Below are 143,045 nucleotides of genomic sequence, written 5' to 3' on the forward strand. Positions count from 1 at the left end.
CTGGATCTGTGCTCAGTGGCTGCAGGTTACACCCTTCATCTGGTTAGTGCAGATAAACAGTATACGGTGCATTACAGGACTGGGAGCTGGTACTAATGCAGGACTATTGTTGTAGCAGCTGGATCTGTGCTCAGTGGCTGCAGGTTACACCCTTCATCTGGTTAGTGCACACATACAGCATACAGTGCATTACAGGACTGGGAGCTGGTACTAATGCAGGACTATTGCTGTAGCAGCTGGATCTGTGCTCAGTGGCTGCAGGTTACACCCTTCATCTGGTTAGTGCACATATACAGTATACGGTGCATTACAGGACTGGGAGCTGGTACTAATGCAGGGCTATTGCTGTAGCAGCTGGATCTGTGCTCAGTCGCTGCAGGTTACACCCTTCATCTGGTTAGTGCACATATACAGTATACGGTACATTACAGGACTGGGAGCTGGTACTAATGCAGGACTATTGCTGTAGCAGCTGGATCTGTGCTCAGTGGCTGCAGGTTACACCCTTCATCTGGTTAGTGCACATATACAGTATACGGTGCATTACAGGACTGGGAGCTGGTACTAATGCAGGACTATTACTGTAGCAGCTGGATCTGTGCTCAGTGGCTGCAGGTTACACCCTTCATCTGGTTAGTGCACATATACAGTATACGGTGCATTACAGGACTGGGAGCTGGTGCTATTGCAGGACTATTGCTGTAGCAGCTGGATCTGTGCTCAGTGGCTGCAGGTTACACCCTTCATCTGGTTAGTGCACATATACAGTATATGGTACATTACAGGACTGGGAGCTGGTGCTAATGCAGGACTATTGCTGTAGCAGCTAGATCTGTGCTCAGTGGCTGCAGGTTACACCCTTCATCTGGTTAGTGCACATATACAGTATACGGTACATTACAGGACTGGGAGCTGGTACTAATGCAGGACAGTTGCTGTAGCAGCTGGATCTGTGCTCAGTCGCTGCAGGTTACACCCTTCATCTGGTTAGTGCACATATACAGTATACGGTGCATTACAGGACTGGGAGCTGGTACTAATGCAGGACTATTGCTGTAGCAGCTGGATCTGTGCTCAGTGGCTGCAGGTTACACCCTTCATCTGGTTAGTGCACATATATGGTATACAGTGCATTACAGGACTGGGAGCTGGTGCTAATGCAGGACTAAAGCTGTAGCAGCTGGATCTGTGCTCAGTGGCTGCAGGTTACACCATTCATCTGGTTAGTGCACATATACAGTATACGGTGCATTACAGGACTGGGAGCTGGTGCTACTGCAGGACTATTACTGTAGCAGCTGGATCTGTGCTCTGTGGCTGCAGGTTACACCCTTCATCTGGTTAGCGCACATATACAGTATATGGTGCATTACAGGACTGGGAGCAGGTGCTAATGCAGGACTATTGCTATAGCAGCTGGATCTGTGCTCAGTGGCTGCAGGTTACACCCTTCATCTGGTTAGTGCACATATACAGTATACGGTGCATTACAGGACTGGGAGCTGGTGCTAATGCAGGACTATTGCTGTAGCAGCTGGATCTGTGCTCAGTGGCTGCAGGTTACATCTTTCATCTGGTTAGTGCACATATACGGTATACGGTGCATTACAGGACTGGGAGCTGGTGCTAATGCAGGACTATTGCTGTAGCAGCTGGATCTGTGCTCAGTGGCTGCAGGTTACACCCTTCATCTGGTTTGTGCACATATACAGTATACGGTACATTACAGGACTGGGACCTGGTACTAATGCAGGACTATTGCTGTAGCAGCTGGATCTGTGCTCAGTGGCTGCAGGTTACACCCTTCATCTGGTTAGTGCACATATACAGTATACGGTGCATTACAGGACTGGGAGCAGGTGCTAATGCAGGACTATTGCTGTAGCAGCTGGATCTCTGCTCAGTGGCTGCAGGTTACACCCTTCATCTGGTTAGTGCACATATACAGTATACGGTGCATTACAGGACTGGGAGCTGGTGCTAATGCAGGACTATTGCTGTAGCAGCTGGATCTGTGCTCAGTGGCTGCAGGTTACATCCTTCATCTGGTTAGTGCACATATACGGTATACGGTGCATTACAGGACTGGGAGCTGGTGCTAATGCAGGACTATTGCTGTAGCAGCTGGATCTGTGCTCAGTGGCTGCAGGTTACACCCTTCATCTGGTTAGTGCACATATACAGTATACGGTACATTACAGGACTGGGACCTGGTACTAATGCAGGGCTATTGCTGTAGCAGCTGGATCTGTGCTCAGTGGCTGCAGGTTACACCCTTCATCTGGTTAGTGCACATATACAGTATACGGTGCATTACAGGACTGGGAGCTGGTGCTAATGCAGGACTATTACTGTAGCAGCTTCATCTGTGCTCAGTGGCTGCAGGTTACACCCTTCATCTGGTTAGTGCACATATACAGTATACGGTGCATTACAGGACTGGGAGCTGGTACTAATGCAGGACTATTGCTGTAGCAGCTGGATCTGTGCTCAGTGGCTGCAGGTTACACCCTTCATCTGGTTAGTGCACATATACAGCATACGGTGCATTACAGGACTGGGAGCTGGTACTAATGCAGAACTATTGCTGTAGCAGCTGGATCTGTGCTCAGTGTCTGCAGGTTACACCCTTCATCTGGTTAGTGCACATATACAGCATACGGTGCATTACAGGACTGGGAGCTGGTAGTAATGCAGGACTATTGCTGTAGCAGCTGGATCTGTGCTCAGTGGCTGCAGGTTACACCATTCATCTGGTTAGTGCACATATACAGTATACGGTACATTACAGGACTGGGAGCTGGTGCTAATGCAGGACTATTGCTGTAGCAGCTGGATCTGTGCTCAGTGGCTGCAGGTTACACCCTTCATCTGGTTAGTGCACATATACAGTATACGGTGCATTACAGGACTGGGAGCTGGTGCTAATGCAGGACTATTGCTGTAGCAGCTGGATCTGTGCTCAGTGGCTGCAGGTTACATCCTTCATCTGGTTAGTGCACATATACGGTATACGGTGCATTACAGGACTGGGAGCTGGTGCTAATGCAGGACTATTGCTGTAGCAGCTGGATCTGTGCTCAGTGGCTGCAGGTTACACCCTTCATCTGGTTAGTGCACATATACAGTATACGGTACATTACAGGACTGGGACCTGGTACTAATGCAGGGCTATTGCTGTAGCAGCTGGATCTGTGCTCAGTGGCTGCAGGTTACACCCTTCATCTGGTTAGTGCACATATACAGTATACGGTGCATTACAGGACTGGGAGCTGGTGCTAATGCAGGACTATTACTGTAGCAGCTTCATCTGTGCTCAGTGGCTGCAGGTTACACCCTTCATCTGGTTAGTGCACATATACAGTATACGGTGCATTACAGGACTGGGAGCTGGTACTAATGCAGGACTATTGCTGTAGCAGCTGGATCTGTGCTCAGTGGCTGCAGGTTACACCCTTCATCTGGTTAGTGCACATATACAGCATACGGTGCATTACAGGACTGGGAGCTGGTACTAATGCAGAACTATTGCTGTAGCAGCTGGATCTGTGCTCAGTGTCTGCAGGTTACACCCTTCATCTGGTTAGTGCACATATACAGCATACGGTGCATTACAGGACTGGGAGCTGGTAGTAATGCAGGACTATTGCTGTAGCAGCTGGATCTGTGCTCAGTGGCTGCAGGTTACACCATTCATCTGGTTAGTGCACATATACAGTATACGGTACATTACAGGACTGGGAGCTGGTGCTAATGCAGGACTATTGCTGTAGCAGCTGGATCTGTGCTCAGTGGCTGCAGGTTACACCCTTCATCTGGTTAGTGCACATATACAGTATACGGTGCATTACAGGACTGGGAGCTGGTACTAATGCAGGACTATTGCTGTAGCAGCTGGATCTGTGCTCAGTGGCTGCAGGTTACACTCTTCATCTGGTTAGTGCACATATACGGTATATGGTGCATTACAGGACTGGGAGCTGGTACTAATGCAGGACTATTGCTGTAGCATCTGGATCTGTGCTCAGTGGCTGCAGGTTACACCCTTCATCTGGTTAGTGCACATATACAGCATACGGTGCATTACAGGACTGGGAGCTGGTACTAATGCAGGACTATTGCTGTAGCATCTGGATCTGTGCTCAGTGGCTGCAGGTTACACCCTTCATCTGGTTAGTGCACATATACAGCATACGGTGCATTACAGGACTGGGAGCTGGTGCTAATGCAGGACTATTGCTGTAGCAGCTGGATCTGTGCTCAGTGGTTGCAGGTTACACCCTTCATCTGGTTAGTGCACATATACAGTATACGGTGCATTACAGGACTGGGAGCTGGTGCTAATGCAGGACTATTACTGTAGCAGCTGGATCTGTGCTCAGTGGCTGCAGGTTACACCATTCATCTGGTTAGTGCACATATACAGTATACGGTGCATTACCGGACTGGGAGCTGGTGCTAATGCAGGACTATTACTGTAGCAGCTGGATCTGTGCTCAGTGGCTGCAGGTTACATCCTTCATCTGGTTAGTGCACATATACAGTATACGGTGCATTACAGGACTGGGAGCTGGTACTAATGCAGGACTATTGCTGTAGCAGCTGGATCTGTGCTCAGTGGCTGCAGGTTACACCCTTCATCTGGTTAGTGCACATATACAGTATACGGAGCATTACAGGACTAGGAGCTGGTACTAATGCAGGACTATTGCTGTAGCATCTGGATCTGTGCTCAGTGGCTACAGGTTACACCTTTCATCTGGTTAGTGCACATATACAGTATACGGTACATTACAGGACTGGGAGCTGGTACTAATGCAGGACTATTGCTGTAGCAGCTGGATCTGTGCTCAGTGGCTGCAGGTTACACCCTTCATCTGGTTAGTGCACATATACAGCATACGGGGCATTACAGGACTGGGAGCTGGTACTAATGCAGGACTATTGCTGTAGCAGCTGGATCTGTGCTCAGTGGCTGCAGGTTACACCCTTCATCTGGTTAGTGCACATATACAGCATACGGTGCATTACAGGACTGGGAGCTGGTACTAATGCAGGACTATTGCTGTAGCAGCTGGATCTGTGCTCAGTGGCTGCAGGTTACACCATTCATGTGGTTAGTGCACATATACAGTATACGGTACATTACAGGACTGGGAGCTGGTGCTAATGCAGGACTATTGCTGTAGCAGCTGGATCTGTGCTCAGTGGCTGCAGGTTACACCCTTCATCTGGTTAGTGCACATATACAGTATACGGTGCATTACAGGACTGGGAGCTGGTACTAATGCAGGACTATTACTGTAGCAGCTGGATCTGTGCTCAGTGGCTGCAGGTTACACCCTTCATCTGGTTAGTGCACATATACGGTATACGGTGCATTACAGGGCTGGGAGCTGGTACTAATGCAGGACTATTGCTGTAGCAGCTGGATCTGTGCTCAGTGGCTGCAGGTTACACTCTTCATCTGGTTAGTGCACATATACGGTGTACGGTGCATTACAGGACTGGGAGCTGGTGCTAATGCAGGACTATTGCTGTAGCATCTGGATCTGTGCTCAGTGGCTGCAGGTTACTCCCTTCATCTGGTTAGTGCACATATACAGTATACGGTACATTACAGGACTGGGAGCTGGTACTAATGCAGGACTATTGCTGTAGCAGCTGCATCTGTGCTCAGTGGCTGCAGGTTACACCCTTCATCTGGTTAGTGCACATATACAGTATACAGTGCATTACAGGACTGGGAGCTGGTACTAATGCAGGACTATTGCTGTAGCAGCTGGATCTGTGCTCAGTGGCTGCAGGTTACACCCTTCATCTGGTTAGTGCACATATACAGTATACGGTACATTACAGTACTGGGAGCTGGTGCTAATGCAGGACTATTACTCTAGCAGCTGGATCTGTGCTCAGTGGCTGCAGGTTACACCCTTCATCTGGTTAGTGCACACATACAGCATACTGTGCATTACAGGACTGGGAGCTGGTACTAATGCAGGACTATTGCTGTAGCAGCTGGATCTGTGCTCAGTGGCTGCAGGTTACACCCTTCATCTGGTTAGTGCACATATACAGTATACGGTGCATTACAGGACTGGGAGCTGGTGCTAATGCAGGACTATTGCTGTAGCAGCTGGATCTGTGCTCAGTGGCTGCAGGTTACACCCTTCATCTGGTTAGTGCACATATACAGTATACGGTGCATTACAGGACTGGGAGCTGGTGTTAATGCAGGACTATTGCTGTAGCAGCTGGATCTGTGCTCAGTGGCTGCAGGTTACACCCTTCATCTGGTTAGTGCACATATACAGTATACGGTGCATTACAGGACTGGGAGCTGGTGCTAATGCAGGACTATTGCTGTAGCATCTGGATCTGTGCTCAGTGGCTGCAGGTTACACCCTTCATCTGGTTAGTGCACATATACAGTATACGGTGCATTACAGGACTGGGAGCTGGTACTAATGCAGGACTATTGTTGTAGCAGCTGGATCTGTGCTCAGTGGCTGCAGGTTACACCCTTCATCTGGTTAGTGCACATATACAGTATACGGTGCATTACAGGACTGGGAGCTGGTACTAATGCAGGACTATTGCTGTAGCAGCTGGATCTGTGCTCAGTGGCTGCAGGTTACACCCTTCATCTGGTTAGTGCACATATACAGTATACGGTGCATTACAGGACTGGGAGCTGGTACTAATGCAGGGCTATTGCTGTAGCAGCTGGATCTGTGCTCAGTCGCTGCAGGTTACACCCTTCATCTGGTTAGTGCACATATACAGTATACGGTACATTACAGGACTGGGAGCTGGTACTAATGCAGGACTATTGCTGTAGCAGCTGGATCTGTGCTCAGTGGCTGCAGGTTACACCCTTCATCTGGTTAGTGCACATATACAGTATACGGTGCATTACAGGACTGGGAGCTGGTACTAATGCAGGACTATTACTGTAGCAGCTGGATCTGTGCTCAGTGGCTGCAGGTTACACCCTTCATCTGGTTAGTGCACATATACAGTATACGGTGCATTACAGGACTGGGAGCTGGTGCTAATGCAGGACTATTGCTGTAGCAGCTGGATCTGTGCTCAGTGGCTGCAGGTTACACCCTTCATCTGGTTAGTGCACATATACGGTATACGGTACATTACAGGACTGGGAGCTGGTGCTAATGCAGGACTATTGCTGTAGCAGCTAGATCTGTGCTCAGTGGCTGCAGGTTACACCCTTCATCTGGTTAGTGCACATATACAGTATACGGTACATTACAGGACTGGGAGCTGGTACTAATGCAGGACTATTGCTGTAGCAGCTGGATCTGTGCTCAGTGGCTGCAGGTTACACCCTTCATCTGGTTAGTGCACATATACAGTATACGGTGCATTACAGGACTGGGAGCTGGTGCTAATGCATGACTATTGCTGTAGCAGCTGGATCTGTGCTCAGTGGCTGCAGGTTACACCCTTCATCTGGTTAGTGCACATATTCAGTGTACGGTGCATTACAGGACTGGGAGCTGGTGCTAATGCAGGACTATAGCTGTAGCAGCTGGATCTGTGCTCAGTGGCTGCAGGTTACACCCTTCATCTGGTTAGTGCACATATACAGTGTACGGTGCATTACAGGACTGGGAGCTGGTACTAATGCAGGACTATTGCTGTAGCAGCTGGATCTGTGCTCAGTGGCTGCAGGTTACACCCTTCATCTGGTTAGTGCACATTTACAGTATACGGTGCATTACAGGACTGGGAGCTGGTACTAATGCAGGGCTATTGCTGTAGCAGCTGGATCTGTGCTCAGTGGCTGCAGGTTACACCCTTCTGGTTAGTGCACATATACAGTATACGGTGCATTACAGGACTGGGAGCTTGTAGTAATGCAGGACTATTGCTGTAGCAGCTGGATCTGTGCTCAGTGGCTGCAGGTTACACCCTTCATCTGGTTAGTGCACATATACAGTATACGGTGAATTACAGGACTGGGAGCTGGTACTAATGCAGGGCTATTGCTGTAGCAGCTGGATCTGTGCTCAGTCGCTGCAGGTTACACCCTTCATCTGGTTAGTGCACATATACAGTATACGGTACATTACAGGACTGGGAGCTGGTACTAATGCAGGACTATTGCTGTAGCAGCTGGATCTGTGCTCAGTGGCTGCAGGGTACACCCTTCATCTGGTTAGTGCACATTTACAGTATACGGTGCATTACAGGACTGGGAGCTGGTGCTAATGCAGGACTATTGCTGTAGCAGCTGGATCTGTGCTCAGTGGCTGCAGGTTACACCTTTCATCTGGTTAGTGCACATATACAGTATACGGTGCATTACAGGACTAGGAGCTGGTACTAATGCAGGACTATTGCTGTAGCAGCTGGATCTGTGCTCAGTGGCTGCAGGTTACACCCTTCATCTGGTTAGTGCACATATACCGTATACGGTACATTACAGGACTGGGAGCTGGTACTAATGCAGGGCTATTGCTGTAGCAGCTGGATCTGTGCTCAGTGGCTGCAGGTTACACCCTTCATCTGGTTAGTGCACATATACAGTATACGGTGCATTACAGGACTGGGAGCTGGTACTAATGCAGGACTATTGCTGTAGCAGCTGGATCTGTGCTCAGTGGCTGCAGGTTACACCCTTCATCTGGTTAGTGCACATATACAGTATACGGTGCATTACAGGACTGGGAGCTGGTACTAATGCAGGACTATTGCTGTAGCAGCTGGATCTGTGCTCAGTGGCTGCAGGTTACACCCTTCATCTGGTTAGTGCACATATACCGTATACGGTACATTACAGGACTGGGAGCTGGTACTAATGCAGGGCTATTGCTGTAGCAGCTGGATCTGTGCTCAGTGGCTGCAGGTTACACCCTTCATCTGGTTAGTGCACATATACAGTATACGGTGCATTACAGGACTGGGAGCTGGTACTAATGCAGGACTATTGCTGTAGCAGCTGGATCTGTGCTCAGTGGCTGCAGGTTACACCCTTCATCTGGTTAGTGCACATATACAGTATACGGTGCATTACAGGACTGGGAGCTGGTACTAATGCAGGACTATTGCTGTAGCAGCTGGATCTGTGCTCAGTGGCTGCAGGTTACACCCTTCATCTGGTTAGTGCACATATACAGTATACGGTACATTACAGGACTGGGAGCTGGTACTAATGCAGGACTATTGCTGTAGCAGCTGGATCTGTGCTCAGTGGCTGCAGGTTACACCCTTCATCTGGTTAGTGCACATATACAGTATACGGTGCATTACAGGACTGGGAGCTGGTGCTAATGCAGGACTATTGCTGTAGCAGCTGGATCTGTGCTCAGTGGCTGCAGGTTACACCCTTCATCTGGTTAGTGCACATATACAGTATACGGTGCATTACAGGACTGGGAGCTGGTGCTAATGCAGGACTATTGCTGTAGCAGCTGGATCTGTGCTCAGTGGCTGCAGGTTACACCCTTCATCTGGTTAGTGCACATATACAGTATACGGTGCATTACAGGACTGGGAGCTGGTACTGATGCAGGACTATTGCTGTAGCAGCTGGATCTGTGCTCAGTGGCTGCAGGTTACACCCTTCATCTGGTTAGTGCACATATACAGTATACGGTACATTACAGGACTGGGAGCTGGTACTATTGCAGGACTATTGCTGTAGCAGCTGGATCTGTGCTCAGTGGCTGCAGGTTACACCCTTCATCTGGTTAGTGCACATATACAGTATACGGTGCATTACAGGACTGGGAGCTGGTGCTAATGCAGGACTATTGCTGTAGCAGCTGGATCTGTGCTCAGTGGCTGCAGGTTACACCCTTCATCTGGTTAGTGCACATATACAGTATACGGTACATTACAGGACTGGGAGCTGGTGCTGTGCCTGCCCAGTTCAGCTGTCAATTACCGGCGGCCACTGCAACAAGTGTACACACAGCACAATGTCCCAATATGTCTGCATCAGCTGTGCTGTACATCCGACGCCATATGTCTTTGAACGACATCGCTCACAGACATATTGCTGGTACACACTGGCTGACGCGCTTGCCATATATTGGCCAGTGTATACCCTGCATTACACACACTTTTATGACCCCGTGCAGCTGTGATCACCCTGGAGGCCAGAAGACCCGATCAGCAGGAGATGGAGAACTGATTACAGATTAATAATGTAAATATATGTGATTCTGTTCTCTAACATAGTGTTTTCAATGAAGATAAGTTATTAATTTCGCCTATGATAATAAAAATAATAATATTGTTTATATTATATATTTTCCCCTGTAGGACTCAGTGCTTTACATTTGCAGTTTAGAAAAACACATTATACAAAGTATAGTGAAGTGTTACCAGAACACAGAACAGAGCGCTAAGCATTTGTTTGTCTATTTTCTATTTTTTTAAACTACGGGGACATTAATGAAATGCGTCAGTAACAGGTAAGTCATGAGTCTATTTGTAAGACTTCTGGAGTGGGGGCCTCTCGCTATATGTGACCCAGTGTGTTCCAGAGCCGTAAAGCTAAAAGCTCAACCCCCAAATGAAGCATCAGTGGTGGCGGGAAATGGTTTCTATGTACTACTATTATTATTATTAGCATTTATTTATAATGCACCAGTAATTGTAGCACCATAACAGAACAAAGATGCAAAACAGGGTAACAGAATAACATACATAGATAATTACAAGTGTAGGTATAATTATTGCATATGCCAATTAGCTAAGGTAGTGAGCAAAGGGGGAGGGGTGAAACAAAAGGGTGGAGGGCCCTGCTCACAAGAACTTATATTCTGAAAGGGAAGAAGTGGGGTATTGGGGAGATACATGGGGTAAAGGATGTAGGGGGGAGACTGCATCAGACAGAGAGCCGGTAGGCAGAAGTGGATAAGTTACATTTCAGTGCGCGTTTCAAGTGCGGGATGTTGGGGTACAGTCTGATAGAATGATTAGGTTAGGGGTAGCGCAAGTGAAGTCTTGGAGGCGGGAGTGAATGGCGCCGGTCACCTACTGACCAGAGAGGGCTGGAGGGGGTGAGTCGTGATATAAATATCAGTCTAGTTGCAGCGCTAAAGAGAGGTTGGGGAGGAGAGAGATGGCTGAGACCAGGCAACGGTTGAGGTAGAAGAAGGTTACAATACTTGTGGCGAGAGATGATGATGGAATGGAGAAATATCTGGGTAGCGTTGAGGTAGAAGAAGGTTACAATAGTTGTGGCCAGAGATGATGAGGGAATGGAGAAATATCTGGGTAGCGTTGAGGTAGAAGAAGGTTACAATAGTTGTGGCGAGAGATGATGAGGGAATGGAGAAATATCTGGGTAGCGTTGAGGTAGAAGAAGGTTACAATAGTTGTGGCCAGAGATGATGAGGGAATGGAGAAATATCTGGGTAGCGTTGAGGTAGAAGAAGGTTACAATAGTTGTGGCCGGAGATGATGAGGGAATGGAGAAATATCTGGGTAGCGTTGAGGTAGAAAAAGGTTACAATAGTTGTGGCCGGAGATGATGAGGGAATGGAGAAATATCTGGGTAGCGTTGAGGTAGAAGAAGGTTACAATAGTTGTGGCCAGAGATGATGAGGGAATGGAGAAATATCTGGGTAGCGTTGAGGTAGAAGAAGGTTACAATAGTTGTGGCCAGAGATGATGAGGGAATGGAGAAATATCTGGGTAGCATTGAGGTAGAAGAAGGTTACAATAGTTGTGGCCGGAGATGATGAGGGAATGGAGAAATATCTGGGTAGCGTTGAGGTAGAAAAAGGTTACAATAGTTGTGGCCAGAGATGATGAGGGAATGGAGAAATATCTGGGTAGCGTTGAGGTAGAAGAAGGTTACAATAGTTGTGGCCAGAGATGATGAGGGAATGGAGAAATATCTGGGTAGCATTGAGGTAGAAGAAGGTTACAATAGTTGTGGCGAGAGATGATGAGGGAATGGAGAAATATCTGGGTAGCGTTGAGGTAGAAGAAGGGACGACTACTCATAGTCCTTCATCTGTGAGTGGGGGTGTAATTAGTAACAAGCTGCTTCATGTACCTAGGAACCTGGCTATGTTGGCTTTAAAAGTCAGTAAGTCAATCTTTACATTTATTCTCCATAGACAATAGAAGCTATCTATGAAATCTACATGAAGCACCCCACAATCTGCCCAAAAATCCCTCTTTGACGGTATACACTGCGTTTTCCATCATGGAGAGAAAACATCACAGACATAAGTGTCAGGGATTGTTGAGATGCTCAATATCCAGTGGTTCAGACTGACCTGCACTTTATACAGGATGTAGTTACCAGACTGGCGTACGGCATGCTGCTGGTCTGAATCCCGACGGTGTGAGCCCGACTTGGAACTTAAGATAGGCATCGAAATCCCGACGCCGGAATACAGACAAGACGTCAGCCCGAACGAGGTAAGCCAGGGGCGTCTTAGCTAATAGCCGAGGGGAGGAGAGTTGGGGGGGTGTGTGTGTGTTAGGTTTAGGCAGCATAGCAGGGTTGGCATTAGTTTTTTTGGGGGGAGGTAAGGGTTAGGCACCCCTGGGGGGAGGAGGTTAGGGTTAGGCACCACTGAGGGGGGAGTAGAGTTAGGCACCACTAACTGGGAGGGTCAGGTTACAAGAAGGGAGGGGAGATGGGGGGAGGGTAAGTATACTTACGGGATACCAACCATCGGGATGGCGCTGTCTGTATTTTGACAGGAGGAATCCCGACTGCCGGCATTACATACCCATTCCTGTATACTGCTCCCTACTTGTGAACAGGTGAGAAGTACCAGCACGGGGGATGAATGATCCCTATCCCAATAGCCATATGTGGCCAGGTCCCAGTCCCGCCGCCAGCACCCCCCGCCCTCCCCTCGTGGTAATGGCCACCGGGGCACTGAAGGGGTTATCCCCCGTGCCCGGCGCCATCATGCTTTGTTGTAGGCGCTAGGCGCCATGTGTTTGATGTTGCCGGCGCTACCGCCAGGTAGTTCTATGTAGCTGCCGCAGTCCAGGTCCAGGGACCACGGCAGCCTAGTGTGTGCCCTCTGCCCGCTGTGGGCCGGCTCTTAGCGCCGCTGCTGCCGGAAACTGGCTCCGACGGCCGTGGCGCTTAGTGTTAACCCCTGGAGTGCCACACCGGGGGGAGAACAAGGGAGCCGCTCCGTGCTCCCCGCCTCCGGCGGGGAGCTCCGCTCATACACTGGCCGCTGACTGCTGGAGATGGGAGCAGGGCTCCCGGCCCGCCAGCACTCCAGAGCGGAGGACGCCCCTGCAGCCGGGACAAGCTTGTCCCGAACGGCAAAGGTACAAGCCACTGTGGCGGCACAGGTACTTAACCCCTGGTATGCCACACCGGGGAAGGGCAGGGGCAAGGGAGACGCTCTGCGGCTCCAAGCTGGAGACCAGGAGCGATGGCTCCTGGTGCTCCAGTGATCCAGCCTCCCAGACAGATGCGGCGCGCTGACCCCTGGAGGCAGGGAACCTAGCTCCCGGCTCTCCAGCAACATTGGGCAGCGTGGCCAGCAGTTTAACCCTCGGTGCACTGCACAGAGGGGGAGACTGAGGTAGCCGTGCACTGGGGGTCAGGGGCGCTGGCTCCTAGTGCCCCAGGGCGGCAAGAATGGAGCAACAGCTGAGCGCTGCTGAAATAGGTACAGCTGCTGCAGGGGGGGCATGGTCCCAGGCTGCAGAGCTAAGAGCCCGGTACTGGGGACTGAGAGCTCAGCTCACAGTGGCCCTGAATCAGAGCCGGACGCTCTCACAGAGCGCTCGCTCTGAATCAGGGCCGTCCCTTGTACTTTTTGGAGCGGCCTCCTGGCCGCTCGCATAGCTGTGGGTGACCACCCACAGCTATAGCGAGCGGCCAAAATGATGGTCGCGATGGTCAAGACCATCGCGACCATCGGGCTTGTGACGAGACCCTTGCGGTAGGGTCTCGCTGCCGCAAGCCCTGGAGTGCTTTTGGCTCTATCAGAGCCAAAAGCACTCCCACTGACATCACTAGTGATGTCAGTGGGGCCGGCCCCAGACGGTAGGCGTTCCCATGTGAACGCCTCCATCTGGGCAGCCACGCCCCTGGCACGCTCACCAAAGGGGGCGTGCTGTCAATCACCATCGACAGCACGCCCCCTTTGGTGCGAGACCCACAACGACGGCTTGGCCGTCGTTATTCGGGTCTCGCGCATGCGCTCGGCGGAGCCGCCTCCGTCGTGCGCATGTGCACTTGGGCAACATCGACCCGCTTGCAAGCGCTCGCGAGCGGGTCTGAATCAGGCCCTATATCCCAGCACTGCAGGGCTGGTTTAAGTAAAGCCCAGCGCTGAGTGCTGGACACAGTGTATGAAATCACCTGTATAAAGCACACACTACACATAATTAAATAAAAGTGTTTCAGTGTACTTATATGTATTATAGCATGCAATGTATTGTAAAATGTAAGAATGCACATACCTGTGATTTCCCTGGACGGCCAGGGGGTTCCAGAGTCCTCAGTGGGCTGCTGGATCTTCCAACCCCGTCCAGGGAAATAAAGTGTCCTCCTATGCGGGCTCATGCCTGGAAGTGGGATGAGGAGGTGCATAGGGAGCTGGCTAATGCAGCCAGCTAAGAATTTCCAGCGAGCTCCAAATGGACTTTCCTCCATGGCCAGGAAACCGTGCCCGGGTACACTTCTTGCCCACCTCTTGAGCTCAGATTCAGGCAGAGGCAGCAAGCTTGGTCCCTTAGCAGATTCCTGGAAGTCTGTTTTCGGAGGGAAACCCTTATCTCCCCAGGCTGTATCCAGACGGAGCGGAGCCGTGGGTGTTGGGTTTGGAGGAAGGCCAGGGGCCCATCCCAGGGCTCAGACTGACGGGGACTACAGGTGAGGGCTTGGAGGAAGGCCAGGGGCCCATCCCAGGGCTCAGACTGACGGGGACTACAGGTGAGGGCTCGGAGGGAGGCCAGGGGGCCCATCCCAGGGCTCAGACTGACGGGGACTACAGGTGAGGGTTTGGAGGAAGGCCAGGGGCCCATTCCAGGGCTCAGACTGCCGGGGGCTACAGGTGAGGGCTTGGAGGAAGGCCAGGGGCCATCCCAGGGCTCAGACTGACGGGGACTACAGGTGAGGGCTTGGAGGAAGGCCAGGGGCCCATCCCAGGGCTCAGACTGACGGGGACTACAGGTGAGGGCTCGGAGGGAGGCCAGGGGGCCCATCCCAGGGCTCAGACTGACGGGGACTACAGGTGAGGGTTTGGAGGAAGGCCAGGGGCCCATTCCAGGGCTCAGACTGCCGGGGGCTACAGGTGAGGGCTCGGAGGGAGGCCAGGGTCTATCCCAGGGCTCAGACTATTGCTCTTCATGCTGCTCCGCTCTGCAGATCCCTACATGTATTTATCAGATATTAGTAAAGCAGTAACAATGCACAGGCGCAGTCAGGTTGTGGGTTTCTACCTAACGCATTGTTGGTCTTGTGATGAGTACAGAAGTCCCTTAGCCCATATACTCTTAGGGGTCACCCATTTAGGTGCCAATTGCCAGTTTTTTTTATGAAACTCGCAGACTTCGCACAAACGCGCGCAACCCAAGAGTTCTACAAACCAATTAAAAATGCCTATTCGCAGTACTCGCAGCAGAGGTTTGCGAATTGAGGGCCTGATTCAGCATCGCAAGCCTGCGTTCACACAACCTGGCCGATGTGAAATTATGCAAAAGAATGCGATCGCACTGCTGCTGCAGCACCACATGCAGCCACCCCCGTACCTTACTTACAGCCGCATTGCTTAGCAAGACATCGGTGACATCGAGAACCATCGGACCCATACGCACAGTTGTGGTTGACCTGACCTTAGAAAGTGACGGCAGATAAGAACCACTTGGCCCATCTAGTCTGCCCCATTATTACATATTATTACATCAGCCCATACTGATCCTTATGTCTATCCCATGCATGTATACATTGCTCTACTGTCTTATCCTCTACCACCTCTGATGGGGGCTATTCCACTCATCCACTACCCTCTCTGTGACGTCATTCTTCCTCACATTTCCCCTGAGCCTCCCTCACCCCAGTGTCAGTGCATGTCCTCGTGTCCTAGTACATCTCTTCCTATGAGGAATGTCTCCTCCTGTACCTTGTTATATCCCCTGATATATGTGACAGTGTCTATCATGTCCCCCAGTGTCAGTACATGTCCTCGTGTCCTAGTACATCTCTTCCTATGAGGAATGTCTCCTCCTGTACCTTGTTATATCCCCTGATATATGTGACAGTGTCTATCATGTCCCCCCAGTGTCAGTACATGTCCTCGTGTCCTAGTACATCTCTTCCTATGAGGAATGTCTCCTCCTGTACCTTGTTATATCCCCTGATATATGTGACAGTGTCTATCATGTCCCCCAGTGTCAGTACATGTCCTCGTATCCTAGTACATCTCTTCCTATGAGGAATGTCTCCTCCTGTACCTTGTTATATCCCCTGATATATGTGACAGTGTCTATCATGTCCCCCCAGTGTTAGTACATGTCCTCGTGTCCTAGTACATCTCTTCCTATGAGGAATGTCTCCTCCTGTACCTTGTTATATCCCCTGATATATGTGACAGTGTCTATCATGTCCCCCAGTGTCAGTACATGTCCTCGTGTCCTAGTACATCTCTTCCTATGAGGAATGTCTCCTCCTGTACCTTGTTATATCCCCTGATATATGTGACAGTGTCTATCATGTCCCCCAGTGTCAGTACATGTCCTTGTGTCCTAGTACATTTCTTCCTATGAGGAATGTCTCCTCCTGTACCTTGTTATATCCCCTGATATATGTGACAGTGTCTATCATGTCCCCCCAGTGTCAGTACATGTCCTCGTGTCCTAGTACATCTCTTCCTATGAGGAATGTCTCCTCCTGTACCTTGTTATATCCCCTGATATATGTGACAGTGTCTATCATGTCCCCCAGTGTCAGTACATGTCCTCGTGTCCTAGTACATCTCTTCCTATGAGGAATGTCTCCTCCTGTACCTTGTTATATCCCCTGATATATGTGACAGTGTCTATCATGTCCCCCCAGTGTCAGTACATGTCCTCGTGTCCTAGTACTCAGTACATGTCCTCGTGTCCTAGTACATCTCTTCCTATGGGGAATGTCTCCTCCTGTACCTTGTTATATCCCCTGATATATGTGACAGTGTCTATCATGTCCCCCCAGTGTCAGTACATATCCTCGTGTCCTAGTACATCTCTTCCTATGAGGAATGTCTCCTCCTGTACCTTGTTATATCCCCTGATATATGTGACAGTGTCTATCATGTCCCCCCAGTGTCAGTACATGTCCTCGTGTCCTAGTACATCTCTTCCTATGAGGAATGTCTCCTCCTGTACCTTGTTATAACCCCTGATATATGTGACAGTGTCTATCATGTCCCCCCAGTGTCAGTACATGTCCTCGTGTCCTAGTACATCTCTTCCTATGAGGAATGTCTCCTCCTGTACCTTGTTATATCCCCTGATATATGTGACAGTGTCTATCATGTCCCCGCAGTGTCAGTACATGTCCTCGTGTCCTAGTACATCTCTTCCTATGGGGATTGTCTCCTCCTGTACCTTGTTATATCCCCTGATATATGTGACAGTGTCTATCATGTCCCCCAGTGTCAGTACATGTTCTCGTGTCCTAGTACATCTATTCCTATGAGGAATGTCTCCTCCTGTACCTTGTTATATCCCCTGATATATGTGACAGTATCTATCATGTCCCCAGTGTCAGTACATGTCCTCGTGTCCTAGTACATCTCTTCCTATGAGGAATGTCTCCTCCTGTACCTTGTTATATCCCCTGATATATGTGACAGTGTCTATCATGTCCCCCCAGTGTCAGTACATGTCCTCGTGTCCCACTCCTAGTACATCTATTCCTATGAGGAATGTCTCCTCCTGTACCTTGTTATATCCCCTGATATATGTGACAGTGTCTATCATGTCCCCCAGTGTCAGTACATGTCCTCGTGTCCTAGTACATCTCTTCCTATGGGGATTGTCTCCTCTTGTACCTTGTTATATCCCCTGATATATGTGACAGTGTCTATCATGTCCCCCCAGTGTCAGTACATGTCCTCGTGTCCTAGTACATCTATTCCTATGAGGAATGTCTCCTCCTGTACCTTGTTATATCCCCTGATATATGTGACAGTGTCTATCATGTCCCCCAGTGTCAGTACATGTCCTCGTGTCCTAGTACATCTATTCCTATGAGGAATGTCTCCTCCTGTACCTTGTTATATCCCCTGATATATGTGACAGTGTCTATCATGTCCCCAGTGTCAGTACATGTCCTCGTGTCCTAGTACATCTCTTCCTATGAGGAATGTCTCCTCCTGTACCTTGTTATATCCCCTGATATATGTGACAGTGTCTATCATGTCCCCCCAGTGTCAGTACATGTCCTCGTGTCCTAGTACATCTCTTCCTATGGGGAATGTCTCCTCCTGTACCTTGTTATATCCCCTGATATATGTGACAGTGTCTATCATGTCCCCCAGTGTCAGTACATGTCCTCGTGTCCTAGTACATCTCTTCCTATGGGGAATGTCTCCTCCTGTACCTTGTTATATCCCCTGATATATGTGACAGTGTCTATCATGTCCCCCCAGTGTCAGTACATGTCCTCGTGTCCTAGTACATCTCTTCCTATGAGGATTGTCTCCTCCTGTACCTTGTTATATCCCCTGATATATGTGACAGTGTCTATCATATCCCCCCCAGTGTCAGTACATGTCCTCGTGTCCTAGTACATCTCTTCCTTTGGGGAATGTCTCCTCCTGTACCTTGTTATGTCCCCTGATATTTGTGACAGTGTCTATCATGTCCTCCCAGTGTCAGTACATGTCTTCGTGTCCTAGTACATCTCTTCCTATGAGGAATGTCTCCTCCTGTACCTTGTTATATCCCCTGATATATGTGACAGTGTCTATCATGTCCCCCCAGTGTCAGTACATGTCCTCGTGTCCTAGTACATCTCTTCCTATGAGGAATGTCTCCTCCTGTACCTTGTTATATCCCCTGATATATGTGACAGTGTCTATCATGTCCCCCAGTGTCAGTACATGTCCTCGTATCCTAGTACATCTCTTCCTATGAGGAATGTCTCCTCCTGTACCTTGTTATATCCCCTGATATATGTGACAGTGTCTATCATGTCCCCCCAGTGTTAGTACATGTCCTCGTGTCCTAGTACATCTCTTCCTATGAGGAATGTCTCCTCCTGTACCTTGTTATATCCCCTGATATATGTGACAGTGTCTATCATGTCCCCCAGTGTCAGTACATGTCCTCGTGTCCTAGTACATCTCTTCCTATGAGGAATGTCTCCTCCTGTACCTTGTTATATCCCCTGATATATGTGACAGTGTCTATCATGTCCCCCAGTGTCAGTACATGTCCTTGTGTCCTAGTACATTTCTTCCTATGAGGAATGTCTCCTCCTGTACCTTGTTATATCCCCTGATATATGTGACAGTGTCTATCATGTCCCCCCAGTGTCAGTACATGTCCTCGTGTCCTAGTACATCTCTTCCTATGAGGAATGTCTCCTCCTGTACCTTGTTATATCCCCTGATATATGTGACAGTGTCTATCATGTCCCCCAGTGTCAGTACATGTCCTCGTGTCCTAGTACATCTCTTCCTATGAGGAATGTCTCCTCCTGTACCTTGTTATATCCCCTGATATATGTGACAGTGTCTATCATGTCCCCCCAGTGTCAGTACATGTCCTCGTGTCCTAGTACTCAGTACATGTCCTCGTGTCCTAGTACATCTCTTCCTATGGGGAATGTCTCCTCCTGTACCTTGTTATATCCCCTGATATATGTGACAGTGTCTATCATGTCCCCCCAGTGTCAGTACATATCCTCGTGTCCTAGTACATCTCTTCCTATGAGGAATGTCTCCTCCTGTACCTTGTTATATCCCCTGATATATGTGACAGTGTCTATCATGTCCCCCCAGTGTCAGTACATGTCCTCGTGTCCTAGTACATCTCTTCCTATGAGGAATGTCTCCTCCTGTACCTTGTTATAACCCCTGATATATGTGACAGTGTCTATCATGTCCCCCCAGTGTCAGTACATGTCCTCGTGTCCTAGTACATCTCTTCCTATGAGGAATGTCTCCTCCTGTACCTTGTTATATCCCCTGATATATGTGACAGTGTCTATCATGTCCCCGCAGTGTCAGTACATGTCCTCGTGTCCTAGTACATCTCTTCCTATGGGGATTGTCTCCTCCTGTACCTTGTTATATCCCCTGATATATGTGACAGTGTCTATCATGTCCCCCAGTGTCAGTACATGTTCTCGTGTCCTAGTACATCTATTCCTATGAGGAATGTCTCCTCCTGTACCTTGTTATATCCCCTGATATATGTGACAGTATCTATCATGTCCCCAGTGTCAGTACATGTCCTCGTGTCCTAGTACATCTCTTCCTATGAGGAATGTCTCCTCCTGTACCTTGTTATATCCCCTGATATATGTGACAGTGTATATCATGTCCCCCAGTGTCAGTACATGTCCTCGTGTCCTAGTACATCTCTTCCTATGAGGAATGTCTCCTCCTGTACCTTGTTATATCCCCTGATATATGTGACAGTGTCTATCATGTCCCCCCAGTGTCAGTACATGTCCTCGTGTCCCACTCCTAGTACATCTATTCCTATGAGGAATGTCTCCTCCTGTACCTTGTTATATCCCCTGATATATGTGACAGTGTCTATCATGTCCCCCAGTGTCAGTACATGTCCTCGTGTCCTAGTACATCTCTTCCTATGGGGATTGTCTCCTCTTGTACCTTGTTATATCCCCTGATATATGTGACAGTGTCTATCATGTCCCCCCAGTGTCAGTACATGTCCTCGTGTCCTAGTACATCTATTCCTATGAGGAATGTCTCCTCCTGTACCTTGTTATATCCCCTGATATATGTGACAGTGTCTATCATGTCCCCCAGTGTCAGTACATGTCCTCGTGTCCTAGTACATCTATTCCTATGAGGAATGTCTCCTCCTGTACCTTGTTATATCCCCTGATATATGTGACAGTGTCTATCATGTCCCCAGTGTCAGTACATGTCCTCGTGTCCTAGTACATCTCTTCCTATGAGGAATGTCTCCTCCTGTACCTTGTTATATCCCCTGATATATGTGACAGTGTCTATCATGTCCCCCCAGTGTCAGTACATGTCCTCGTGTCCTAGTACATCTCTTCCTATGGGGAATGTCTCCTCCTGTACCTTGTTATATCCCCTGATATATGTGACAGTGTCTATCATGTCCCCCAGTGTCAGTACATGTCCTCGTGTCCTAGTACATCTCTTCCTATGGGGAATGTCTCCTCCTGTACCTTGTTATATCCCCTGATATATGTGACAGTGTCTATCATGTCCCCCCAGTGTCAGTACATGTCCTCGTGTCCTAGTACATCTCTTCCTATGAGGATTGTCTCCTCCTGTACCTTGTTATATCCCCTGATATATGTGACAGTGTCTATCATATCCCCCCCAGTGTCAGTACATGTCCTCGTGTCCTAGTACATCTCTTCCTTTGGGGAATGTCTCCTCCTGTACCTTGTTATGTCCCCTGATATTTGTGACAGTGTCTATCATGTCCTCCCAGTGTCAGTACATGTCTTCGTGTCCTAGTACATCTCTTCCTATGAGGAATGTCTCCTCCTGTACCTTGTTATATCCCCTGATATATGTGACAGTGTCTATCATGTCCCCCCAGTGTCAGTACATGTCCTCGTGTCCTAGTACATCTCTTCCTATGAGGAATGTCTCCTCCTGTACCTTGTTATAACCCCTGATATATGTGACAGTGTCTATCATGTCCCCCCAGTGTCAGTACATGTCCTCGTGTCCTAGTACATCTCTTCCTATGAGGATTGTCTCCTCCTGTACCTTGTTATATCCCCTGATATATGTGACATTGTCTATCATGTCCCCCAGTGTCAGTACATGTCCTCGTGTCCTAGTACATCTATTCCTATGAGGAATGTCTCCTCCTGTACCTTGTTATATCCCCTGATATATGTGACAGTGTCTATCATGTCCCCAGTGTCAGTACATGTCTTCGTGTCCTAGTACATCTCTTCCTATGAGGAATGTCTCCTCCTGTACCTTGTTATATCCCCTGATATATGTGACAGTGTCTATCATGTCCCCCCAGTGTCAGTACATGTCCTCGTGTCCTAGTACATCTCTTCCTATGAGGAATGTCTCCTCTTGTACCTTGTTATATCCCCTGATATATGTGACAGTGTCTATCATGTCCCCCAGTGTCAGTACATGTCCTCGTGTCCTAGTACATCTCTTCCTATGGGGAATGTCTCCTCCTGTACCTTGTTATATCCCCTGATATATGTGACAGTGTCTATCATGTCCCCCCAGTGTCAGTACATGTCCTCGTGTCCTAGTACATCTCTTCCTATGGGGAATGTCTCCTGTACCTTGTTATATCCCCTGATATATGTGACAGTGTCTATCATGTCCCCCCAGTGTCAGTACATGTCCTCGTGTCCTAGTACATCTCTTCCTATGAGGAATGTCTCCTCCTGTACCTTGTTATATCCCCTGATATATGTGACAGTGTCTATCATGTCCCCCAGTGTCAGTACATGTCCTCGTGTCCTAGTACATCTCTTACTATGAGGAATGTCTCCTCCTGTACCTTGTTATATCCCTGATATATGTGACAGTGTCTATCATGTCCCCCAATGTCAGTACATGTCCTCGTGTCCTAGTACATCTCTTCCTATGAGGAATGTCTCCTCCTGTACCTTGTTATATCCCCTGATATATGTGACAGTGTCTATCATGTCCCCCAGTGTCAGTACATGTCCTCGTGTCCTAGTACATCTCTTCCTATGAGGAATGTCTCCTCCTGTACCTTGTTATATCCCCTGATATATGTGACAGTGTCTATCATGTCCCCCAGTGTCAGTACATGTCCTCGTGTCCTAGTACATCTCTTCCTATGAGGAATGTCTCCTCCTGTACCTTGTTATATCCCCTGATATATGTGACAGTGTCTATCATGTCCTCCCAGTGTCAGTACATGTCCTCGTGTCCTAGTACATCTCTTCCTATGGGGAATGTCTCCTCCTGTACCTTGTTATATCCCCTGATATATGTGGCAGTGTCTATCATGTCCCCCCAGTGTCAGTACATGTCCTCGTGTCCTAGTACATATCTTCCTATGGGGAATGTCTCCTCCTGTACCTTGTTATATCCCCTGATATATGTGACAGTGTCTATCATGTCCCCCAGTGTCAGAACATGTCCTCTTGTCCTAGTACATCTCTTCCTATGGGGAATGTCTCCTCCTGTACCTTATTATATCCCCTGATATATGTGACAGTGTCTATCATGTCCCCCCCAGTGTCAGTACATGTCCTCGTGTCCTAGTACATCTCTTCCTATGGGGAATGTCTCCTCCTGTACCTTGTTATATCCCCTGATATATGTGACAGTGTCTATCATGTCCCCCAGTGTCAGTACATGTCCTCGTGTCCTAGTACATCTCTTCCTATGAGGAATGTCTCCTCCTGTACCTTGTTATATCCCCTGATATATGTGACAGTGTCTATCATGTCCCCCCAGTGTCAGTACATGTCCTCGTGTCCTAGTACATCTCTTCCTATGAGGAATGTCTCCTCCTGTACCTTGTTATATCCCCTGATATATGTGACAGTGTCTATCATGTCCCCCCCAGTGTCAGTACATGTCCTCGTGTCCTAGTACATCTCTTCCTATGGGGAATGTCTCCTGTACCTTGTTATATCCCCTGATATATGTGACAGTGTCTATCATGTCCCCCAGTGTCAGTACATGTCCTCGTGTCCTAGTACATCTCTTCCTATGAGGAATGTCTCCTCCTGTACCTTGTTATATCCCCTGATATATGTGACAGTGTCTATCATGTCCCCCCAGTGTCAGTACATGTCCTCGTGTCCTAGTACATCTCTTCCTATGGGGAATGTCTCCTCCTGTACCTTGTTATATCCCCTGATATATGTGACAGTGTCTATCATGTCCCCAGTGTCAGTACATGTCCTCGTGTCCTAGTACATCTCTTCCTATGAGGAATGTAGCCTCCTGTACCTTGTTATATCCCCTGATATATGTGACAGTGTCTATCATGTCCCCCAGTGTCAGTGCATGTCCTTGTGTCCTAGTACTTCTCTTCCTATGAGGAATGTCTCCTCCTGTACCTTGTTATATCCCCTGATATATGTGACAGTGTCTATCATGTCCCCCCAGTGTCAGTGCATGTCCTCGTGTCCTAGTACATCTCTTCCTATGAGGAATGTCTCCTCCTGTACCTTGTTATATCCCCTGATATATGTGACAGTGTCTATCATGTCCCCCCAGTGTCAGTACATGTCCTCGTGTCCTAGTACATCTCTTCCTATGAGGAATGTCTCCTCCTGTACCTTGTTATATCCCCTGATATATGTGACAGTGTCTATCATGTCCCCCCAGTGTCAGTACATGTCCTCGTGTCCTAGTACATCTCTTCCTATGGGGAATGTCTCCTCCTGTACCTTGTTATATCCCCTGATATATGTGACAGTGTCTATCATGTCCCCCAGTGTCAGTGCATGTCCTCGTGTCCTAGTACATCTCTTCCTATGAGGAATGTCTCCTCCTGTACCTTGTTATATCCCCTGATATATGTGATAGTGTCTATCATGTCCCCCAGTGTCAGTACATGTCCTCGTGTCCTAGTACATCTCTTCCTATGGGGAATATCTCCTCCTGTACCTTGTTATATCCCCTGATATATGTGACAGTGTCTATCATGTCCCCCCAGTGTCAGTACATGTCCTCGTGTCCTAGTACATCTCTTCCTATGGGGAATGTCTCCTCCTGTACCTTGTTATATCCCCTGATATATGTGACAGTGTCTATCATGTCCCCCAGTGTCAGTGCATGTCCTCGTGTCCTAGTACTTTTCTTCCTATGAGGAATGTCTCCTCCTGTACCTTGTTATATCCCCTGATATATGTGACAGTGTCTATCATGTCTCCCCAGTGTCAGTACATGTCCTCGTGTCCTAGTACATCTCTTCCTATGGGGAATGTCTCCTCCTGTACCATGTTATATCCCCTGATATATGTGACAGTGTCTATCATGTCTCCCCAGTGTCAGTACATGTCCTCGTGTCCTAGTACATCTCTTCCTATGGGGAATGTCTCCTCCTGTACCTTGTTATATCCCCTGATATATGTGACAGTGTCTATCATGTCCCCCAGTGTCAGTACATGTCCTCGTGTCCTAGTACATCTCTTCCTATGGGGAATGTCTCCTCCTATACCTTGTTATATCCCCTGATATATGTGACAGTGTCTATCATGTCCCCCAGTGTCAGTACATGTCCTCGTGTCCTAGTACATCTCTTCCTATGGGGAATGTCTCCTCCTGTACCTTGTTATATCCCCTGATATATGTGACAGTGTCTATCATGTCCCCCCAGTGTCAGTACATGTCCTCGTGTCCTAGTACATCTCTTCCTATGAGGAATGTCTCCTCCTGTACCTTGTTATATCCCCTGATATATGTGATAGTGTCTATCATGTCCCCCCAGTGTCAGTACATGTCCTCGTGTCCTAGTACATCTCTTCCTATGAGGAATGTCTCCTCCTGTACCTTGTTATATCCCCTGATATATGTGACAGTGTCTATCATGTCCCCCCAGTGTCAGTACATGTCCTCGTGTCCTAGTACATCTCTTCCTATGGGGAATGTCTCCTCCTGTACCTTGTTATATCCCCTGATATATGTGACAGTGTCTATCATGTCCCCCCAGTGTCAGTACATGTCCTCGTGTCCTAGTACATCTCTTCCTATGGGGAATGTCTCCTCCTGTACCTTGTTATATCCCCTGATATATGTGACAGTGTCTATCATGTCCCCCCAGTGTCAGTACATGTCCTCGTGTCCTAGTACATCTCTTCCTATGAGGAATGTCTCCTCCTGTACCTTGTTATATCCCCTGATATATGTGACAGTGTCTATCATGTCCCCCAGTGTCAGTACATGTCCTCGTGTCCTAGTACATCTCTTCCTATGGGGCTTGTCTCCTCTTGTACCTTGTTATATCCCCTGATATATGTGACAGTGTCTATCATGTCCCCCCAGTGTCAGTACATGTCCTTGTGTCCTAGTACATCTCTTCCTATGGGGATTGTCTCCTCCTGTACCTTGTTATATCCCCTGATATATGTGACAGTGTCTATCATGTCCCCCCAGTGTCAGTACATGTCGTCGTGTCCTAGTACATCTCTTCCTATGAGGAATGTCTCCTCCTGTACCTTATTATATCCCCTGATATATGTGACATTGTCTATCATGTCCCCCAGTGTCAGTGCATGTCCTCGTGTCCTAGTACATCTCTTCCTATGAGGAATGTCTCCTCCTGTACCTTGTTATATCCCCTGATATATGTGACAGTGTCTATCATGTCCCCCAGTGTCAGTACATGTCCTTGTGTCCTAGTACATCTCTTCCTATGAGGAATGTCTCCTCCTGTACCTTGTTATATCCCCTGATATATGTGACAGTGTCTATCATGTCCCCCCAGTGTCAGTACATGTCCTCGTGTCCTAGTACATCTCTTCCTATGAGGAATGTCTCCTCCTGTACCTTGTTATATCCCCTGATATATGTGACAGTGTCTATCATGTCCCCCAGTGTCAGTACATGTCCTCGTGTCCTAGTACATCTCTTCCTATGAGGAATGTCTCCTCCTGTACCTTGTTATATCCCCTGATATATGTGACAGTGTCTATCATGTCCCCCAGTGTCAGTACATGTCCTCGTGTCCTAGTACATCTCTTCCTATGAGGAATGTCTCCTCCTGTACCTTGTTATATCCCCTGATATATGTGACAGTGTCTATCATGTCCCCCCAGTGTCAGTACATGTCCTCGTGTCCTAGTACATCTCTTCCTATGAGGAAAGTCTCCTCCTGTACCTTACTATATCCCCTGATAAATGTGACAGTGTTTATCATGTCCCCCCAGTGTCAGTACATGTCCTCGTGTCCTAGTACTTCTCTTCCTATGAGGAATGTCTCCTCCTGTACCTTGTTATATCCCATGATATATGTGACAGTGTCTATCTTGTCCCCAGTGTCAGTGCATGTCCTCGTGTCCTAGTACATCTCTTCCTATGGGGAATGTCTCCTCCTGTACCTTGTTATATCCCCTGATATAAGTGACAGTGTCTATCATGTCCCCCCAGTGTCAGTACATGTCCTCGTGTCCTAGTACATCTCTTCCTATGGGGAATGTCTCCTCCTGTACCTTGTTATATCCCCTGATATATGTGACAGTGTCTATCATGTCCCCCCAGTGTCAGTACATGTCCTCGTGTCCTAGTACATCTCTTCCTATGGGGAATGTCTCCTCCTGTACCTTGTTATATCCCCTGATATATGTGACAGTGTCTATCATGTCCCCCAGTGTCAGTACATGTCCTCGTGTCCTAGTACATCTCTTCCTATGAGGAATGTCTCCTCCTGTACCTTGTTATATCCCCTGATATATGCGAGAGTCTATCATGTCCCCCCAGTGTCAGTACATGTCGTCGTGTCCTAGTACATCTCTTCCTATGAGGAATGTCTCCTCCTGTACCTTGTTATATCCCCTGATATATGCGAGAGTCTATCATGTCCCCCCAGTGTCAGTACATGTCCTCGTGTCCTAGTACATCTCTTCCTATGTGGAATGTCTCCTCCTGTACCTTGTTATATCCCCTGATATATATGACAGTGTCTATCATGTCCCCAGTGTCAGAACATGTCCTCTTGGCCTAGTACATCTCTTCCTATGAGGAATGTCTCCTCCTGTACCTTGTTATATCCCCTGATATATGTGACAGTGTCTATCATGTCCCCCAGTGTCAGTACATGTCCTCGTGTCCTAGTACATCTCTTCCTATGAGGAATGTCTCCTCCTGTACCTTGTTATATCCCCTGATATATGTGACAGTGTCTATCATGTCCCCCAGTGTCAGTACATGTCCTCGTGTCCTAGTACATCTCTTCCTATGAGGAATGTCTCCTCCTGTACCTTGTTATATCCCCTGATATATGTGACAGTGTTATCATGTCCCCCAGTGTCAGTACATGTCGTCGTGTCCTAGTACATCTCTTCCTATGAGGAATGTCTCCTCCTGTACCTTGTTATATCCCCTGATATATGTGACAGCGTCTATCATGTCCCCCCAGTGTCAGTACATGTCCTCGTGTCCTAGTACATCTCTTCCTATGAGGAATGTCTCCTCCTGTACCTTGTTATATCCCCTGATATATGTGACAGTGTCTATCATGTCTCCCAGTGTCAGTACATGTCCTCGTGTCCTAGTACATCTCTTCCTATGAGGAATGTCTCCTCCTGTACCTTATTATATCCCCTGATATATGTGACAGTGTCTATCATGTCCCCCAGTGTCAGTACATGTCCTCGTGTCCTAGTACTTCTCTTCCTATGAGGAATGTCTCCTCCTGTACCTTATTATATCCCCTGATATATGTGACAGCGTCTATCATGTCTCCCAGTGTCAGTACATGTCCTCGTGTCCTAGTACATCTCTTCCTATGGGGAATGTCTCCTCCTGTACCTTGTTATATCCCCTGATATATGTGACAGTGTCTATCATGTCCCCCCAGTGTCAGTACATGTCCTCGTGTCCTAGTACATCTCTTCCTAATTTCCTATGGGGAATGTCTCCTCCTGTACCTTGTTATATCCCCTGATATATGTGACAGTGTCTATCATGTCCCCAGTGTCAGTACATGTCCTCGTGTCCTAGTACATCTCTTCCTATGACGAATGTCTCCCTCCTGTACCTTGTTATATCCCCTGATATATGTGACAGTGTCTATCATGTCCCCCAGTGTCAGTACATGTCCTCGTGTCCTAGTACATCTCTTCCTATGAGGAATGTCTCCTCCTGCACCTTGTTATATCCCCTGATATATGTGACAGTGCCTATCATGTCCCCCAGTGTCAGTACATGTCCTCGTGTCCTAGTACATCTCTTCCTATGAGGAATGTCTCCTCCTGTACCTTGTTATATCCCCTGATATATGTGACAGCGTCTATCATGTCTCCCAGTGTCAGTACATGTCCTCGTGTCCTAGTACATCTCTTCCTATGAGGAATGTCTCCTCCTGTACCTTGTTATATCCCCTGATATATGTGACAGTGTCTATCATGTCCCCCAGTGTCAGTACATGTCCTCGTGTCCTAGTACATCTCTTCCTATGAGGAATGTCTCCCTCCTGTACCTTGTTATATCCCCTGATATATGTGACAGTGTCTATCATGTCCCCCAGTGTCAGTACATCTCCTCGTGTCCTAGTACATCTCTTCCTATGGGGAATGTCTCCTCCTGTACCTTGTTATATCCCCTGATATATGTGACAGTGTCTATCATGTCCCCCCAGTGTCAGTACATGTCCTCGTGTCCTAGTACATCTCTTCCTATGAGGAATGTCTCCTCCTGTACCTTGTTATATCCCCTGATATATGTGACAGTGTCTATCATGTCCCCAGTGTCAGTACATGTCCTCGTGTCCTAGTACATCTCTTCCTATGAGGAATGTCTCCTCCTGTACCTTGTTATATCCCCTGATATATGTGACAGTGTCTATCATGTCCTCCCAGTGTCAGTGCATGTCCTCGTGTCCTAGTACATCTCTTCCTATGGGGAATGTCTCCTCCTGTACCTTGTTATATCCCCTGATATATGTGACAGTGTCTATCATGTCCCCCCAGTGTCAGTACATGTCCTCGTGTCCTAGTACTTCTCTTCCTATGAGGAATGTCTCCTCCTGTACCTTGTTATATCCCCTGATATATGTGACAGTATCTATCATGTCCCCAGTGTCAGTACATGTCCTCGTGTCCTAGTACATCTCTTCCTATGAGGAATGTCTCCTCCTGTACCTTGTTATATCCCCTGATATATGTGACAGTGTCTATCATGTCCCCCCAGTGTCAGTGCATGTCCTCTTGGCCTAGTACTTCTCTTCCTATGGGGAATGTCTCCTCCTGTACCTTGTTATATCCCCTGATATATGTGACAGTGTCTATATTGTCCCCCCAGTGTCAGTACATGTCCTCGTGTCCTAGTACATCTCTTCTTATGAGGAATGTCTCCTCCTGTACCTTGTTATATCCCCTGATATATGTGACAGTGTCTATCATGTCCCCCCAGTGTCAGTACATGTCCTCGTGTCCTAGTACTTCTCTTCCTATGAGGAATGTCTCCTCCTGTACCTTGTTATATCCCCTGATATATGTGACAGTGTCTATCATGTCCCCCCAGTGTCAGTACATGTCCTCGTGTCCTAGTACATCTCTTCCTATGAGGAATGTCTCCTCCTGTACCTTGTTATATCCCCTGATATATGTGACAGTGTCTATCATGTCCCCCCAGTGTCAGTACATGTCCTCGTGTCCTAGTACATCTCTTCCTTTGGGGATTGTCTCCTCCTGTACCTTGTTATATCCCCTGATATATGTGACAGTGTCTATCATGTCCCCCCAGTGTCAGTACATGTCCTCGTGTCCTAGTACATCTCTTCCTATGGGGATTGTCTCCTCCTGTACCTTGTTATATCCCCTGATATATGTGACAGTGTCTATCATGTCCCCCCAGTGTCAGTACATGTCGTCGTGTCCTAGTACATCTCTTCCTATGAGGAATGTCTCCTCCTGTACCTTGTTATATCCCCTGATATATGTGACAGTGTCTATCATGTCCCCAGTGTCAGAACATGTCCTCTTGTCCTAGTACATCTCTTCCTATGAGGAATGTCTCCTCCTGTACCTTGTTATATCCCCTGATATATGTGACAGTGTCTATCATGTCCCCCAGTGTCAGTACATGTCCTCGTGTCCTAGTACATCTCTTCCTATGAGGAATGTCTCCTCCTGTACCTTGTTATATCCCCTGATATATGTGACAGTGTCTATCATGTCCCCCAGTGTCAGTACATGTCCTCGTGTCCTAGTACATCTCTTCCTATGGGGAATGTCTCCTCCTGTACCTTGTTATATCCCCTGATATATGTGACAGTGTCTATCATGTCCCCCCAGTGTCAGTACATGTCCTCGTGTCCTAGTACATCTCTTCCTAATTTCCTATGGGGAATGTCTCCTCCTGTACCTTGTTATATCCCCTGATATATGTGACAGTGTCTATCATGTCCCCAGTGTCAGTACATGTCCTCGTGTCCTAGTACATCTCTTCCTATGAGGAATGTCTCCCTCCTGTACCTTGTTATATCCCCTGATATATGTGACAGTGTCTATCATGTCCCCAGTGTCAGTACATGTCCTCGTGTCCTAGTACATCTCTTCCTATGAGGAATGTCTCCTCCTGTACCTTGTTATATCCCCTGATATATGTGACAGTGTCTATCATATCCCCCAGTGTCAGTACATGTCCTCGTGTCCTAGTACATCTCTTCCTATGAGGAATGTCTCCTCCTGTACCTTGTTATATCCCCTGATATATGTGACAGCGTCTATCATGTCTCCCAGTGTCAGTACATGTCCTCGTGTCCTAGTACATCTCTTCCTATGAGGAATGTCTCCTCCTGTACCTTGTTATATCCCCTGATATATGTGACAGTGTCTATCATGTCCCCCCAGTGTCAGTACATGTCCTCGTGTCCTAGTACATCTCTTCCTATGAGGAATGTCTCCCTCCTGTACCTTGTTATATCCCCTGATATATGTGACAGTGTCTATCATGTCCCCCAGTGTCAGTACATCTCCTCGTGTCCTAGTACATCTCTTCCTATGGGGAATGTCTCCTCCTGTACCTTGTTATATCCCCTGATATATGTGACAGTGTCTATCATGTCCCCCAGTGTCAGTGCATGTCCTCGTGTCCTAGTACTTCTCTTCCTATGTGGAATGTCTCCTCCTGTACCTTGTTATATCCCCTGATATATGTGACAGTGTCTATCATGTCCCCAGTGTCAGTACATGTCCTCGTGTCCTAGTACATCTCTTCCTATGAGGAATGTCTCCTCCTGTACCTTGTTATATCCCCTGATATATGTGACAGTGTCTATCATGTCCTCCCAGTGTCAGTGCATGTCCTCGTGTCCTAGTACATCTCTTCCTATGGGGAATGTCTCCTCCTGTACCTTGTTATATCCCCTGATATATGTGACAGTGTCTATCATGTCCCCCAGTGTCAGTACATGTCCTCGTGTCCTAGTACATCTCTTCCTATGGGGAATGTCTCCTCCTGTACCTTGTTATATCCCCTGATATATGTGACAGTGTCTATCATGTCCCCCAGTGTCAGTACATGTCCTTGTGTCCTAGTACATCTCTTCCTATGAGGAATGTCTCCTCCTGTACCTTGTTATATCCCCTGATATATGTGACAGTGTCTATCATGTCCCCCCAGTGTCAGTACATGTCCTCGTGTCCTAGTACATCTCTTCCTATGAGGAATGTCTCCTCCTGTACCTTGTTATATCCCCTGATATATGTGACAGTGTCTATCATGTCCCCCAGTGTCAGTACATGTCCTCGTGTCCTAGTACATCTCTTCCTATGAGGAATGTCTCCTCCTGTACCTTGTTATATCCCCTGATATATGTGACAGTGTCTATCATGTCCCCAGTGTCAGTACATGTCCTCGTGTCCTAGTACATCTCTTCCTATGAGGAATGTCTTCTCCTGTACCTTGTTATATCCCCTGATATATGTGACAGTGTCTATCATGTCCCCCAGTGTCAGTACATGTCCTCGTGGCCTAGTACTTCTCTTCCTATGGGGAATGTCTCCTCCTGTACCTTGTTATATCCCCTGATATATGTGACAGTGTCTATATTGTCCCCCCAGTGTCAGTACATGTCCTCGTGTCCTAGTACATCTCTTCTTATGAGGAATGTCTCCTCCTGTACCTTGTTATATCCCCTGATATATGTGACAGTGTCTATCATGTCCCCCCAGTGTCAGTACATGTCCTCGTGTCCTAGTACATCTCTTCCTATGAGGAATGTCTCCTCCTGTACCTTGTTATATCCCCTGATATATGTGACAGTGTCTATCATGTCCCCCCAGTGTCAGTACATGTCCTCGTGTCCTAGTACATCTCTTCCTATGGGGATTGTCTCCTCCTGTACCTTGTTATATCCCCTGATATATGTGACAGTGTCTATCATGTCCCCCCAGTGTCAGTACATGTCCTCGTGTCCTAGTACATCTCTTCCTATGAGGAATGTCTCCTCCTGTACCTTGTTATATCCCCTGATATATGTGACAGTGTCTATCATGTCCCCCAGTGTCAGTACATGTCCTCGTGTCCTAGTACATCTCTTCCTATGAGGAATGTCTCCTCCTGTACCTTGTTATATCCCCTGATATATGTGACAGTGTCTATCATGTCCCCCAGTGTCAGTACATGTCCTCGTGTCCTAGTACATCTCTTCCTATGGGGAATGTCTCCTCCTGTACCTTGTTATATCCCCTGATATATGTGACAGTGTCTATCATGTCCCCCCAGTGTCAGTACATGTCCTCGTGTCCTAGTACATCTCTTCCTATGAGGAATGTCTCCTCCTGTACCTTGTTATATCCCCTGATATATGTGACAGTGTCTATCATGTCCCCCCAGTGTCAGTACATGTCCTCGTGTCCTAGTACATCTCTTCCTATGAGGAAAGTCTCCTCCTGTACCTTATTATATCCCCTGATATATGTGACAGTGTCTATCATGTCCCCCCAGTGTCAGTACATGTCCTCGTGTCCTAGTACTTCTCTTCCTATGAGGAATGTCTCCTCCTGTACCTTGTTATATCCCATGATATATGTGACAGTGTCTATCTTGTCCCCAGTGTCAGTGCATGTCCTCGTGTCCTAGTACATCTCTTCCTATGGGGAATGTCTCCTCCTGTACCTTATTATATCCCCTGATATATGTGACAGTGTCTATCATGTCCCCCCCAGTGTCAGTACATGTCCTCGTGTCCTAGTACATCTCTTCCTATGAGGAATGTCTCCTCCTGTACCTTGTTATATCCCCTGATATATGTGACAGTGTCTATCATGTCCCCCCAGTGTCAGTACATGTCCTCGTGTCCTAGTACATCTCTTCCTATGGGGATTGTCTCCTCCTGTACCTTGTTATATCCCCTGATATATGTGACAGTGTCTATCATGTCCCCCCAGTGTCAGTACATGTCGTCGTGTCCTAGTACATCTCTTCCTATGAGGAATGTCTCCTCCTGTACCTTGTTATATCCCCTGATATATGTGACAGTGTCTATCATGTCCCCAGTGTCAGAACATGTCCTCTTGTCCTAGTACATCTCTTCCTATGAGGAATGTCTCCTCCTGTACCTTGTTATATCCCCTGATATATGTGACAGTGTCTATCATGTCCCCCAGTGTCAGTACATGTCCTCGTGTCCTAGTACATCTCTTCCAATGAGGAATGTCTCCTCCTGTACCTTGTTATATCCCCTGATATATGTGACAGTGTCTATCATGTCCCCCAGTGTCAGTACATGTCCTCGTGTCCTAGTACATCTCTTCCTATGGGGAATGTCTCCTCCTGTACCTTGTTATATCCCCTGATATATGTGACAGTGTCTATCATGTCCCCCAGTGTCAGTACATGTCCTCGTGTCCTAGTACATGTCTTCCTATGAGGAATGTCTCCTCCTGTACCTTGTTATATCCCCTGATATATGTGACAGTGTCTATCATGTCCCCCCAGTGTCAGTACATGTCCTCGTGTCCTAGTACATCTCTTACTATGAGGAAAGTCTCCTCCTGTACCTTATTATATCCCCTGATATATGTGACAGTGTCTATCATGTCCCCCCAGTGTCAGTACATGTCCTCGTGTCCTAGTACTTCTCTTCCTATGAGGAATGTCTCCTCCTGTACCTTGTTATATCCCATGATATATGTGACAGTGTCTATCTTGTCCCCAGTGTCAGTGCATGTCCTCGTGTCCTAGTACATCTCTTCCTATGGGGAATGTCTCCTCCTGTACCTTGTTATATCCCCTGATATATGTGACAGTGTCTATCATGTCCCCCCAGTGTCAGTACATGTCCTCGTGTCCTAGTACATCTCTTCCTATGAGGAATGTCTCCTCCTGTACCATGTTATATCCCCTGATATATGTGACAGTGTCTATCATGTCCCCCCAGTGTCAGTACATGTCCTCGTGTCCTAGTACATCTCTTCCTATGAGGAATGTCTCCTCCTGTACCTTGTTATATCCCCTGATATATGTGACAGTGTCTATCATGTCCCCCCAGTGTCAGTACATGTCCTCGTGTCCTAGTACATCTCTTCCTATGGGGAATGTCTCCTTCTGTACCTTGTTATATCCCCTGATATATGTGACAGTGTCTATCATGTCCCCCAGTGTCAGTACATGTCCTCGTGTCCTAGTACATCTCTTCCTATGAGGATTGTCTCCTCCTGTACCTTGTTATATCCCCTGATATATGCGAGAGTCTATCATGTCCCCCCAGTGTCAGTACATGTCCTCGTGTCCTAGTACATCTCTTCCTATGAGGAATGTCTCCTCCTGTACCTTGTTATATCCCCTGATATATGTGACAGTGTCTATCATGTCCCCCAGTGTCAGTACATGTCCTCGTGTCCTAGTACCTCTCTTCCTATGGGGAATGTCTCCTCCTGTACCTTGTTATATCCCCTGATATATGTGACAGTGTCTATCATGTCCCCCAGTGTCAGTGCATGTCCTCGTGTCCTAGTACATCTCTTCCTATGAGGAATGTCTCCTCCTGTACCTTGTTATATCCCCTGATATATGTGACAGTGTCTATCATGTCCCCCAGTGTCAGTACATGTCCTCGTGTCCTAGTACATCTCTTCCTATGGGGAATGTCTCCTCCTGTACCTTGTTATATCCCCTGATATATGTGACAGTGTCTATCATGTCCCCCAGAGTCAGTACATGTCCTCGTGTCCTAGTACATCTCTTCCTATGGGGAATGTCTCCTCCTGTACCTTGTTATATCCCCTGATATATGTGACAGTGTCTATCATGTCCCCAGTGTCAGTACATGTCCTCGTGTCCTAGTACATCTCTTCCTATGGGGAATGTCTCCTCCTGTACCTTGTTATATCCCCTGATATATGTGACAGTGTCTATCATGTCCCCCAGTGTCAGTACATGTCCTCGTGTCCTAGTACATCTCTTCCTATGAGGAATGTCTCCTCCTGTACCTTGTTATATCCCCTGATATATGTGACAGTGTCTATCATGTCCCCCCAGTGTCAGTACATGTCCTCGTGTCCTAGTACATCTCTTCCTATGGGGAATGTCTCCTCCTGTACCTTGTTATATCCCCTGATATATGTGACAGTGTCTATCATGTCCCCCAGTGTCAGTACATGTCCTCGTGTCCTAGTACATCTCTTCCTATGAGGAATGTCTCCTCCTGTACCTTGTTATATCCCCTGATATATGTGACAGTGTCTATCATGTCCCCCCATGTCAGTACATGTCCTCGTGTCCTAGTACATCTCTTCCTATGAGGAATGTCTCCTCCTGTACCTTGTTATATCCCCTGATATATGTGACAGTGTGTATCATGTCCCCCAGTGTCAGTACATGTCCTCGTGTCCTAGTACATCTCTTCCTATGGGGAATGTCTCCTCCTGTACCTTGTTATATCCCCTGATATATGTGACAGTGTCTATCATGTCCCCCAGTGTCAGTACATGTCCTCGTGTCCTAGTACATCTCTTCCTATGAGGAATGTCTCCTCCTGTACCTTGTTATATCCCCTGATATATGTGACAGTGTCTATCATGTCCCCCCAGTGTCAGTACATGTCCTCGTGTCCTAGTACATCTCTTCCTATGAGGATTGTCTCCTCCTGTACCTTGTTATATCCCCTGATATATGTGACAGTGTCTATCATGTCCCCCAGTGTCAGTACATGTCCTCGTGTCCTAGTACTTCTCTTCCTATGGGGAATGTCTCCTCCTGTACCTTGTTATATCCCCTGATATATGTGACAGTGTCTATCATGTCCCCCAGTGTCAGTACATGTCCTCGTGTCCTAGTACATCTCTTCCTATGAGGAATGTCTCCTCCTGTACCTTGTTATATCCCCTGATATATGTGACAGTGTCTATCATGTCCCCCAGTGTCAGTACATGTCCTCGTGTCCTAGTACATCTCTTCCTATGAGGAATGTCTCCTCCTGTACCTTGTTATATCCCCTGATATATGTGACAGTGTCTATCATGTCCCCCCAGTGTCAGTACATGTCCTCGTGTCCTAGTACATCTCTTCCTATGAGGAAAGTCTCCTCCTGTACCTTATTATATCCCCTGATATATGTGACAGTGTCTATCATGTCCCCCCAGTGTCAGTACATGTCCTCGTGTCCTAGTACTTCTCTTCCTATGAGGAATGTCTCCTCCTGTACCTTGTTATATCCCATGATATATGTGACAGTGTCTATCATGTCCCCCCAGTGTCAGTACATGTCCTCGTGTCCTAGTACATCTCTTCCTATGAGGAATGTCTCCTCCTGTACCTTGTTATATCCCCTGATATATGCGAGAGTCTATCATGTCCCCCCAGTGTCAGCACATGTCCTCGTGTCCTAGTACATCTCTTCCTATGAGGAATGTCTCCTCCTGTACCTTGTTATGTGCCCTGATATATGTGACAGTGTCTATCATGTCCCGCATTGTCAGTACATGTCCTCGTGTCCTAGTACATCTCTTCCTATGAGGAATGTCTCCTCCTGTACCTTGTTATATCCCCTGATATATGTGACAGTGTCTATCATGTCCCCCAGTGTCAGTACATGTCCTCGTGTCCTAGTACATCTCTTCCTATGAGGAAAGTCTCCTCCTGTACCTTATTATATCCCCTGATATATGTGACAGTGTCTATCATGTCCCCCCAGTGTCAGTACATGTCCTCGTGTCCTAGTACTTCTCTTCCTATGGGGAATGTCTCCTCCTGTACCTTGTTATATCCCCTGATATATATGACAGTGTCTATCATGTCCCCTCAGTGTCAGTACATGTCCTCGTGTCCTAGTACATCTCTTCCTATGAGGAATGTCTCCTCCTGTACCTTGTTATATCCCCTGATATATGTGACAGTGTCTATCATGTCCCCCCAGTGTCAGTACATGTCCTCGTGTCCTAGTACATCTCTTCCTATGGGGAATGTCTCCTCCTGTACCTTGTTATATCCCCTGATATATGTGACAGTGTCTATCATGTCCCCCAGTGTCAGTACATGTCCTCGTGTCCTAGTACATCTCTTCCTATGAGGAATGTCTCCTCCTGTACCTTGTTATATCCCCTGATATATGCGAGAGTCTATCATGTCCCCCCAGTGTCAGTACATGTCCTCGTGTCCTAGTACATCTCTTCCTATGAGGAATGTCTCCTCCTGTACCTTGTTATGTCCCCTGATATATGTGACAGTGTCTATCATGTCCCCCAGTGTCAGTACATGTCCTCGTGTCCTAGTACATCTCTTCCTATGAGGAATGTCTCCTCCTGTACCTTGTTATATCCCCTGATATATGTGACAGTGTCTATCATGTCCCCCAGTGTCAGTACATGTCCTCGTGTCCTAGTACATCTCTTCCTATGGGGAATGTCTCCTCCTGTACCTTGTTATATCCCCTGATATATGTGACAGTGTCTATCATGTCCCCAGTGTCAGTACATGTCCTCGTGTCCTAGTACATCTCTTCCTATGGGGATTGTCTCCTCCTGTACCTTGTTATATCCCCTGATATATGTGACAGTGTCTATCATGTCCCCCCAGTGTCAGTACATGTCCTCGTGTCCTAGTACATCTCTTCCTATGAGGAATGTCTCCTCCTGTACCTTGTTATATCCCCTGATATATGTGACAGTGTCTATCATGTCCCCCAGTGTCAGTACATGTCCTCGTGTCCTAGTACATCTCTTCCTATGAGGAATGTCTCCTCCTGTACCTTGTTATATCCCCTGATATATGTGACAGTGTCTATCATGTCCTCCCAGTGTCAGTACATGTCCTCGTGTCCTAGTACATCTCTTCCTTTGGGGAATGTCTCCTCCTGTACCTTGTTATATCCCCTGATATATGTGACAGTGTCTATCATGTCCCCCCAGTGTCAGTACATGTCCTCGTGTCCTAGTACATCTCTTCCTTTGGGGAATGTCTCCTCCTGTACCTTGTTATATCCCCTGATATATGTGACAGTGTCTATCATGTCCCCCCAGTGTCAGTACATGTCCTCGTGTCCTAGTAAATCTCTTCCAATTGGGAATGTCTCCTCCTGTACCTTGTTATATCCCCTGATATATGTGACAGTGTCTATCATGTCCCCCCAGTGTCAGTACATGTCCTCGTGTCCTAGTACATCTCTTCCTTTGAGGAATGTCTCCTCCTGTACCTTGTTATATCCCCTGATATATGTGACAGTGTATATCATGTCCCCCCAGTGTCGTACATGTCCTCGTGTCCTAGTACATCTCTTCCTTTGAGGAATGTCTCCTCCTGTACCTTGTTATATCCCCTGATATATGTGACAGTGTATATCATGTCCCCCCAGTGTCAGTACATGTCCTCGTGTCCTAGTACATCTCTTCCTATGAGGAATGTCTTCTCCTGTACCTTGTTATATCCCCTGATATATGTGACAGTGTCTATCATGTCCCCCCAGTGTCAGTACATGTCCTCGTGTCCTAGTACATCTCTTCCTATGAGGAATGTCTCCTCCTGTACCTTGTTATATCCCCTGATATATGTGACAGTGTCTATCATGTCCCCCCAGTGTCAGTACATGTCCTCGTGTCCTAGTACATCTCTTCCTATGAGGAATGTCTCCTCCTGTACCTTGTTATATCCCCTGATATATGTGACAGTGTCTATCATGTCCCCCCAGTGTCAGTACATGTCCTCGTGTCCTAGTACATCTCTTCCTATGAGGAATGTCTCCTCCTGTACCTTGTTATATCCCCTGATATATGTGACAGTGTCTATCATGTCCCCCAGTGTCAGTACATGTCCTCGTGTCCTAGTACATCTCTTCCTATGAGGAATGTCTCCTCCTGTACCTTGTTATATCCCCTGATATATGTGACAGTGTCTATCATGTCCCCCCATGTCAGTACATGTCCTCGTGTCCTAGTACATCTCTTCCTATGAGGAATGTCTCCTCCTGTACCTTGTTATATCCCCTGATATATGTGACAGTGTGTATCATGTCCCCCAGTGTCAGTACATGTCCTCGTGTCCTAGTACATCTCTTCCTATGGGGAATGTCTCCTCCTGTACCTTGTTATATCCCCTGATATATGTGACAGTGTCTATCATGTCCCCCAGTGTCAGTACATGTCCTCGTGTCCTAGTACATCTCTTCCTATGAGGAATGTCTCCTCCTGTACCTTGTTATATCCCCTGATATATGTGACAGTGTCTATCATGTCCCCCCAGTGTCAGTACATGTCCTCGTGTCCTAGTACATCTCTTCCTATGAGGAATGTCTCCTCCTGTATCTTGTTATATCCCCTGATATATGCGAGAGTCTATCATGTCCCCCCAGTGTCAGTACATGTCCTCGTGTCCTAGTACATCTCTTCCTATGAGGAATGTCTCCTCCTGTACCTTGTTATATCCCCTGATATATGTGACAGTGTCTATCATGTCCCCCCAGTGTCAGTACATGTCCTCGTGTCCTAGTACATCTCTTCCTATGGGGAATGTCTCCTTCTGTACCTTGTTATATCCCCTGATATATGTGACAGTGTCTATCATGTCCCCCCAGTGTCAGTACATGTCCTCGTGTCCTAGTACATCTCTTCCTATGAGGAATGTCTTCTCCTGTACCTTGTTATATCCCCTGATATATGTGACAGTGTCTATCATGTCCCCCCAGTGTCAGTACATGTCCTCGTGTCCTAGTACATCTCTTCCTATGAGGAATGTCTCCTCCTGTACCTTGTTATATCCCCTGATATATGTGACAGTGTCTATCATGTCCCCCAGTGTCAGTACATGTCCTCGTGTCCTAGTACATCTCTTCCTATGAGGAATGTCTCCTCCTGTACCTTGTTATATCCCCTGATATATGTGATAGTGTATTTCATGTCCCCCCAGTGTCAGTACATGTCCTCGTGTCCTAGTACATCTCTTCCTATGAGGAATGTCTCCTCCTGTACCTTGTTATGTCCCCTGATATATGTGACAGTGTCTATCATGTCCCCCAGTGTCAGTACATGTCCTCGTGTCCTAGTACATCTCTTCCTATGAGGAATGTCTCCTCCTGTACCTTGTTATATCCCCTGATATATGTGACAGTGTCTATCATGTCCCCCAGTGTCAGTACATGTCCTCGTGTCCTAGTACATCTCTTCCTATGGGGAATGTCTCCTCCTGTACCTTGTTATATCCCCTGATATATGTGACAGTGTCTATCATGTCCCCCCAGTGTCAGTACATGTCCTCGTGTCCTAGTACATCTCTTCCTATGGGGATTGTCTCCTCCTGTACCTTGTTATATCCCCTGATATATGTGACAGTGTCTATCATGTCCCCCCAGTGTCAGTACATGTCCTCGTGTCCTAGTACATCTCTTCCTATGGGGAATGTCTCCTCCTGTACCTTGTTATATCCCCTGATATATGTGACAGTGTCTATCATGTCCCCCCAGTGTCAGTACATGTCCTCGTGTCCTAGTACATCTCTTCCTATGGGGAATGTCTCCTTCTGTACCTTGTTATATCCCCTGATATATGTGACAGTGTCTATCATGTCCCCCAGTGTCAGTACATGTCCTCGTGTCCTAGTACATCTCTTCCTATGAGGATTGTCTCCTCCTGTACCTTGTTATATCCCCTGATATATGCGAGAGTCTATCATGTCCCCCCAGTGTCAGTACATGTCCTCGTGTCCTAGTACATCTCTTCCTATGAGGAATGTCTCCTCCTGTACCTTGTTATATCCCCTGATATATGTGACAGTGTCTATCATGTCCCCCAGTGTCAGTACATGTCCTCGTGTCCTAGTACCTCTCTTCCTATGGGGAATGTCTCCTCCTGTACCTTGTTATATCCCCTGATATATGTGACAGTGTCTATCATGTCCCCCAGTGTCAGTGCATGTCCTCGTGTCCTAGTACATCTCTTCCTATGAGGAATGTCTCCTCCTGTACCTTGTTATATCCCCTGATATATGTGACAGTGTCTATCATGTCCCCCAGTGTCAGTACATGTCCTCGTGTCCTAGTACATCTCTTCCTATGGGGAATGTCTCCTCCTGTACCTTGTTATATCCCCTGATATATGTGACAGTGTCTATCATGTCCCCCAGAGTCAGTACATGTCCTCGTGTCCTAGTACATCTCTTCCTATGGGGAATGTCTCCTCCTGTACCTTGTTATATCCCCTGATATATGTGACAGTGTCTATCATGTCCCCAGTGTCAGTACATGTCCTCGTGTCCTAGTACATCTCTTCCTATGGGGAATGTCTCCTCCTGTACCTTGTTATATCCCCTGATATATGTGACAGTGTCTATCATGTCCCCCAGTGTCAGTACATGTCCTCGTGTCCTAGTACATCTCTTCCTATGAGGAATGTCTCCTCCTGTACCTTGTTATATCCCCTGATATATGTGACAGTGTCTATCATGTCCCCCCAGTGTCAGTACATGTCCTCGTGTCCTAGTACATCTCTTCCTATGGGGAATGTCTCCTCCTGTACCTTGTTATATCCCCTGATATATGTGACAGTGTCTATCATGTCCCCCAGTGTCAGTACATGTCCTCGTGTCCTAGTACATCTCTTCCTATGAGGAATGTCTCCTCCTGTACCTTGTTATATCCCCTGATATATGTGACAGTGTCTATCATGTCCCCCCATGTCAGTACATGTCCTCGTGTCCTAGTACATCTCTTCCTATGAGGAATGTCTCCTCCTGTACCTTGTTATATCCCCTGATATATGTGACAGTGTGTATCATGTCCCCCAGTGTCAGTACATGTCCTCGTGTCCTAGTACATCTCTTCCTATGGGGAATGTCTCCTCCTGTACCTTGTTATATCCCCTGATATATGTGACAGTGTCTATCATGTCCCCCAGTGTCAGTACATGTCCTCGTGTCCTAGTACATCTCTTCCTATGAGGAATGTCTCCTCCTGTACCTTGTTATATCCCCTGATATATGTGACAGTGTCTATCATGTCCCCCCAGTGTCAGTACATGTCCTCGTGTCCTAGTACATCTCTTCCTATGAGGATTGTCTCCTCCTGTACCTTGTTATATCCCCTGATATATGTGACAGTGTCTATCATGTCCCCCAGTGTCAGTACATGTCCTCGTGTCCTAGTACTTCTCTTCCTATGGGGAATGTCTCCTCCTGTACCTTGTTATATCCCCTGATATATGTGACAGTGTCTATCATGTCCCCCAGTGTCAGTACATGTCCTCGTGTCCTAGTACATCTCTTCCTATGAGGAATGTCTCCTCCTGTACCTTGTTATATCCCCTGATATATGTGACAGTGTCTATCATGTCCCCCAGTGTCAGTACATGTCCTCGTGTCCTAGTACATCTCTTCCTATGAGGAATGTCTCCTCCTGTACCTTGTTATATCCCCTGATATATGTGACAGTGTCTATCATGTCCCCCCAGTGTCAGTACATGTCCTCGTGTCCTAGTACATCTCTTCCTATGAGGAAAGTCTCCTCCTGTACCTTATTATATCCCCTGATATATGTGACAGTGTCTATCATGTCCCCCCAGTGTCAGTACATGTCCTCGTGTCCTAGTACTTCTCTTCCTATGAGGAATGTCTCCTCCTGTACCTTGTTATATCCCATGATATATGTGACAGTGTCTATCATGTCCCCCCAGTGTCAGTACATGTCCTCGTGTCCTAGTACATCTCTTCCTATGAGGAATGTCTCCTCCTGTACCTTGTTATATCCCCTGATATATGCGAGAGTCTATCATGTCCCCCCAGTGTCAGCACATGTCCTCGTGTCCTAGTACATCTCTTCCTATGAGGAATGTCTCCTCCTGTACCTTGTTATGTGCCCTGATATATGTGACAGTGTCTATCATGTCCCGCATTGTCAGTACATGTCCTCGTGTCCTAGTACATCTCTTCCTATGAGGAATGTCTCCTCCTGTACCTTGTTATATCCCCTGATATATGTGACAGTGTCTATCATGTCCCCCAGTGTCAGTACATGTCCTCGTGTCCTAGTACATCTCTTCCTATGAGGAAAGTCTCCTCCTGTACCTTATTATATCCCCTGATATATGTGACAGTGTCTATCATGTCCCCCCAGTGTCAGTACATGTCCTCGTGTCCTAGTACTTCTCTTCCTATGGGGAATGTCTCCTCCTGTACCTTGTTATATCCCCTGATATATATGACAGTGTCTATCATGTCCCCTCAGTGTCAGTACATGTCCTCGTGTCCTAGTACATCTCTTCCTATGAGGAATGTCTCCTCCTGTACCTTGTTATATCCCCTGATATATGTGACAGTGTCTATCATGTCCCCCCAGTGTCAGTACATGTCCTCGTGTCCTAGTACATCTCTTCCTATGGGGAATGTCTCCTCCTGTACCTTGTTATATCCCCTGATATATGTGACAGTGTCTATCATGTCCCCCAGTGTCAGTACATGTCCTCGTGTCCTAGTACATCTCTTCCTATGAGGAATGTCTCCTCCTGTACCTTGTTATATCCCCTGATATATGCGAGAGTCTATCATGTCCCCCCAGTGTCAGTACATGTCCTCGTGTCCTAGTACATCTCTTCCTATGAGGAATGTCTCCTCCTGTACCTTGTTATGTCCCCTGATATATGTGACAGTGTCTATCATGTCCCCCAGTGTCAGTACATGTCCTCGTGTCCTAGTACATCTCTTCCTATGAGGAATGTCTCCTCCTGTACCTTGTTATATCCCCTGATATATGTGACAGTGTCTATCATGTCCCCCAGTGTCAGTACATGTCCTCGTGTCCTAGTACATCTCTTCCTATGGGGAATGTCTCCTCCTGTACCTTGTTATATCCCCTGATATATGTGACAGTGTCTATCATGTCCCCAGTGTCAGTACATGTCCTCGTGTCCTAGTACATCTCTTCCTATGGGGATTGTCTCCTCCTGTACCTTGTTATATCCCCTGATATATGTGACAGTGTCTATCATGTCCCCCCAGTGTCAGTACATGTCCTCGTGTCCTAGTACATCTCTTCCTATGAGGAATGTCTCCTCCTGTACCTTGTTATATCCCCTGATATATGTGACAGTGTCTATCATGTCCCCCAGTGTCAGTACATGTCCTCGTGTCCTAGTACATCTCTTCCTATGAGGAATGTCTCCTCCTGTACCTTGTTATATCCCCTGATATATGTGACAGTGTCTATCATGTCCTCCCAGTGTCAGTACATGTCCTCGTGTCCTAGTACATCTCTTCCTTTGGGGAATGTCTCCTCCTGTACCTTGTTATATCCCCTGATATATGTGACAGTGTCTATCATGTCCCCCCAGTGTCAGTACATGTCCTCGTGTCCTAGTACATCTCTTCCTTTGGGGAATGTCTCCTCCTGTACCTTGTTATATCCCCTGATATATGTGACAGTGTCTATCATGTCCCCCCAGTGTCAGTACATGTCCTCGTGTCCTAGTAAATCTCTTCCAATTGGGAATGTCTCCTCCTGTACCTTGTTATATCCCCTGATATATGTGACAGTGTCTATCATGTCCCCCCAGTGTCAGTACATGTCCTCGTGTCCTAGTACATCTCTTCCTTTGAGGAATGTCTCCTCCTGTACCTTGTTATATCCCCTGATATATGTGACAGTGTATATCATGTCCCCCCAGTGTCGTACATGTCCTCGTGTCCTAGTACATCTCTTCCTTTGAGGAATGTCTCCTCCTGTACCTTGTTATATCCCCTGATATATGTGACAGTGTATATCATGTCCCCCCAGTGTCAGTACATGTCCTCGTGTCCTAGTACATCTCTTCCTATGAGGAATGTCTTCTCCTGTACCTTGTTATATCCCCTGATATATGTGACAGTGTCTATCATGTCCCCCCAGTGTCAGTACATGTCCTCGTGTCCTAGTACATCTCTTCCTATGAGGAATGTCTCCTCCTGTACCTTGTTATATCCCCTGATATATGTGACAGTGTCTATCATGTCCCCCCAGTGTCAGTACATGTCCTCGTGTCCTAGTACATCTCTTCCTATGAGGAATGTCTCCTCCTGTACCTTGTTATATCCCCTGATATATGTGACAGTGTCTATCATGTCCCCCCAGTGTCAGTACATGTCCTCGTGTCCTAGTACATCTCTTCCTATGAGGAATGTCTCCTCCTGTACCTTGTTATATCCCCTGATATATGTGACAGTGTCTATCATGTCCCCCAGTGTCAGTACATGTCCTCGTGTCCTAGTACATCTCTTCCTATGAGGAATGTCTCCTCCTGTACCTTGTTATATCCCCTGATATATGTGACAGTGTCTATCATGTCCCCCCATGTCAGTACATGTCCTCGTGTCCTAGTACATCTCTTCCTATGAGGAATGTCTCCTCCTGTACCTTGTTATATCCCCTGATATATGTGACAGTGTGTATCATGTCCCCCAGTGTCAGTACATGTCCTCGTGTCCTAGTACATCTCTTCCTATGGGGAATGTCTCCTCCTGTACCTTGTTATATCCCCTGATATATGTGACAGTGTCTATCATGTCCCCCAGTGTCAGTACATGTCCTCGTGTCCTAGTACATCTCTTCCTATGAGGAATGTCTCCTCCTGTACCTTGTTATATCCCCTGATATATGTGACAGTGTCTATCATGTCCCCCCAGTGTCAGTACATGTCCTCGTGTCCTAGTACATCTCTTCCTATGAGGAATGTCTCCTCCTGTATCTTGTTATATCCCCTGATATATGCGAGAGTCTATCATGTCCCCCCAGTGTCAGTACATGTCCTCGTGTCCTAGTACATCTCTTCCTATGAGGAATGTCTCCTCCTGTACCTTGTTATATCCCCTGATATATGTGACAGTGTCTATCATGTCCCCCCAGTGTCAGTACATGTCCTCGTGTCCTAGTACATCTCTTCCTATGGGGAATGTCTCCTTCTGTACCTTGTTATATCCCCTGATATATGTGACAGTGTCTATCATGTCCCCCCAGTGTCAGTACATGTCCTCGTGTCCTAGTACATCTCTTCCTATGAGGAATGTCTTCTCCTGTACCTTGTTATATCCCCTGATATATGTGACAGTGTCTATCATGTCCCCCCAGTGTCAGTACATGTCCTCGTGTCCTAGTACATCTCTTCCTATGAGGAATGTCTCCTCCTGTACCTTGTTATATCCCCTGATATATGTGACAGTGTCTATCATGTCCCCCAGTGTCAGTACATGTCCTCGTGTCCTAGTACATCTCTTCCTATGAGGAATGTCTCCTCCTGTACCTTGTTATATCCCCTGATATATGTGATAGTGTATTTCATGTCCCCCCAGTGTCAGTACATGTCCTCGTGTCCTAGTACATCTCTTCCTATGAGGAATGTCTCCTCCTGTACCTTGTTATGTCCCCTGATATATGTGACAGTGTCTATCATGTCCCCCAGTGTCAGTACATGTCCTCGTGTCCTAGTACATCTCTTCCTATGAGGAATGTCTCCTCCTGTACCTTGTTATATCCCCTGATATATGTGACAGTGTCTATCATGTCCCCCAGTGTCAGTACATGTCCTCGTGTCCTAGTACATCTCTTCCTATGGGGAATGTCTCCTCCTGTACCTTGTTATATCCCCTGATATATGTGACAGTGTCTATCATGTCCCCCCAGTGTCAGTACATGTCCTCGTGTCCTAGTACATCTCTTCCTATGGGGATTGTCTCCTCCTGTACCTTGTTATATCCCCTGATATATGTGACAGTGTCTATCATGTCCCCCCAGTGTCAGTACATGTCCTCGTGTCCTAGTACATCTCTTCCTATGGGGAATGTCTCCTCCTGTACCTTGTTATATCCCCTGATATATGTGACAGTGTCTATCATGTCCCCCCAGTGTCAGTACATGTCCTCGTGTCCTAGTACATCTCTTCCTATGGGGAATGTCTCCTCCTGTACCTTGTTATATTCCCTGATATATGTGACAGTGTCTATCATGTCCCCAGTGTCAGTGTATGTCCTCGTGTCCTAGTACATCTCTTCCTATGGGGAATGTCTCCTCCTGTACCTTGTTATATCCCCTGATATATGTGACAGTGTCTATCATGTCCCCCCAGTGTCAGTACATGTCCTCGTGTCCTAGTACATCTCTTCCTATGGGGAATGTCTCCTCCTGTACCTTGTTATATCCCCTGATATATGTCAGTGTTTATCATGTCCCCCAGTGTCAGTACATGTCCTCGTGTCCTAGTACATCTCTTCCTATGAGGAATGTCTCCTCCTGTACCTTGTTATATCCCCTGATATATGTGACAGTGTCTATCATGTCCCCCCAGTGTCAGTACATGTCCTCGTGTCCTAGTACTTATCTTCCTATGAGGAATGTCTCCTCCTGTACCTTGTTATATCTCCTGATATATGTGACAGTGTCTATCATGTCCCCCAGTGTCAGTACATGTCCTCGTGTCCTAGTACATCTCTTCCTATGAGGAATGTCTCCTCCTGTACCTTGTTATATCCCCTGATATATGTGACAGTGTCTATCATGTCCCTCTTTCCCTTCTCTGCTCCAAACTATACATATAAGATCTTTTAGTCTTTCCTGGTACGTTTTGTGGTGTAGACCTTGCACCATTTTAGTTGCCCTTCTTTGTACAGTCTCTAATGTATTAATATCCTTCTGGAGATATGGCCTCCAGAACCGAGGCCCTGATTCAGAGCTGGACGCTCTGACAGAGCGCTTGCTCTGAATCAGGGCGTCTTTTTTTTTTTATGGAGCGGCCTCCTGGCCGCTTGCATTGCTGTGGGTTTCCCCCACAGCTAATGCGAGCGGCCATGACCCTTGTGGTAGGATCTCGTGGCCGCAAGTCCCAGAGAGCTTTCGGCTCAAACAGAGCCGAAAGGTCTCCCACCGACATCACTTGTGATGTCAGTGGGGCCGCCCCCAAATGGTACGCCTCTGTCTGGGCAGCCACCCCCCTGGCCCGCCCTCCAAAGGGGGCGTGCTGTCACACAACATCGACAGCACGCCCCCTTTGGTGCGAGACCCGGAGCGACAGATTGCCCGTCGCTATCTGGGTCTCGCGCATGCGCACGACGGAGCCGGCTTCATCGTGTGCATGCGCTCTGGGCCACCATTGACCCGGTTGCGAGCGCTCAGCGCTTGCGACCGGGTCTGAACAAGGCCCTAAACACAGTATTGGAGATGAGGACGTACCAATGACCTATTCCGTGGTATTATCACTTCTTTCTTTCTGCTACTGATTCCTCTCACAAACTGCTAAACTTCCTGCAATCAGTGAGTACGCAGGGTCTTAATTATGCATGCCCCTGTAAGGGCACTCAAACGCCCAGTCACGCCTGCATTTCTCTCACCACCCCTCTGTTACCACCACCAAACGGTCACTTACTGTCAATCACTGGGTGAAGACTCTGCGTGCTTTCTACGATCGCTTCCCGAGCGCAGCGGCCGGTTCATGCACATTCACAGCAATGCTTACGCATGCACAGAGTGCAAACATCGGCCGGGCGCGTGCGAACGCAGGAATGCGATCCGTGCTGCATAAGGCCCTGACTGCCAAATGCGATGTGAGATAAATGTATGAAAAAGTGGGGAGACCACTCTGGACCCCCCAAAATTGATCATTTTGTTAGCAGGACCGTATAGAAGACTTTTTGTCCTGGAGGTTTTAAATGATGTCAAATGGCTGATTTGTGCTTTAAAAAAAAATAAAAAAAATGCAATCAAATGATAAAGAGAGAATTTTTTTGTTTAATCTATGAAAAATGTAATAAAAAAGTAGGAATAAAGGCGATCTTGGGGTACTTTGGGGGCACTTTAAAAAAAAAAAGTAAACAAATATATAAAAATCAATAATTTTTCAATTTACAAAAATATTGTAATTAAATTTGGGTATCTAAATTAAAACAAAAAGTTGGTTTGGGGGTAATTTGAGGCCAATTTTTTTTACCCCCAAAAAAGACATGTAATTATTGGCCTAATTAAGCTAATTGGAATCTAATTAGTTATTAGGGGGGGAGTGTCCAAGGTATTCTGCATGGTGTCCCGACATTTTAACCTTAAAATAAAGATTTCCCCTTCCATCTCTCACCCTCAGGGAGGTGTGAATGAAGAGATGCGGATTCACTGTGACTGGTTCAGTGCGAGTTGCTAACTGGATTGCAAAATGAATTTGCAGAGAAAACAGCAACTCGCACCTAATTGGATTGACCCCATAGTGTACATGTCCATCATGTACTGTGCGCTAGGTACAACTACTTGGCGTTAATTTAACTCTTTCCTGACACTTTCTTCCCAGCGCCTGGTATGAGCAATGGTGACGCGGTGGAGACCATGGTTGTCCTATCAGGACACTGACCTGTATGCCCGGTGCTGTTAGTGACTGCTGTGTACGCTGTTAGAAGGTTTTGGCAGCGCTCTGTGTTTACTTCATATTTTATAAACTCCAATAAAGGAGATAGTGTAATGTTATTGGTTCCCTCTGCCAGCGCTATCTCAGTCCGTCATATTTCCAGCTTTATGGCGCCGAGCTTACACCTGGCATTTTATTGTGCTTCATTACCTTAACTCTTGTTTTTTGCACCGTCACCTTTTTACTGCTTTGTATTACATTACACTTTTCTTGTATCTTTAATGGGCAAATCTTTTGGAGCCTTGAAATGTGGGTGCTAGAACGTATTCCCATAAAAGCCGTATGTACCAAAGTCTCCGTTTGACTCATACATACATGTACAAATAAAGAGAAACCAGATGCACCATACAACCATTAATAATTATGCATAATATGGGAGGTTTTTGGCATAAATTTGGCCAAAGTTATGAGCTTACCCACCGTCGTCAAGGTAACCTCATCGGGTAAGTCCCTAACACCATGGGGGTTCATGTCTGGGGCTCGGGGCACCCCCAAACCACCCCAGGGCACCACACAAAATAAAATAAAAAAATAACAGTGACGTGTTAGGTGGGTGAAAGTGGCTGCTTAGGGTTAGGTGGGTGAAAGTGGCTGCTTAGTGTTAGGTGGGTGAAAGTGGCTGCTTAGTGTTAGGTGGGTGAAAGTGGGCGCTTAGTGTTAGGTGGGTGAGAGTGGCTGCTTAGTGTTAGGTGGGTGAAAGTGGCTGCTTAGTGTTAGGTGGGTGAAAGTGGGCGCTTAGTGTTAGGTGGGTGAAAGTGGCTGCTTAGTGTTAGGTGGGTGAGAGTGGCTGCTTAGTGTTAGGTGGGTGAAAGTGGCTGCTTAGTGTTAGGTGGGTGAAAGTGGGCGCTTAGTGTTAGGTGGGTGAAAGTGGCCGCTTAGTGTTAGGTGGGTGAAAGTGGGCGCTTAGTGTTAGGTGGGTGAAAGTGGGCGCTTAGTGTTAGGTGGGTGAAAGTGGCTGCTTAGTGTTGACAGTGTTAGAAAAAATGACAAATGTGTGAAAATGTAACAGAAACAAAAAACAAACAGTGATATAAAGTGTGAAGTGGTGATGCCCCAAAGAGGTCCAGCCAGAGCAGTTCAAGGGGCCCCACACCACAAAATTCACCCCACAACTGACTAGCAAAATAGTACTAAATAAATGTAGGGCTTAAGGCCCCCATACAATCGATTGTGTATAAAAATCTTTCCCTATTGCAATAGGTTGTGGCAATTGTGCAATCAATTGTATATAAAAAAACTTTCACTTTTTCAATCGATTGCAAATTGCACGATTGCTGCAATCAATCTCTGATGTATGGGGACCTTTAGCTGTAGCTCTGTGCAGTCAGTAAATGATGGGTCCCTAATTAAAAACATCAGAGGCAGGTGGGCGGGGTGCTAGTACAGATTGAAGGAGTCTCGGCCTTCATGTGTGTATATATTTACACACATAATATATTAAATATTTTGCGGAATATTTTGCATATTATGCATAATTATTAATGGTTGTATGGTGCATCTGATTTCTCTTTTATTGTATGTTGTAATAGTAAGGGCCGTATTCAATTTGAAGCGTTAAGTCCGGATCCGCGTTGTTACTGCCGATGACGTCATTATCGCCTGTTTTGGTTTTACTCCGTATTCAATTTCAAAGACTTTCCGCCTAGGCGGAAGTCAATGCAGTGTAATAGGCGGCAAAGTATCGCCTATGAATGGCAGGCGGAAAAAAGTGCAGAATTGGGGTTTTGGGGTGCAACTTTTCGGGAACCCCCGTGCAGCCTTCAGACAGTCCCCTAAAGGTAATCAAAAAAAAAAATTAAGGACACCCCAAAAATTTACTTTGAAAAAGGGGGCGTAAAAAAAATGTTGGGGTACAAAGTTAAAAACTAGCGAACTTTAATCTGGGGGGGGGTCCCCAAGTATTCCCCATGTGTTTTTTTGATTGCAGGTGCTTGCGGAAGGTGGGTTTTTCACAATTTTTTCAACTTGGATAAGTCATTTTCTGGAAAAAATACTCCTAAATACTATTCTGCATCATGTATAGCAAAACGCTATTTAGCAGCTATTGAGCCCGTTTAAAATCACCAAATACCTTCAGCAAGCCAAATCGGGGGGTACCATAGTGAACCCCCATGTCAGAGCATCATTTGGGGGGGTGACAGGCTGATTTCCCCAAAAATGACAGTACTTTTCTCTTGTTACAGTATCGCCGGGTGCCGTTTACGTGTACTTTGAAATTGAATATGGGGTAAAGCGTGCACGCGCGTGATACTTTAACGCCTATAAAACAGGTGAAGTCGGCGTTAAGTCCGGGCTACGTTAACTTAACCCGGCTCGGCTCAAATTGAATACGGGCCTATGGCTGGGTACACAAGTAAACTGTCCAACCATCCAACTAGCTGATTGGTTGGAATGAGAATCTGGTAACGTATGGGAGTAACTGATGATCAGCAATTTGCTCCTAAATGCCAGAAAACAGATGAAAATGGCGTCAGACAAGTTTGTTAAATGTTTGATCTAAACCAGTGATTCCCAACCTTGGTCCTCAAGGCACACCAACAGTCCTGGTTTTAGTGATACCCATGCTTCAGCACAGATGGTTAAATCAAAGTAACTGAGGTACTAATTAAGTCACCTGTACTCAAGTATGGCTATCCTTAAAACCTGGACTGTTAGTGTGGCTTGAGGACCGTGGTTGGGAACCCCTGATCTAAACTATTTGTTCAAACAACAGTTTTTGTCCTTTTTCCGGCGTTTGGGAGCAAATTGCTGATCATCAGTTACTCCCATACGTTACCAGATTCTCATTCCAACCAATCACCTAGTTGGCTGGTTGGACAGAGAATCTGTTACATGTGTACCCAGCTTTAGTCTCAGCTAGGTAGCACATCCCATTATAAAGAGCTGCAGTAGGGTGTGCAGCCCAGCCCCCTCTCCGCAAAGTATTTCATATGTTATGTGTGTGTGTGTGTTCTCTCTCTCTCCTCCCCCCCCCGCCCACCTGCCTCTGATGCTTTTAATTGGGGACCCATCATTTACTGACTGCACAGAGCTACAGGTAAGACCTACATTTATTTAGTACTATTTTGCTAGTCAGTTGTGGGGTGAATTTTGGGGTGTGGGGCCCCTTGAACTGCTCTGGCTGGACCTCTTTGGGGCATCACCACTTCACACTTTATAGCACTGTTTGTTTCTTGTTTGTTACATTTTCACACATTTATTTGTCATTTTTCAACACTAAGTGCCCACTTTCACCCACCTAACACTAAGCGGCCACTCTCACTCACCTAACTCTAAGCAGCCACTCTCACCCACCTAACACTAGGCGGCCACTTTCACCCATCTAACACTAAGCAGCCACTTTCACCTACCTAACACTAAGCAGCCACTCTCACCCACCTAACACTAGGCGGCCACTCTCACCCACCTAACACTAAGCGGCCACTCTCACCCACCTAACACTAAGCGGCCACTCTCACCCCCCTAACCCTAAGCGGCCACTCTCACCCCCCTAACACTAGGCGGCCACTCTCACCCCCCTAACACTAGGCGGCCACTCTCACCCACCTAACACTAGGCGGCCACTCTCACCCCCCTAACCCTAGGCGGCCACTCTCACCCCCCTAACCCTAGGCGGCCACTCTCACCCCCCTAACCCTAGGCGGCCACTCTCACCCCCCTAACCCTAGGCGGCCACTCTCACCCCCCTAGCCCTAGGCGGCCACTCTCACCCCCCTAGCCCTAGGCGGCCACTCTCACCCCCTAACACTAAGCGGCCACTCTCACCCACCTAACACATCACTGCTATTTTTTTATTTTATCTTGTGTGGTGCCCTGGGGTGGTTTGGCTGGAGTGGTTTGGGGGTGCCCCATGCCCCAGACATGTACCCCCATAGTGTTAAGGACTTACCCGAAGAGGTTACCTTGACGACGGTGGGTAAGCTCATAACTTTGCCCAAATTTATGCCAAAAACCTCCCATATTATGCATAATTATTAGTGGTTGTATGGTGCATCTGGTTTCTATCTTTTTATATGTTATTGTAATACTAAAGCTGCATACACACACAATTATATCGTTTAATGATCGTTTGAAAAAATCGTTCACTTTCTGAGTCAAACTATGAACGATTATCGTTCATGTGCGGTCACGTTTGTAGTTCAGTCAGACTTGTCAACTGAACGATTTTTAGTAAGGGAATATGCAAAAATCGTTTGTAGTTCAAAAAAATCGTTCATTACACTTAAAAAATCTGACAAAATTGTTGGTAACAATCGTGTGTATGCAGCTTTATGGAGCATACACACGGTCAGATTTTTCATTTGAACGATTTTTTTTTTTTTAAACAATTTGAACGATTTTGTTAACGATTTACTCAACTATTTGAACGATATCTGAAGTAAAAGAACGAAATCTGACTGCAAACATGTCAGATATCGTTCTCTAACAAACGTGAACGCGCATCGTTCATCGTCCATGCTTGTACACATGAACGATTTTTTCATCAGATTTGAACGATTTTTAAAATTGTTATCGTTCAAATCTGATGAAAAATCTGACCGTGTGTACGCACCATTAGTCTCAGCTAGGTAGCACATTCCATTAGAAAGAGCCAGGGTGTGCAGTCCAGGCCCCCTTTCCCCAAAATATTTAATGACTCATAAATGTGACAGTCCTGCAATTATTATTTACATGGGATTTTGTACATTTCACTGTGGCTGCGTCTTCAACCGCTTCCAGAACGCCAACTCCTACGGTCTAACCGGCTGCTTTTACATGAATAACACCAATACTGCATAGCTTTGTTTTTACACCGTGATTTAGGGGCAGATTTATAAATAAAAACTACCGTTTTCAGGGGCTACCTGCAAATATTAAGGATGCCCAATATCTGCCGCGGTCCCTCCATCTGTGACCGAAGAGCAGCCCCCCTATGACTGTACCGAGCTATGATATGTGACGCATTCTGGAGCTTGGCCCCGGCAGCTAATGCCATCTGCAAATGGCGTTAGCCCATCCTTGCCTACTCTCCTGGGACTGCCAGGAGACTCCTGAAAATCAGGTGCTGCTCCCAGCCCTCCGCAAGAGTAGGCAAGTCCCCCCAGAATGGCACGCGAATATGGGCCGCCAGGGTGCGATGGCGTGATTTGGACTGAATCAAGTCATCGTATTCGCACCTCTCCCTTTTATAATGCTGGTAATATCAGCATTATGGGGCGGGGGCACGATGACGCGATCCAGCAACACCCACTTCACCCCCCCCCCCACCGCCTCCTCCTGCACCGACCTGTCAGCCATCTCCTGGAGGGGGCTGCCAGAATGTCCGTAACTATGCGTTACCCTATAGTTACCATGGGCTACTATATCAAACGTTTTACGGATCCCTCCCCGTCTGCCCCCAATGACCCCTTTGTCAGCCGACAGCTGGGCAATCACATTGTCTGCTGGAGCCCCAAATCAGCATAAACGATCAGTCTGCTTCCTGCTCCTCCCCGGGGCGGGCGTTTATCAGAGCCCGTCTCCTGCCAATGGTATAAACGATCAGTCTGCTGTCAGCTCCTTCCCGGGGCAGGCGTTTATCAGAGCCTGTCTCCTGCCAATGGCATAAACGATCAGTCTGCTGTAAGCTCCTTCCCGGGGCAGGCGTTTATCAGAGCCCGTCTCCTGCCAATGGTATAAACGATCAGTCTGCTGTCAGCTCCTCCCCGGGGCGGGCGTTTATCAGAGCCCGTCTCCTGCCAATGGCATAAACGATCAGTCTGCTTCCTGCTCCTCCCTGGGGCAGGCGTTTATCAGAGCCCGTCTCCTGCCAATGGTATTATAAACGATCAGTCTGCTTCCTGCTCCTCCCTGGGGCAGGCGTTTATCAGAGCCCGTCTCCTGCCAATGGTATAAGGCTAAATAGTCATTTTCACTACATGAATTTACATGAAAAATACATGATCACATCTGTATTAATAATGTGGATTGTGATAAATAGGCCTTAGAGTTGCTACACTCACCACTCCCATGCCACAGAACAGGGTTTACTGTACTCCCAAATGCCAGCGCCATGCAAGTGCACACTGAGTAGGGATCAGTGATCCCTATGCTCAGCCAGAGTCTCAGTATGCTGGGGTATAGTGAGGTAAAATCAACACACATCAGGCACAAAACAGGGGCACGACTTGTATCTATAGTAACTGCTGTATGTGACCGTGTGGGGTCCTGTGATGTCTCCACTACCTGCTGGCCACTGACTCTGGACCACCAGGGACCCCCACAGGCAGTGATGGGCAGGGACCCACAGGTGCAGCTGGAAGTTAGCTCCTCTGGGCAGCATCTAGCACAACATTCATGTACAGACTGATAGCAAGGCACTGCCATGGCGGGGCCAGGCCAGGGGTCAGGCTGGCCAGCACGGGCACAAGGTCATAGACAGACTGTAGATAACAAGAAAGACCACCAGACAATGGGCACAGGGAGGATACGGCCTGATCCGCCCAGCCATACCACAGGATCTAGTATACGATGTGTCAGCCCTGCGATTCCTGGTTATACTGGTGGCTGCAGGTCTGTACTAATGTTATCTGATAGTCGGACTTTATTGCTCTATGAAACCTTATTGTGCAGGAGGTGTCCCAGTAAAAGTTATATAACGTGTGGGATCCCTGGGCGGGACTCTTTGTGTATCGCACTGTCACTGTTTCCGCGTAACCTGGGCTCGGCTGGTGGCGTGTTATGGCCTAATTGCCTGCTCTGTCATTGTGCTATCTGCTGTGTCATACTATTCTCACTGCGCTATTTACTGACTCCCCACCCTGCCAACCCCATGCAGCGGCTGACCGTAATAGGGCCACAGCCAGGGGCCCCAGTGTGAGAGGTGGCCCAGCGCACCCTCTCCATTCACATATGGTCACCACTCAGGATCCGCGGTACTCCTACCAGCGCACTGCAAGCAATGACTTGCCCTGCGTTATGGAGCACTGGGCTGGATGCAGTCCTGCTCGCTAGATGCGTTTGCAAATTCGGCAAGGCAGGCAATCGCACAGCATTAGCACGCCCACTATGTCTTAGCGTGCGATCGCATTGTATATGCAGACGTGCACCAGCCTGTCTTAAGACACCCACTTGGGCACGTCATCTACCGGAATGCAACCATCGGTAACATCGAGTACCATCGGATGCGATTGCAGCACCTGTGCTTGACCATACCCTACCGCAAGCACTGCGAACTTTTCAGTGTAAATTTCAGCGAAGTGACGCGTACTATGACGCTGCATCTTAATTTTGTATGCCTCTGAAATAGCGTAGAGACGCTCAGGCATGCTTGCACTCGCACCTCCACTCCCCCCGTTTCTAGCAACCAGCCCGTCACCACCCACAAATGGCTTGTCCTGTAACTCACTCTAGCGAGCCGGCTATGCGCAGCGAGCGAATGCTTCCCAAACGCATGGACTAGTTTGTGCATGCGCACTGCGACTTCTACGCATGTGCAGTTTGCAAACATCAGCAGGCTGCGTGCGAATGCAGCTTAGCGAGCGGGTCTGAATCGGGCCCTCTGTGTGATGGTGCTAACTCCGGCTGTATGCTGGGGCCATTCCTCTCTATGTATGGACAATCACTTCTCGTCCTGTGTGATGGTGCTATCTCCGGCTGTATGCTGGGGCCATTCCTCTCTATGTATGGACAATCACTTCTCGTCCTGTGTGATGGTGCTATCTCCGGCTGTATGCTGGGGCCATTCCTCTCTATGTATGGACAATCACTTCTCGTCCTGTGTGATGGTGCTATCTCCGGCTGTATGCTGGGGCCACTCCTCTCTATGTATGGACAACCGCTTCTCGTCCTGTGTGATGGCGCTATCTCCGGCTGTATGCTGGGGCCACTCCTCTCTATGTATGGACAACCGCTTCTCGTCCTGTGTGATGGTGCTATCTCTGGCTGTATGCTGGGGCCATTCCTCTCTATGTATGGACAACCGCTTCTCGTCCTGTGTGATGGTGCTATCTCCGGCTGTATGCTGGGGCCAATCCTCTCTATGTATGGACAACCGCTTCTCGTCCTGTGTGATGGTGCTATCTCCGGCTGTATGCTGGGGCCATTCCTCTCTATGTATGGACAACCGCTTCTCGTCCTGTGTGATGGTGCTATCTCCGGCTGTATGCTGGGGCCACTCCTCTCTATGTATGGACAACCGCTTCTCGTCCTGTGTGATGGTCCTATCTCCGGCTGTATGCTGGGGCCATTCCTCTCTATGTATGGACAATCGCTTCTCGTCCTGTGTGATGGTGCTATCTCCGGCTGTATGCTGGGGCCATTCCTCTCTATGTATGGACAATCTCTTCTCGTCCTGTGTGATGGTGCTATCTCTGGCTGTATGCTGGGGCCACTCCTCTCTATGTATGGACAACCGCTTCTCGTCCTGTGTGATGGTGCTATCTCCGGCTGTATGCTGGGGCCACTCCTCTCTATGTATGGACAACCGCTTCTCGTCCTGTGTGATGGTCCTATCTCCGGCTGTATGCTGGGGCCATTCCTCTCTATGTATGGACAATCGCTTCTCGTCCTGTGTGATGGTGCTATCTCCGGCTGTATGCTGGGGCCATTCCTCTCTATGTATGGACAACCGCTTCTCGTCCTGTGTGATGGTCCTATCTCCGGCTGTATGCTGGGGCCATTCCTCTCTATGTATGGACAACCGCTTCTCGTCCTGTGTGATGGTGCTATCTCCGGCTGTATGCTGGGGCCACTCCTCTCTATGTATGGACAATCACTTCTCGTCCTGTGTGATGGTCCTATCTCCGGCTGTATGCTGGGGCCACTCCTCTCTATGTATGGACAATCACTTCTCGTCCTACAGTATGTGAAGCCATTTCTACTATTAATCCTGACTCTCTTCCTGTAAATCTGCAGCTCTCTAGCAGTGATATAATAGTGTACAGTGTGTCAGCACTTTGCTGAGTGTTTGTGTATTGTACTTATTTTAGACTGAAATCTTACAGCATTTACTATTGTGCTTTTATGGCCTGTTTTATACGCTGTCACATTGGCTTCTGCAGAGTCATCTTTATGGCTTTACCTTGACCGAGCCGCTTATCTTTACATTTCATCTTGGAAAACATTCTGCTCGGTCACGCTTCTCTCCTGTCTGTTATTATGCATCAGCATAAAGCTCACACATTACTCCACCCCGGAGGCTGCATGTGTCACAGGGCTCATCAATGCCCTCTGCCTGTGGTGCTGCTCGCTGGTGCCTGTGGTGCTGCTCGCTGGTGCCTGTGGTGCTGCTCGCTGGTGCCTGTGGTGCTGCTCGCTGGTGCTGGCAGCATTTGGTGGCGGAAGTTTGAAAGGGGGCACAGTGTTTAGCAGCAAAAAGAGAGCACAGTGCCGAGCCAACCCTAATTATTTGGGTAAGCCAATATAGATTTTGGGGGCCCATGGTGGAATATATTATGGTATAGCTTATATGCCCTCAGTCTTCTCCATATGCCCCATATATACCCTCAGACTTCTCCACAAGTGATTTGTCATCAGATCCCTCCCCATGCCCCTTATGTGCCATCAGATCCCTCCCCATGCCCCTTATGTGCCATCAGATCCCTCCCCATGCCCCTTATGTGCCATCAGATCCCTCCCCATGCCCCTTATGTGCCATCAGATCCCTCCCCATGCCCCTTATGTGCCATCAGATCCCTCCCCATGCCCCTTATGTGCCATCAGATCCCTCCCCATGCCCCTTATGTGCCATCAGATCCCTCCCCATGCCCCTTATGTGCCATCAGATCCCTCCCCATGCCCCTTATGTGCCATCAGATCCCTCCCCATGCCCCTTATGTGCCATCCGTCATCTCCACATGCCCCTTATGTCACGATCCTGGCTAGTTTTTCACCTTTTTCCCTTGAGACTTACCCCTGCCAACTGTCCCGTGGATCTGTATGTGTAATTCCCCTGGGAGGTCTGTCCTGATCGTGCTGGCTGCAGCACTTCTGTGTATACATTTGCACTGTGCTCTCCTTTCCACAGTGATTATACACCTGGGTCCTTTCCTGTCTGTGAACACTGATAGTGATTGGAATTGTAGGTGTAGTTCTGACTCTCAGTACTGCAGATATGTTTGCTCCCTCTGCATGTTGTGCCCTCCACCACTCACATTGCTACTGCCAGACCACCTGACTGTATCCACCAATTCCTGCCAGACCCAGGCTATATACATCCTCCTCTGACAACATTCAGGGCCTGAACATTTCGTTACTTTCCGTGGTGTACAAGTTATTCCAGTAATCCTACTGGCAGCAATACCTGGCGTATCCAGAAATCCTGCTGGTTCCCAGACCAGTTCATCTAGTAATCCTGCTAATAGCTATACCTGGTGCATCTGGAAATCCTACTGGTTCACAGTCCAATTCAGCAAGACTACTTACTGGTACACCGTCCAGCTCAGCAAGCCTTCCTGCTGCTCCCAGTCCGGTTCCGTTTTCTACTGGTTCCACTCCAATGTTACAAGTTTCCTGTTCCTGTCATTTATCATCAAAGGCAGTACTCGCCACCATACAATTCATATGTAAATAGAGCTATTTACATCATCCATAGTTCCAGTCAAGCCCGGTCTCCACTGAATCCAGTTCAACACATGAGTCAGGTAACTTATGTAATCAGTCATCTCCACATGCCCCTTATACTGTATGTCATCAGTGATCTCCACATGCCCCTTATATGCCATCAGACCCCTCCACATGCCCCTTATACTGTATGTCATCAGTGATCTCCACATGCCCCTTATATGCCATCAGACCCCTCCACAAGCCCCTTATATGGCCTCAGACCGCTCCACATGCCCCTTATATGCCATCAGACCCCTCCACATGCCCCTTATATGCCATCAGACCCCTCCACATGCCCCTTATATGGCCTCAGACTGCTCCACATGCCCCTTATATGCCATCAGACCCCTCCACATGCCCCTTATATGCCATCAGACCCCTCCACATGCCCCTTATACTGTGTCATCAGTGATCTCCACATGCCCCTTATATGCCATCAGACCCCTCCACATGCCCCTTATACTGTATGTCATCAGTGATCTCCACATTCCCCTTATATGCCATCAGACCCCTCCACATGCCCCTTATACTGTATGTCATCAGTGATCTCCACATGCCCCTTATGTGCCATCAGACCCCTGCCCATGCCCCTTATGTGCCATCAGGCCCATGCCCCTTATGTGCCATCAGACCCCTCCCCATGCCCCTTATGTGCCATCAGACCCCTCCCCATGCCCCTTATGTGCCATCAGACCCCTCCCCATGCCCCTTATGTGCCATCAGACCCCTCCCCATGCCCCTTATGTGCCATCAGACCCCTCCCCATACCTTTTTATATGCAGACCCCGTCCCTTATGTCATCAGCCAAAATGGGGTTCCACTGATTAGCAAAATTGGCACGCACTCCGTATTTACTAAAGAGCAGAGCTGCTGTGCTGATTGGCTACAGTAGTGCCTATCCCTAACCTCCCCCCACCTGCAGCCTAACCATAACTTCCCCCCCAACAGCTGCCTAACCATAACTTCACCAACCAGCCTAAACCTTTTCTCCATATAAATCCAAAGAAATATAACTTCTTCCAATATCCAAATAATCCCCTATTTGCGCCACCCCCACCCCTCTCAGGCCCTTATACTTTGAGCGCCAGCAGTTGGTGGCTCTTCTCTTCTCTGGATACTGTATGTGATAACACTACATTAATCATTCATGGTATAACCATACAGTATTTCTGAGTCTTCCAAATTCGCCTCCGAGAGATGCGGTGGTGACGCAGGAAATAAGGAAATGGACCGTCCTCTTCACACAACTCGCATCATCAAGTAGACAGGGAAATCGCAGGGAGGTTAGGGTTGGGCACCCCCCCGGGGGGGGAGGTTAGGGTTGGGCACCCCCCCGGGGGGGGAGGTTAGGGTTGGGCACCCCCCCGGGGGGGGAGGTTAGGGTTGGGCACCCCCCCAGGGGGGGAGGTTAGGGTTGGGCACCCCCCCAGGGGGGGAGGTTAGGGTTGGGCACCCCCCCGGGGGGGAGGTTAGGGTTGGGCACCCCCCCGGGGGGGGAGGTTAGGGTTGGGCACCCCCCGGGGGGGGAGGTTAGGGTTAGGCTAGTAAATACTTATCTTTGGAGCTATCAGGATCTTCACTGGTGCCGGTCTTCTGGCGTCGGGTTTTGAACCGCCGGACATACAGTCAGGTGCATAAATATTGGGACATTGACAGAATTTTCATATTTTGGCCTCTATTCACCACCACAATGGCTTTGAAATGAAACAAACAAGATGTGATTTAACTGCAGACTCTCAGATTTAATTTGAGGGTAATTACATCCAAATCAGGTGAACGGTGTAGGAATTACAACGGTTTCTATATGTGCCTCCCACTTTTTAAGGGGCCAAAAGTAATGGGACTGTCAACTCAAAAGCTATTTCATGGACAGGTGTGGGCTATTCCCTCGTTATTTCATTATCAATTAAGCAGGTAAAAGGTCTGGAGTTGATTCTAGGTGTGACATTTGCATTTGGAATCAGTTGCTGTCGACTCTCAATATGAGATCCAAAGAGCTGTCACTATCGGTGAAGCAAGCCATCATTAGGCTGAAAAATCAAAACAAACCCATCAGAGAGATCGCAAAAACATTAGGTGTGGCCAAATCAACTGTTTGGAACATTCTTAAAAAGAAAGAACGCACCGGAGAGCTCAGCAACACCAAAACACCCGGAAGACCACGGAAAACAACTGTGGTGGATGACAGAAGAATTATTTCCCTGGTGAAGAAAAACCCCTTCACAACAGTTGGCCAAATCAAGACCACTCTCCAGGGGGAAGGTGTATATGTGTCAAAGTCAACAATCAAGAGAAGACTTCACAAGAGTGAATATAGAGTGTTCACCACAAGATGTAAACCATTGGTGAGTTTCAAAAACAGGAAGACCAGATTAGAGTTTGCCAAGCAACATCTAAAAAAGCCATTACAGTTCTGGAACAACATCCTATGGACAGATGAGACAAAGATCAACTTGTACCAGAGTGATGGGAAGAGAAGAATATGGAGAAGGAAAGGAACTGCTCATGATCCAAAACATACCACCTCATCAGTGAAGCATGGTGGTGGTAGTGTCATGGCGTGGGCATGTATGGCTGCCAATGGAACTGGTTCCCTTGTATTTATTGATGATGTGACTGCTGACAAAAGCAGCAGAATGAATTCTGAAGTGTTTTGGGCAATATTATATGCTCATATTCAGTCAAATGCTTCAGAACTCATTGGACAGCGCTTCACAGTGCAGATGGACAATGACCCGAAGCATACTGCAAAAGCAACCAAAGAGTTTTTAAGGCTAAAAAGTGGAATGTTATGCAATGGCCAAGTCAATCCTCTGACCTGAATCCGATTGAGCATGCATTTCACTTGATGAAGACAAAACTGAAGGGTAAATGCCCCAAGAACAAGCAGGAACTGAAGACATTTGCAGTAGAGGCCTGGCAGAGCATCACCAGGGATGAAACCCAGCGTCTGGTGATGTCTATGCGTTCCAGACTTCAGGCTGTAATTGCCTGCAAAGGATTTGCAACAAAGTATTAAAAAGTGAAAGTTAGATTTAGGATTGTTTAGTTTGTCCCATTACTTTTGGCCCCTTAAAAAGTGGGAGGCACATATAGAAACCGTTGTAATTCCTACACCGATCACCTGATTTGGATGTAATTACCCTCAAATTAAATCTGAAAGTCTGCAGGTAAAGCACATCTTGTTTGTTTCATTTCAAAGCCATTGTGGTGGTGACTAGAGGCCAAAATATGAACATTCTGTCAATGCCTAAATATTTATGCACCTGACTGTAGGTCCAGCGGTATTTCATACCGATAAACAATTGTTTAATAGAAGACACCTGAATAATATATATATATATTTTTTTTTTAAAAAGAACAATAAAAGTTTTAAATACAAGATTCTGTCATAGACATTAAATTATATCTGATGCCAAAATTAAGACCATGAAAAATCCCTTCTAGGCTATTCTCATGATATATTATGTAATCCTTAGCTCTGCTCCCCCCAAAACTTCACGTATTCTAAATCCATTTATTTCTCTGTCATTTATACCCTATCTCTGTATATGATTATTATAATATTTGCCTGGTACTATTTTAAAGAGTAACTGAAAGGAAAATATAAGGACATCATTATATGAATAACTTAATTTCTGCCTGAAATATCCGTGTGAGTGAAATTCCCACAAGTCACCAGCAGAGGGAAGCAGCGCCATATGTATGGTAATGTATACTGTATACAATGTGCACTGTATATACTGCACCCATAGCTGTAAGTGGTCAGGAGCAATGGGAATGGTCCATGGAGAGCGAGTAACAGGCACCTGACACTAGTCCGGGGCCTCGTTATGTGGGAACATATTATAAGACACGTAACCGTACTTTCCATGAGGGGGCAGCTGGGTCGGCTGCTGATCGCTATGTATAACTGTAGTAATATGGGAATGTGATGACAGGCTGTACTGATACAGATGTAGGATAATAATATATTACACTTACATGTATAGGGGTGTATAGTAGGAGCGCTATGTATAACTGTAGTAATATGGGAATGTGATGACAGGCTGTACTGATACAGATGTAGGATAATAATATATTACACTTACATGTATAGGGGTGTATAGTAGGAGCGCTATGTATAACTGTAGTAATATGGGAATGTGATGACAGGCTGTACTGATACAGATGTAGGATAATAATATATTACACTTACATGTATAGGGGTGTATAGTAGGAGCGCTATGTATAACTGTAGTAATATGGGGAATGTGATGACAGGCTGTACTGATACAGATGTAGGATAATAATATATTACACTTACATGTATAGGGGTGTATAGTAGGAGCGCTATGTATAACTGTAGTAATATGGGGAATGTGATGACAGGCTGTACTGATACAGATGTAGGATAATAATATATTACACTTACATGTATAGGGGTGTATAGTAGGAGCGCTATGTATAACTGTAGTAATATGGGGAATGTGATGACAGGCTGTACTGATACAGATGTAGGATAATAATATATTACACTTACATGTATAGGGGTGTATAGTAGGAGCGCTATGTATAACTGTAGTAATATGGGAATGTGATGACAGGCTGTACTGATACAGATGTAGGATAATAATATATTACACTTACATGTATAGGGGTGTATAGTAGGAGCGCTATGTATAACTGTAGTAATATGGGAATGTGATGACAGGCTGTACTGATACAGATGTAGGATAATAATATATTACACTTACATGTATAGGGGTGTATAGTAGGAGCGCTATGTATAACTGTAGTAATATGGGAATGTGATGACAGGCTGTACTGATACAGATGTAGGATAATAATATATTACACTTACATGTATAGGGGTGTATAGTAGGAGCGCTATGTATAACTGTAGTAATATGGGAATGTGATGACAGGCTGTACTGATACAGATGTAGGATAATAATATATTACACTTACATGTATAGGGGTGTATAGTAGGAGCGCTATGTATAACTGTAGTAATATGGGGAATGTGATGACAGGCTGTACTGATACAGATGTAGGATAATAATATATTACACTTACATGTATAGGGGTGTATAGTAGGAGCGCTATGTATAACTGTAGTAATATGGGGAATGTGATGACAGGCTGTACTGATACAGATGTAGGATAATAATATATTACACTTACATGTATAGGGGTGTATAGTAGGAGCGCTATGTATAACTGTAGTAATATGGGGAATGTGATGACAGGCTGTACTGATACAGATGTAGGATAATAATATATTACACTTACATGTATAGGGGTGTATAGTAGGAGCGCTATGTATAACTGTAGTAATATGGGAATGTGATGACAGGCTGTACTGATACAGATGTAGGATAATAATATATTACACTTACATGTATAGGGGTGTATAGTAGGAGCGCTATGTATAACTGTAGTAATATGGGGAATGTGATGACAGGCTGTACTGATACAGATGTAGGATAATAATATATTACACTTACATGTATAGGGTGTATAGTAGGAGCGCTATGTATAACTGTAGTAATATGGGGAATGTGATGACAGGCTGTACTGATACAGATGTAGGATAATAATATATTACACTTACATGTATAGGGGTGTATAGTAGGAGCGCTATGTATAACTGTAGTAATATGGGGAATGTGATGACAGGCTGTACTGATACAGATGTAGGATAATAATATATTACACTTACATGTATAGGGGTGTATAGTAGGAGCGCTATGTATAACTGTAGTAATATGGGAATGTGATGACAGGCTGTACTGATACAGATGTAGGATAATAATATATTACACTTACATGTATAGGGGTGTATAGTAGGAGCGCTATGTATAACTGTAGTAATATGGGGAATGTGATGACAGGCTGTACTGATACAGATGTAGGATAATAATATATTACACTTACATGTATAGGGGTGTATAGTAGGAGCGCTATGTATAACTGTAGTAATATGGGGAATGTGATGACAGGCTGTACTGATACAGATGTAGGATAATAATATATTACACTTACATGTATAGGGGTGTATAGTAGGAGCGCTATGTATAACTGTAGTAATATGGGAATGTGATGACAGGCTGTACTGATACAGATGTAGGATAATAATATATTACACTTACATGTATAGGGGTGTATAGTAGGAGCGCTATGTATAACTGTAGTAATATGGGAATGTGATGACAGGCTGTACTGATACAGATGTAGGATAATAATATATTACACTTACATGTATAGGGGTGTATAGTAGGAGCGCTATGTATAACTGTAGTAATATGGGTATGTGATGACAGGCTGTACTGATACAGATGTAGGATAATAATAAATTACACTTACATATATAGGGGTGTATAGTAGGAGCGCTATGTATAACTGTAGTAATATGGGGAATGTGATGACAGGCTGTACTGATACAGATGTAGGATAATAATATATTACACTTACATGTATAGGGGTGTATAGTAGGAGCGCTATGTATAACTGTAGTAATATGGGAATGTGATGACAGGCTGTACTGATACAGATGTAGGATAATAATATATTACACTTACATGTATAGGGTGTATAGTAGGAGCGCTATGTATAACTGTAGTAATATGGGGAATGTGATGACAGGCTGTACTGATACAGATGTAGGATAATAATATATTACACTTACATGTATAGGGGTGTATAGTAGGAGCGCTATGTATAACTGTAGTAATATGGGGAATGTGATGACAGGCTGTACTGATACAGATGTAGGATAATAATATATTACACTTACATGTATAGGGGTGTATAGTAGGAGCGCTATGTATAACTGTAGTAATATGGGAATGTGATGACAGGCTGTACTGATACAGATGTAGGATAATAATATATTACACTTGCATGTATAGGGGTGTATAGTAGGAGCGCTATGTATAACTGTAGTAATATGGGGAATGTGATGACAGGCTGTACTGATACAGATGTAGGATAATAATATATTACACTTACATGTATAGGGGTGTATAGTAGGAGCGCTATGTATAACTGTAGTAATATGGGGAATGTGATGACAGGCTGTACTGATACAGATGTAGGATAATAATATATTACACTTACATGTATAGGGGTGTATAGTAGGAGCGCTATGTATAACTGTAGTAATATGGGGAATGTGATGACAGGCTGTACTGATACAGATGTAGGATAATAATATATTACACTTACATGTATAGGGGTGTATAGTAGGAGCGCTATGTATAACTGTAGTAATATGGGAATGTGATGACAGGCTGTACTGATACAGATGTAGGATAATAATATATTACACTTACATGTATAGGGGTGTATAGTAGGAGCGCTATGTATAACTGTAGTAATATGGGAATGTGATGACAGGCTGTACTGATACAGATGTAGGATAATAATATATTACACTTACATGTATAGGGGTGTATAGTAGGAGCGCTATGTATAACTGTAGTAATATGGGGAATGTGATGACAGGCTGTACTGATACAGATGTAGGATAATAATATATTACACTTACATGTATAGGGGTGTATAGTAGGAGCGCTATGTATAACTGTAGTAATATGGGGAATGTGATGACAGGCTGTACTGATACAGATGTAGGATAATAATATATTACACTTACATGTATAGGGGTGTATAGTAGGAGCGCTATGTATAACTGTAGTAATATGGGGAATGTGATGACAGGCTGTACTGATACAGATGTAGGATAATAATATATTACACTTACATGTATAGGGGTGTATAGTAGGAGCGCTATGTATAACTGTAGTAATATGGGAATGTGATGACAGGCTGTACTGATACAGATGTAGGATAATAATATATTACACTTACATGTATAGGGGTGTATAGTAGGAGCGCTATGTATAACTGTAGTAATATGGGGAATGTGATGACAGGCTGTACTGATACAGATGTAGGATAATAATATATTACACTTACATGTATAGGGGTGTATAGTAGGAGCGCTATGTATAACTGTAGTAATATGGGGAATGTGATGACAGGCTGTACTGATACAGATGTAGGATAATAATATATTACACTTACATGTATAGGGGTGTATAGTAGGAGCGCTATGTATAACTGTAGTAATATGGGGAATGTGATGACAGGCTGTACTGATACAGATGTAGGATAATAATATATTACACTTACATGTATAGGGGTGTATAGTAGGAGCGCTATGTATAACTGTAGTAATATGGGAATGTGATGACAGGCTGTACTGATACAGATGTAGGATAATAATATATTACACTTACATGTATAGGGGTGTATAGTAGGAGCGCTATGTATAACTGTAGTAATATGGGAATGTGATGACAGGCTGTACTGATACAGATGTAGGATAATAATATATTACACTTACATGTATAGGGGTGTATAGTAGGAGTGCTATGTATAACTGTAGTAATATGGGAATGTGATGACAGGCTGTACTGATACAGATGTAGGATAATAATATATTACACTTACATGTATAGGGGTGTATAGTAGGAGCGCTATGTATAACTGTAGTAATATGGGAATGTGATGACAGGCTGTACTGATACAGATGTAGGATAATAATATATTACACTTACATGTATAGGGGTGTATAGTAGGAGCGCTATGTATAACTGTAGTAATATGGGGAATGTGATGACAGGCTGTACTGATACAGATGTAGGATAATAATATATTACACTTACATGTATAGGGTGTATAGTAGGAGCGCTATGTATAACTGTAGTAATATGGGGAATGTGATGACAGGCTGTACTGATACAGATGTAGGATAATAATATATTACACTTACATGTATAGGGGTGTATAGTAGGAGCGCTATGTATAACTGTAGTAATATGGGGAATGTGATGACAGGCTGTACTGATACAGATGTAGGATAATAATATATTACACTTACATGTATAGGGGTGTATAGTAGGAGCGCTATGTATAACTGTAGTAATATGGGAATGTGATGACAGGCTGTACTGATACAGATGTAGGATAATAATATATTACACTTACATGTATAGGGGTGTATAGTAGGAGCGCTATGTATAACTGTAGTAATATGGGGAATGTGATGACAGGCTGTACTGATACAGATGTAGGATAATAATATATTACACTTACATGTATAGGGGTGTATAGTAGGAGCGCTATGTATAACTGTAGTAATATGGGGAATGTGATGACAGGCTGTACTGATACAGATGTAGGATAATAATATATTACACTTACATGTATAGGGGTGTATAGTAGGAGCGCTATGTATAACTGTAGTAATATGGGGAATGTGATGACAGGCTGTACTGATACAGATGTAGGATAATAATATATTACACTTACATGTATAGGGGTGTATAGTAGGAGCGCTATGTATAACTGTAGTAATATGGGAATGTGATGACAGGCTGTACTGATACAGATGTAGGATAATATATTACACTTACATGTATAGGGGTGTATAGTAGGAGCGCTATGTATAACTGTAGTAATATGGGGAATGTGATGACAGGCTGTACTGATACAGATGTAGGATAATAATATATTACACTTACATGTATAGGGTGTATAGTAGGAGCGCTATGTATAACTGTAGTAATATGGGGAATGTGATGACAGGCTGTACTGATACAGATGTAGGATAATAATATATTACACTTACATGTATAGGGGTGTATAGTAGGAGCGCTATGTATAACTGTAGTAATATGGGGAATGTGATGACAGGCTGTACTGATACAGATGTAGGATAATAATATATTACACTTACATGTATAGGGGTGTATAGTAGGAGCGCTATGTATAACTGTAGTAATATGGGAATGTGATGACAGGCTGTACTGATACAGATGTAGGATAATAATATATTACACTTACATGTATAGGGGTGTATAGTAGGAGCGCTATGTATAACTGTAGTAATATGGGGACTGGCATCTTAGACAGGCATTGCCACTTACACAGGCATCATACTTGTCAACTGTCCCTGAAGGGTCCAGCAATCTCCCTGATTGCCCGCTACACAGTAACATAGTGTGCAGGGGAGAGAGGAAGCTTGACATGAATTTGCGCTGTATTAGGCTTACAGTGTGAGGTTTACTTATGAATCTGTTTAGTTACAAGGGCACCCTATGCTGCCGCCAGCCTGTAAGGTTCAGTACCCACTTCTGCCGATGCCATTGCCATAATCTCAGGCTGGGAATTCATGTTAGTGTGTGATTCCGCAGCTATGGGCCTTCAGGATCTGAAAGCCAAATGGTGGTCATCTGCCAATGTGATGATCCAACCGGAGCCCTAGGAGACAGCTGTGAGTGGGTTCATTTCACATAGGGAAAGATTTCCATGAATATGGCAGCATCCGGTGAGCAATGTGCTGCACCCTGATGAGAGCAGCTCATTCTCAGCTACAACATATTTTATTTGATGGATGGTTGTCCCCAATTCAATATTGTGCGGTTTCAGGCACATGTCCAGGTTGTCAGGCACATGTCCAGGTTGTCAGGCACATGTCCAGGTTGTCGAACAGAATATTTTTTCCCTCTGAAGAATCTCAAAGTCTAATGAAATCAATTACTGTGACTAATAAAGACCCTGTAGACTTTTAATTAAACCAGGTTTTAATTAAAGCTTTGAGAGCTCATGATGTTGTACATCAGGCCCAGGAGACCAGCGGCTCCACCACGTAGTTTGCAGCGAACCGATCAATCAGCGGAGGCAGAAATACTGAGGACTTTGTCAATTTTACAGGGAGAAATACTACAATATGTCCGTCCTACCGTGAGGCCCTAACTATCCAATACGTCAAGTGAGGAATGGCGCCTCTGACCCCTGCCGACCTCTGCAAAACGTAATGACATGTAAACACAGGAGAGACTTTAAACTTTACCTACGTGGGAGTCGTTTTACCACATCAAACGTGTACATTGCACCTACATGAATGACGCAGTTGTACGGTCATATTGCGGCACCAGTTTTATGTGGTCAGGGAACAATCACATGACGTTTATACAACAAAGCCCAGCACCTAGGCCAGGGACCCTGTAGGTACATACAGAACAGGGATGCAGTATGGATGGTTACACGTGTATGTTGGAGGGATTAGGGGCACAGGGACCCTGTAGGTACATACAGAACAGGGATGCAGTATGGATGGTTACACGTGTGTGTTGGGGGGATTAGTGGCACAGGGACCCTGTAGATACATACAGAACAGGGATGCAGTATGGATGGTTACACCTGTGTGTTGGGGGGGATTAGTGGCACAGGGACCCTGTAGGTACATACAGAACAGGGATGCAGTATGGATGGTTACACGTGTGTGTTGGAGGGATTAGGGGCACAGGGACCCTGTACATACAGAACAGGGATGCAGTATGGATGGTTACACATGTGTGTTGGGGGGGATTAGTGGCACAGGGACCCTGTAGGTACATACAGAACAGTGATGCAGTATGGATGGTTACACGTGTATGTTGGAGGGATTAGGGGCACAGGGACCCTGTAGGTACATACAGAACAGGGATGCAGTATGGATGGTTACACGTGTGTGTTGGGGGGATTAGTGGCACAGGGACCCTGTAGATACATACAGAACAGGGATGCAGTATGGATGGTTACACCTGTGTGTTGGGGGGGATTAGTGGCACAGGGACCCTGTAGGTACATACAGAACAGGGATGCAGTATGGATGGTTACACGTGTGTGTTGGAGGGATTAGGGGCACAGGGACCCTGTACATACAGAACAGGGATGCAGTATGGATGGTTACACATGTGTGTTGGGGGGGATTAGTGGCACAGGGACCCTGTAGGTACATACAGAACAGTGATGCAGTATGGATGGTTACACGTGTGTGTTGGAGGGATTAGGGGCACAGGGACCCTGTACATACAGAACAGGGAAGCAGTATGGATGGTTACACGTGTGTGTTGGGGGGATTAGGGGCACAGGGACACTGTAGGTACATATAGAACAGTGATGCAGTATGGATGGTTACACGTGTGTGTTGGGGGGATTAGTGGCACAGGGACCCTGTACATACAGAACAGGGATGTAGTATGGATGGTTACACGTGTGTGTTGGTGGGATTAGTGGCACAGGGACCCTGTAGGTACATACAGAACAGGGATGCAGTATGGATGGTTACACGTGTGTGTTGGGGGGATTAGGGGCACAGGCACACTGTAGGTACATATAGAACAGTGATGCAGTATGGATGGTTACACGTGTGTGTTGGGGGGATTAGTGGCACAGGGACCCTGTACATACAGAACAGGGATGTAGTATGGATGGTTACACGTGTGTGTTGGTGGGATTAGTGGCACAGGGACCCTGTAGGTACATACAGAACAGGGATGCAGTATGGATGGTTACACGTGTATGTTGGAGGGATTAGTGGCACAGGGACCCTGTAGGTACATACAGAACAGGGATGCAGTATGGATGGTTACACGTGTGTGTTGGGGGGATTAGTGGCACAGGGACCCTGTAGGTACATACAGAACAGGGATGCAGTATGGATGGTTACACGTGTGTGTTGGAGGGATTAGGGGCACAGGGACCCTGTACATACAGAACAGGGATGTAGTATGGATGGTTACACGTGTGTGTTGGTGGGATTAGTGGCACAGGGACCCTGTAGGTACATACAGAACAGGGATGCAGTATGGATGGTTACACGTGTGTGTTGGGGGGATTAGTGGCCTATTCATCAGGGAACGCAGTTGCTTAAACGCACGCCATCGGTCGATTAATTCACACTGCGCATGCATTTGCTTTGTAGTGCGTGTGCACAAGCCAGTTGCTGCTTCCGAAAGTACGATCGCAGTGACTTTGCAGTCCCATGGCAGAGTGATTGACAGGAAGTGCCAATTGTGGGGGGTGATGGGGGTTGGTTGGGCGATTGCAGGCGTGCTAGTACGTTTCAGCGCTGTTGCAGGGGCGTGTATAAATTATCCACTGCGATACCAGACGCCGCCTGAGGTCTCATAGCGTGCGCATAAATAAGCAATCCCTGAGTAAGGCCTTGGCTTCCCTAACTGTCCCATGTTACTCCATGTTACCGATTTGTTTCACTATGTTGGCCAAGTATACGGATGTGAGTAAGGGGACGGGGGCGTCCTTATCTCAGGCTGTGATCGCATTGTGAATGCATACATTTACATGTCACCGCTGATATTAGCATCTGCGTTGCGTGTGTGTAAGCAGAATAGCGATCCTTAGTGAATCAGGCGCTAGGAGGACAGAAAGATGTCTGGTCCCTTCCTTTATGGGCGTCAGGATTATCCAGGTCACTAAAGTTCTAAATCTCTTCCAACACTGGATGTCGCTGTAAAATCATCTACGTTCTTTATATAAAGTGATCAGGATAATTACACTGACTAACATGTGGCTTAAAGTAAATATATTAGGGCCAAACGTTTGTATTTGTAAATACATAAAGTCCACGTTGTACAGCACAGAAATCGCTGGCGCTATAATAAAAGGTAATAAATAATGGCTGCGAGCGTTGGGTTAGAAGATGCGGTAATGCCTGGCCACCTGTGCTGGTTATATTGGTTCCTATGCGCCTGTCTCTCCCATATGACATTGGCATTTTGTGTTAGCTCTCGGGATAGGACACATCAGCAGATGCAGTTATACTGCGGCATCGTTAGTGATGATGTCACAGGGCGGAGATACATTAGGCCTCATGTATTAGTGCAGATGTTTACATGCAAATTTACTAACAAACAGTTGTCAGGTGACGGCGCTCTAATAAGACCTGGAAGCAGTGTAATAGCGTAATGCTTGTGTCTTGAGGGGGATGGAGAGACAGCTGGAGTGGTATGCAGTCGGGATGGCGACTGTCTAAATGCCGACAGTCGGTATCCCAACTGTCTAATCCTGGCAAGGGTCTAATGACAGGCGTCGAGATCCCGGCGCCTGTCATTTTACCTATGCCGGGAGCCCGATGCCAGTCATCCCTATCGAAGGAAAGCCGGGCGCTAACAGCCACAGGGGGGAGGGTTAGGTTAGGGGCTCCCGGGGGGGGACGGACTTAGGGTTAGGCTAGGGAAAGGGGGGTTTAGGGCTAGGCACCCCCCCCCGGGAGATTTAGGGTTAGGCTGTGGGGAAGGGGGTTAGGGTTAGGCACTTGGGCGGGGGGTTAGGGTTAGGCACCCATAAGGGAGGGTTAGGGGCGGGGGGTGTTAGGTTAGTTTATACTTCGCTGTCGAGATCTTCATGGTGCCGGTCTTCCGGCGTCGGGATTTGAACCGCCGGACATGCGTCCGCTGGTAAATCAAACCGATCCCTTTACATGTATATGTTCCATTAGGCACATCTCAAGATTCATACAGTACTACAACATTAGCGTATGCGCCGGGTTTACGCCACGAGTAACAAGTGTGCATAGGGGCAGCGCAGAGATTGTGTAGAGATGTGGATTTGCAGTGTTAGTAGTAAGTGTCACATTATCATATTTCTACACAATATATAATAACGTACATAGGGGTCACGTACACAGGAGAGAATACAGTGCTACAGGTCAGAATGATCGCCGGTACAGAGCCACCGCTCATGCATTTCTTCCACTTGTCTTTATTCATTATGAAGGGACAGCAGACACTTCAGCTGTTGTCAGACGTGATACTGCTGCTGGTGTGCTCCTCCTGTGCTGGCACGTAATGTAATGAGCGGTGTCACACAGTTAGTACCCATCATTGCGCCAGTCTAGGTTACACTTTTGGAAAGTTCCCTGGTAAATTGTCTTGTCCTGCAAATCAAACAATGAGTTTTTGCATATGGCAAAATTTGAGGCGTATGAGTGCCCCATGGCCGCATTGAGCCAGAACCTTCCGATACTAGGTCCTAACTCCAAAATATGCTCAAATTTGCAGAAACCGCTCCGAGAATCCTGCAGGCACATGGCAATTTATCCAGAGGTCAGACGCTTGCAGGCGCAGTTCTGCAATGTTTCCATCTAAGCCGCTGTTTGTACTGCAGCGCGTGTAACCAGCAGAGGTGTCCAGGCCTTCCATCCACGAGCCCTGTGCCTGCAGCGCGTGTAACCAGCAGAGGTGTCCAGGCCTTCCATCCACGAGCCCTGTGCCTGCAGCGCGTGTAACCAGCAGAGGTGTCCAGGCCTTCCATCCACGAGCCCTGTGCCTGTAGCGCGTGTAACCAGCAGAGGTGTCCAGGCCTTCCATCCACGAGCCCTGTGCCTGCAGCGCGTGTAACCAGCAGAGGTGTCCAGGCCTTCCATCCACGAGCCCTGTGCCTGCAGCGCGTGTAACCAGCAGAGGTGTCCAGGCCTTCCATCCACGAGCCCTGTGCCTGCAGCGCGTGTAACCAGCAGAGGTGTCCAGGCCTTCCATCCACGAGCCCTGTGCCTGCAGCGCGTGTAACCAGCAGAGGTGTCCAGGCCTTCCATCCACGAGCCCTGTGCCTGCAGCGCGTGTAACCAGCAGAGGTGTCCAGGCCTTCCATCCACGAGCCCTGTGCCTGCAGCGCGTGTAACCAGCAGAGGTGTCCAGGCCTTCCATCCACGAGCCCTGTGCCTGCAGCGCGTGTAACCAGCAGAGGTGTCCAGGCCTTCCATCCACGAGCCCTGTGCCTGCAGCGCGTGTAACCAGCAGAGGTGTCCAGGCCTTCCATCCACGAGCCCTGTGCCTGCAGCGCGTGTAACCAGCAGAGGTGTCCAGGCCTTCCATCCACGAGCCCTGTGCCTGCAGCGCGTGTAACCAGCAGAGGTGTCCAGGCCTTCCATCCACGAGCCCTGTGCCTGCAGCGCGTGTAACCAGCAGAGGTGTCCAGGCCTTCCATCCACGAGCCCTGTGCCTGCAGCGCGTGTAACCAGCAGAGGTGTCCAGGCCTTCCATCCACGAGCCCTGTGCCTGCAGCGCGTGTAACCAGCAGAGGTGTCCAGGCCTTCCATCCACGAGCCCTGTGCCTGCAGCGCGTGTAACCAGCAGAGGTGTCCAGGCCTTCCATCCACGAGCCCTGTGCCTGCAGCGCGTGTAACCAGCAGAGGTGTCCAGGCCTTCCATCCACGAGCCCTGTGCCTGCAGCGCGTGTAACCAGCAGAGGTGTCCAGGCCTTCCATCCACGAGCCCTGTGCCTGCAGCGCGTGTAACCAGCAGAGGTGTCCAGGCCTTCCATCCACGACCCCTGTGCCTGCAGTGTTGTCAGAATGCTTTTCTTGCTTCATGTACTATTGTGACCCTGAACCATCCATTAGCGTGATCTGACACCAGCCTTTACATTAATCATGTCATGCAGCCCAGGTTATTACAATGGGGCAACAGGTGGGAGACCTGTGAGGAGTGCAGTGCCCCGGGCAACGTGCGTAATGCTGGCTGGTATATTATCCTCTCCCTGGAAAGTAGGGACAGTTGGCAGCTGCTGTGGAATAATCAGAAATCCAAACTCCACCCTCATACTAAAATCTTAGTTTAGTTTATAAATGCATCTGATGGGATAAAATACAGCAAGCTACAATGACTGTGGACCTGATTCAGACTCGCTCGCTAAGGCTCATACGTATAATTCGCAGTGCGCGTGCGCAAGCCATTCGTTGCGATCTGATTTTGGTTGCTTGTAAGCCACCATCAGGTCGCTGCTTTGAGTGACGGATAGCGCCGTCTGTGGGAGGTAACTGGAAGGTGCTTGTGAACGTGGGAGTGGATGTGCGATCGCAGGCGTCAGTCCGCCAAAACGCAGTTTAAAGGGCATGCATAATTAGCAAAGTAGCGTAATTGTACACGTCACCTGCATGTATTTCAGCCAGCAGTGATCGCTGTGCTTGCGGCGGGTTAAGGCAACCTCAAGGGCTGCGACCAGCACCGATGGCTCACGATGGTCCCGATTAATCCCTCATTTCCCGGAGCTGACGTGTGTTGCGAGTGGAAGGGGGCGTCTTTAGACACTTGCGAGCTTTGTCGTAGCTCACCTAAAACATAGTTGGCGTCCTTACACAACACAGTGCGAGCACTTAATTTAAATAACCGGCCCCTTTTTGCCAGCGAGTGACCGCAACTTGCGAGCGGGTCTGAATGAGCTCAAGTGTGTCTCTGTTCCTGCAGCGTCCCAGACTGGGAGACAGAACTACAGGGGGTGCAGCTGCTGCAAGGCCCAGAAATGCCCCCTCCCCTCTGACCCCTACTTTTCCCCCAGGCCATAGCTGCAGCTCCGAGCCCCTACCCCGGCAATGCTCTGTTCTGTCCCGTGTGACTGAGCTCACTTCCAGCCTCTGTATAACAGGTACATTATCCCTTATGCTAGGGACGGACGGACGGACCGCGGAAGCTGGAATAGTAACTAAGCATTGCATAAAAAGAATTAGATTGCTCGTGCATGTGCAAAAAAATCTGGTTTGCACCTGCGCAATTGTGACCCTCGGCCAGACTTGATACTAAATAGCTGAATTCAGCTGTACTTTAACATCGGATGGCCATCGCTTCCACACCATTTCATGGCGGCTACCATTGTAAAGCCTTCGAATGAAAGAACACAGTCATCAAAAGAAAGACATTGATGGCGTTAAACCATTGTGCATTGATGTCCATACCGACCTTATGCCGCTGGGGACCCCTCACTAAGGCGGGATACACTGACCAGACCATGCACCGTAGGCTGGAGCCACCCAGCAATTTGCGTGGAATCGTGTCTCCGCCCCCCCTGCTTCTCAATGTCGGTAATCGTGCATTGTATAGTGGGGACGAGGCCACAATGGCGCAATCACATCATCACGCCGACCAGACAGCTCTGCCTGGCCCCAACCCCCATAGTGCCCCCTCTTGAAGGAGGTAGTCAAAAGGTCGGCAAGTATGGTGTTATTGGCAGAGCCTAATGGTTATAATAGGTGTCAGTGGAATGTGACATATGCGCATAGTCCACACAGATGTCCTCCGTGTGATGGGAGTATTTGGTAACAGCAGTAGGCACGGGGTTATTAGCGGTAAGAGCAGTAGGCACGGGGTTATCAGCGGTAAGAGCAGTAGGCACAGGGTTATCAGCGGTAAGAGCAGTAGGCACGGGGTTATCAGTGGTAACGGCAGTAATGGCGGTAGGTAATGGTAACAGCAGCAGGTCTCTGCACGTCGGTACACCACTGTGGCACTATAGACCGTGACATGGACTGAGTGGAGGCACTATAGACCGTGACATGGACTGAGTGGATGTGGGGGGAGAGCACAGTAAGGGGACATGTGCTTTATTTCCCGAGCCTTTGGCTGGACGGTAGTTTGTGAAAAGAGGGATTAGTGATTAATCAGATATAGCTATAATAACCCGGCCCCAGGCCATACTTACCTACTCTCCCGGAACCTGTGGGAGGATCACGATTTTTGTGTGTAACCCCCTACACCCCCGGAAGAGTAGGCGGCAGAATGGGGAGAATTTTCCAGGGGATCAGCGGTCTGCGAGTAGGGGGCTGGGCCTAATGGTGCAATTCTGAGAATTGCATCATTTGACCTCACCCCCTATTTAAATATTCAGGATTTGCGGCATTTCACAGTGAGGGAGCTGCGCTAACTGACACGGATAGTCTGGCCCTGCCCCCAACACCGCCCACCTGCGTCTCCTCTCCAGGTGTCTCCCAGGGAGGTAACCCCCAGCCTGGAGCACAGGTGACTCAATCAGGCTGAGATCTTGGTAATGTGCACTGCTGGACAGGCTGGTGAAACTCCCCCTTGTATTAAGCAGATTTAAGTGAATAGGTGCAACAACTTAGGGCCTGTTCAGCTTGGATCGCCACTGCTAATGCTCACGCAACTGGACTATGGTTGCATACTGGGCGTGCGCGAGCCGGCCACTGCGATTGGGACTGCTATTACAGTGACTACACCGACCCATCGCCGAGTGACTGACAGGCAGTACAGTTTGTTGGAGGTGATGGGGGGAGTGGTTAGTGAAACGCAGGTGTTTGGATGCTGGCGTGCATACATTAGCCACTGCGATGCCGTACGCAGCTTGAGGATTTATAGCGTGCGATGAAGTTGGCAATGTCGTCTGAGTAAGGTCAGAGCTTGTGCAAGTGTGCGTGAGGCTGCGATGGTGCTCGCGCCATAGTACCGATGGTTTGCAGTCTTGCTAAGCATTACGGATATGTGTAAGGTAAGGTGGGCGTCCTTATGTAGTGCTACGGCAGCATAGCGATCGCAATGGATTAGCATACTATCGCAGTTGAATTGCGCGTGTAATCGCTATTGCCTTCGCTGTTGCGATTGGTAGTGAATGAGGACCGGTGTTGGGGGTAGCAGCTCCTATCATGGAGGGGCCGCTCCGTCCTGTACTGTTACTCTGGTCAGGGGCTGGCAGAGATAATCTCCTTAGCCGTCACCCCCTCCCCTCACTTCTGTTTTGCGCACAATATGTCACAGCATACTTCAGCTATAAGAGGATAAAGATGGGGATACGTAACCTATTTTTTGCCTTAACACCAAAGACTTTTATGGATTAAGAAATCCTCAAACATCTGCAAGGACCAGAGCAGAGGAGCCCGGACACTGACATTATAATAATGATCTGCTCACTGCTGTACTTTATATCACTTCAATCCCTTTTTAATTTGCTTATGTTTATCCTAATAAAATGGTGGAGCGACGCCAGTACATAGAACCTTATACCACTCATTCTGCAATTCTTTTATTGTAGTGTCTGCAGAACATTCTTCTACCCCCTGACCGGTGCATAGCAATATAATCTGCAGATTATTACATTACTGACCCCTCTAGAGATCTGCAGAACATTGCTCCGTTAGATCTACCACCTGACCAATGTATAGTGATATATTCTGCAGATTATTATGTTATATAACATACTAACTCGCCGCGGTTTCCGGAGCAATTCATATTTGCTCCGGCGTTGTGACAGCTGATCCGAAAATCAGAAATCCCCGCAAGCGGCTTCCCTTCTCCTTCCCAGCCAACAGTCTTCCCTCCGGTTCCTCGCGCTGGCTGTTATGGCACCTGCACTATGTTCCCGGAGACTTCTCTAGTGCGTATGCACAAATCACCGAGAAAACGGTACTGCGACTATTTTCCCAGTGATTTGGCCGACGCAGGGCTCCAGAGACGCAAGTATAATTATATGGATACATGATGTGGGACCCCTGGAACCAGAGTCCCCCTAACAGATATATACACTAGTGATATGTTTTGCAGATTAGGGTTGCCCCCCAGTGGCATCACAAGGGGGATGCGGGTTGCACCCGGGTGTCACACGCCGAGGGGTGACACCAAGGTTCAGACTACCCCCTCAGTGACAGGAGGCGGGTGCTGTACTGCATAAGTAAGTGCAGCACTCTGCTCCTGACACTGCAAGTGAGCCGGCACTGCAAACAGGGCAGTCGCTCCGCACCTCTGGCACCCCCTTCCACCCTGTCTGCACTTATACATACAGTAACCACAGGGGTTCGGGCCGAAAGGCCCTGCCCCTTCCCATGTGGCCACGCCCTTTGCCTGCAAGGTCATGCCCCTTTTTGCGCACAGCATCCCTCCCCGCACCAGGTGACCTCGCGGGGAGGGACGCCACTGTTGCCCCCTATGAATTATGCTCTATTTGGGAGACTGTGCCGCCCTGCTGGATCCCGTACACTTCCCTAGTGAAGTGGGCGGGGCCTTTATGGGGTGATTCATGCCGCAGAGGGTGGGAACACAACACGTCTTGTGCTGGAAAAGGGAAAACGTGGCAACAGTGGAAGTCACCGCTTTTGCCGCAATATGGCTTATGCTTGGCATTAGAAGCAATGACTGGTCTTATAATGTGCATTAATCCCTTCTACCCAGTCTCGGACTGGAGTATGAAGGGCCCCCCGGGGGAGGGTAGTAATAGAAGCCCATGCTTAAGGGGTGTGGCCAGTCACCGCAGATGCTTGGCTGACCAATAAGCAAATCTTGGTGTGGTTTCTGGAAGAGAACCAAGCACCCATCAGTGGTCCTGCTCCACCAGGTAACTGACCATCTAATAGTGACATTGTATCATTTCAGGTCTGAAACCTGACACCTTGAAGAGGGTGTGGGGCCCTCAGGCAGTGGGGCCCATTGGGGATTTACCCTGTACCCCTGTGGGCCAGTCCAACCCTGCTTCTACCGGTTAGTCTATGGCTCGTATCATGGAGTTCCTTCCTGTCACTCCAGTGTTGTCCCTATTTTGCACCATTCCTTCCGCTGTAGCACAGGATGACAACAAAAATGGGGATAACTCGAGCAGAGTCCCTGCATTTACGTACAGTGTTTTCCTTCTAATTTGACATTTTTTCTACTTGCATAGTAATAAACCACATAAAATAACAAAAACATAAAATTTCATCCTTGACCAGTTCTCTCCGATAACTGTTGATATAAGTATCTCCAAGTGATATTACGTCCTTTTTGTAATCGGCACAGAAGTCCGTATAATATATATGGCTTTGCACTGCGCAGGGTGGGGGTGTGACACAGGGATCTAGTATATCATGTATAATCCGCTCCACGTTACGCCGCGGTGACATATTAAATGACTCTTCTGAAGGACAAATGCTGGCCTGCAACATCCATCTACTGATCATGTTAGCTGCTCATTTCTTAAATAACAGATTCATCGTCTCCGTGACGTGCCTGCTCTTTCCCCGCGACCGGCGATTTCTCAGGCTGTTCATCAGCCCTGGTGTAACTGCTTTAAGAAGCAGTGCATAACGCTGATAGACAGCAGCAACTTAATTTAAATTTATTCAATACTGCTTAAGTCAGTCCTTTGTATTCGGCAGATTGAGTGACAGGCGTATCCGACACAAGGCTGCTTGTTGTAAATTAAAACTCGCCCAGAGATGTGGCTTCCCCTCTGCTTGATTGGGGCTAGCATAACCATTCCTGGTAAGCGGTGACTTTACATGTAACCCAATACCTGCAATACATACCTGTCCGTGTTACACTGACGTGTGCTGAGTATTAACCCCTGAGCCTTCCTGGCTGTCAGCTACTGTTTCATTGCTGGGATTTCTACTAGAAGGTATAAGGTGCTCCTGTGGCTGCACACACTGGAGGCTGCCATTTTGTGGCCTGACGCCATGTTTTTGAATGTGGCCACTATGCGCAGCTGGCCGCCATGATGTCTCTGGTTCCCGGTGAATGGATTGCTGCATCTTAGTGAGTTAGGACTCACTCTCAGAAAGTTTTTACAGTTAGTAACAGGCTCCATTCTAAGCTACGTCAGGGTGACCTGTATCCCAGAGAGCCATCAAGGATCAGTGAGAATACCTATGTAAGCAGCATACTTCAGGTCTTTACTTTCCTTAACACATATGCTGCCAAAATACTTATCGCTAATCCTGCCCGGTCTGCACGTGCGCTGCGGCCTGTTTAACAATCAACGCTGCTTCTGTAATCCACCGACCTTTAATGATTTGCAATAGGCAGGTAATATGATAAAATAAAATTGTTTATATTTGATGTATTAAGGATGTATTTCATGTTCTATACACTGACAACAGGTCTGCAGTTTTAGGAACAGATAACTTTTGAATTGTGGAAATCTCAAAATACAATGGGGAAAAAATGTTTTACTTTACAGCATTAGAATCGGCTTCAGCTGCAAATCTCTCATTGTAATAAGGCTGTTTCTGGGCAGTTATCTCTCCGTAGCAAGCTAAGGGCTATAACATCATAAGCACATTTATATTAGTACAAGACAAGGATTGCAGACTTCATTATTTGCAATGTTTTTTTTATTAATGTATAGAATATAATGTTCATCTCTCTGAATAGCTGCCTTGTTACTGTTCCATGTCTAGTCTGTCATTCCCAGCTCATTTCCTATCCCCAAATTCCTCCTAAGGACCCGTCTTCTCCCACCTTAGAGGCATCACAGGTTGCTGTCTGCACCTCGTACCTCAGAGTTACAATTTCCCTAATGTAGGGGGCTGGGGCAGGTTCTCCATCAGCCGGGAACAGACCTGTCATCCTGGTCCTCCTACTTGTTCCTTCTCTGCCTGCGAATAAACATCTTCTATGCACAGTGAATAAACCAACATCATTAGTAAAAGCTGGAAGAATGGCCCCTTTCTCTAACCCATATTATAAACTCTCTCTCTCTTATTGGATTATTGGAGACACTTTTATAGAGATCAGAATGACGCCAGGGGCCAGACTGGTAGTCCTTAACCCTTGCCAGCGCCGGTGAGATGGGCCAATGCCGGGATGCACTAAGCCTCGTGTATAGGCAGACGGGACAGAACTCGGTCACTACTAATCACACTTCCTGTACTCATTTATTAGCAGACATACATTTACTACAGGGAGAGTTATTAGAAGTGGAGATGTTGCCCATAGCAACCAATCAGAGTCTAGCTATTGTCTTACTAGAAGTTGATTGGTTGCTATGGGCAACATCTCCACTTCTAAGAACTCTCACTTTAGTAAATATACCCCATAGAGTTTTGTTAATACAGACATAAGAGATCAAAACAAACCCTTGTTCCTTATTTCTAATACGTGTAAAACTGTTACTGTATCATTTTTCAGGGCAAAGTCGGACAACCTGTCTAGTTGTGGAATCACAAGTACCAGCCAACCAAGACATTTGTTGCTTTTTAAACCTTGATTTGATTACGATGTTTATGTGCATTATGGGCCTGATTCAGCAAGCAACGCAGTTGCTTATACGCACGCAATCGGCTGATTAATTCGCACTGTGCATGCGATCAGGACTGCGATCACAAAGGCTACGCAGACCCATGGCAGAGTGACAGGAAGTGCCGTTTGTGGCTGGTGACGGGGTTGGTCGGGCGAACGTAGGCGTGGCCAGTGCGTTGGGACGGCGTTGCAGGGGCGTGCATAAATTAGCCACTGTGATACCAGACGCCGCCTGAGGCCTCATAGCGTGCGCAGAAGTGAGCAATTCCTGAGTGAGGTCTGACCTGCCTTACCTGTGCGTCTGGGTCCGATGTTACTCCATGTTACCGATTGTTTCTCTGTTGCCCTGGTATACGGATGTGAGTAAGGGGAAGTGGGTGTCCTTATGTCAGGCTGCGATCGCAATGCGAATGCAGACATTTACATATCACCGCTGATATTCGCAACTGCGTTGCATGTGTATAAGCAGAATAGCGATCCTTAGTGAATCAGGCCCAATGTACAATACACAACTTCGCAAAAATATATATAATTTTTTCAATTCTGATTTTTAATTTTCTAAGACAGTGATCGCTATATCAAAGCCATGGGATCTTTGTAACACTCTGACACTTGTTACGTTTAAGTTAATAAACCGATTTCTACATTAGATCCTCTCTTATTTATTTTTCTAACACAAGACTCTTGTGTATCCAGCCTGTAATGTGCCTTTCCCCGAGGAGGGCCCTGGGCTAGGTTTCCTCGCTTCCCAATGTGGTACGGGGCTAGGATTCAACGAGGAAGGTCCTCAATGAGTTCCTGACATTAATACAGGTATATAAGCCCCTGAAATAACTATACTGCCCCCTGAAATAAATATATTCTGCCCCCTGAAATAACTATACTGCCCCCTGAAATAACTATATGCTGCCCCCTGAAATAACTATATGCTGCCCCTGAAATAACTATATACTGCCCCCTGAAATAACTATATGCTGCCCCCTGAAATAACTATATGCTGCCCCTTAAATTACTATATGCTGCCCCCTGAAATAACTATATACTGCCCCTGATATAACTATATACTGCCCCTGATATAAGTATATGCTGCCCCCTGAAATAAGTATATGCTGCCCCCTGAAATAAGTATATGCTGCTCCCTGAAATAACTATATGCTGTCCCCTGAAATAACTATATGCTGTCCCCTGAAATAACTATACTGCCCCCTGAAATAAATATATTCTGCCCCCTGAAATAACTATACTGCCCCCTGAAATAAGTATATGCTGCTCCCTGAAATAACTATATGCTGCCCCCTGAAATAACTATATACTGCCCCTGAAATAACAATACTGCCCCCTGAAATAACTATGCTGCCCCCTGAAATAACTATATACTGCCCCCTGAAATAACTATATGCTGCCCCCTGAAATAACTATATGCTGCCCCCTGAAATAACTATATGCTGCCCCTGAAATAACTATATACTGCCCCCTGAAATAACTATATGCTGCCCCTTAAATTACTATATGCTGCCCCCTTAAATTACTATATGCTGCCCCCTGAAATAACTATATACTGCCCCCTGAAATAACTATACTGCCCCCTGAAATAACTATATACTGCCCCCTGAAATAACTATATACTGGCCCTGAAATAACTATATACTGGCCCTGAAATAACTATATTGCCCCCTGAAATAAGTATATGCTGCTCCCTGAAATAAGTATATTCTGCCCCCTGAAATAACTATATACTGCTCCCTGAAATAACTATATACTGCTCCCTGAAATAACTATATGCTGCCCCCTGAAATAACTATATGCTGCCCCCTGAAATAACTATATACTGCCCCCTGAAATAACTATATGCTGCCCCCTGATATAAGTATATGCTGCCCCCTGAAATAAGTATATGCTGCCCCCTGAAATAAGTATATGCTGCGCTGAAATAACAATACTGCTCCCTGAAATAACAATACTGCCCCCTGAAATAACAATACTGCCCCCTGAAATAACAATACTGCCCCCTGAAATAACAATACTGCCCCCTGAAATAACTATGCTGCCCCCTTAAATAACTATATGCTGTTTTACCTCTAATATTTGGCTTATTGCTGTTATTAATGAGGGATGCAGCACGTTGTATAGGAATAACAGCTGGTTTATCCTTGAATAATGTTACTAGCCGGTGTATGTACAGAAGATGACCAGCAGAGGTCCCTACTGATCACTCCAAGCTGGATTCTGTATCAGTGTGGTTCTTCCCAGTGCAGGGAGTACCAGCAATATGGAAGGTTTGTGGCAGCGTGATGTCACTTCATTTAATTTAAAATCCACCTTGGACCCTTTGCTCCCTCCTATATCTACCCTGGTAACTTATACACAGCAAATGAGAACTTGCATATACAGCTACTGTGCAAATAGCATTTATACCTATTATGTGAGGCCGGCTACCTTTTACACTACTAGGTTGTCTGATGGTTCTGTCTCCCCCATCTAACCTCCAGCGCCAGCCAGAGAGACTATAATGTCCGGCCTTGTTGGGAGGAAGGTGATATAATGTAACACACGTTCCCCATACACATGTGCATTTTCTTATACATTTGTCCCTTGAAGCAGATTGCTGTACACTCATTACTGCACAGCGGGCTACAGGATAACCTATACCGGTGGCCAAATTAGAGGGGGGAAGGGGGGTGGCCATGATGTCCTGGGGGCTCTTCCATCCCACCATGGCCAGGTAGTGCCATCACCGTACACACAAACTAATAGCAGTGCCCAATAATCACCGGAGAATTATGAGGCCCCAGACATGGGGGGAGATGTACCAAACCTTCTATAGAGGATTAGTGGAGAAGTTGCCCATATCAACCAATCATCTTCCAGCGTATGGGCCACCTGGCAATGTCCCTATTTTTAATGGCACCTTCTGCATAGCGGATTCAGCTCTTGGCTCTAATATCATCTGTTGTTAGCAATTTTTACACCCTAGTGCACCAAGGCCTGTCCTGTCCATGGCGTGCTCCAGTGGCTCATGCTCAGCGGTACCATGTTTGCAGATCCACTGTAGATAATAAGCCTCCTAGGACAGGACAGGCTGAGATGGATAGAGTACTGTATACACACACACTCCGTATTACACACACACATACTGTATTACACACACACTCCGTACACACACACACACACACACACTGTATTACACACACACTATAGATAATAAGCCTCCTAGGACAGGACAGGCTGAGATGGATAGAGTACTGTATACACACACACACATATATACTGTATACACACACTATAGATAATAAGCCTCCTAGGACAGGACAGGCTGAGATGGATAGAGTACTGTATTACACACACACTGTATACACATAAACACACACATACTGTATACACACACACAGAAGCTATTAGTGTGATTACTGGAGGTCGGAGAGTTCAAATGAAAATGTCAATTTTCATTTGGTAGAATGGGCCATTTGGAAGAGCCGAGCTGTCTGATAAGGACCCACCTCGGGACCCCCCACCTGTGAGATTATTGCTCCCCGAAGGCCTGCAAATCTCATCCAGAGGAGAGGTGCCAATAGTGACTTGTGCCAATAAAAAGATTAATGAGGAGGGTCAGTGGTGTGTGGCTCCTGCTTTGTACTGTTAGGTTCTGCTGCCTATTTTCAGGATATTAACAGCCACCTCCCACTTGCAAATGCTCGCCGCTGGCTCCGAGATCTCCATAGATTTATTGGCGTAATCCATGTCATTAATCTTTCTAGTTAAATACCTATACACACGTTTGACACTGCCACAAAGTTAATAAAATATGTACTATTATGTGTTCAAATGTCACGGAATAGTTTCAGAATACGCTTCCGCTTTTTACGTCAGATTTACGGCGGTTTAATATTTCCTGAAATCATTTTCTACGAACATCTTAAATAGAGTAAATCCAAAATCTGTAATTGTGAGAGAAGATACAAACACAAGTGATTTTTATATGGAAGGTAACTGTTAGCTCTCCGGCTGTTGTGGAACTAAAAGTCTCAGCATTTCCTGCCAGCCACAGACTAGCCGGATGTGCTGGGACTTGTAGTTCTTCAACTGGCGCTTTTGTCTGCTCCAAACCCTATGTTGCCTTTTTAAGAGGGAAACCAGCGATAGATACTGTTGAATCTTAGCAATATTTGATGCTAATGCTTTGTAGGAGGTCATGCTGAGACTTGCAGTTCCACTACAGGTAGTGATTCACAGGTTACTAAGTACTGGGTTAAACTAGACTTTAGGGAAATATTCTGCAGCCTTTTTGCACATTGTGGGTCTGATTCAGAGATACGAGCAAATTACTGTATAATTGGAGTTCTGCATGCAGGGTAAATACTGGCGGCTGTTGTATATCACACATGTTGGGCAGCGGTATTATTACACTGTAGGGAGCACATACATGTACTATGTGTGCATGCAGGGTAAATACTGGCGGCTGTTGTATGACACACATGTTGGGCAGCGGTATTATTACACTGTAGGGAGCACATACATGTACTATGTGTGCATGCAGGGTAAATACTGGCGGCTGTTGTATGACACACATGTTGGGCAGCGGTATTATTACACTGTAGGGAGCACATACATGTACTATGTGTGCATGCAGGATAAATACTGGCGGCTGTTGCATATCACACATGTTGGGCAGCGGTATTATTACACTGTAGGGAGCACATACATGTACTGTGTGTGCATGCAAGGTAAATACTGGCGGCTGTTGTATGACACACATGTTGGGCAGCGGTATTATTACACTGTAGGGAGCACATACATGTACTATGTGTGCATGCAGGGTAAATACTGGCGGCTGTTGCATATCACTCATGTTGGGCAGCGGTATTATTACACTGTAGGGAGCACACACATGTACTGTGTGTGCATGCAGGGTAAATATTGGCGGCTGTTGCATATCACACATGTTGGGCAGCGGTATTATTACACTGTAGGGAGCACATACATGTAGTATGTGTGCATGCATGGTAAATATTGGCGGCTGTTGTATGACACACATGTTGGGCTGCAGTATTATTACACTGTAGGGAGCACATACATGTAGTATGTGTGCATGCAGGGTAAATACTGGCGGCTGTTGCATATCACACATGTTGGGCAGCGGTATTATTACACTGTAGGGAGCACATACATGTACTATGTGTGCTTGCAGGGTAAATATTGGCGGCTGTTGTATGTCACACATGTTGGGCAGCTGTATTATTACACTGTAGGGAGCACATACATGTACTATGTGTGCATGCAGGGTAAATACTGGCGGCTGTTGCATATCACACATGTTGGGCAGCAGTATTATTACACTGTAGGGAGCACATACATGTACTATGTGTGCATGCAGGATAAATACTGGCGACTGTATATCTCACACATGTTGGACAGCGGTATTATTACACTGTAGGGAGCACATACATGTACTATGTGTGCATGCAGGGTAAATACTGGCGGCTGTTGCATATCACACATGTTGGGCTGCGGTATTATTACACTGTAGGGAGCACATACATGTACTATGTGTGCATGCAGGGTAAATACTGGCGGCTGTTGCATATCACACATGTTGGGCAGCGGTATTATTACACTGTAGGGAGCACATACATGTACTATGTGTGCATGCAGGGTAAATATTGGCGGCTGTTGTATGTCACACATGTTGGGCTGCGGTATTATTACACTGTAGGGAGCACATACATGTACTATGTGTGCATGCAGGGTAAATATTGGCGGCTGTTGTATGTCACACATGTTGGGCTGCGGTATTATTACACTGTAGGGAGCACATACATGTAGTATGTGTGCATGCAGGGTAAATACTGGCGGCTGTTGCATATCACACATGTTGGGCTGCGGTATTATCACACTGTAGGGAGCACATGCATGTAGTATGTGACATGTGCATGCAGGGTAAATACTGGCGGCTGTTGCATATCACACATGTTGGACAGCGGTATTATTACACTGTAGGGAGCACATACATGTAGTATGTGTGCATGCAGGGTAAATACTGGCGGCTGTTGCATATCACACATGTTGGGCTGCGGTATTATCACACTGTAGGGAGCACATGCATGTAGTATGTGTGCATGCAGGGTAAATACTGGCGGCTGTTGCATATCACACATGTTGGGCTGCGGTATTATCACACTGTAGGGAGCACATGCATGTAGTATGTGACATGTGCATGCAGGGTAAATACTGGCGGCTGTTGCATATCACACATGTTGGACAGCGGTATTATTACACTACAATTTACATTTCAGTTGTGACACAATATCTAACTCTCTGCACCAGTTAAGGGCCCCATAAATCAGACGGCCACTTCAGCGATTCCCCGATCTGACCAGAACCGCTATCGATGATCGAAATTTGTCTGGGATTTGGTGAAATTTTTCCTGTTAAACCCTATTTGGTGATCACGATCATATTTTGATGCCGACCCCGACGTCTGTGGGATTGGGATATGCCCCATCGCTGATGTATGGGGACCTTTACATCTCAAGGTGCAAATTACTCCTTTTTTTATTTGCCCCTAACGCTGACTCAGTCCTGTCTAGCAGGTGAAAGTGATAATATGATGCAAAAGGTTCTGGATTGCAGCAGATAAATGTTCTATAACCCTCCAATCGTGAGTGATTATTATATTTCACGTTTTCCCCAGGTGGTGACACTGGGATGGGGCAGCGATGTTCCCTACGGCCTCATGGGTAAAATCTGCCTCCATTCGCTTCCCTGTAACACAGAGGGCAAAAGAGCAGCGCGGTGGAAGCCTCAGTGTCGGGTGACAAGTCACCTTATCCCGGCTTTAGAGGTAACATTTTCATGAATATACTACAAGTACCGGTGAGAGCCTGGACATGTGAAGCTGGTTAATTATGTACGTGCAGAGCCGGGACAGAGCAGATGGTGCTGCGGGTGGGGGTAACATAAGACGATGGTTTGAGTGAGACATTTACATACAAAAACTAGAAGCTGAGACGCTAAAGTCTCCAAAGGTTCCATTCCTGTTTATAGCAGCAGAAAAGCCTCTTTAAAGGGATACACCCAAAAATGTTCCAATTAACTTGTCTTTGGTCAATACAAGGACAGACACCATAGTGCTGTACAGCTGGAGCCAGGGGCCACAGCACAACAATGGGGCTCCAGGCACGATGCTGCTTTGTCCCCCTCACTCCTACATAACAGCAGATTGGGATGACCCGGTCCCTCAGTGCCGCAGGTGGGAGCCCCAGGTTGCCTAATAAATGATCGGGCCGTTACTGTGTGACAGTTACAGGGATCTGCTGATATGTGCGGCAGTGAAGGCATCTGATAAGGAGGATGATCGTCCGCGCTGTGTGACAGTTACAGGGATCTGGTGATATGTGGGGCAGTGAAGGCATCTGATAAGGAGGATGATCAGGCCATGCTCGTGTGACAGTTACAGGGATCTGGTGATATGTGGGGCAGTGAAGGCATCTGATAAGGAGGATGATCGGGCCATGCTCGTGTGACAGTTACAGGGATCTGCTGATATGTGGGGCAGTGAAGGCATCTGATAAGGAGGATGATCGGGCCATGCTCGTGTGACAGTTACAGGGATCTGCTGATATGTGGGGCAGTGAAGGCATCTGATAAGGAGAATGATCGTCCGTGCTGTGTGACAGTTACAGGGATCTGCTGATATGTGGGGCAGTGAAGGCATCTGATAAGGAGGATGATCGTCCGCGCTCGTGTGACAGGTACAGGGATCTACTGATATGTGGGGCAGTGAAGGCATCTGATAAGATACACAGACACAGGTCGCCCCTCGCCCCCCCCCCCTGAGATCAGAGTAATGAGGATTGGGCCCCACCATACACCGATACAAGTTGTCCCCCCCCTGAGATCACAGAGTAATAGGAGGATTGCCCCCCACCATACACAGATACAAGTTGCCCCTCGCCCCCCCCCGAGATCAGAGTAATAGGAGCATTGCCCCACCATACACAGATACAAGTCGCCCCTCGTCCCCCCCCCCCTGAGATCACAGAGTAATAGAAGGATTGCCCCCCACCATACACAGATACAAGTCGCCCCTTGCCCTCCCTCCTGAGATCACAGAGTAATAGGAGGATTGCCCCCCATCATATGCCAGGAAGTATTTGGCAGAGAATCATGGATCTGGGACTGATGGCTGGTGACGTCTGATAGAACCGCTCAGCCTTGGTCTCCTTCCCCGGCGTAACCGCCGTCCACTCCATGCCGGAAAGGGAAAATTATTTCATTTTGAAAATGCCCGTAGTTGGAGGTTCGGGCATATCCCCACGTGCAGGTAATTAATAAATCCTTGTTTCAGTGGCTTTTCCTCTGTTCTCACCATTCCTGAGACAGCGATAACAGAATAGTACTGTGGTGTATGTATCTCTGAGCCGCTAGTTACATCGGCGTTGTATAGGCGTGGGGCATCGTACCCCTGGCGGATGTTATATAACCCTTCCATGTATAAGGCAGAGTGGTACAAAGCTCTATTACCTGTGGCTTTGTTGCTATTTTGCTTTTTTGCAAACCTGGAATCTATTTTTGTACCTGTGGGCAGAACCGTTTTCCCCGTAGAGGCAGTTGGGCTATTTTTGCAGCCTGAATTTATATTCATTTTTTTATTTTATTTTTTAGCCTAGACCCCAATTGAGTTCTTGTCAAGGATTCACTAAAACTCAGACCTTTGTGTCTTGTAAGCAGTGATTTTATTTTCCCATGGGACGGTGAATAAATCTCTGTCTGCCCTCTCCTCGGTGAGCCACATTAGTCCTTCTAATGGTTTGGATGTTGGATGACCTCCTGGTGACAAGACGCGGGGAGGATGCTCAATATTAATGCTGCTTGACCTGTCTGCAGCATTTGATACTGAGCATCATGCAAATTTAATAGGCTGAAATACTACAGTAGATTTGATAGCGCCGCGCTTGGATGGTCTAAATCCTCTTTGCTGACAGGTCACAGAGTTCCTCCTGGTTTATATCCCGTACAGGACATGGGCCCTTACTGTCTGCTCCAGGCTGCTGGTAGCCCCTATATTCCTCTTTTGCTGACAGGTCACTGAGCGTTTCCTCCTGGTTTATATCCCGTACAGGATATGGGCCCTTACTGTCTGCTCCTGGCTGCTGGTAGCCCCTATATTTCCCTTTTGCTGACAGGCCAGTGAGAGTTCCTCCTGGTTTATATCCCGTACAGGACATGGGCCCTTACTGTCTGCTCCTGGCTGCTGGTAGCCCCTATATTCCTCTTTTGCTGACAGGTCACTGAGAGTTCCTCCTGGTTTATATCCCGTACAGGACATGGGCCCTTACTGTCTGCTCCTGGCTGCTGGTAGCCCCTATATTCCTCTTTTGCTGACCGGTCACTGAGAGTTCCTCCTGGTTTATATCCCGTACAGGATATGGGCCCTTACTGTCTGCTCCTGGCTGCTGGATATATATCATAGTTTATATCCCGTACAGGATATGGGCCCTTACTGTCTGCTCCTGGCTGCTGGTAGCCCCTATATTCCTCTTTTGCTGACAGGTCAGTGAGCGTTCCTCCTGGTTTATATCAGCAGACCGAGGGACGGGACATCAGCGTTTGGGGGTGGTGACAGGGGGAGTGGTCAGAGAAACGCAGACGTGCCGGTCCCCTTGAACTTGGGCGTTCATAAATTAGCCACTGCTATGGCATACGCAGCTTGTGTCACTGCATGCAATGAAGTTACCAGTTTCTGAGGAAGGTCAGACCTGCTGTAATTGTGCGTGAGGGGCCGATGTTCCCGATGTATACGCAGGACTGCAAGGTATTCCGGATGTGAGACAGCAGTAATGGGCGTCTCTATGATGGCAGTGTGACGGCTTTCAATTGCATTCATTCGCATATTTTCGCAGCAGACCTCCATGTGCAATCGCAGCTGCAATCCACAGTGAATCAGGACCACTATCTGCTGGGACTTTGGAGCAAATCCTACGATCTAGTTATAGCTGTGTGACTTCTACACTAACTTATTATTATCATTGTTGCTATATTAGACTGACAGGCCCCCTCTTATTAGTGCTTTTTATGAATGTAGCTATGCCCCTGGTTTCCAACTTTAGCCCATGAGGAATTATAATAAGTCTGAAAATCAGTAATGACAGTGCAGGTGAGACGGGAGAGCCGCCCCCTAGTGCAGGTGAGACGGGAGAGCCGCCCCCTAGTGCAGGTGGAGACGGGAGAGCCGCCCCCTAGTGCAGGTGGAGACGGGAGAGCCGCCCCCTAGTGCAGGTGGAGACGGGAGAGCCGCCCCCTAGTGCAGGTGGAGACGGGAGAGCCGCCCCCTAGTGCAGGTGGAGACGGGAGAGCCGCCCCCTAGTGCAGGTGGAGACGGGAGAGCCGCCCCCTAGTGCAGGTGGAGACGGGAGAGCCGCCCCCTAGTGCAGGTGGAGACGGGAGAGCCGCCCCCTAGTGCAGGTGGAGACGGGAGAGCCGCCCCCTAGTGCAGGTGGAGACGGGAGAGCCGCCCCCTAGTGCAGGTGGAGACGGGAGAGCCGCCCCCTAGTGCAGGTGGAGACGGGAGAGCCGCCCCCTAGTGCAGGTGGAGACGGGAGAGCCGCCCCCTAGGCATTGTGTAGCTATAATAAGGAATATAGGCAATATTTGTAGGCACACACATAATTACACAGGTTCTGTGGCTGATTAAATACCAGGTGAAATGGAGACTTGCAGCCTGTCACAGCCTGTGTAACTCAGATGTGGCTATTATATTTGGAGGTACCCTTACGCTATAACATGATAGATATTATGTACTTTTCATCAGGGTATGTGTCCTTATCTGCTCATAGTAGCCTGGTGTATTATGTTCTGTATGTCTTCTCCCCACGCACTAGGAGATTTCTTTTATTCCTGAGAACAGGAGGTTGGCTATAGTGTAATTGCGGAAAGAAGCCAGTGCCCTGCAAAGTGTCTGTCATACGCGCCTGACGAACGACCTGCCGGACATTTATCACAATGCATAAATAAAGCTATTATTTTAATTACACTACCTAATGCCTGGCATAATTATGCTGATTCATTCAAAACAATGATGTATAAACTGTTTAATATATTTAATCAACAAAGTGTTCTACATACACTGAACAAAGGGAAAAAACGGAAACGCCAGCGGCCGTGTTCTCCGTATAATATACTTACCAGGTGATAAATGGGGGAGATGAGGACCTACCTCTGTCACTGACCTATACCCTGATACAGATAATCCTCATTACAGGGGTACTTACCAACAAGGCCTCATTAATCTCACAGCGACCAATCAGACATCAGCGTTCACTCTCTCATGTCCTATCAGTATTAGCAATTCTCTATTCCACATCTGAGGAGTCTGGTGCCCCCCGTAACCCAGGTACCAGTGCGTTGCGGATCCGGTCCTTGTCTTACAGGCATGGATGGGACTGAAGGGCTGAGTCGGATGCAGCGCTGCGATGTCTGAGTTGCACCGCACGTGTGTCACGTTTTTTGTTAGTACAGAGTCACAGCACAGATTTAGACGCACGGTAACAAAGGTATGGGGTATTCCTGGGCAGGGACTGGGAGGTAACGGGGGTGTGGCCAAACAGACACCGAGATCTTATGGGAGTGATGTGGGCGGATGTTTGCGATCATAGGGCCTGATTCACAGATTGGCGCTAATGCCGCTGCAACCGCGAATGTGTGCGCATCGGCTGTGCGATAATATGCAAATCTTGCAGCTGGCGGGATTTGTATTGCCACGCCCACCTGCGCCTTTGCAAATCCATGCGACTGCGTACAAGGAGGACGCAGCTCGATCGCAGACCCGTTGGTTATTGAACTTGTGAGTAAACCTATCGGAACGCAGAAGGGCCGCTGGAGCGCACGGGAACTCAATTGCTGGCAGAGAAACACCACTTAAGTGGCTGCAACATACCTGCGTTTGGGTTGCCACCTCCCTATTGCCGCCCATAATCGCTCTCTGCATATCATCACTACAAGTGACATCGGTAATAAAGCTTCATGCATGCGCAGCGTGGCTCACATGCATCTGCAGATCATTGGTAATCGCTCCACTGCGCAAACCGGCAAAGCGTAAAGCTCAGAATAAGGCCCATAGACACGGAACCATTCACATAGGAGACCATAGAGCTGTCACACTAAGCGGTGTCTATGAACGCTGACAGCGGGCGTCTCATTCTGACGCAACTGCGGCCAAAGGTGCAGACACAGGGACGCAAAAAGTGAGCGCTCGCTTTGAATCAGGGCGGCTGCTTTTTCTTTTTTTTTGTCCGGCCTCCTGGCCGCTCGCTAAGCTTTGGGTGACCAGGTGATGGTCGCGATTGTCTCGACCATCGGGCTTGCGACGAGACCCTTGTGGTAGGATCTCTAATAGAGCCAGAAGCTCACCACTGACATCACGTAGTGCCGCCCCCAAACGGCAGGTGTTCCTTCGGGAACGCCTATGTTTGTGTAGCCACCCCCCCTCCCCACCTACAAAATAGGGGCGAGCTGTCTATCAACATCAACAGCCGCCCCATTTGTAGTGAGATAATTTCTCTCTCGCTACGGGGCTTGCGCACGCGGCATGTGCGCACTGCCCGGATGTCTACCTGCTTGCGAGCACAATGCGCTAGTGAGCGGGTCTGAATCAGGGCCACAGACTCTTCTGCATCCGACTCTATATCTGTATCATCTCCAAATGTATCATCGTCACGTTTACCTAATAAAGACGCAACGTTTCTTTCTAAATGTATAGAGAGTGTGCGCGGTCCAGGAGCCGGAGTGCTGCTGCTCACAGGGGGTCTCTGGAACGCTGCAGCGTTATTACAGTCACTGAATATCACATGCAGGACTTACTCTCCTTTGTTTGCTGGAAAATATGAAACATTCATTTTCTAAGTGATAATTTTCCTTTGCTGATCAGTGGAGAATATTGAATTTCTGCTGTAGGATAAGACCCCCCCCCCTATAAGTACCCTGTGCTCATTTTGCTGTTATGCATATTCAGCTATTTAATTTTCTCTCTGCATATTCGGCAGCAGACGTGTCATTTGTCAAACTGGCTGGACGGCTGCAAAATGCATTAGATGCCTCCAGTTAATTAGTATATGGAAGTCTTAAAGAAATATGTCACAAGGTGGGAAATGGTACTTATACAAAGATTACATGTTCGCTTTTCTCCTTTTGTGAAACACTAATGGTGGTGAAACTAAGAGCACAGCCTAATCTTCCAATTCTAGGCAGCAGTGTGTGACTATACGGCACTCTGCGGGCTCTCACACTCTCTAGGCAGCAGTGTGTGACTATACGGCACTCTGCGGGCTCTCACACTCTCTAGGTAGCAGTGTGTGACTATACGGCACTCTGCGGGCTCTCACACTCTCTAGGCAGCAGTATGTGATTATACGGCACTCTGCGGGCTCTCTCACTCTCTAGGCAGCAGTGTGTGACTATACAGCACTCTGCGGGCTCTCACACTCTCTAGGCAGCAGTGTGTGATTATACGGCACTCTGCGGGCTCTCTCACTCTCTAGGCAGCAGTGTGTGACTATACGGCACTCTGCGGGCTCTCTCACTCTCTAGGCAGCAGTGTGTGATTATACGGCACTCTGCGGGCTCTCACACTCTCTAGGCAGCAGTGTGTGATTATACGGCACTCTGCGAGCTCTCACACTCTCTAGGCAGCAGTGTGTGACTATACGGCACTCTGCGGGCTCTCACACTCTCTAGGCAGCAGTGTGTGACTATACGGCACTCTGCGGGCTCTCTCACTCTCTAGGCAGCAGTGTGTGATTATACGGCACTCTGCGGGCTCTCACACTCTCTAGGCAGCAGTGAGTGATTATACGGCACTCTGCGGGCTCTCACACTCTCTAGGCAGCAGTGTGTGACTATACGGCACTCTGCGGGCTCTCACACTCTCTAGGCAGCAGTGTGTGATTATACGGCACTCTGCGGGCTCTCACACTCTCTAGGCAGCAGTGTGTGATTATACGGCACTCTGCGGGCTCTCACACTCTCTAGGCAGCAGTGTGTGATTATACAGCACTCTGCGGGCTCTCACACTCTCTAGGCAGCAGTGTGTGATTATACAGCACTCTGCGGGCTCTCACACTCTAGGCAGCAGTGTGTGATTATACGGCACTCTGCGGACTCTCTAGGCAGCAGTGAGTGACTATACAGCGCTCTGGGATCTGGCTCTCTCTAGGCAGCAGCGAGTGACTATACAGCACTCTGGGATCTGGCTCTCTCTAGGCAGCAGTGAGTGACTATACAGCACTCTGGGATCTGGCTCTCTCTAGGCAGCAGTGAGTGACTATACAGCACTCTGGGATCTGGCGCTCTCTAGGGAGCAGTGAGTGACTATACAGCACTCTCGGATCTGGCTCTCTAGGCAGCAGTGAGTGACTATACAGCACTCTCGGATCTGGCTCTCTCTAGGCAGCAGTGAGTGACTATACAGCACTCTGGGATCTGGCTCTCTCTAGGGAGCAGTGAGTGACTATACAGCACTCTCGGATCTGGATCTCTAGGCAGCAGTGAGTGACTATACAGCACTCTGGGATCTGGCTCTCTCTAGGGAGCAGTGAGTGACTATACAGCACTCTCGGATCTGGCTCTCTAGGCAGCAGTGAGTGACTATACAGCACTCTGGGATCTGGCTCTCTCTAGGCAGCAGTGAGTAAATATAGAGTGTGTTGCGAAAAGTGAGAAAGCATCAGACAACCAATACATGGAGATAGTGGAATGCTGGTTAGCTCAGAGCAAGAAATAAATACTTAGTAAATAGCCCATGGTGCAGCAGAAATATATGTACAATTACAAGTTATTACGGGATGTATTGTATCTTTCTGTAGGATAACTGTAGATAAGACCATTTCCTCACTATATAACTACCGGCAGGTTGGGACGGGTGGCCATTGGCTTTCTGCACGGGGCAGGGCTGGTAAGGGGAAGAGTAGTTTTCGCCATGTGTAGGACACGCGCAAGCCACACACACAAATTACCAAAAACAGTAGAACAAAACTATTTTCAGCTCTCCCGTCTCTTTATGAGCAAGTCCCCGGTCTTCTGCAACAGACTAATCTGCATGGCTGCAGCCATTCTCCACAATACATTTCCTGGCGGCTTCCATGTGCCCAGCTGTTAGATATACCCATTATCTTGGCAGAGGAGACCACAAATCAAAGTGACAGACCAATCAGCAGCTCCGGAGATCTTCTCCCCGAGCCCCCCACCCACGCACTCGCTGTGTTTTACAATATGAATATCTCGCAAACTTTTCTTTTTTTTCCTTTTCATAATTTCACTGCAGTATAAATGGGTCCAGGTGTTAATGATGCTGAATTTGTACGGTCTCCCCCACGTTCCCTTCCTGCATACTTGTACATTATTTACCCTCCTTTGTTCTTTGCTGTTACAGACAGCTACATTCTAATAGTCTTTTTAAGGGGATGATGAATGCATAAAGCGTATATTGATCACCGGGTGATTGATTACAGGGCCTTTTTGACAGATGAGCCCAACACAACAACTGCCAATATGGGGGCACGTTTGTTGGGGCCTCTGTCGCTCCTCCGCCTAATACTATGTGACCCACCGGGCGGTAGGGTAACTCCCTCATCTCGGCTCCAAGGAAGGACCCTCCATGCTCCCTGCAGAATAATTCATCGCTAAACTAAAATGCTCCGACACAGGGAGATTGGAGATGGGGAAATATGATGGATTATAGCTTGAAAGGAGTCGACTTTCTGGAGGTTAAATTGATCCCCAGGAAAATGGTTTTGTCTTTTCTGAGAAATAGTCAGAAATTTCAGAGGTTTTTTTTGTGAGTGGAAATCTTGGAAATAATTCTCTGTACACCCCACGCCATCGACTTATTTTTCATTCTTCCAAAGCCGTCATTTTCTTTTTAGATTTGAATTTTAGGTGATATTTAAAAGAAAATAAGATGTTGTCTGTGGATGATGCAGTATGTATTGTGTAACCACAAGTCCCAGCACTCCCTGCCAGTCTCTGAAGCTGCCATCATTAATAGGGGGCAATGTTTAAAACTCTAATACGCCAGATTCCTTCAACTTTTCTTGTAAATACCATAAATCAAAAGAAGGCAACTAGTGGTTCTGCAGCTGTTGTGAAACTACAAATCCCAGCATGTTCTGACAGCCTTTGGCAAGTTATCCTACCAGTACATGGAGGACACCCACACACTCCCACTGTGCTCCCCACATAGCAGTAATGGGCAAGAGATGAATTCAGGACAGGTTACATCATTGGTGGATGGTGGCACGTATGGTGAGACGGCATGTATGGTGAGACGATGGTGGAGGTGGCACGCATGGTGAGATGATGGTTGAGACGGCATGTATGGTGAGACGATGGTGGAGGCAGCATGCATGGTGAGACGATGGTTGAGACGGCACGTATGGTGAGACGATATAAGAGACGGCACGTATGGTGAGACGATGGTGGAGATGGCACATATGGTGAGACGATGGTGGAGACTGCGTGCATGGTGAGACGATGGTGGAGGCAGCATGCATGGTGAGACGATGGTTGAGATGGCACGTATGGTGAGACGATGGTGGAGGTGGCACGCATGGTGAGATGATGGTTGAGACGGCATGTATGGTGAGACGATGGTGGAGGCAGCATGCATGGTGAGACGATGGTTGAGACTGCACGTATGGTGAGACGATATAAGAGACGGCACGTATGGTGAGACGATGGTGGAGATGGCACATATGGTGAGACGATGGTGGAGACGGCGTGCATGGTGAGACGATGGTGGAGGCAGCATGCATGGTGAGACGATGGTGGAGGCAGCATGCATGGTGAGACGATGGTTGAGATGGCACGTATGGTGAGACGATGGTGGAGACGGCACGTATGGTGAGACGATGGTGGAGGCAGCATGCATAGTTGGTGTGCTAATGCCTTGCCGTCCGATCGCCTGCCTTGCTGGGCGTGCGCTGGATTTGCATAGCTGGGAGCGAGCAAATGCATCTAGCGAGCGGCTCTGAATGAGCTCCATGGTTCCAACCCAGGTCAGACCCCGTTTACACAGCACCATCGATCTGGGGTACTCTCAGCTCAGCCACATTCACACTGAACCTGGATCTGCCCTGCTAAACTTGTGAGGTCATAAAAAGTGGAAGGTGACTGCACCACAACCACCAATCAGCTCATTTTAGGCATAACTCAGGTCGTATAACTCGGGCTGCACCGGTTACACTGCGCCATTACCCAGGTCCAACCTAGGTCCAACCCTGGTAGCTCCCTGGGTTGGATTGCGAGGTCACTTGACCTGGATTGACCCTTTTACACTGAGCTGCGACCCGGGTAGACCCAGCAATAACCTGGGTTATCGCAGCAGTGTAAAAGGGGCATAAGTATGACTTCTGCTATTCAGTCTCCATTGAAGAGGAAGTATTTTCTTCGGGTCTATGTAATTGTGGGACAAGGGCAGGTGCCATTTTATTATATCGGGGGTACAGGTGGCTTTGCTTATGCGGGGAGCATCCTAAATGTGGCACTGCATACACTGGGAGCGTCCAAGCTGTGGCATTGCATACACGGGTAGCATCCAAGCTGTGGCATTGCGTACACGGGGAGCGTCCAAGCCGTGGCATTGCGTACACAGAGAGCGTCCAAGCCGTGGCATTGCATACATGGGAGCATCCAAGCTATGGCATTGCATACACTGGGAACTTCCAAGCTGTGGCGTTGCGTACACAGAGAGCGTCCAAGCCGTGGCATTGCATACATGGGTAGCATCCAAGCTGTGGAATTGCATACACTGGGAACTTCCAAGCTGTGGCATTGCGTACATGGGGAGCGTCCAATCTGTGGCATTGCGTACACGGGTAAAGTCCAAGCTGTGGCATTGCGTACACGGGGAGCGTCCAATCTGTGGCATTGCGTACACGGGGAGCGTCCAAGCTGTGGCATTGCGTACACAGAGAGCGTCCAAGCTGTGGAATTGCATACACTGGGAACTTCCAAGCTGTGGCATTGCATACATGGGGAGCGTCCAAGCTGTGGCATTGCATACACTGGGAACTTCCAAGCTGTGGCATTGCATACATGGGGAGCATCCAAGCTGTGGCATTGCATACACAGGGAGCGTCCAAGCTGTGGCATTGCATACACAGGGAGCGTCTAAGCTGTGGCATTGCATACACAGGGAGCGTCCAAGCTGTGGCATTGCATACACGGGGAGCGTCCAAGCTGTGGCATTGCATACATGGGTAGCATCCAAGCTGTGGCATTGCGTACACGGGGAGCGTCCAAGCTGTGGCATTGCGTACACGGGGAGCGTCCAAGCTGTGGCATTGCGTACACGGGGAGCGTCCAAGCTGTGGCATTGCGTTCAGGGGGAGCGTCCAAGCTGTGGCATTGCGTTCAGGGGGAGCGTCCAAGCTGTGGCATTGCGTTCAGGGGGAGCATCCAAGCTGTGGCATTGCGTTCAGGGGGAGCATCCAAGCTGTGGCATTGCGTTCAGGGGGAGCGTCCAAGCTGTGGCATTGCGTTCAGGGGGAGCGTCCAAGCTGTGGCATTGCGTTCAGGGGGAGCGTCCAAGCTGTGGCATTGCATACATGGGGAGCGTCCAAGCTGTGGCATTGCATTCAGGGGTAGCGTCCAAGCTGTGGCATTGCGTTCAGGGGGAGCGTCCAAGCTGTAGCATTGCGTTCAGGGGGAGCGTCCAAGCTGTGGCATTGCGTACACGGGGAGCGTCCAAGCTGTGGCATTGCGTTCAGGGGGAGCGTCCAAGCTGTGGCATTGCGTTCAGGGGGAGCGTACAAGCTGTGGCATTGCGTACACGGGGAGCGTCCAAGCTGTGGCATTGCGTACACGGGGAGCGTCCAAGCTGTGGCATTGCGTTCAGGGGGAGCGTACAAGCTGTGGCATTGCGTACACAGGGAGCGTCCAAGCTGTGGCATTGCGTTCAGGGGGAGGTGCTGGACGTCTTTCCTTTCCTGCAATGAATGTAGTTGCAACTAGTCATTTTCACAGTTGGGTGATTGATCCAGGTAATTAATGTGATTGCTAATTACAGGTTCAGGTAGGGATTATTGCTACCTACAAGGTTTCTGGGCTGAGGCTGGGCTAACCTAGGATTAGAAGAATAGGAAACAGAACTATGGATTAATAGATATAAATCATTGATATTGATAATTGTACCATGTATTGGTAAATGCCAGATGAAAACCGTGAAAGAAATGAATGACCTCCCTGTAATTAAAGCTCTACATTGTGCTTGTGGGACTGAGGCAAACTCTAATAAATGTTCTAGATGACATAAAGAATTTGGGGGATAATTATAATTAGCAGCCCCCCCTGATCCCGGCTGCATTTCTTTGCCCACCAGTTATAAAAAAAATACTGAGATGTTATGATGTAACTACTGGTTTGTAGCACCAATTATATATATAATACTGTATATACTGAACACGATGGAAATACTCCTGTTTACCCTATGTATTTGTGATAAGCTAAACACGTGGCACCTACACCTTTACCCCTTCCACTAATATTTATAAAGGGCATTTCACAGAATGAAATAAATCTCTCCAAGAGAACAAGTTGGAGGAAACAAGAGCTACATCTTTCTCATCTTCCCTATCTGCCGGTTATTGGAATTGGGAGATGGAGATAAACTGTCGCCAGATCAATAGTCATCTGTCAGCAGCAATCAGGCAGCGAGGAGCAGGGCCTGGCACACACAGAACTCTGCCAGCATTGTCACACACCTGTACTGACCATAGGTGGCGCTACTGAGACACTTTCCCTGCAGCAATCAGGCAGTGAGGAGCAGGGCCTGGCACACACAGAACTCTGCCAGCATTGTCACACACCTGTACTGACCATAGGTGGCGCTACTGAGACACTTTCCCTGCAGCAATCAGGCAGTGAGGAGCAGGGCCTGGCACACACAGAACTCTGCCAGCATTGTCACACACCTGTACTGACCATAGGTGGCGCTACTGAGACACTTTCCCTGCAGCAATCAGGCAGTGAGGAGCAGGGCCTGGCACACACAGAACTCTGCCAGGATTGTCACACACTGGTACTGACCAGAGGTGGCGCTACTGAGACACTTTCCCTGCAGCAATCAGGCAGTGAGGAGCAGGGCCTGGCACACACAGAACTCTGCCAGCATTGTCACACACTGGTACTGACCATAGGTGGCGCTACTGAGACACTTTCCCTGCAGCAATCAGGCAGTGAGGAGCAGGGCCTGGCACACACAGAACTCTGCCAGCATTGTCACACACTGGTACTGACCAGAGGTGGCGCTACTGAGACACTTTCCCTGCAGCAATCAGGCAGTGAGGAGCAGGGCCTGGCACACACAGAACTCTGCCAGCATTGTCACACACCTGTACTGACCAGAGGTGGCGCTACTGAGACACTTTCCCTGCAGCAATCAGGCAGTGAGGAGCAGGGCCTGGCACACACAGAACTCTGCCAGCATTGTCACACACTGGTACTGACCAGAGGTGGCGCTACTGAGACACTTTCCCTGCAGCAATCAGGCAGTGAGGAGCAGGGCCTGGCACACACAGAACTCTGCCAGCATTGTCACACACTGGTACTGACCAGAGGTGGCGCTACTGAGACACTTTCCCTGCAGCAATCAGGCAGTGAGGAGCAGGGCCTGGCACACACAGAACTCTGCCAGCATTGTCACACACCTGTACTGACCAGAGGTGGCGCTACTGAGACACTTTCCCTGCAGCAATCAGGCAGTGAGGAGCAGGGCCTGGCACACACAGAACTCTGCCAGCATTGTCACACACTGGTACTGACCAGAGGTGGCGCTACTGAGACACTTTCCCTGCAGCAATCAGGCAGTGAGGAGCAGGGCCTGGCACACACAGAACTCTGCCAGCATTGTCACACACCTGTACTGACCAGAGGTGGCGCTACTGAGACACTTTCCCTGCAGCAATCAGGCAGTGAGGAGCAGGGCCTGGCACACACAGAACTCTGCCAGCATTGTCACACACCTGTACTGACCAGAGGTGGCGCTACTGAGACACTTTCCCTGCAGCAATCAGGCAGTGAGGAGCAGGGCCTGGCACACACAGAACTCTGCCAGCATTGTCACACACCTGGTACTGACCAGAGGTGGCGCTACTGAGACACTTTCCCTGCAGCAATCAGGCAGTGAGGAGCAGGGCCTGGCACACACAGAACTCTGCCAGCATTGTCACACACCTGTACTGACCAGAGGTGGCGCTACTGAGACACTTTCCCTGCAGCAATCAGGCAGTGAGGAGCAGGGCCTGGCACACACAGAACTCTGCCAGCATTGTCACACACCTGTACTGACCAGAGGTGGCGCTACTGAGACACTTTTCTGGTTTATTTAGTTTTATTGTGTGAATTTATTGTAACCTTGTATCAGGTTGGGATTATGTAATAGCATCAGGACACACTCTCTTTGGAGTAGTTGTATATTTCTGTGAATTATGTAATTTTATATATATTTTTTCTGATCTGCTATTAACTTCTGATGTGTTTTTTTCACTGTTTATGTCCTTTTCTTTTATTATTGTGTGTTGTATCTCTTTACTCTTTAGTATATTGTTATGTCTCATCTTCATGTTTTAGGTATTTTATTTTTCACTTTTGCACTGTGGTATTGTAGGTTTATAGGATTTTTATATATATATATATATATATATATATCTCTTATGTGGCATTGTTGCATTATGATTCTTATTTTTCAGATCTGTGATAACATTTTGTACCCTGCATTGCATCAGCGGTGTGTCCGTTATATAATATTATTGTGCTATACCTGTGCCTCCGAAGTCTCGTTATCACTGGACGGGACCTCTGGGACCGGACTGCATGCTCTTAGGGTAAGGTACATAAGTCTGTTTGTTTTATGTTGTGAGCACCCTGAGTAAAATGTGTTTAATGCATTGAAATGTTGGAATTTACATTGCTACTGTCTTATGTCTTCACTTCTCAGAGTGCTGCCAGCCTGCAGTGTTTATATATATCTATATCTATATCCCTTGAAGAAGTCCAGGATACGGACGAAACGCGTTGGAGGCTGCTATTATCTTTCCATTCATGAACTTGCCATTTTTATCAGATAAGCTACGATTTTTATTCCTATTTATTCTGATAAATCTATAGTCCTTTTTTATATATACACATTTTTGTCCTTGGTTTTATGTGTTTTTATGTCATTTATCCTTCATGTAGGAGGATATCTATTGTTGTGTCTGATTAAAACTAATTCATGTTATTTTAAATGAATTTTTGCACTTTTATTGATTCACATTTTAAATTATTTATGCATTTTTTGCACATGTTTATGGAATGTTATGATTGTTAATTTAGTTTATGATCCTTGAAGGATCTCTGCAATAGCACTTTAGTCATATAGACCGTTGTTATTTTATAAGTTATACTTTATATATAATAAATTGCATAAATATTTGAGGATAATGATAATTTGATATTACTATCCTGGCATTAGCACTTTTATTGCACGATATCACTTTATATTGTTAGCACTTTATAATAAGTTATATAAGCACAGTAGGCGCTCTATACCAGCTCCTTGTATTTTCTATATATCTATATCTATCTATCTCTATAAAGCACTAATCCACGGCACTCACCATTCCTAGACTTGGGGTGCAACGTGGTAAGTGACCACATTGTGTAAATAGAAATCACAGGGGCACTCACCATAATAACTAACTTGGTGACTGCTTCGCCTTTAAAAGCAAAGTTGCCGTGAGCTTTAAGCCAGATAGCACACCCTGAGTGTAACACTAATGTGATAGTTAGTTATTTCCATGTTATAATTCTGAGCAATATAATAGAGACTTGCAGTAAAGTGAGGTCCTCTGACGGGGGCTGCAAGCTTAAATGCATGAACCAAAACCAATTCACGAACCAAAACCCCACTGTTTATTATTATTGTTTGTTATTATGGTGAGTGCAGAGCCCCTTCTAATATATATATATATATATATATATATATATATTCGTATAAAATAAACGTTAAAGCATGGTTCCTCCTGTGCGATCACACTGATGTAATGCAGGGCATTTCTGTATAGCTACTAAAGGTCTGACATTGTGATTGACAGGAGAATTAGACTTTGTCATGTTTTGTACACACCCCGACTCATGTCTCCTATTATCCTGATTTATCTGGGCTGGAAGGCTATTCATCTGTCCATCCACTGCAAGAACCGACTGCCGGAAATTAAAAAAAATTCTATATAGAGAAGATGATGTCCTCTGTATAAGGCTGAAGGTGAGGGCTTGGTGTCAGTCACCGGAGGCTGTTCCTGTTCCTCTATAGGCCATAAACCTCACATAGCATAGGGTACACAATGCAGTGTAGTGACGTAATGCAGGATATTACACATGCAATACTTCTCACCTGGTCCTTTACCCCATAGCGACTGGCGGGGAGCAGAGTTAGGTGATCGCAGTCTGGTTGTTGAGCCCCATAGAGACTGGCGGGGAGTAGAGAGGTGATCGCAGTCTGGTTATTGAGCCCCATAGAGACTGGCAGGGAGTAGAGAGGTGATCGCAGTCTGGTTGTTGAGCCCCATAGAGACTGGCGGGGAGTAGAGTTAGGTGATCGCAGTCTGGTTGTTGAGCCCCATAGAGACTGGCGGGGAGTAGAGTTAGGTGATCGCAGTCTGGTTGTTGAGCCCCATAGAGTCCTCCCCTCATCCACTCCCTTATTATTGTATTATTTATTTTGCTCTTGGTTCTATTTATCTTGCACCTAATGTAGCTGGAATGATAGAACTATATTCATATGATCCTGGCACAAACCCTCCTTCCACCCCATCCAGCAGAACCTTGGGGTGTACGATACCTGGAAAGCCCATGTTCAGCGGCAGCTCGCCCCGGGCCGTATCTGCAGGATAAATACCTGTAATCTGCCACAGTCTGTGTTTGTATTGGGTGGTTTCTACCATAGAATAACGTTGTACTGTATTGTTGCATTGTGACATATAGAACATTACAGAGTACACAGTCATGCGGGTCCGTCAGATCCATTAGTACATGTGATGTACGTGTGTGTGTGCGAGAATGATAGAGGTAGGCAGGGAATTTCCAGTGTCACTGACCACCCTCAGTATTACCAGTTGGAGGGGCACGGACTGCGCTGGTGGCATATTAGGGGATGTTTGCATCTCGTGGAACGTGGCTATCTTACATATTAAGGCTGCCACTGAATAATAGTGCAACTGAGACCGGGGCTGGTCCGGGAATCCCAGATTACTAACTTAAAGATCAACTCAATTCTCCTGACATACTTAAGATGAGAAGCATCTGCAGAAGGATCTAGGGCAGATTACACTTAGTCTTATTCTGGTATGGCTGCTTACCATGAGAACAGCATTTGTAATTAAGATCGTGCAGATGTTCCTGGATATAGTCTGTTTTCTCCAGTCGCCAAATCCATGCAGCAAATCTGTCCTTCCAACAGGGCTTCAAAATGCTAATAAATGGGTTATGACCTTAACTCAGTGGTTCCCAAACTTTTTCGAATGACGGCGCCCCAGAGTATCAGCAATGTTTCCATGGCACCCCTAAGTCTAATGTTTCTTATTGAGAAATTCAGGAAAAAAAGTAAATTGCGTTCCTCTGTCATCCTTAGGCTCAGTTATGTGATGGGGACAGGTTTTCACTTCTGTTTGTCCTCATATTACTTTACATTGACCATAAATAATTTGATTTGGTGCTGGACCACCAACCTGAGGCACCCCTGCAAGTATCCCCAGGCACCCCAGGGTGCCACAGGGCACAATTTGGAGACCACTGCTTTAACCTGATGGACTGTACACAGTTACAGACCTTCCTGCAACCTCTGCTGAATACATTGGTTTTTATCTCTTCTGTGTGTTTCAGTGTCACGGTTCGTGTCTGTTGAATCCAGCTCATCATCTGAGACAGGTAACTCACAGAGACCGGCCGGCATGACTGGAACCACAGATGACGTAAATAGCTCGATTACAAGACTTATGTGGCAGTCAGAGCTGCCTTTGATGATAAATGACAGGAACTTGGAACCAGTAGGAAACTTGGAGGAACCGGACTGGGACCGGCAGGAAGACTTGCTGAGTTGAACTGGTGAACTTGGAACAAAACTCTGGACTGGAATAACGTGAATTGAATTGAAGAACTTGGACTTTGACTCTGGACTGACGTGGCAATGGCTGAAGGGAGATCAGGTAATGCTGAGACGAGGGTTAAACAGGGTAATCCGGAAATGCTGTGACAAAGGCTGGAAGTCAGGAGCAGGCTGGATTGGGTAATTGGGAATAACAGGTTAAGGAAGGAATAGGTAGGTTTGGGATTTATGTTCAGGGAGGACTGGGTAGGTAGAGGGAGCAGGAGTTGATCCACAGCAGGAAGCAAGGCAGGGTAACATGGTGCAGGTTTGCAGGGAGCCAGGGACTAACTAGGAGTAGGGCAAGCAGTGGAGCACAAGGCTAAGGTCAGGGGCGCAGGAACTCACTTATAGCTGATGCTGAAACACACGAGTTGCACTGGCCTGGGAACTAGCAGGATTTCCGGATGCTCCAGGTATTGCTGTAAGCAGGACTTCTGGATTTGCCAGGTATTGCTGTAGCAGGATTTCTGGATTGCCAGGTATTGCTGTAAGCAGGACTTCTGGATTTGCCAGGTATTACTGTAGCAGGATTTCTGGATTGCCAGGTATTGCTGTAAGCAGGACTTCTGGATTTGCCAGGTATTGCTGTAGCAGGATTTCTGGATTGCCAGGTGTTGCTGTAGCAGGATTTCTAGATTTGCCAGGTATTGCTGTAGCAGGGTTTCTGGATTGCCAGATATTGCTGTAGCAGGATATCTGGTTTGCCAGGTATTGCTGAAAGCAGGATTACCGGATGAACTGGTCTAGGAACCAGTAGGAGCAGGAGCCTGGGATGCCCTTGTTCTCTGAAGTAGCACGAACTAACGCCACAGGAAGTAACGAGATGTTCAGGCCCAGAATGCTATCAGAGGAGGGTGTTTATACCCTGGGTCAGGCAGCAATTGGTGGATACGGACAGGTGGTCTGGTAGTAGCACCCGGAGTGGTGGAAGGCACAACATGCAGAGGGAGAGATCTTCTCTGCAGTACTGAGAGTCAGAACTACACCTGCGACTCCAATCAAGGCCAGCAGTTCTCACAGACAGAGGAGGCCCAGGTGAATAATCACTGTGGAAAGGAATACATTCCCAGCATGATCAGAGCAGATCTCCCAGGCAAATTACACACACAGATCCATGAGACAGCTGGCAGGGGTAAGTCTACATGCAAAAAGGTGAAAACTAGACAGGGTCATGACATTCAGCCAAGCATTTATACCATCAGGGAAAGCTCTTCTCAGGGCATAAGTGTATCTCTTGCTGTGTGGTATCTGAGAGAAAATGGTGGTTGGAGAACAGCAGAAGGACGCCATTATCGGGGATGTGTAAGACCAATAAGTGAGACGTCATGTGAGGGTGACGGGAAGACATTATGGGGGAGGGTGTAGCTCCCGAAAACCACCAAAGGAACAAAATCTGCCATCATTACATGCTATGGGGCCTAATTATCATTAAATACATGGGGGATGCAATGAGGTCAGGTTTACCAAGCTCCATAATGGAAAGCATCACCGAGTCTTGTCCCCACAATATGCCAGATCTGTGAGCCATCAGCAATATATCCACCTAATATATATATTATATATATATATATATATATATATATATATATATATTGTGTGTGTGTGTGTATGTATATGTATATGTATATATATATATATATATATATATATATATTTATTAGTAGAGGAGCACTCACCAGGATTTTCTTGCACAAAATGAACAAATGAAGTCCTTTAATTATACATATATCTTAGAGATCAGTCGACATTTCGGTCCTAGATCAGACCTTTATCAAGATACACAGCTGCACATCATAATGTCATCAAGGACAGCCACCACCAAAGAGCATGAATTTGGTCCCGTGTACTAGTATATACTGTCCCATGTACTAGTATATACTGACCTGTATACTAGTATATACTGTCCCATGTTGACGTATATATTGTCCCGTGTACTAGTATATACTGTCCCATGTACTAGAATATACTGTCCCATATGAATTTGGTCCCGTGTACTAGTATATACTGTCCCACGTACTAGTATATACTGTCCCGTGTATTAGTATATATTGTCCCATGTAGAAGTATATACTGTCCCATGTAGAAGTATATACTGTCCCCTGTACTAGTATATATTGTCCTATATAGAAGTATATACTATCCCGTGTACTAGTATATACTGTCCGGTGTACTAGTATATACTGTCCCGTGTGCTAGTATATACTATCCCGTGTACTAGTATATACTGTCCGGTGTACTAGTATATACTGTCCCGTGTGCTAGTATATACTATCCCGTGTACTAGTATATACTGTCCGGTGTACTAGTATATACTGTCCCGTGTGATAGTATATACTGTCCCGTGTACTAGTATATACTGTCCGGTGTACTAGTATATACTGTCCCGTGTGATAGTATATACTGTCCCGTGTACTAGTATATACTGTCCGGTGTACTAGTATATACTGTCCGGTGTACTAGTAATATACTGTCCCGTGTACTAGTATATACTGTCCCGTGTGCTAGTATATACTATCCCGTGTACTAGTATATACTGTCCCGTGTACTAGTATATACTGTCCTGTGTACTAGTATATACTGTCCCGTGTACTAGTATATACTGTCCCGTGTACTAGTAATATACTGTTCGGTGTACTAGTAATATACTGTTCGGTGTACTAGTATATACTGTCCTGTGTACTAGTATATACTGTCCCGTGTACTAGTATATACTGTCCCGTGTACTAGTATATACTGTTCGGTGTACTAGGCACATTTAAGAACATAATTTTCTAGTTTACAGTCACTAATTATTATATAATATTATAGGATAAAAGATTTCTGCTTATTCCAATCAGACCAACCTACTGTGAGGTGCTGAAATAACCTCTGTTACCGAAACCAAGTAATCCATTATCGGGGGGCGCGTGCCTGGGAGAATAGAGGTTAAACAATTTCTGCTAACCTTACGTGACCCCTGTAATTATCTGAATAAGCACCAACTTCAGCTACAAAAGGCCTCACAATGGTGACGAGTCTCTGAGAGCTGCGAGGAGCCATCACAATGATCTCCATGCTCCTGTATTGTGAAGCCCCATTATCCCGCCTGAGGATTATCCCAAACAGCCGATTACACAAAGTATCTGTTTATTATAGACTGGGAAATGTTACCATGTGTGACAGCATCTTCCTCATGTACAACCTCTCAGCTATTTCCCATGTCTGCGGCTGGGTCTCACTGGCTCATCACAGCCCACCTGCCCTATACTAGGTACAGAGGATCCACCCTCTAGCAGGCGTATATAATACACTTATGTGCTGCGCAGCTTGGAACGCCTTTGCACGGACGCACCCTTACATGAGGACTCTCTGTCCCGCCGTCACCATGCGCCTGGCTTTGCTTTCTCATTTTCTGAGCATGCACAGATTGGATTCACGCAAGGCGCATTACGCAAAGCGGCGTACATTCAACTCCGCGCCAGCCCCCAGGGAATAAAGGAAGGGAACATCACATGATTGGACGTGGTCATGTATCACATGATCGTCTTGCAGCCAATGACTAGTAGCTCAAACACATTAAAAAATGGCAATCGCAGTTTTGTTTTGTGTTTGCTACAGGCAGTGATCCAGTTCCTGCACATAGTTTCCAGCAGGAACCTGTACTAATCCCTTTGCACCTACTTGCACCACGTCATGGGCGTCCTATCAGTAAAACGATGCATTGATCGCTCTCTCAGATTTTTTTGCTGAGCTTTATTATGAATTCTGCACCGAGCCAGCGCGTTTCCCGCTGTCGCCGTTCTGTCATAGCGAGGACTGAACTTTCCGTTTGGAATAAATTCAGATTTTCGTGAGCGATGTAGAAGTTTAAGACTTCAGCAGCTGATATTTATTGGCCTTAGAAATTGCGCTTGGCATCGATGGGTTGGGAATATTCATGTGTTGTTGGACGCTGTTGACGCGCGTACCTCCGATGTCTTGACGGAATATTTTATTTTTTCCTACGTATAACTTTTTTAATGCCACTGTTGGCAGCCTCCGATTTTTCTCAAAGATGATAAATTTCAGCTGTTGCCCTGATACAGCAGATGCTGACCCCGTTCCTCTCTGCGATTGGTCCCCAGTGACGGAAAGCTATTGATTTTTCTCCGGGTCTCTTTGGAAGGATTAACGTGGTGATAAATGGCTCGCGATTGATTTCCTCTTAATTGACAATTTGGTGAACCTGTTTTAAAATCCCAAGGTTTGTTCTGAGGACTAAGTAGTTGCTCGTAATTTATAACCGGTCTGGCCTAACAACTGTGCTCCAAACAGGCGTGATATGTAACAAGCTACAAATGGCTGCTGGCGAAGAGCTGTGCGTGTATTACAGCCCGAGATCTGGCCTACCCCAATAGATGGCAGCAGAACCATTACATAGGAACCTGCATTGTGTTCCGTGTCAGAAATCACAGACGCAAACCAACTATTCCCATACTGTATGCTAAAGGAACATTACATATGCTAAAGGAACATTACATATGCTAAAGGAACATTACATATGCTAAGGAACATTACATATGCTAAAGGAACCTACCAATCGTTTCCTCATGAGCAGTGTCTGCGGGTGTGATTGCTGATACAATGTGATTGGAGCGACCAAATTGCACAGAAGATTCCGTGTGACGCAGATGGCGACCGTGTAATGCGACTGGCGCAGGCTGCTATGGAGAAGTGTAACCAGCTTGTAGGAAGGTGTTAGAGCAGTTTGTTCGGGAAGTTTTCAGTTCTGCTAAAATGGACATTTAGGGGTAAATTTACTAAAGTGAGAGTTTTTAGAAGTGGAGACGTTACCCATAGCAACCAATCAGATTCTACTTCTCATTTAACTAGCACCTTCTAGAAGATAATAGCTAGAATGTGATTGGTTGCTAGGGGCAACATCTCCACTTTTAATAACTCTCACTTTAGTAAATACACCCCTTACAGTGAGAAATAAATGCTATGTATGGGGCTTCCATCGCTTTTACAGCATTACATGCGTCTATTTGGCATCATCTTCCTCAGTGCGCATTTGTACCAGCCTTATATAAGGTGCCAAAAATACGCCTGTAAATGAGTGTATTTCCGCTTTCGCCCAGGTATGCACAGCCCACAGATGCCCCGGCACGCCCTCACTGAGCGTTACTTACATGATACACCCCGTTACGTGTCTACAGTCAGGAGTGGGGATATGACTGATATGTCTGCTACTGTCTAACCCGCTCGTGTACAGAACATGTGCGATGCAAAAATATGTAACACTCTCTCTCTACTGTGTGTGTGTGTGTGTGTACATTGTAGTATGTAGGTGTATACTATACACACACACACACGTAATATGCCGTATTATACAGACTTTGTTACATTACACAAGACCCTGAGACCACCGTTTCATCCCATTAATGCTGGAAGCACGTGACGCTCTCGCCCATAAAATGATTCTCATTTACCAGCCGTGGATCTGACCTGCGGTCACATTTGTACGGTGAAGCCAGATCCCAGCTTTGAAGGGCCCTGATATATGGCAGCATCTAATCTCATTCATGTCCATGACCTCCTCTGCAGACTATATATATATTAGGAGGAATAAATATGGGAAGGGGCACAGGGCTGACAAATTATCTGTAAATCTTGGACTTTCCATACTGCAGATCGATTGAGATCACCATTTATTTTACAAGTGCAGGACGATCAGCTATCTCATCTATCCCATGTATCCTATCCCATCTATCCCAGCTATCCCAGCTTTTGTGAGTCCATATTATTGGGATATTGTTGGGAGAAGTTTCTGCAACTGTAACTGGGACCTAGTAAGTGCTGGGGATGTTATAGGCCTGAGCGAAGTTCCGTTCTCATGGGCGTCCCAGTCTTTCATTTCCAAATTATAGGAGGCCACCAGCAGAAATATCTGGCGTCATACGAAGAGGGGCATGGACAATTTGGGACTTCCAAGGCCCCATCGTGAGAGATATATGCATATATATATTGCACCGCTGAAGGAGGCGAGGTGACACCATGTTGGGGGCTTGGTTGTGCCTCTGGCAGGTTGCCCCCCCACCACTTGGTACCCCTGCCTGCTCCATTCATTGCATTTAGCATAAAGTAACCACATTCAGGCCAGTATGAGCGACCTCCATGCCAGGTGCCTGCAGTAACAAGGACACATTTGCTATATATGGATAGATGCGGACATATTGGGACTTACGTGTGACTCAGCGTTAGACCATTAGGGTCGGTATGAGCGACCTCCATGCCAGGTGCCTGCAGTAACACAGACACATTTGCTATATATGGATAGATGCGGACATATTGGGACTTACATGTGACTCAGCGTTAGACCATTAGGGCCGGTATGAGCGACCTCCATGCCAGGTGCCTGCAGTAACAAGGACACATTTGCTATATATGGATAGATGCGGACATATTGGGACTTACATGTGACTCAGCGTCAGACCATTAGGGTCGGTATGAGCGACCTCCATGCCAGGTGCCTGCAGTAACACAGACACATCTGCTATATATGTATAGATGCGGACATATTGGGACTTACATGTGACTCAGCGTTAGACCATTAGGGCCGGTATGAGCGACCTCCATGCCAGGTGCCTGCAGTAACACAGACACATCTGCTATATATGGATAGATGCGGACATATTGGGACTTACGTGTGACTCAGCGTTAGACCATTAGGGCCGGTATGAGCGACCTCCATGCCAGGTGCCTGCAGTAACAAGGACACATTTGCTATATATGGATAGATGCGGACATATTGGGACTTACATGTGACTCAGCGTTAGACCATTAGGGTCGGTATGAGCGACCTCCATGCCAGGTGCCTGCAGTAACAAAGACACATTTGCTATATATGGATAGATACGGACATATTGGGACTTACATGTGACTCAGCGTTAGACCATTAGGGCCGGTATGAGCGACCTCCATGCCAGGTGCCTGCAGTAACAAGGACACATTTGCTATATATGGATAGATGTGGACATATTGGGACTTACGTGTGACTCAGCGTTAGACCATTAGGGTCGGTATGAGCAACCTCCATGCCAGGTGCCTGCAGTAACACAGACACATTTGCTATATATGGATAGATGCGGACATATTGGGACTTACATGTGACTCAGCGTTAGACCATTAGGGCCGGTATGAGCGACCTCCATGCCAGGTGCCTGCAGTAACAAGGACACATTTGCTATATATGGATAGATGCGGACATATTGGGACTTACGTGTGACTCAGCGTTAGACCATTAGGGCCGTTAAATACAAATCTATCACTGGTGGGTAGAAGGGCCATCTAGCACTCGTACTGCCGCCTTTTGCCTTTTACATGGCAACGTAACCCAGTGGTGACTTATAATACCCATATCATTATGCTTTGCACTGTATGTCCCTGTATTTATTATAATGCAGGTATACCCTAGCACCACGCCACCTTCCTCCACGGCCACTTACAGTCCCGAGCGTTACTTACCCTCTGGCTTATCATCAGCTACTGCAAACAAATTATATTCCACAGAACTCACTTTATTTTCCTGTGTTTTGCGGCAGATTTGGGGCTTTGGACGCTAATCCTCTCGTGGAGTAATAAAAAAAATTTAATCCTGTGTTTAAAATATTAGATTTACTTGTCAAAATCTGGGTCTGCAAAGAATAATAATATGGGATGTGATGCAGGGGAGGTCTGCGCTTAGCATTAATACGCCTGGCATACAGATTCGCCTATGCACAATACACAGGAGCTTACTAGGAAAATTGGGTTCAATCATCTTTTTTCTCGTAGTGCAATTAAAAAAGTGTTTTGTTTTTTTTTGTTTTGCTACAGAAAAGCCGTCTTTATATCCAGGAGCTTTCTGCATAAATCGTTTTATATCTCCTTGTATTATTATAACTGTATTATAATAACCTATCTACATGTGGAATCTCACCCTGCCTCTCACCTCCTATTTAGGAGTTTGTTTTTCTGTGGGTAAAATATTTATTAATTCACAGTAATAGAATAGCGCCACCCAGTGGCCAAATTATTGTGAGAAATGACCGAATGACAGGACTAGGGATGGAAAGAAGTATTTTTGGTGCACATTCTTATAACATAAGTAACACTTACAGTCAGGGGTGGAATAGTACACCCCCAAATTTCTCTCTGTCACCGGTGATGCCATTCCAGCCCCCAGGCCCCCCATCTGCTTAGATTCGATGAATCATTTATTTTATGTTATAGATAATTGTACTGTCAGATCGGCTTTACACCATTATTATAAAACCTGGTGGAATGTAGCAACTCAGCTGGTGGGGATATGAGTGTTATACATCTCTATACTCCAGTCATTGAATAATTCACTATTTAGATTGTTTATCCTTTATCCATGCCAATGTATAGACCCATGTCGGGGTAGCGCCCGCCGGGATCCTAATTACATCCCCAATGCATGCATGTTCTGAAACCATAAGTGAGGAGATTCCATGTACACGTGCATATTAATTCCTTGTGATCGGCGAGAGCCAGGATTTATGGCTGGCCCTGCACTCCTGCGCCGTCATTTGTTTGATAACGATAAAATATTCGGGCCCCGCCCCTCCCGCCGCATCCTATGCTAATGGTCTCAGCAAGACATCATTTTAATTATACAAAAAGGTAGAGCAGAAGTGTATAAAATGATTCTGCTTGTAAAACGTAAACTATCCCATAACTTTACAGTCCACGGTAATTCTGACGTCCTTTGTTCATTCTCAACACTGGCATAAATGGACAGTAATGTTCCTTGTCTGAGAATAAACCCCATTAAATGGCATCAGGTCTGGCCTGCAAGGAGGTCTAGCTCGGTAATGCATAGATTTAGTTTTTGTTTGTTATATTTTAGTTTTTTCCCTATCGTACATAAGATTGTGTATTTGGGCAGTGTTTGCAGTATAGACTCGAGCCTAGGGCACCGCTTTTTAATGTGGCACAGATTTACGGTAATATTCTGATTGGCAGTATTTGGTTGGCCTTGTGTTGGCCAGTGCCAGCCATCGATTGTAAGACCATAGAAAAGGTGGATTTTGTGAAACTGAAAGAGCCAAAATTGTGGTTATATGTAACTCCATAAATGTACCATCACGGGCTGGAACTACTGCCCAAGTATACTGGCACTATACCATGCCAAGCCAGTGTAATTATAAAACCTTGCTGCCAGGAATTGTGGAGCTGTGATATGAGAGAAGGTGAGCATAACCTGATGCTATTATATGTGCTCACCGCGCTGCCCTATGGGTGTAACCAGCAATCAGCTGGCAAATAAGCTCCCTCCTATTAGAACTGCCTGTTCTCCCAGCAGCCCTGGGGGTCTCACCCTAATCCGGGAGCTGCTGGGACCGTCCGGGAGAGTAACGATGACAGAACTTTATTATGTTATTTTAATTTGTTTCATTATTATATTCCAATAAATGTGAAATGTTAAAACTCAGGGAACAAAACAGAATTGTAAATGAATTTATGACGCAGAATAAAAGAATCTATACAGTGAAGTTGGTCAACTTAAAAAAGAATTGAGACATTTCCAAAACCAAAAATTTCCAAAGATAAAAGTTTAAAAGCTGTGAATGTCCATGAAAATAGGGACATGTAATGAGGTGCATTGTGGGCAGTGTAATCTCTGGAGGCCCTGACACAAGGTGCATTGTACCTGGACTATATCCACAGTACTGTGATAGGACCCGGCGCTATAAGGAGACGTACTTGTCTTAGTAATGATTTACTCGCAGCCCAATCCACGCCAGTTCTGCTCAGTGGCAACGTTCACCTCTGTAGATAGCGGTGCTGAGAGTGGGGAGGGACCTCAGAATACTGGGGCTCGCAGTTTAGGGCGCCTGGTCTTTGTAGTCTGTAGTAGGGATGGCCATTGATCTCAGGATGCATTAATGTGAGACTCGATCCAAACATTCCGATCCTGCCGCAGCGATATACTTACCTGGTCCCCAACGTCTATTGCTCCACTGCGCCTGCGCAATCTTTATCAATAATCCTGATGGTCTCATGGGGAAGAGAAAGGGGAGGCCAGGAGATGCTGGGGATAAATAGGGACATAATATAGTGCACCTGAGAGAGGGCCATGGCCTCATGGGGAAGGGCCAGGGAAGAGATAGGAGAGGCCAGGAGATGCCGGGGATAAATAGGGACATAATATAGTGCACCTGAGAGAGGGCCATGGCTTCATGGGGAAGGGCCAGGGAAGAGATAGGGGAGGCCAGGAGATGCTGGGGATAAATAGGGACATAATATAGTGCACCTGAGAGAGGGCCATGGCCTCATGGGGAAGGGCCAGGGAAGAGATAGGGGAGGCCAGGAGATGCTGGGGATAAATAGGGACATAATATAGTGCACCTGAGAGAGGGCCATGGCCTCATGGGGAAGGGACAGGGAAGAGATAGGGGAGGCCAGGAGATGCTGGGGATAAATAGGGACATAATATAGTGCACCTGAGAGAGGGCCATAGCTTCATGGGGAAGGGCCAGGGAAGAGATAGGGGAGGCCAGGAGATGCTGGGGATGAATAGGGACATAATATAGTGCACCTGAGAGAGGGCCATGGCCTCATGGGGAAGGGTCAGGGAAGAGATAGGAGAGGCCAGGAGATGCTGTGGATAAATAGGGACATAATATAGTGCACCTGAGAGAGGGCCATGGCCTCATGGGGAAGGGCCAGGGAAGAGATAAGGGAGGCCAGGAGATGCTGGGGAAAATAGGGACATAATATAGTGCACCTAAGAGAGGACCATGGCCTCATGGGAAAGGTCAAGGGAAGAGATAGGGGAGGTCAGGAGATGCTGGGGATAAATAGGGACATAATATAGTGCACCTGAGAGAGGGCCATGGCCTCATGGGGAAGGGTCAGGGAAGAGACAGGGGAGGCCTGGAGATGCTGGGGATAAATAGGGACATAATATAGTGCACCTGAGAGAGGGCCATGGCCTCATGGGGAAGGGCCAGGGAATAGATATGGGAGGCCAGGAGATGCTGGGGATACATAGGGACATAATATAGTGCACCTGAGAGAGGGCCATAGCCTCATGGGGAAGGGCCAGGGAAGAGATAGGGGAGGCCAGGAGATGCTGTGGATAAATAGGGACATAATATAGTGCACCTGAGAGAGGGCCATGGCCTGGGGAAAGGCCAGGGAAGAGATAGGGGAGGACAGGAGATGCTGGGGATAAATAGGGACATAATATAGTGCACCTGAGAGAGGGCTATGGCCTCACGGGGAAGGGCCAGGGAAGAGATAGGAGAGGCCAGGAGATGCTGGGGATAAATAGGGACATAATATAGTGCACCTGAGAGAGGGCCATGGCCTCATGTGGAAGAGACAGGAGAGGCCATGGAGATGCTGTGGATAAATAGGGACATAATATAGTGCACCTGAGAGAGGGCCATGGCCTCATGGGGAAGGGCCAGGGAAGAGATAGGGGAGGCCAGGAGATGCTGGGGATAAATAGGGACATAATATAGTGCACCTGAGAGAGGGCCATGGCCTCATGGGGAAGGGCCAGGGAAGAGATAGGGGAGGCCAGGAGATGCTGGGGATAAATAGGGACATAATATAGTGCACCTGAGAGAGGGCCATGGCCTCATGGGGAAGGGACAGGGAAGAGATAGGGGAGGCCAGGAGATGCTGGGGATAAATAGGGACATAATATAGTGCACCTGAGAGAGGGCCATAGCTTCATGGGGAAGGGCCAGGGAAGAGATAGGGGAGGCCAGGAGATGCTGGGGATGAATAGGGACATAATATAGTGCACCTGAGAGAGGGCCATGGCCTCATGGGGAAGGGTCAGGGAAGAGATAGGAGAGGCCAGGAGATGCTGTGGATAAATAGGGACATAATATAGTGCACCTGAGAGAGGGCCATGGCCTCATGGGGAAGGGCCAGGGAAGAGATAAGGGAGGCCAGGAGATGCTGGGGAAAATAGGGACATAATATAGTGCACCTGAGAGAGGACCATGGCCTCATGGGAAAGGTCAAGGGAAGAGATAGGGGAGGTCAGGAGATGCTGGGGATAAATAGGGACATAATATAGTGCACCTGAGAGAGGGCCATGGCCTCATGGGGAAGGGTCAGGGAAGAGACAGGGGAGGCCTGGAGATGCTGGGGATAAATAGGGACATAATATAGTGCACCTGAGAGAGGGCCATGGCCTCATGGGGAAGGGCCAGGGAATAGATATGGGAGGCCAGGAGATGCTGGGGATACATAGGGACATAATATAGTGCACCTGAGAGAGGGCCATAGCCTCATGGGGAAGGGCCAGGGAAGAGATAGGGGAGGCCAGGAGATGCTGTGGATAAATAGGGACATAATATAGTGCACCTGAGAGAGGGCCATGGCCTGGGGAAAGGCCAGGGAAGAGATAGGGGAGGACAGGAGATGCTGGGGATAAATAGGGACATAATATAGTGCACCTGAGAGAGGGCTATGGCCTCACGGGGAAGGGCCAGGGAAGAGATAGGAGAGGCCAGGAGATGCTGGGGATAAATAGGGACATAATATAGTGCACCTGAGAGAGGGCCATGGCCTCATGTGGAAGAGACAGGAGAGGCCATGGAGATGCTGTGGATAAATAGGGACATAATATAGTGCACCTGAGAGAGGGCCATGGCCTCATGGGGAAGGGCCAGGGAAGAGATAGGGGAGGCCAGGAGATGCTGGGGATAAATAGGGACATAATATAGTGCACCTGAGAGAGGGCCATGGCCTCATGGGGAAGGGCCAGGGAAGAGATAGGGGAGGCCAAGAGATGCTGGGGATAAATAGGGACATAATATAGTGCACCTGAGAGAGGGCCATGGCCTCACGGGGAAGGGCCAGGGAAGAGATAGGGGAGGCCAGGAGATGCTGGGGATAAATAGGGACATAATATAGTGCACCTGAGAGAGGGCCATGGCCTCATGGGGAAGGGCCAGGGAAGAGATAGGGGAGGCCAGGAGATGCTGGGGATAAATAGGGACATAATATAGTGCACCTGAGAGAGGGCCATGGCCTCATGGGGAAGAGATAGGGGAGGCCAAGAGATGCTGGGGATAAATAGGGACATAATATAGTGCACCTGAGAGAGGGCCATGGCCTCACGGGGAAGGGCCAGGGAAGAGATAGGAGAGGCCAGGAGATGCTGGGGATAAATAGGGACATAATATAGTGCACCTGAGAGAGGGCCATGGCCTCATGGGGAAGGGCCAGGGAAGAGATAGGGGAGGCCAGGAGATGCTGGGGATAAATAGGGACATAATATAGTGCACCTGAGAGAGGGCCATGGCCTCATGGGGAAGGGCCAGGGAAGAGATAGGGGAGGCCAAGAGATGCTGGGGATAAATAGGGACATAATATAGTGCACCTGAGAGAGGGCCATGGCCTCACGGGGAAGGGCCAGGGAAGAGATAGGAGAGGCCAGGAGATGCTGGGGATAAATAGGGACATAATATAGTGCACCTGAGAGAGGGCCATGGCCTGGGGAAAGGCCAGGGAAGAGATAGGGGAGGACAGGAGATGCTGGGGATAAATAGGGACATAATATAGTGCACCTGAGAGAGGGCTATGGCCTCATGGGGAAGGGCCAGGGAAGAGATAGGAGAGGCCAGGAGATGCTGGGGATAAATAGGGACATAATATAGTGCACCTGAGAGAGGGCCATGGCCTCATGGGGAAGGGCCAGGGAAGAGATAGGAGAGGCCAGGAGATGCTGGGGATAAATAGGGACATAATATAGTGCACCTGAGAGAGGGCCATGGCTTCATGGGGAAGGGCCAGGGAAGAGATAGGGGAGGACAGGAGATGCTGGGGATAAATAGGGACATAATATAGTGCACCTGAGAGAGGGCCATGGCCTCATGGGGAAGGGCCAGGGAAGAGATAGGGGAGGCCAGGAGATGCTGGGGATAAATAGGGACATAATATAGTGCACCTGAGAGAGGGCCATGGCCTCATGGGGAAGGGCCAGGGAAGAGATAGGGGAGGCCAGGAGATGCTGGGGATAAATAGGGACATAATATAGTGCACCTGAGAGAGGGCCATGGCCTCATGGGGAAGGGTCAGGGAAGAGATAGGGGAGGCCAGGAGATGCTGGGGATAAATAGGGACATAATATAGTGCACCTGAGAGAGGGCCATGGCCTCATGGGGAAGGGCCAGGGAAGAGATAGGGAAGGCCAGGAGATGCTGGGGATAAATAGGGACATAATATAGCGCACCTGAGAGAGGGCCATGGCCTGGGGAAAGGCCAGGGAAGAGATAGGGGAGGTCAGGAGATGCTGGGGATAAATAGGGACATAATATAGTGCACCTGAGAGAGGGCCATGGCCTCATGGGGAAGGGCCAGGGAAGAGATAGGGAAGGCCAGGAGATGCTGGGCATAAAGGAAGAGGAAGCTACCAGTGAGAATGATGATAAACAGGAAAATTGACCGGGCCCAAACATCGCCCCCTACCCTGCGGTGCCCTGTGCTAAGGCACTGGTCGCAGTCCCCTAGTTACGGACCTGCCTGTCAGCAGTGATTGTGCGTCCACACTGGACGACTTTAACGAACGACTTAACGATCACAACCATCGCTAGCGACTGCAGGAGGGCGTAAACATACGATGTAGGCAATGTCGTTACGAAACAGCATATCCCGACATCGCACCGGTGTGTACCCAGCTTTAGAGTGAATCAATCTTACTTTGCCGATCATCTTGTGATTTAATTGCAGACATGGCGATCTTGCATCGATCTGCAAGATTGATGAGGTACCAACCAATAGGCCGTCCTAGACTGTAGCAATAGAGAAGCAGCGCATAACTATTTACACTGTCTTTTCACCATGAAGAAGACGATCAGGTATTGGGGGGCCTCGGAGGGGACTTTGCCCGCGGGCGATGACGTTTCGCCGCGTATATTGGTTGTAGTCTGACCTTTTGGGTCCCTGTACTCTGCTTATTCCATCAAATCCAACTTCTTTGGTGGTCTCGTGTGAGGGGTAAATTGTGAGCTTCACGCCCCGAGGCATACCTCCCACCACTCCCTTTGTATGCAAAGTCCACCCTGGCTTCCAAAGCGAAGGAATTCATCCCAGTGCATGGGGAGTAGCTGAGTATAGGATCCAACGATCCCTGAATTCCAGGGACTGTCTGGGGTCTTACAGGTTTCCCAGGAAATATTAGGACTTGCAAATATCCCTATTTTTCAGTACTGACCAACTGCAAGTTTCTCTTCTAGTCTGTATAGTCTATGGGCCTGGAAGTTAGGAAGCAGAACACTCTGTACCGGGTAGTAAAGGCCATTTTTGTGCTTGGAATTGGGGCAGACATTCACAAAAATAAGGAAGTTGGCAATGAGTAACTTCTGAGTCATTTTTAGTTTTTTTTTTTTATCAGACCAACCTGTTCTGATATTTCCGTACATGCGATCTATAGACATTCATCCCACTGTAGTATAGCTAATGATATGGTTTTCCTCTTTTTAGTTTAGAAATAAGCGCCAGTGGTTAGGACGAGTCTCCCCCGTCCCTGTCCGTCACTTAGCCCGATGGCTTCTGGGTTTTTTTAGTGGTATTTACGACCACTTAATCTTTTCCAGCAGCCAAAACCAAATTTATCTCCGAGTATTGATCAGCTCCAGGTTGATAGAAGTTCAAGCTCAGGAGGTCCCGGTCTCTGACCCTGAAATAGGAAATGAATCTCAATTCTATAGAGTGATATTCAGGCTCTGCGCTCGGCCCAGCCCGCCAGACAGCACGGCGAGGGAGAAATCAATAACGAGCACTAATGATTCACAATTTATAAGCCAGCTGCCATTTTAATATTAGAACAAGTGTTATATTGCAAAGGAATCGGGACATAGGTGGCGTTACGGAAAATATTTCTTAAAGCGCTTTTTTTCCTCTGCAGAAAAATGACGGCCAAATGGATTATTATTATTACACGTAATTTATTGATTTCATTTAAAACACTCATTTAAAACTCCTTATGAGCAAGATATGAAGTAAAGTGTTGAAGGTTAATAGCGGCACTGAAAGGTTTATATCGCCGCCATATCTCATATGTATATATGGAGGAAAGCTGAGAGGTATTTAAGGAATTGTAGCCATAATTGCCTATTAAGGGATCGTTCTGAGTTCTGGCTGGAATACTGCGTGGGTGACACGGATACATGTCACACAATAATTACACTAATGATGGAGGGTTTCCTGCTTCCCACAAAGTCATCCACTTTAAGGGTCCGTACCTGGATCAGTGACCTTTTACTAACATTATGCAAATGTGCAGTAACCCATAGCAACAACCACTGTCAACATTTAAACCTGCGTTGCTGAGCCGGTGCAGCTTACACACGATTCTGTCTCCGCCCCCATCATGTCCTCCTCGCTGAGTTTGCTGATTCCATATTTCAGGCTTATTAAGCGCTTTCACCCCACAAATAATTTGGAAACAGCAGTTTCTCTCTATATAAATAAAATAGATATGTACCACTATGAAAAGCAGATTTCTCCTTCATTTGACATAAAAATTGGAGCTTATTGCCGGCGGGGCCTGGTACCAAAAGGGACGCGGACAAACCCGAGAGGCATGGCCACACCCCCTCGGGATAAAAAATAATGGAAAACACCGTGCGCGGCACTGGGAAGTAACGACACACATTGCAAAGGGGACATTGGTTCCTCTCAGCAGCTGCCCAGAGCCCCTCCAGCAACAGGCCCGGTCCCAGGTAATTAGTGCCCCCCCCCCCCCGTCCCTTTCTTAGCGCCCCTGCCTCTACAAAGTATGGGAACGTTATAGTAGTGCAATTTACCAAGCTCCGGAAACCAACAGTTTTCAGAGCTTGGCTGCGTAGATGGCGTTACCCCCGCCTTACCTACATAATCCAGCTGGGCAGGGGAACCGCGTCTCGCAGGTACTTCATATTGCACATGTAAAGTTGGACGGCAACTTGTGCAGTGGCGCAACTGGGCCTGGACCATAAAATAAAGTGATCACATGGGCCCATGTCAACCAATCATTTTAAAGAACGTACTAGAAGATATGTGATAGTTATAATCTGATTGGTTACTCTGGGCAACAGCTCCACTTTGCCTCTGCTTGATAAATCTCCCCACCATCCACGTGTGTTGCCAGATTGCTCCGCACTCCCCCACCACGTGCTCGGCACTCCCCCACCACGTGCTCGGCACTCCCCCACCACGTGCTCCCCACTCCCCCACCACGTGCTCGGCACTCCCCCACCACGTGCTCGGCACTCCCCCACCACGTGCTCGGCACTCCCCCACCACGTGCTCGGCACTCCCCCACCACTCGGCACTCCCCCACCACGTGCTCGGCACTCCCCACCACTCAGCACTCCCCCACCACGTGCTCGGCACTCCCCCACCACGTGCTCCCCAGTCCCCCACCACGTGCACGGCACTCCCCCACCACGTGCTCGGCACTCCCCCACCACGTGCTCCCCACTCCCCCACCACATGCACGGCACTCCCCCACCACGTGCTCGGCACTCCCCCACCACGTGCTCGGCACTCCCCCACCACGGGCTCGGCACTCCCCCACCACGTGCTCGGCACTCCCCCACCACGTGCTCGGCACTCCCCCACCACGTGCTCGGCACTCCCCCACCACGTGCTCGGCACTCCCCACCACGTACTCGGCACTCCCCACCACGTACTCGGCACTCCCCCACCACGTGCTCCCCAGTCCCCCACCACGTGCTCGGCACTCCCCACCACGTGCTCGGCACTCCCCACCACGTGCTCGGCACTCCCCACCACTCGGCACTCCCCCACCACGTGCTCCCCACTCCCCCACCACGTGCTCCCCACTCCCCCACCACGTGCACGGCACTCCCCCACCACGTGCTCGGCACCCCCCCACCACGTGCTCGGCACCCCCCCCACCACGTGCTCCCCACTCCCCCACCACGTGCTCCCCACTCCCCCACCACGTGCTCGGCACTCCCCCACCACGTGCTCGGCACTCCTCCACCACGTGCACGGCACTCCTCCACCACGTGCTCGGCACTCCCCCCCACCATGTGCTCCCCACTCCCCCACCACCTGCTCGGCACCCCCCCCACCACGTGCTCGGCACCCCCCCCTGCTCGGCACTCCCCCACCACGTGCTCGGCACTCCCCCACCAGGTGCTCGGCACTCCCCCACCAGGTGCTCGGCACTCCCCCACCAGGTGCTCGGCACTCCCCCACCAAGTGCTCGGCACTCCCCCACCAGGTGCTCGGCACTCCCCCACCAGGTGCTCGGCACTCCCCCACCAGGTGCTCGGCACTCCCCCACCAGGTGCTCGGCACTCCCCCACCAGGTGCTCGGCACTCCCCCACCAGGTGCTCGGCACTCCCCCACCAGGTGCTCGGCACTCCCCCACCAGGTGCTCGGCACTCCCCCACCACGTGCTCGGCACTCCCCCACCACGTGCTCGGCACTCCCCACCACTCGGCACTCCCCCACCACGTGCTCGGCACTCCCCCACCACGTGCTCCCCAGTCCCCCACCACGTGCTCAGCGCTCCCCCACCACGTGCTCGGCGCTCCCCCACCACGTGGATGGCTCCCCCACCACGTGCTCGACAACTGCAACACAAGACTAGAGAAAGATCATTTGCACATGAGACCAGTGTGAAATCTTCCTTTAGTTGAGAGCCCATAACTCTGTGTGTTTATGGAATAACTTATTGATAATTTAGGGTGAAGGTCAGAAATATATTGATTTGTAATAACCGGGGGCATATCTGTAATTACTCCCGGTGATGCCGTTATAGGGGGATTGCGTCACTAGTACAAGGACACATTTAACACTGTGTTAGTCATCAGGATGTGACTGCGTGATTCTAGCGTGTAATAATAACTGTATATCAGCTGGGTCATGACAGAGGGCCTGATTCAGAGGCGCTCGCTATTTGCAAGCGCTTGCTCTGAATCAGGGAGGATTTAAAAGAAAAAAAATCTGCCTCCAGGCCACTCGCATAGCTGTGGGTGACCTCCCACAGCTATTGCGAGTGGCCTGGCGATGGTCGCGACCATTGGTCTTGCGACGAGACCCTTGTGGTAGGGTCTCTGCTCCCGCAAGCCCGAGTGGACTTACTGCTCTAATGGGGGTGGCTGGACAAACGGGAACGCCTCCGTTTGTCCAGCCACCCCCCATCCCCGCCTACAAAACGGGGCGAGCTGTCGATCAACATCGACAGCCGCCCCGTTTTGTAGCGAGCCCCGGAACGAGTGAAGTTCTCACTCGCTCCGGGGCTCGTGCGCGCGCATTGCGCACACCGGGTGTGGGCACTGGCCAACCATTGACCCGCTTGCAAGCGCTATGGGCTCGCGAGCAGGTCTGAATCAGGCCCAGAGTCCGTAATCCAAAATAAAAGTTATTGTAATGTATGTTTCCGAAACTGACCCAAATGTTGCCAAGGTATAACTATAATGTGAGACTCCGTAAGCGGAGTCTCACAGGATACAACGTATCTTTCCACCACTATAAGACGTCTTTGTACATTTATTTGTTAGTCATATGGATTCAGTTGTCCATTGGCCAACAAGTCTTCTTTCCACCCCCTCGTGTTGCAGTTACTATTCTGCCCTATTGTATAAGATTGGACAAACTAAGGGCCTGATTCACAAATGATTGTAATGCAGTCGTGCTCGCAGACGCTCTCACCATAGTGGTTGCGGGAATCTGCAAATGCTAATCTCAGCCTTCTTTTTGTGAACACAGCAGTGTTTCCTGACACGCCCATGACACTCCCATAACAGGCCCATGACACTCCCATAACAGGCCCATGACACTCCCATAACAGGCCCATGACACTCCCATAACAGGCCCATGACACTCCCATAACAGGCCCATGACACTCCCATAACAGGCCCATGACACTCCCATAACAGGCCCATGACACTCCCATAACAGGCCCATGACACTCCCATAACAGGCCAATGACACTCCCATAACAGGCCCATGACACTCCCATAACAGGCCCATGACACTCCCATAACAGGCCCATGACACTCCCATATCAGGCCCATGACACTCCCATAACAGGCCCATGACACTCCCATAACAGGCCCATGACACTCCCATAACAAGCTAATGACACTCCCATAACAGGCCCATGACACTCCCATAACAGGCCCATGACACTCCCATAACAGGCCCATGACACTCCCATAACAGGCCCATGACACTCCCATAACAGGCCCATGACACTCCCATATCAGGCCCATGACACTCCCATAACAGGCCCATGACACTCCCATAACAGGCCAATGACACTCCCATAACAGGCCAATGACACTCCCATAACAGGCCCATGACACTCCCATAACAGGCCCATGACACTCCCATAACAGGCCCATGACACTCCCATAACAGGCCCATGACACTCCCATAACAGGCCCATGACACTCCCATAACAGGCCCATGACACTCCCATAACAGGCCCATGACACTCCCATAACAGGCCCATGAGACTCCAATAACAGGCCCATGAGACTCCCATAACAGGCCCATGAGACTCCCATAACAGGCCCATGAGACTCCCATGACAGGCCCATGAGACTCCCATAACAGGCCCATGAGACTCCCATAACAGGCCCATGACACTCCCATGACAGGCCCATGACACTCTCATAACAGGCCCATGACACTCCCATAACAGGCCCATGACACTCCCATAACAGGCCCATGACACTCCCATAACAGGCCCATGACACTCCCATAACAGGCCCATGACACTCCCATAACAGGCTCTCATTGGCTGCTGTTTAACACACGCATCGCCGCCAGCGCTGGCGGAGATGCGTGTGTTATGCACAGCCTGAGCCCGCCTCCTGGCGCTATTGGGCAAGCGCTCAGGGGGAGGGAACGGGCTCAGGTGTGCAGCACAGGACCGACGCTGGAAGCCTAGCGCCGGTCCTGTGTAAATGTGTAGCGCTGACCGCACTCATTGCGGTCGGCGCTACACTGGTGGCTAACTAGGGCGGACCGTGGCCGGAGGCGCGCCGCCGGTCCCACGGCGCCCAGGGCAAGCACCCCGCTCGCCCTGCCCTAGTTACGCCACTGCCTATAGATCACTATAAGTGGCACAGCTGACACCTACAGGAGTCCTATAGATCACTATAAGTGGCACAGCTGACACCTACAGGAGTCCTATAGATCACTATAAGTGGCACAGCTGACACCTATAGGAGTCCTATAGATCACTATAAGTGGCACAGCTGACACCTATAGGAGTCCTATAGATCACTATAAGTGGCACAGCTGACACCTATAGGAGTCCTATAGATCACTATAAGTGGCACAGCTGACACCTATAGGAGTCCTATAGATCACTATAAGTGGCACAGCTGACAACTATAGGAGTCCTATAGATCACTATAAGTGGCACAGCTGACAACTATAGGAGTCCTATAGATCACTATAAGTGGCACAGCTGACACCTACAGGAGGTCCTATAGATCACTATAAGTGGCACAGCTGACACCTACAGGAGGTCCTATAGATCACTATAAGTGGCACAGCTGACACCTATAGGAGTCCTATAGATCACTATAAGTGGCACAGCTGACACCTATAGGAGTCCTATAGATCACTATAAGTGGCACAGCTGACACCTACAGGAGGTCCTATAGATCACTATAAGTGGCACAGCTGACACCTATAGGAGTCCTATAGATCACTATAAGTGGCACAGCTGACACCTATAGGAGTCCTATAGATCACTATAAGTGGCATAGCTGACACCTATAGGAGTCCTATAGATCACTATAAGTGGCACAGCTGACTGTAGCAGACGGTTGCTGGAATTGAATAAATACTATTCAAAGAAAGCTGAATATTTACAACTATAAAGTTACATTCACATGTAGCAGAAACACATATATATCGTATATTAAGCACATTGACAAAAATATAAAAAAACTGTTATTTAGCATGTGTCTGGCACCTCTGTCCCTAATTTATTTGCATGTTGAAGACGAATACTGTGATATTTAATGACTGCCACAAGGTAATGTTCTACACTATGTAGACAAAAGTGATTGGACACAAGCGGAAAGCGGACCATTAGGACCATTGCACACCAGTTCCAATGGCCACTATGGTGGTTTTGACAAGAACACTTTGGCGATGAGAAACTACGGGTCCTCGGCATGAATCCCTAATCACGCTCGGGGACAAGGACGCCCGTCCCTGCGATGCGTAAGAAGGTAAATAATCACTAATGTGATCCTCTCACTTCTCTCTAAGTACCGGGCAGCGTTACTGCTCATATGTGACCTACTCTGCCGGTAATGTCTTCCGTAAGCAGCCCATAGGACACAGCGGTAACGCCATCTGAAGATGCTTTGCCTCCCGGAGCTTGGTAAATCCGGCAGCCTAGCAGTTCCCATAGAATCCTATAATGGCTTCTGCTGTTGGAAATGGATGTTACATTCAGGGGATACTTAATATTTGCAGGTACCCCCCAAAAACTGGCGTTTTTTTGGGGAAATATCCGGCAAATATTATTTGACAAGCAGCCCCCTAAGGCTTCCCTACAGACAGACATAACCGTTGTTTGTCAGGCGATTTGCATAACCCGTGTCCTTGTAATATCCCTGAAGGTCATTCATTACCATAAAAAATGGCTGTTATTCCTTACGTGCGACCTTCCCATTACACGCTCATATATTCTCAGATCCGCACCAATCTTATTATCAAGGTTACTGACAAGTAATATATTCAGTCTATTATGTTATTACAGAGATAAATAATTTGTGTTTGCGTTGAACTATAACCCCTTACCTTTTCCCCCGTCAGACGCATCGTTTTGCTGCAATTTAAATGGGCACAGCCTCTCCCCGGGAGAAATCCATTAGGATCATGGCCGCCGCTTGGCATCAAACAGTTTATTTATAGAGATGGGCAGGTGGGATATTAGCATGTAAGAGCGACAATGAATAGTACATGGCTTATTAGCACTGGAGAGGAAGACTACGTACAATGCAGAACGCTGAAGGCTTTTCCCGTTATCGTTGTACTGGGTGGTGACTCCGGCTGTAGGAAGCTGCACCAGTCTGCACAACAGGGGGTCCTATCATATGTATCAATGTTGGGGTTCTAGACCCGCTAATTGAAATTTCATATTGCAGTTTATTGCGGCAATATGTAGTAATGATCAGGCACAGAGGGAGGCGGCCAGTATGTGGGGCCAAGAGCTTGGTAAATTTAGCAGTAAACAGAAATCTATTAGTGCTGGGAGATTGCAGCCAATATCTCCTGTGGTCTCCTAAACATTCATTGGGGGAGAAGGTTAATATTTGTAGGTAACCCTTATATCCCTTATGTCAGGCTACTTGCAGAACTGATTGACTGTCTATTTATTATAAGGAATCATATATTATATTATATAATATTACATTATTTGCAATGTCCCCACAAAAGTTAACATTCCATATTGACACACATAGTGGCAATTAGATTTTATTGTAACAATGTATAATACAGAGTCCTCATTGCTGGGGGTTGGTAACGACACTTGAGAATTTGAGCAGAAAGCTCAGGACCTCATTCAGAGCCGGTCACACAGAGCGTGCGGTCGGTCTGAATGAGGGGAGGACCTCTTGAATTTTCAAGAAGTCCTCCTTTGCGGTGGTAAGGCTGTGGGTTAACACCCACAGCCTTACGACCGCCTAAGGTGATGGTTGCGATGGTCAAGACCATCGGGGCTTACGGCGAGACCCTAGGGTAGGGTCGCCCTTGTCGTAAGCCCCGGAGAGCTTTCGGCTCTGTCTGAGCCGGAAGCTCTCCACTGACATCACTAGTGATGTCAGTGGGGCCGCCCCCAAACGGTAGGCGTTCCCAACGGTAGGCATTCCCGTTTGGGCTGCCACCCCCCCGGCCGTCCTTCCAAACGGGGCGAGCTGTCAATCAACATCGACAGCTCGCCCCCTTTGGATCGAGACCCGCTACGACCGGCGCTGTCGGTCGTAGCGGGTCTCACGCATGCGCACGACGGCGCCGTCGTGCGCATGCTCTGTGGGGGGCCATCGACCCGGTCCAAGCGCATCGGCGCTAACGACCGGGTCTGAATGACCCCCCTCAGTACCCATAGTAGGCTAGCTGGTGCCCAGCATTATTCTCTCTTACATAGGGGGAAGCGGTGATAACAATCCTGAGAAAGGGGATATCGTTATTTCATAAATAGATCCCAAAATTAGTCTCCTGTGAAATTGGGAAAAGAAGAAAAGAAGACGTGGCCATACTGCTTTGTAGGTGTGGCTTGCTCTGAAGGTGTAGTGATGCCACATGGGGCGTGTCTCGTCCTCTGTGAGGGATGTGCCAAGCTAGGGATGGTCATCGGTGAGCTGCCCATTGATGGTCACTATCGATATTTCCATCCATTGGCACAAAACCATCTATGGTTAACTGTTGATAGTTTACACATTTCATTGGCCACCACTGCTGGGGGGCACAATGGGCTGCTGGACAATCTGCATTGGGGGCACAGCTTAGCTCAGTGACGTCGGGAATTAGGAAAAAACATTGGTTCCGAGTCAGCCATCGATGGCGGATAACCATTGGATCTGTCATCAACATCGATGCCATTGGTAGTAAACCATCGATGGTTGTGAACTATTGATGGTAGATGGCCTTAAATGTTTCCTGTGTTCTTCCTGAAAACACACATTTTTTTGGGGATAGCCGCAAATATTAAGTATCCCCCTAATGTATTATGAAAGGATTTCTCCTTTTTCGCCGGCAGCACGAGCCCTATAGGTTTCTATGGGGAAATCGATGCCATCACCCAGTAGCGGCTGCGTTGGGTACACCAACCATCTTTCTTTCTAACCTCCCAGACTTCCTGCTGAGTCCGTCTCTCTCACATCAATCCCGTATTAGCGTCACTGACAGAGACACAGATGATTGTCCCTTTGTCATGCAGGGGGTGATACGGCTCCATGGGGGGGTATCTATAATGGGGGCACCCGGAGAACTGCCCATGCGCAGTAGAGAAATCTCTGGAATAGTAGCACAGCACTGGCGAGAGGGGGTTGGCCGCGCACGGAGACTGCCCGGGGACCCCTCCTCTCTTATACAGCCCCTGTAAGACTCCCCGTATACATCATTGCATAATGCAGAACTGCTGATCTACTGATTGACCTACTTCATATCAGCTTATTTATAGGGGGAGGCACAAGGAATAAACGCAATAAAACATCTATAGGACGGTTATTATTATTTTAATGTCATTTCCAATAAATTCAGGTCCAAACTATCACTTACATAAGAGAACACTTCATTACATGAAATAATATATACACACATACTACGCTGCATTTCTTAATGTAATAAGGTATTAATGGCCGCAGTCTGCATCTTACTGATTAATCTTTTCTTGACTCTTCATTGCCCGGCTGGATACAGATCGCTGCATTACATATACTATTATATCACAAGAACAATTGGTAAGAAGCTCTTAACAAGAGATACAATGGGGAGAGAAAATTGCGCGTCAATTGTATGATTAAGAAAAATCTGACGTTTATAAATTGCAATTCATCCGCATACTTCCTACATTCATAGCGTCTTTGTTATAGAAAGGATTATAATATGTCCGAATACTGTATACGCATCTAATAGTAATATGATGGTTTCCTGCAATAGGGCCAGTGGAATGATGCCTTTGTACATTCATTTGGGAGTCAATATAAGTAAAGTTAAATGGGGGAGAGCAAAATCTGAATTTAAAACATTTATGTTCTTTTCCTGAACATAGTTCTAGGAATTATTTGGGCCTTAAAACACGCAGATCTCACAGAAGACGCTGGAAAAGCCCAGTTGATTGATAGGATAGGTCGGCTGATGCGTCCTGCTGTCCTGTCCCATCCTCATTGTCCTAGTACACCAAATAGTCTCTGTGAGCTCTGGCCTTTGTCCCTGTAACAGGACTTTTATAGCTCCTCGTACCCCCCAAAGTGAGAATGACTGTATGTAACACAGCAGAAGAACCTAGCGCTGGAACATCTCATATTGTCAGCCCGGCTCCAGCCGCTCGACCACAATCCATTTCCCTCTAGGGTATGGGAAAAGATGGCACCCTCCGCAATAAGGCCCAGAGTGGCGCTCTTCACGTTTATGTGGCAGACACATCAGTGGGAGAAAGCGAGTGTTACATACATGATCCGTTGTCTCTATTATTCAGTATTTAGCATTATTTATAGTGATGCGCATATGGGGCCTATACAAAAAGGAGGACGTTTCGTTATATGTGCGGAAACCGTATTTAGCATTATATTTATCTAGAATTATCCACACCGCAAATTGAGATAAAAGCTGAATGACCATTAATGGAAAAAATGCATCTCTATATCTGGGTCCTATATCAATCAAGAGCAAAAAGCCCTATCGCTAATGTGAACCCCTCGCCGCGATAAGATTCGCCAGTCTTTCATTGCATATTGCTAGGCGTCACTGGCAGTAAGCAATATCCTTATATACTCATTGCTGAGTTTTGATAAATAGGTGCCTACGGGCTGTATAAGGATTAGATTGTCTGGCTATCTGTATCTGTATCTTTCCATATGTAAATCAAAATAATAATTAATATATAGGCTGTAGGGAGAGAGAGAGATAGTGATTTCTGTACCCATTAATTGATATACTGCATGCTCACATACTGTATATATAATGTTTTACATTGTTCTAGGTGGCTCATCACCCCCCCTTCTGCCAGTAATCTTCATTATTTCTTATATATCAGATATCTTTCCTCAGCCACTTAGCCTGTGTCTCCCAGCCCTCATCTGCCCCCGTTACCCTCTCATCCCCCACTTAGCCTGTGTTTCCCAGCCCTCATCTGCCCCCCGTTACCCTCTCATCCCCCACTTAGCCTCTGTCTCCCAGCCCTCATCTGCCCCCGTTACCCTCTCATGCCCCACTTAGCCTGTTTCTCCCAGCCCTCATCTGCCCCCGTTACCCTCTCATCCCCCACTTAGCCTCTGTCTCCCAGCCCTCATCTGCCCCCGTTACCTTCTCATCCCCCACTTAGCCTGTGTCTCCCAGCCCTCATCTGCCCCCGTTACCATCTCATCCCCCACTTAGCCTGTGTCTCCCAGCCCTCATCTGCCCCTGTTACCCTCTCATCCCCCACTTAGCCTGTGTCTCCCAGCCCTCGTCTGCCCCCGTTACCCTCTCATCCCCCACTTAGCCTGTGTCTCCCAGCCCTCGTCTGCCCCCGTTACCATCTCATCCCCCACTTAGCCTGTGTCTCCCAGCCCTCGTCTGCCCCCGTTACCCTCTCATCCCCCACTTAGCCTGTGTCTCCCAGCCCTCATCTGCCCCCCGTTACCCTCTCATCCCCCACTTAGCCTGTGTCTCCCAGCCCTCGTCTGCCCCCGTTACCCTCTCATCCCCCACTTAGCCTGTGTCTCCCAGCCATCGTCTGCCCCCGTTACTCTCTCATCCCCCACTTAGCCTGTGTCTCCCAGCCCTCGTCTGCCCCCGTTACCCTCTCATCCCCCACTTAGCCTGTGTATCCCAGCCCTCGTCTGCCCCCGTTACCCTCTCATCCCCCACTTAGCCTGTGTCTCCCAGCCCTCATCTGCCCCCGTTACCCTCTCATCCCCCACTTAGCCTGTGTCTCCCAGCCCTCGTCTGCCCCCGTTACCCTCTCATCCCCCACTTAGCCTGTGTCTCCCAGCCCTCGTCTGCCCCCGTTACCCTCTCATCCCCCACTTAGCCTGTGTATCCCAGCCCTCTTCTGCCCCCGTTACCCTCTCATCCCCCACTTAGCCTGTGTCTCCCAGCCCTCGTCTGCAAAATTATGCTAATGAATGCAATCGCAAAGCCGTCGCACAGCCAGCGTAGAGATGCCCATTACGCAACCGTAATACCTTGCAGACCTGCGTGTACATCGGGAGCATGGAGTAACATCGGCCCGTCACACAGAATTACAGCAGGTCTGACCTTACTCAGACATTGTTACCCTTGTTGTGCGCAGTAAGTACACAAGCTGCGTATGTCGTTGCAGTGGCTGATTTATGCACACCCATGCAACGGCGTTCAAATGGACAGGTGCGCCTGCGTTTCCAAAACCATCCCCAAACGGTGACCTCCTGTCACTCACTCTGTGATGGCTTCCTTTCTGTGTGAGTGATCACAGAGCAATTGCAATGCTAACCCACACATGCGCACTGCAGTACATGCACAGTACGCACCATCAACCGATCTGCATACGCTGTTGCAGTTGTGGTCCATGATGAATCAGCCCTGTATATGCAACTTAGAGCACTTAGTCATACACATCAGAGTTTCTTCTCACTTATGGCTGGATGGGCATTACCAGGTGACATTGTGGCGGTCACAAGGAGAATAAGCATCCTGCGGATGTTTAGATGGAGTTGCGATCTATTCTGTGATGAGCATGTGTGCAGAGATACAGTAAGTCTGACTTTGGAGGGATCTCTTGTACCATATAAGGGTCTCCTGCACCATGGAAGGGGCAAATGCCGATAGGACGTGGCAACGGCCACTCTCACTCGCCAAGGGCTGGGGACGGTGGTTAATGAGTGCTGCCAGCACTCATTAACCACAAACACACACACACACTAATCCTGTCAGCACTCATTAACCACCAACACACACACACACTCATCCTGCCAGCACTCATTAACCACCAACACACACACACACTCATCCTGCCAGCACTCATTAACCACCCCCCACACACACTCATCCTGCCAGCACTCATTAACCACCCCACACTCATCCTGCCAGTAGTCATTAACCACCCCCCACACACACTCATCCTGCCAGCACTCATTAACCACACTTCCCCACACACACACTCATACTGCCAGTAGTCATTAACCAGTACCCCCCCACACACACACACACTCACCCTGCCAGCACTCATTAACCACACTTCCCCACACACACACTCATACTGCCAGTAGTCATTAACCAGTACCCCCCCATACACACACACTCACCCTGCCAGCACTCATTAACCACACTTCCCCACACACACACTCATACTGCCAGTAGTCATTAACCACCCCCAAACAAACTCACCCTGCCAGCACTCATTAATCACACACCCCCCACACACACACTCACCCTGCCAGCACTCATTAACCTCACACCCCCCACACACACACTCACCCTGCCAGCACTCATTAATCACACACCCCCCACACACACACTCACCCTGCCAGCACTCATTAACCTCACACCCCCCACACACACACTCACCCTGCCAGCACTCATTAACCTCACACCCACACGCACACTCACCCTGCCAGCACTCATTAACCACACACCCCCCACACCCACACTCATCCTGCCAGCACTCATTAACCACACTTCCCCACACACACTCATCCTGCCAGTAGTCGTTAACCAGTACCCCCACACACACACACTCCCCCTGCCAGCACTCATTAACCACTACTCCTACACACATACTCACCCTGCCAGCACTCAGTAACCACTACCCCTACACACATACTCACCCTGCCAGCACTCATTAACCACCCCCCACACACACTTAACCTGCCAGCACTCGTTAACCACACTTCCCCACACACACACTCATACTGCCAGTAGTCATTAACCACCCCCAAACAAACTCACCCTGCCAGCACTCATTAACCACACCCCCCCACACACACACACTCACCCTGCCAGCACTCATTAACCACCCCCCCACACACTCATCCTGCCAGCACTCATCAACCTAACACACACATACTCACCATACCAGCACGCATTAACCACACTTCCCCACACACAAACTCATACTGCCAGCACTCATTAACCACACCCCCCACACACACACACTCACCCTGCCAGCACTCAGTAACCACTACCCCTACACACATACTCACCCTGCCAGCACTCATTAACCACCCCCCACACATACTTATCCTGCCAGCACTCGTTAACCACACTTCCCCACACACACACTCATACTGCCAGTAGTCATTAACCACCCCCAAACAAACTCACCCTGCCAGCACTCATTAACCACACACCCCCCACACACACACTCACCCTGCCAGCACTCATCAACCTAACACACACATACTCACCATACCAGCACGCATTAACCACACTTCCCCACACACAAACTCATAATGCCAGCACTCATTAACCATGCCCCCCACACACACACTCACCCTGCCAGCACTCATTAACCACGCCCCCCACACACACACACACTCACCCTGCCAGCACTCATTAACCAAACACACACACACTCATCCTGCCAGCACTCATTAACCTCCCCCACACACACTCATCCATCCATTTGTCATTAACCACCCCATACACACTCACCCTGCCAGCACTCATTAACTACCCCCCACATGCACTCACCCTGCCAGCACTCATCAACCACCCCCACACACACTAATCCTGCCAGCAGTCATTAACCACTACCCCTACACACACACTCACCCTGTCAGCACTCATTAACCACCCACACACATACACTCATCCTGCCAGTAGTCATTCACCACTACCCTTACACACACTCATCCTGCCAGCAGTCATTAAGCACACCCCCACACGCACACTCTTCCTGCCAGCACTCATTAAGCACACCCCCACACACGCACACTCATCCTGCCAGCACTCATTAACCACCCCACACACATACTCATCCTGCCAGCACTCATTAGCTCCCCCACACACTTTGTCAGCATTCATTAACATCCCTCCCCCACACACACTCATCCTGCCAGCAGTCATTAACCACTATCCACACACACTCATCCTTAACCAACTACCACACAAACAGTCATAGCATGCCTTACTCACCATTGGCCGGCGATATTAGGCAGCTGGCCAAAGCTGCCTAATGGTAGCATGAGTCCTGCCCACATCCTTTAACTGCTCCCCCACATCATCCTGACCTTTCCTGTTTACTACCAGCACCATATGGGAGAAACACCAGGACACTAGGTATATGTAACCTACCTTTCCCCACTGTAACCTGCTGGCTCCCCCTGTGTACACGGGTCCTAGTTTATCTATATTCCTGTGGTCTGGACAGTGCTTGTTCATTAGAGATGTGTGCACTATGTTAATAATTGTTAATAAATAATAACCAACCATGGGGCTGTAAAAGTCACTCCTCTATGCTCCCTGCATGGAGGAGGTGCGTCAACAACCCAACAAGCGCTAGCCGGAGACCGAGGCCCAATCCATGCACCGGCTGACCTGCCGCATTGGGTTTTTGCCGAGGCACAGGGAACGGAGAGTTTGGATGTTAAGTAGGAGTAGGTGACTGGTTTTGTCACTGTTACAGTAGATGGCCTTTTGGCATTCTTTAAATCCACCCCAACGCACTCATTAGATATTAACCCCCTTGCACTGGACTGGCAGAACAGCAGATTTCCCACTTCTGGGAACCCTGCAGCCTATGAGAGAACTGCTCATTGCAAACGGTTTGATAGCACTATTTGTACGGAATAGCATCTGTACATATCTGATTATAGGAGGAATATCCGGCTTCCTGTGCATGATGGCTCTTGGTCTACAGAACAGTGACATTAGCTTTGGGTCACCTACCATAACATTATCGCTGATACTTAGCAAAAAGCCAGCCATGAATACTGTAATAAGGGGGATGATGAGCAATGGATACCAATTGTAGCAGACCACTGAGGCAGTGGATAAATCACATCTGGACAGACACTTATTTGGAGGCATTGACAGTCTACCATTGACGCCAGTCTACCATTGACGCCAGTCTACCATTGATAATAGTCTACCATTGATGACATCCACGGTGGCACAGTGTGAGGCTCTTCTAATGAAAACCTTCCCAGCTAGCTCTCTGTGCTTTCAGCTGCCATCAGATAATCTAGTGGCCTATGGAACAGTCTATGCTAATCTCTACAAGGTCATTAACAAGGGGGACAAAATTGTCATCCAGCCAGCAGATGTGATTTCCCTCCAAGGGCCTTGAACTACATTGAGCTGGGCCAATAATGATGGTTAGGATGAAGCTGCACGAAAGCCGACTGCCGGTAGAATCACAAATCCAGACTCGCGAATGCGCAGATTGTTTTGCAGACATTTTCCCTCTCCTTGCAGACGCAGAAGCGACATAATGATTCATCACACGGAATACAGAGTCCAGATTTGTGTCATGTAATGTATCCATGAGCAGAAACCAGTGACCAATAACTCTGTTTAAACAACGCCCAGAAAACCATGTTGCTATTTTGATGTTTGGTAAAGGCATCGGCTTAGATCCTATGTAAGAAAACACAATTACTTCATTATAATATTGTGCATTATCAGGTTTTACATGTAACAAAGTTAAGAAATAGAATTAGGGCCATATTCAATTAGCCGCGACAAGCGCTGTTTTTTGCAAAAAGTTATCGCTGGTGACGACATTTCCCCGTATTCAATTCCAAAGGCTTTTCGCCGGTGCGAAAAGTCTGCGCATAGTATCCAACGGAGAACATTCACCTATGAAAGCAGCCAAAAAAAAGTGCAGAATTGCGGTTTTGGGGTGCAAAGTTGCGGGTACCCCCCTGCAGCCTTGGAATAGTCCCCCAAAGGTAAACTGCGTACAAAATAATACTTTAGATCACCCCAAAAAAGTACTTTCGTTTTGGGGACTAAAAAGTCCAAAGTTGCGGGACAAACTTAAAAACTAGCGTAATAGACTCCAGGGGATCCCCCAAGTATGCCCCAGGTGTCTTTTTTGATTGCAGGTGAATTTTTCATTATTTTTAAACCTCCACTTTAGCAACTCTAAAATTTGCTAGCACCCACTTTCAGGTACCCCAAATTTGCTGGGTCTATTTATTTCCTCCTAAGAACCCTGCTAAATGCTATTCTTCACCACTTATGCAAAGACGCAAAATAGCAGCTATTGAGACCGTTTACAGTAACTTCCCTAAATACCTTCATCAGAGCTATTCGGGGGTATCCATAGCAATCCCCCATGTAAGTGCATCTTTTGGGGGGTGTCAGACTGATTTCCACAAATCGGACAGTACTTTTCGCTTGTTTGCATTTTGCTGGGTCCCG

General features: G+C 47.6%; 1 long non-coding RNA gene across 1 annotated transcript; it reads left to right on the forward strand.

Moving 5' to 3' along the window:
- The first annotated feature begins 53,579 nt into the window (after positions 1–53,579).
- On the forward strand, positions 53,580–107,105 carry LOC148453986 (uncharacterized). Its single transcript, XR_015874854.1, has 4 exons — positions 53,580–53,696; positions 91,520–91,669; positions 106,569–106,703; positions 106,817–107,105. It is a non-coding gene; the product is annotated as an uncharacterized LOC148453986 (long non-coding RNA).
- Positions 107,106–143,045: the final 35,940 nt, after the last annotated feature.

The sequence above is a fragment of the Taudactylus pleione genome, unplaced genomic scaffold (assembly GCF_031769625.1).
Source record: "Taudactylus pleione unplaced genomic scaffold, aTauple2 ptg001045l, whole genome shotgun sequence".
Classification (NCBI taxonomy): domain Eukaryota; kingdom Metazoa; phylum Chordata; class Amphibia; order Anura; family Myobatrachidae; genus Taudactylus; species Taudactylus pleione.